The sequence below is a fragment of the Indicator indicator genome, chromosome 7, assembly GCF_027791375.1.
Source record: "Indicator indicator isolate 239-I01 chromosome 7, UM_Iind_1.1, whole genome shotgun sequence".
NCBI classification, from domain to species: domain Eukaryota; kingdom Metazoa; phylum Chordata; class Aves; order Piciformes; family Indicatoridae; genus Indicator; species Indicator indicator.
Genome location: NC_072016.1, coordinates 28,039,187 through 28,183,365, shown reverse-complemented (window position 1 = coordinate 28,183,365; position 144,179 = coordinate 28,039,187). Strand labels below are relative to the sequence as shown.

Sequence of the window (144,179 nt, the reverse complement as noted above, 5' to 3'; positions counted from 1 at the left end):
CTAGAGGGAGTTTGAATAAAAATAATGCAGACTCTGACCTAGGGGAACTGTAGTCACTGCAGGGGAAGCAGGAGGCCTGGGTTCCAATATTTAACAAAATATTGGAGCAAGGCCAGAATAAAATAAAGCAGATGCCTTGGGAGGGTTGAAATGCACTCATCCACCGGAGTTTGCAATGGTTAGGGTACACTCCTGGGCAGATGTGGGAACTAAACTTAACTCTCCCATCCTGAGTAGGTGCTGCAACCACAGACCTGTGGGAACTGGCTTGTTTACAATTGTAGGACAGCTCAGGACATAAGAGGCTTGAAGAGGTCCTTAGCCAACAGCCCAGCTGTAGTCTCCTGATGTTCAGACAGATTTATTGGTTGGTAAATCCAGCACACTGGGGTACTGAGAAGCAGTAACCAGTACATTCGGGGATCAAGATTAAAAGCCTGCAGTTCCTTATTTACAGTCAGGGAAATTTATAGCGAAGCTAGAAACTACGTGCACGTATGAAAAAAGGAAAGAAAGTGAAAAAGGCTTGGGGTTCTGGGTGGGCATTTTCACACATTAGACCATTGATCTAAGAGCTGTTCAGCTCATCATCTTCCTTTTCACCTAAGGATTGTTAGTGTTAGTAATGTAAATGAATAGAATTGGGTAGTTCAGTGCTATGTGTGCAACTCCTCTTGGCAGGCAGTGACTGTGTGTGTGTCTGTAAGATTCAGATCTTGCTTTATTTAACAAGGCAGTTCAGTGCTTGCCAACCTACTTGCTTAGCATATTAAAAATCTGTACGTTAAGCACATGCATAAAAGTTTGCCTGACTTGGGGCCTAAATCTGAAGTTTTATATTTTTATGCTAATTATTTATGCTGTTATTGAGATAATAGAAGGTTACTTGATCGCTTCTTGTGCATGACAAGTTTTTTCCTGGGTAGCTCCAATTAAGTGTGTAGTGACTGTTTTGTTACTATGTAATAACTACATGAGACATGTCATTACAATAACACTTTTCTGTTAATACTATAAAATATATATGGCATGTCCTAATTTTCTGTATTAGGATATAGCACTGAGGTAGGAAAGATCACAGTGGACAAATTAATAAAATGTGTAAAGGGTAGCAGAGCCAGAATATTTTTACCAATTTCCACTCACATCACTGTTAGGGGTCCAGATAGCACAAGACCTGATTCAAAATTCTATTATCTCTTAAAATAAATTAAAATAGTACCATTGGGTCCTTTCAAAACTGAAAGTTAGTTCCATTCTTAAATGGCAAAAGCTCCAACAGGTTTGTGGAAAGTCTTTCAAAATCTTTTCCTTTTGCCTACTTTGGTGTTTCTTATAGATGCCTCTCATGGGAAATCTGATCTAATGGAGGCTGTCCCTGCTCAAGTTTTTCTCAGGCAGTAGAGATGACTACACTCAGGCTACATGAGGTTTGGGCTTGGGCAAGTGTTGTTTGGAACCGAAGCTGAGGTCTCCCTGCTGGTTTGGATTCATTATCATTGTATAATAGTAAACAGAAAACAAAAGCCAACACGTTGTATTGACCAAATGGGCTGTCTTGTGGTTTGGGTTTTTTGTTTGTTTGGTTTGGTGGTTGTTTTGTTTGTTTGTTTGTTTTTTTTAACTCCCTTTGAAAGGAGTCCTGGGTGCTGGCATGCTTTACAGTCCGGCTATATTTTTAGTATGCTTTTCATTTATTTGTGTTCCTATGGAGTTACTGCTTTACCAAATATAGAAAAATGCCCCTAATTTAGCAGTCATTAAAAATAATATTTTAATATTTTAAATGTGATGGGTTTTTTTTTATTTGTTTCTATTAGAATTGTGTTAGAATTTCTGCTCCCTTGGTTAGGCTGTTAGAAAATGATAGACTGTAATTTTGACTGTGACAAGAAAATTACAAATGATTAAATGAGCAAGAAGTGTTTATCTTCCTGAAAATAGACAAGGAAAGTACAAGTGAACCGTGGGCCAAGCTGGTCTTGAACTGAAATCCATCCTTGAACATTTTGTTTCTTTCCTCTATGCAGGAAGACAACACAGAAGATGAATAGACACGTTATCAAGGTAAGATGAAAGCAGCTGCCACCTAACTGCTTCACAGAAACTTTTGATATCTCACTGCTAATGTTATAATATACTACCATAATGTATATTGACCTCAATGTTACCTGCTGACCTCCAAAAAAAAGTCATTGCACTGGTGCAATATTGTACCTGTAGGCTGATATACAATCAGAATAAATATACCATTAGCCGCCTATGCTTACTCCAGGGAAAAGGAGGGGCTGGCACTGAAGTCAGTATCTGGAAAGCTTCTTTTTGGAGAGGGTTAGGGTGTGCAATGACTGTGTTTTATGCAGATGGCTCAGTTTTCTGGAGAGAGAAAACCTGATGTCTAAACAAAGCTCATATCCTTCAGTGTGTTTCTGTCAGGAAGACTTGGCTTTTATGAAACTTGCATCTATGTCAGCAGACAGCACTGTGTTATGCTTCAAGACTAGATTTACCCTGCATCATTTCTTCAGCATTTGTCTTGTCTGACTACAGGACCATAGCTTAGCCAAAAAAAAAAAAAAAGAGGGGATATTTTTACCAATAAGAATTTAAAACACAATATGTTCCCACCCCTATTTCCATTTTGGGGTAGAAATACATGGACTAAGCTAATAGCCACTTAGAATTCAAGGTTTATATGACAGTCTTTAAGATTTTGTGAGTTTTGTTCTGAGATTCCACTCAAACACCATAATGGAGGCCAAGTTTATTGTGTTCTGCAGTGAAAAAGCTGAGGGAAAGATGGTACAGTTCAGACAAATTTCAAATATTTCCCAGATACTTTGTAATGCCAGACACTGCTGTAGTATCCCACTTAATATTCTGCTTGCTTTGCCAGAAACGCAGCAGATTAATAAACCACATTAGTTAGGAAATAGCTTTCTGAGAGAACTAGGAAAGATAATTCAGGGTTTTAGACAAAGCTATTGAAGCGGAGACAAGCTGGCATTTCCCAAAAGATAATGAAATACTAGAGGAGCAATAAGAAAGTATAATACATCATTTGGGAGACAAAAGACAAGGGAGATGATTTCAAAAGATAGTATCTCTGTTTGCCAGCAGATAGTATCTCCAATATCGAGACTTTATCACCACAGAAATTATAAGCACTGTTGCAATAATCATCTGTTCTGTGAGAGGGTGTCTTCTATATCATATTGATTATTTAGGTCTGGGAAAGGACTTATATGTAGTCCTAAATAATTTCTGGATCTGGGATACAGTACTGAGTTCAGAAGATTGTAGGAAATCTGGATGTTTTTCCTACAGGTTTTGATCATAATGGAATAGCTGACAACTGTGTTTTTCTGATCACATTGAATTTAAGTCCTTCCTGTCTTACACAGTAGACTGGAAATGCTCAGCTTCAGCCCTAATGCAATGAAAGAATTCTTGAGGACTTAAGTTCAAATTCCTTAGGCCACAGAGTGGAATTAAAGTCAAGTTTTCTGTCTTGAGTTTGTGCCATATGTTTTGTACTAAAAAACCTCATATCATCTCATCCTCAAATACTTATTTTTGTGAATCCATCTCCCATGATTTTGTCTTGCTAACTGAAATTTACCCTGAAAATTCAAACTTGATTTATGTATCCTTGGGATATCAAGATACACATTTCTCAAAGATCTTAATCTTCATTGGTATTCATTCTTTCACAGGCAAGGTCTAGTAAAGATGAGCATGTATTTGGTTACCATTAAACGATCTCTGTTAAGTCTAAGCGCAATTAAGTGCTGCAAAGTTTCTCAGTAAATACATCAGTAAAGAACAACATTGTGAAGAGTATATGCCTGGGAAAGGAAAGTAAATCTACTTTATCTTTCCAAAATTCATGATTATCTCTTTTCTAATATAAGCAGTCTCAAACAAAACAGGATGATGCTTCCCTTTTCCAGTTACTGCTATTTTTTCCTGTTGTGTGCTCTTATATTCTGGAACTAAAACTTGCCCTGGTAATTTAACTTTCATCAAATTCCTTTTATCATGTATATTGATACAGGGTAAGCTGCAAGAAATATTTCTTGGAATCATGGGATGGTTTGGGTTGGAAAGGACCTTTTGAGGTCATCCAGTCCAGTGGTTTTGATAGGCATGTGGACATAAACTGTGGAAATACACATTCTAAGTAGGTATTATGCTTAATGTCAAGCTTTCGTTTCTAACTTTCACTATTGGGGAAAAAAAAAAAGGTATTTGTGAGTATTTTCCAAGTGAAAGAAAGTAGTTTTAATCCAGTCTCAAATGAGATTAAACCAAATAACAAGTGGCATGTGTGCAAAATCCTAGGGAAGTGTTTGTGGCAATCAATGTAAATTGTAGTTCAGCTTTTGGGGTTTGACATTAGAAGTCTACAGAAGTCTTAAATTACCATATTTTAATCTGAAAGTATAGGTCCTTGCATTTCCCTCATTTCTCTTTAAGATCAGTCATTATAATTTGCTAACGTTTCACCCTTTCTTCAGGGAGCATGACAGATTGAGGAAACAGCAGTTTTCCAGCATTTATGCCAAAGCAAAGTTTTACCTCAATTCCTGTCAAGTAGCTTATTTTTCTCACAGCTGTAAAGCAAGAGTCTATATCTCAGTATAACTAATACTACAGTAAATTGAAAGAGGCAAGTACTAATATCCCTGAAAGCTGAAACAGCTTTGAGGATCATGAGTCATACCAGCTGCATGGGTGGAGCTGAAGAAATGGAATTACATTAACTGCTTCTCTATTAATTTCTTATGAAAACAGAATGTATTTAGCTTAAGAGCTTTGGGTAGTCTATGTAAAAAGAGAAGTCAGACCAATTTACACTGGGGACAGTAGTGAGCAACAAAATTCAGAATTCTTTTCAAGTCTGAGGCTAGTCTTGCTTTACTTTCAATTTACACAGGCCATCTCTCATATCAAACAGCAGTGGTTCAATTCTTGCATACCTGGGCACCTTTCTAAAACTGCTCTGGAACAACAGGGGTGCACCTCTGGCCATGTGTCTTTACTGGGAGCTGAATTCAGGATTACTTTGGGCAGTAGATACTTTAAGAGTGAAAGGTGTATAAACAACCCCAGGGAAGTATTTTGTAGCATAAACCCAGGGTTGGGGGTTTTTTATTCATAATTTGAGGTAACTGGTAGCTCTCTCATGTGGGTGTTGCCCATACCAGTACAACTGCTGATTGTCTTTCTATTCAGAAATGTTTTATCTTGGCATGGCACTTGCTAAGCTAAAGTTGCATTTGGTTTTCGATCTTGATGGTTCTTTTGAGATAAATTTGTCTTCCAGAGCAACCATAAGGCAGTTATGTCCATGAGAGAAAAAATGCTAGAGATCTGAGTCAAGAAGCATGTTCCCAAATCAGAACCCTTGTTGCGAAGAACAGATTTCAAGCATACGTTAAATGTATTTTAAATTGCAGACTTAGCTTCCTCTGTAACTTCAAATAACTTTAAGCATCTTTATTTTTTTTTCCTTCTGAATTCTTCTCTGTTTGACTGTTGCTGAATCAAACAAAATCTGCTTGTGGTGTGAGAATTGCTAATTGGGCTTTCTAATTACCATAAAATTTGTCAGTGCTTTATAAAGCATGTTGCTGTTGTGTGCTGTAGTGAAAGTGTAATTAAACCATATGCAAAATATATAAATAGCCAATTCTTTTTTGCATGTACTATTTCTATAGACTATCTGTGGGCCAGCTGTTGGCTTCAGAGACAGGGTCATTCTGCTGTTAATGGGCAGCACGAAGGCATCAGGAGCAGTGGGAAGGGAAAGCTGAATGCTTAGGTTTTTTCCCTGCCCATCCTGCCAGTATAAGCAGCTATAGTAAGGCAGCCTGGTACTAGGCTCTGCTTTTGGAGCAGTTCCTTAGATTTAGAGGGTGTTAATGAATAATTTTTTCTTTATAAAGGAAGAGTATGAGAGAAAGTGCTACAGAGCTGATTTTATTTGATTTTAAAATAAAGTTAAAGAGCAGAACTCTGCAACGAATTGAGTTTATCTTAGCTATCTACCCTACCTTCGACATCTTGCATTTTTCATGACTCAGACTGCATGTGAAAGGTGGTGTGCAAAGATTTATTTATAAAGTGAGAACTGTCCATATAGAATATTCTATATTTTGTTTTTATTTTCATGGTCAAATATGTTTTGCATTTTATGTGGTCTGCTACTTTGAGAAATTTTGAAGACCTTTGACTTTGTTACTCTCCTGCAGATGTATCTTTGACAATGGCTGAGCCTGGAAAACAATAGATTATTAATTGTATCAGCTCCTTTCTCAGAAATGGCTCTTAAGATCTGTGGTTTTCTTCTAGTGTGACATTAATGCTGTTTGTGGCACAGCAGGACTGTCAAGAGAATTTGAAAATTAGAGGATATGAATCATCGTAAAACCACTGGTAATGTTATTTTCTATGGCTGCTGCTCTGTGGTGTAACTCTGGCTCAGATCTTGCTTTATTACTGAGAACAGAAATTCAGTGGATTGTGAAAAACATTCCCTGGTACTCCTTAATGCTTTCATACCACAAGCCACCTAGTTGTTTAATTCTATTTAATTATTTTGATGTAGTAATTGAGAATAATTCCACTAACAACTCACGAGTCTCTGATTTTGTCTTGTATTTCATAAAATAATTATTAGTTTGCTCTAATATTTCAACTCTGAATCTCTCGCATATTGGCTTGAAATGCTGTTTTGCTTTGACTTTCTTACTGTCTGAAGGTTCAACTATAATTAACTTGAATTAAATAACTAAACTGAGATTTTTAGCTCTTTAAGAGGCAGTGAAATAATTTTGTTAGCTAACAAAAACATTAGGTGTTGCTTTCTTCAGTCCTGACCATGTGTGATTTCTGAGGATCATTAAAAGGGTGAAGTGTATAAACTGATACAACCAAAGGGGAATGCTGCGGAGCCTCCTTCAATTTATGGAGCATGTTTTTACCACTTGGATGATTCGAAGGCAATGTTTTTATTCTGCAGAAAAGGCTCAGAGAACTTTTGTTACTAGATAAATATCCCAATACACTCTTGCCACATGGCACAGTCTTTTGCCTGGAAGGAGTAAGGGAAAACACCAGTAACAGTCCAGTCTCTCACTGTGAGGTAATGCAGAAGACCACCGTGCAGGTGGCACAGCTGCAGGCAACAGAAGAAAGCATGGGCTGTGATGTGCATGTAAATCTTTTTGCTGCTAAGTAGATTAATAGCCATGGCACCACTGTGTGTAGCACCCATTCTTACTTCACTCATGGGTTTCCTTGGCCCTCACCTGGTCCTTGGGTATGTGAGGGCTCCCAATTTTGGTCTCTTTAGACTGTCTGTAATTCACCTGGACTTCCAATATTTCTTCTTGGTAGTCTGAGGTGCTGATTCTCTGCACTCTGGATCAGTGCTGCATCTCCAACCTTTGCAGGTGCCCATGGGAAACTCTGATATCTGTTCATTGCTCAGGAATGTGTGGTTCCTGAAGGAGACAGCTGAAGAAGATTGTATGCTTTCTAAAGGAAACAGCACTAGTGGTAATAAATTTCTGTGTTCTATCCGAGTTCTCTGATCATAGAATATCTCGAGTCAGAAGGGATCCATCATTGATTCCAACTCCCTACTCCTTTCCTAAGACTAAATCGTAGAACTACAATTGTTGTCCAGATGCTCTTTGAACTCTGACAGGCAAAAGGAGCCCAAGATTGTTCTTCTCATCTTTTCTCTCAATGGCATGGCTTCTAATCTGAAGCAGAGATTTTTGCTTTGACCTTTGCAGTCAACCTCTTTTAGCACAACTAGCTGGTCTAGCAGGCAGCATTTCTCAGCAAGTAATGCTTCTTCCTCTGCCCACTCTTGTTCTGCTCTCTGATTTGAGCTCTGCTTCTGTGATTATGCTTTAGATTTAAAAAATAAAACTATTTCTTCCTCTGTTGGGTTTCAATATTCCTGCTCGAGAAAGAAATTATTGCATTGCCTCAGAGTTAAGTTTTAGTTCTCCAAGAGCTTGGCCTATTCATGAGAGACTGTTTTGTACTCTCACAGCAGAATTTTGTATTTTCACATCACCCTGGGTCATTCTTTTCATAGAATAGAATCATAGAGTGGTTTGGGTTGGAAGGGACTTCCAAAGGTTGTCTACTCCAACCTCCCTGCAGTGAGCAGGAACATCTTCTTGCCACATTATACCAGAGGACTTAATCAAAAAAGGTTTCTGAATAAAGAGTTTTCTTAAATATCGTTCTGAATGTAGTCTGTTTATGATGCTATGGGGTATTTTGGGGACATTTCATTGAGTTTAGAATCAAAAAGCTTCTAGCAAGCTCTTTGCTAGAGGACAAGTGTTTGGCAAGCAGTAACAGTCATGTTTTAGGTGGTTGCGAATCTTTTCTTGTGTATGGTCAATGTCAGAAATTAATAACTGTAGTTAAATACCATCTAGCATCTGAGTCATGCTTGTGTTACTTCAATCAGAGCTTGTTTCGATATAAAGTTCCACCAGCAGGGATAGACTGATAATTTCCAGTATGAGACTATTGGCAACTGAAGAAAGATTTGATTTTGTTTTGAAGAGGTGCCATTGTGTGCGCTGCTTGCATTCTGCAAATGTTTGTACTCATTGTTCTTTTCTTGCCTTACTACTGAGAAAGGAAAGCCTGATCCTAGTGTGCATGCAGTGTTTAGAGGAAACCTCCACTGCTGGGAAAGAGAGTAGAATAAAATATCTTCCCTACTTTTTGGTGCAGTGCTTGTTACTGTTTTACAGAAGAAATGAAAATTCTGGATATTTAAGTTTTTCACTTTTATGGATGGAAGACCTCAAAAGGAGTATTTTCTTTTTGAGCAAGGCCAGACAAATCTCAGGCCAGAAAAATCTCATGCTATGTGGCTGTGGTTAATGAACATACTGGACTTGTGGATGGTTTATTCAGGACCCTAGGTCTGAACTACATTCAGGCCCTGTAGTCAGGGCAGGGAATGCACTGAACTCGTGGCTGTGCTCTGGCTCATGCTGAAAGTGTGTTGTATTGGGTAGCTCTCTGATGGTCAGCCCCAAAAACCAGCCATGCTCAGGGACATCACTTTGAGATTGCAAAAACTGTCCCTAATGTCTGGAGCTGATGTTTGGTTTAACATTTAGCATTGTTTTGTGGCATGTGTTTGGTCTCCTAAGCTTCCTTCTGATTTCTGCTCTGCATGCCCCTTTACCCACAGCTGGTACTACTGCATGGGCAAGGCAAAGGTGCAAGTACCGTGGGAGTTTTATTAAGGTCCTTTTGCGAACAAAAGTAGTTTTGATTTTACACCAATGCATATATTGGCTATTTTTTTCTCCTCCTTTTAATGGTAACTGTTTCATTTCTTTCCAGACTATATGCAGCCTGTTCCCTAGTGAATGCCACTTCCATCATTTTTTCCATCCTTTTTCCAAGTGTCACAATGACTTTGTGTTACTGTTGAGTCCCATTCAGTGGGCAGTATTACTCATCCTGTTGCTACACCTGGCTCAGACAGGTTTGTGCTTGCATGTGTAAGCAGTGTCTCTTTGTCAGTTTGCAATTTAATAGTTGTTATTTTTTTAAGTGACTGGTTTTTATTGTCTTTGATATTGATGATTTTTGTATGAAAAAATCATTTTGTGCCCAAGAAGGCCAATGTCATCCCGAGGTGTATTAGAAGGGGGGTGGCTAGTTGGTCAAGAGTGGTTGTCCTCCTGCTCTACTCTGCCCTGGTGAGGCCACATCTGGAGTATTGTGTTCAGTTCTGGGCCTCTAAGTTCAAGAAGGACTGGAGGGAATTGCTTGAAAGAGTCCATCACAGAGTCACAAAGATGATGGAGTAGAACGTCTCCCTTATGAGGAAAGGATGAGGGAGATGGGTCTCCTTAGCTTGGAGACTGAGGGGTGACCTCATTCATGTTTATAAAGATGTGAAGGGTGTGTGCTGGGAGGACAGAGCCAGACTCGTCTCAGTGATGTCCGGTGGTAGGACAAGGGGCAGTGGGTGCAAGCTGGAGCATAGGAGGTTCTACGTGAACATAAGGAAATAATTTTTCACTGTGAGGGTGACAGAACATGGAAGCAAGCTGCCCAGAGAGGTTGTGGAGTCTCCTTCTCTGGAGGCATTCAAAACCCACCTGGTTGTGTTTCTGTGTGACCTGCTCTAGGTGATCCTGGTCTGGTAGAGGGATTTGACTAGACGATCTTTTGATGCCTATTCCAACCCCTAACATTTTGTGATTCTGTGTGAAACACTGACACTCATATACTACCTAGTTTTCAAAAATATTTTCCCTTTTGAACTCAGGGGATATCCAAAGCTTTGATGTTTTTGTATAATCTATGTTGCATATAACATTTTCCAAAGTAAAAAGAGGATAGAGGGAAATTAGAGTATCTCCGATAAATGATTATTTGCCCTCCATTTCCTATAGCCATGGCTCCAAAAGCAATAGCCATTAAAAAAAAGCCAAACAAACCCAAACCAATAAACTCAGTATCCTTTAACACTATGACCTTCATAAAAGCAAGCTCTGAATTTCTGTGTCGCTTTCATTGTAATATGTTGAAATGGATGTGGCAGCAGCAACATTTTTCTTCCTAGATTTAAAGTTTGGTGGTTTTCCAAACAGCATATTCTTGAGTTAATGGAAAATTCATGCTGAGCTACTTCATATTAGCTAGCTTTGCATGCCACCTCTGATGTCTGTTGGCTGGAAAAAATTACTAGTATTTTCTGTTTGTCAGTTCTTTTGACTCTTTCTCTGCAAAGCACTAAAGCTAATAGCCTGAAGGTGGAAGACTTCAAACGGCAAAAAGAGAGAACTGGTTACACTGAAAGCAGGCAAACCTCCAGTCAACAATGCTGAAAGGTTGCTTTAAAATCAGCTGTGCTATCTAATTTGTTTGACTTTTTTGATGATTTTGAGAAATACTTTTATAACTTTCAGAAGACTGATATATGGATCATTTACTCATTTAATGTGACCACAAACGAAAAAATCTGTTAATTTTTTTCTTGACAGTCTCATGAAGGAAAAAAATACACAATAATGTCTTGTTGGGGTTAGATTCAGCATGGAAAAAAACCTAGCTGTTTTTTCAGAGAAAGCTCTGAGAAGTCTGCTGCTTACATTTCCAACTTGTTTGCTCTAGAGACTATAGAAAACTGATAACAGGAAAGACAATATCCTGTCTGAAATTCAGATTTATTTTTGCTGTCCTGTGACTATGTATTCTTCCCTAACATCAACAACAACAACAAATTCTAGGATAAAATTTTAGCTAAGGCCTTTCATCCTTTACCATTTACAGATTAAAAATGTAATTTAGTGCCACAGACACAGAATCTCATTAAAAAGCATCTCATGCTGCAGATGCTTTCTTACGGATAACTATCTTTCCAGTAAAATCCTCCATGTGCCAAATATTACATTTTATTTTTCATGCTCCCTCTCTCCAGAAAATTGAGTCAATGACACCTTCACCATCTGCCCTGGAGAGAAGCAAATGAATAGATGTTATCAGGCTGTGTTTCCTCAGGCTGTGTTTTGAATTCTGTATATTGGCTTCTTAATTCTTTGATGCAGAATATTTAGGTTTGGGGTTTCCCTCAGGCTGTGTTTTGAATTCTGTATATTGGCTTCTTAATTCTTTGATGCAGAATATTTAGGTTTGGGGTTTGTGTGTTTTGTTTTGTTTATTCTAAATCATAATTTTTTATTAAAAATAATTCAATTTTCCTCTTCTGTTCATAGGTTGGAAGGGACCTTAAAGATTATCTAGTTCAACACCCCCCCTGCCATGGGCAGGGATACCTTCCACTAGAGCAGGCTCAAACAGTGCTATCTCTCTGTAGTCCATAACATACTTCGAGAATAGATTATGTCATGATTTTCTTTTTTTTTTTCTTAAATGTGTTTTATTTTAAGAGATTAATTCAGAAGAGTGAGGACTCTCCTGAAAAGTGGAAACTGGGTTTTGAATAAGCTGCATAGAATTGAAATGGTAAACAGGAAAATTTTCTGGAATGTTGCTTTTTGACAGTATTTTAAGCCCTCAGTCTGGTCACATCTGAGCACCTAGAAAGACCATAGAAGATTTTAAGAGACTTCTAAAAGTGTAATATGGCTGTGCTGGGAAGGCAGATGGTACAAGTACAGTGTGGGTGGACTCCAATATCCATTTAAAGCATATAGTCTCAGGTGTCACGAAGCTCTAGGAAAAAATACAGAGTACCTTTGCAGTGATGCTGATACATATATTTGGGCTGCCAGATAGGGAATAAATTTACACTTGGCTCCTGCCAAGGCTGTGCTGTCGTCAAGAAAGGGTTGCACTGAGCCAGTGGTGCAGCAAGTGTACAGATTCTGTGAGCATAGGAGCTCCAGGATGCGAGGAGGGGCACCTTTTGCCTGCAATTTAATATGTGACTGACAGCTTGTTTAGTCTCCCTTCAATGGAGCTGAAAGGCATGAGGCAGGTTAATGAAAATATTATGAAGCGGTCACCAACAAAATATGTCTTTCTTAAAACGTTACATCTTACTTCATAATTACTCTTTGAAATATTTGTCCATTTCGATCTTTCCTGAACATGTTTACTTACTCAGATTAACGCCAAAAAAAGCTTAATTTTCAAATGCAATTTAAAAGCGGCAAAACATTAGCTGTATTGTATACATGGAGTACATCTGTGGCTTGATTTGCCTGAGATTTTTTTTCTAAAGATTTCTGTTCTATATGTCTATTTGCCTGTTGCAATCTGGTAGCTGAGAGATTGCTGTATAGAGTAGGTAAAAGAACAGTTTTGGATTAGCTAATTCAAGTTAGAGGAACTAACATCAGTGTGGCTGTATAGACAGACCCATGTAAGTTATAAAAATCAAGTCAGGAGCTTATTAAGTACTGAGAAAAGGAACCCAGGCTGAGCTCTGACCTCACTGTGGCAATGAAAGAGGTGCCTGTAGTTGAGCTAACTAGTTTGAAGTTAAATTGGCTTTATCTACATGCTGTGTTGCAGTTGCAGCAGCAATCACAGCAGATATGGTTGCATGTTCCCAGGGAAGTTATTCTAGAAATACCTAAAATAATCAAATTATAAACCTTTAGGTTTTTGGTACTTTTCTGTATATATTGACTTTTTTTGGTTGTTTCAAAGTACAAATATTTTTATATCAGTTGAATGAAAAGTCAAACATTACTAGTAACATAATTTGCTCTGCTTCACAAAGCCAATATTAAATTTGAGAGCAGTATTCTGACAACACTTGAGAGGGTGGCAACATTTCTTTTGGAGAGAGGTAATTATTTTATGTGGTAAATTTTATTGGCAGAAATCTCTCCCAGTTCTGTTTTAAATTATCAAAATGATACTAGCTCCTTTATTGTCTGTTCACAAGACTGAGATACTCACGCTGGAGTCACCGTCCCTGGAGGTGTTTAAGGAAAGATTGGATGTGGCACTTAGTGACCTGGTCTAATTGATGTGGTGATGTTAGGTCATAGGCTGGAGTTGATGATCTCAGAGGTCTATTCCACTCTCAATAATTCTGTGATTCTGTGAATGTCTGCAGCTACATTTAAAAAAAAAAAAAAAAAAAAAGAGTAGGCTGCCATTTTTGCTTTATTTTAGGACAGGCATTTTAACATCTCATTTGGTGTCTGCTGTTTTCTGTTACCTAGAATGTTACTGAAGTACCCCTTATGTTCAGCTTACCTACCTGGCTAGCACAGGTGCTCTAGCTGAACACTAACTTTGCTGGGTGGTCTTCTCCCTCTCTATTCCAAGTAACGATTTCCAGGAAAATTTCAGTTTCTCGTGAGGAGATGACTTTTATTGTTGCTGAATATCTAGATGTCACAAAATTCAGCTAAACCTTTCTTTTTTGACTATGGGAGAGCTTTTGTCTCCTTATCCAGTCTCCCTTTCATATTGCGACATAGAACATAGGGACAGCTGCCTTCCAATACCTGAAGGGATCCTACAGGAAGGCTGCAGAGGGACTTACCATAAGGGTGTCTATCGATAGGACAAAGATGAATGGTTTGAAGCTGAGGGAGGGTAAGTTTAGACTGGATCTTAGGAAGAAGTTCTTCAATATGAGGGTGGTGGGACTCTGGAATAGGCTGGCCAGGAAGATTGTGAATGTCTCCTCCCTGGGGATGTTCAAGGCCAGTTTGGATGAGGCCTTGATCAGCCAAGTCTAGTGGAGAGGTGTCCCTGGCCATGGCAGGGAGTTTGGACTAGACAATCTCTAAGGTCTCTTCCAACCTGAGCCCTTGTGTGATTCTGTGACATATTTTTCATGTATCTTTGTCTTGGGCTTCTTGTTTTGTGTGTTCATTATGTTGTCAAATTTCGCTAGTCATGTCAAATATTTTTTGGCAGAGAGACTCTTTCACATGTTCCTCATGACAAGGAAGAAGCCATTTCATTAAAGGGTGAGGAGGTCTTTTTTGCATAGTTTGCGATGACACTTCTGAACACTGGCCAGTTCTTGCTTTTGTTCCTTTATGGTAAATTTGAGTATTTGCATACACACACACACACACACACATATCTATCTATCTATCTATCTATCTATCTATCTATCTATCTATCTATCTATCTATCTATCTCAATACCTTCAATGTACTTCCAGCTTTTTTTTCTTCTGTATATTAGGATGAAAAAATATTTCAGCTCTCAGTGAGGCCTTAAATACTTAATTGTTCAAGCCATATTTTACTGTAACATCTTTTCTAATAGTGTTAACTTTTTTGTGATTAGCTGAAGTTCAAATTTCATTAAGAACTGCAAGTTCACACCTCAGGCACCGTTTCAAGCCTTCAAGAGATCAATATTACAATTTACACTGTAGACATGATGTTGATGACCAAAAGCTATGCAAATTGTTGGTTTGGGGGTGGGTTTGGTTTTTTTTTGTTTGTTAGTTTTTTTTTATTTTATTCCCGTTATGTTCTGAGAGTACCAAAAAATGGTGCAGAATGAGACCTTTGGGGTGGATAATTGTCCTGTTAAAACACACGTGCATAAATGCCTTTAATAGTAAGGGACCACCTAGTAGGTAGTAAGGGGAAAACAGTGCATACATTTATTATCAGTGTCGTATTCTGCCTGACCATTGCCTATCAAGGAGAACCAATGTAGTGGTAGGGGATTTTCTGATATTCATTGTATATTGAGCTGGTTGGAAAAATGCAGGAAATAAAATTTTAGAGACAAGGCTTTGAACAGGTTATGTTTCCTGATTCTCAGAGACTGAGATCCATTTGGTGTGTGTTTCTGCTAGGAGATGGTCACTAGTATGAATACCAGAAAGGCTAAAAGGAAAAAAAATCTGAATATGCCTATTTTTAGGGTATTTTCTATCCAGATTGATGTAATGTTTTGTCTAGTTTTCTCAAGAACTAAAAATAATCTCACCATGACATGGTTCTGCCCTAGAAGAGAGTATTTTTTTTTTTTTCCCTGAACTGTTCCAAGCCTGAGGAGTTTATAACTTGTTGAAAATTTCTAATCTGCTATCTAAAACTAAGGCAGTAAAGCTTCTCATTAAAAAAATATACATGTTATATCACAGTTGGACAAGATTTTCTGACATAGATGCCTCCAGACATGCTGCTGTCAATTGCAGGCTGTTAAATCACACTTGATACCAAAAGATGTCATGTGCATCTCCCTGAAGTCACTAAATTCTTGAGAATCATCTCAGTATCTGACCACACACTCATAAAATAGGTGCCCCTTGTTGAGACAGGTTGGTGGGCGGTGATGATTCACCCATGCACAGTACCCTCTGAATTTCTGCCAATGCAATGTTAAGAAGTATTTAGCGTTTGCTATCAATTATAGTATTTCTGTCTTGCTTAGAAAGGCGTTAGAGATGCAATCTTAATTTGGCTTGTGGATTGTCCAAGATAAGCAAGTCTGTTATCATATTTTCTCCTCAGATAGCTTCAGGGGTATAACAACTGAAAAGCAAAGACCCCCCCCGAAGCATCATGTACCTCAACACTGGATCACAGAAAGAATTCAGTAATTCATTAGTTCATCTTCCAACTTTGGGTAACAAGCTGCACACCAGCTGAAACCATAAAGAATTGTTTTTTCTCAAAGAGGAAAACCTTTGCTTTTTGGAACAGCTGTCCTTTCGGAAAGCTGACCAATAGTCACTATTGGGCAAGTCCTTTGCACAGACATTATTATAGTGAGCAAGGTCCCATTTGAGTTTGTCATAGAAAGTCCAAAGTATTTCCCATGTTATCGAGATGGAAAAAAACAATTCTTGAGACAGTATTGTCTAATAGCGCTAGGGTACAGAATATTGTGTGTGTACATTAATTTTGAGTGGATGCTCCTCTTTCATTGTTTTCTTCATCTGAAAATAAGGCAAATAGAATTAGAGTTTTGTGACATACTCCTTTTGTATTCTCTTTTCCTTGACCTGTTGCTGCTTTGGGTTATTGGTGGGAGGTTTTTATATGCTAAGTTCACTGTAAATCTTGTTCTTTCTTGAGCAGATATGTTGGCTGAATTGCAATTAACAAGCAGTAGAATTAATGAGTTATAAATTTCTTCTTCAATATTTGGGATGTAATAAAAACCCCAACATATTATCTAAGGACTTTAAAATATATATGCAATAAATATAAGATAAGGAAAAACTTACAGTAGTGCATATGTTGTCCTGGTGTGTTCTTAGACAATACATGATTTCTAGTTTTAGTAAAACTTGTTTCTAAATTAGCATCAAGACTTGGGTGGATGGTATTGAGAAATGCAAGTGCTGGAACTGAACATTAATTCATCTTGGGATACTTTGTCATTTTGTGATCCTTTTTTACTGCTTTCTGAACACTTCAGTGTCTTGCAGGGTATACTTCTCACATATACAGCAGCTTGTGCAGGGGACTAAGGGAAAAATCAGATGAGTGGCAGTGATGGGAGTCTTTTCCAGGGAGACAGCAGGACCTGCTGTAGGAAGTTACATTTGTAGGTGGTACTTTTGCACAAAGAACTCATGGGAAACAATCTGTTTACCAAAAAATGCTTCTATAACTGGTATAAATGTATTGCATGTGTTCTCCAACATGTCTATGTTCAGATAAAAATAAAACCCATAAAGGCCTGGAATGTGAGTATCAAATTCAGAAAATATTATTTTCCAGAAACAAGATTTTTTTTTTTTTCTAATAGATTAGTAAGGTTAAGTTTGCTTAGGGGAAAGCTTTGTTTTAAAATGTGTTTATTATTTTGCCTCTAGGTACAATTTCAGCGAGTCTGTAACTGTATGACAGTTACCATTCTAGCTTGCACTTAAAGCATGAAGAATTTACTTCAAGATACTGATAATGGAGGGTAATATGCCTTTTGAAACAGTCTCACATTTTAAATACATTACTGATTGTCATTCTCTTCAAAAGAAAGCAATTTGTTTATACTATTACATTTCATGGTCTCTGAAACAAATATGACCATTAATGAGCTCTTGCCATCAGGAGTATGTGCAAGGCTATCACCAGGTATCAGTGAAAAAATAAGTAAAGGCTGGTTACATGAGGTCAGCCAGAAAGATTAATGACGCCAGGGCAACAGCAAAGGTCTCAAGATATCAGTGCTTGTTCTTTTTTAAAATAATGAAAATAGGAAAAAAAAAAAAACAAATCCAAGAAGCACAATACCAAACCATAGTACTGCTGCAGCTCAAATGCTTTTGTTTCTCTGTTTATAAGTAAAGGCACTGTGATGATACTTGAAAATGGGCAAGACAACCATCTGCATTATTCTGGACATAGATGTTTGTGATACTCTATGAGTTACATTATTAGTTTTGCTTTATTACTAATGTTGGCATAAGCCTTAGCATCTGAGCTGCATGGCAACAGGATGTCCACCATCACTTGCTTTGTGTCCCTATTGTTTAGCAAATCTGAGATTCGTTTGCCGCTCGTCATGAGTGTTGATTTATCATTGAGATGACCTTGCTGTTCTCCTTGTATGGTTTATCTCTGATGATCAGCAGCATAATGTTTTCTCAGATGTTATCAAATATGATTAGATAGAAAAATGTTCTCTAGTGCCTGAAGAGCTTTCCAAGATCTGACATACCAAAAAGACACTGGTCATGTCTTGAAATCATCTTTTCTTCAGCGTGCATGATAGCTATTAAAACATTATGGTCTGCCAGATATTGTCAATTGTGAGGTAGGCAAATAGTGTATGTTGTGTTAAGAAAAGTTTTGCCATGCTTCTGAGTGGGCAATGAAGTGCTTTGGACCTGCCCAGAGGAGAGCTGGGCAGTGAGACTGAACAGGCAGTGAGAACGCTGACTCTTCAAGTGGTGCTGCCATTTGCTCTGCAACATGGGAGTTTGATGCTGGTAATGTGGTTGTGGGTGTTTGTCTGCTCTAGGGCTGAGTTAAGGCTCTGGAGTGCATGGTGACAGATTATAGAAAGTGATTTGTTGCAGCATTTTCCAAAGTGCTATTGTAAAAAGTGACATTGATAAGTATTTAGGAGCCCAAATCTCAATGACAGATCAATAGATCTGAATAACTAGCTCACTTGTGAGCTTCTAAAATTTTATACCAAGATGCTTTGGGTCTCTTTGATCCTAAAGGTACTCATAATTTACATTGTTTTCTATCCAGATTTATATGGTCCAGCAATGTAAAACTCAGTAAGAAACACATTGTATTCCAACTGCAGAGATGTAGCACAGATCTTGCTTTTAGTTATTGAAGCAATTGTACTTCATGTTATTGAAAGACATTCCTTGTATTACATGCCTTGTATTACTGCCTGTTGAAATGTCATCTTTGTTGCTTTTCAAAAGTTTATATTCTGCTTTGCACATATTTTCTCAGATGTGAAGTATCTTAAGTGTTGCTGAAAGCCAAGCTATGTTCTGTCCACAAAAAAAAAAAAAAAACAACAAAACAAAACCCCCAAACATTCCTGAGGGTTTACCAGATTTTGTAACAACAGTAGTTGATTGACCTTGTTCATAAATCCTATGATACATAATCATATATATTAATTTTCATAGAATCATAGAATGGCATAGGTTGGAAGGGACCTTAGAGATCATCTACTCCAACCTCCCTGCCATGGTCAGGGATGCCTCTCAACTAGACTAGTGAGACTAGTGAAACGTTTATAACATTCATATTAATGAAACGTATTTCACAATAGGTTTTGTATCTGTTACTTTGATGAAGCAGCTGCTGCTTTGACCTCCCTTGCTGACTCTGAAGCACAGCAAAACACTTTTGTTAGTGCAGTATGACTTGTTTTTCCTTCAAAATTTGAGATTAATCATCTCTTAGAAACAAAAGTCTAATCATCCAAAGGAAATATGCACTACTGTTCTTTTATGACAGTTCATAGTGTTTCAGCCAAGTGTTCACTTTAAAGCCAAAAGAATAAAATGCAAGTGCAATCTTGTTTTCTTTCCCCTGAATTGCACCCTCTTTACTTCCCTCTATATGCCAGGCTATTTTTTCTATTATATCAGCTGTCATTTTCTTTGAGATGTATGGTGAAAGAAGAAAAACTGAACTCTGGAAATGCTTTATTCTGCATTTTGGCGTTAACACCTCAAGCCATACTTTGGGTACAATTACACTAACAGCTTCAGGGTAAGAAATAACTCTTTTAGTTTAAAACTTTCCTTTTTATTTTTTTTTTCCAAAATGCACAAGGATTACAGTATCAGTTTCCGTCTACCTGCTCCACAGAGACACTGCCCGTCCGTATCTCTGGATGCCTGAGTTTCATGCAGTTATTGCCATCCTGTAGCTCCTGCTAAGGAAACTAAGATGGAAAGCATTATTTTAATTTATAATATCTGTTTTGAATGGTGATAGGTTTTTGAGAACAAGGGAAATGCACCAAAGCAGAAGAGAACAAACATTTTAAAAAAGGAACAGGTAAAGCTCTTCTTTCCACAGGTTTTTGCAGAGACGATCTTGGGCCAGGAACCTACAGATGTTGAAGGCATTCCCTGAGTCCTCCTTTGCTTCAAGGAACTTGCAAACTCAGTCCTTGAACCCTGGAAGTACATTGCTTTTTCCTTCTCAGCACATGATTTTTAAAGATTTTACTAGCCACCTAGAAAGCTTGTTCTTGACATCATGAGAAACAGTTTGTCTTATCTAGTAAGATACAGTCATTTGAAGAAAAACAATGCACACCTTATAGCAAGTCTCAGAGCTATTACTGATTGTCACTGTTTTGCCTGGTAGAAGAAAGAGAAGTAGCTCTGTGATGTTGCTATAATAGCTGCAGTTCTTGAGCATCATCCTGAGAGCTACAAGGGCCATGAAGGCTTCTCCAAAGACAGTGGCTAATGCTACTATATAGACTCAGAGATCTGAGAGAACCCTCTGGAGTTCATCTAAGCTATGCTTTTGCCCAAAGGCAAGGTAAATTCCACTTAAAACATTCCTTACAGACATTTGTCTGACCTGATCTCTCCACCAGATATGGAGATTGAGCAATATTCCTGAAAAATTCACTTCAGCACTTAACTAATTTGTCTCTCTCTTCTTCAAATACACAACACTTTTTGTCATCTGTCATAGTTCCTGAGCTTTTGTGATGTGCTTATTTATGAAGCTTGAATTGAAGGTAAAATAGCATGATTCGAACCTCCTAAATTAGTTTAAATTGTGAAAGTGAAGACCAAAAAAACCCATACATTTCTTTTGCATAAAGTTACCAAAGGAGCTCTGTTTGCCTGGGGAACAGGTTAAACATAACTACCTGGCTTCCAACTACATTTCACCTAAAGAAATATGAGCAATTTCTGCTTCTGAAGCACATCATGATGAATAATATAAAATATGAAATAACTCTGGGACCATTTCTTATACATAAAATTATCACAGGGGATAATACATCATTACTTTGCATAGAGACTTTCTGTAATTTGGAATAGAATGTATACTGTAACCTAGCAGAAAATAATGTATACTTGATAAAAATTATCTGAGTGTTAGGAGCTTTGTCAAAATAACAGATCAAAAATCTAATGTCAAGTTTGTGTTTCAATAAGATTAATGGAGCCCATCACTAGGACCTGAGAAAGAAGTACTCTGTGATGCTCTGACAGTGTACAGGCCATAAATTAGCTGGATTGGTTTCTAGGGGAACATCTGGACAGGCAAAACAGATCTGCATTGCAGCATCTGGTAGCCCAGAGTATGCTGGACATGCTAGAGCCAAGGGACACGGCAGCAGTTCTGCTCTAGTTACATGGGACGCAACTGTTGTTTGCAAAGAGATGTGTAGCTCTGGGTACCTGAACAGTGTCAGTTGGCCTGCAGGTGATTCAAGGCCATGCAGGACTCTCTGACAGATCACATCACTGTTGTCATGTCCTACTGGGGTGATGTGTCTAGCACAGCTTGCTGTAACATTAAGTGACTTCAGAGAATGTTGCTTCTGGTTTCACCTTTTTAAACAATTATTCAGTTAAAAATATTTATATCTGTTGATAAGCAAATAATTTTTCTATGTTTCTCTGTGCTTGTTGCTAGAGACTTATGCCAAGATTTTTAGTAGTGGCTTAGAAGATGAATCAAGGTTTTACCTGTAGGCAGACCAAGACACATGTGATTTATCCTTCTAATATGAAATATTAAGTGAAAATGTCAACACTACACAACACAGGGAGAACATCTCATTTATTTAATTCACTGGGAATAATTTATTAACCAACACTTCTGATTTGTGTCAGTCAAAACTAAACTTCCATCTCAAATTGATTCTCACTTTATGACCCTTCTATTTAATTTGTGAATGTCTGTTGCATTTAGCCTTAAAGCAGTTTTATGCACACTGATACAACTGAGTACCATTAGTGTTCTAATTAATACCATCTCTTGTAAAATGATGTTGATCTTGAAAGTTATTGCAAGAGGTAAGAATATTATACTTGGTGCCATTGAAATATCTGAGTTCTGGTGCCAGTTTTAAATATCTGATGCCTTTTATGGTTACTATTGGAAACTAAAATTGGATGTATGCATATATATGCCTTTTTTTGTGACAGTCCTTTCTTTGCCCATGCAACAAACTAGAAGTAATGCAACTGTATTGGTGAACTGGACTTATGACTTCTTTCTATGTCACACTACTCTAAAGGGGAGACTTAGCTTGGATGACAAACTATATAATCTAGGATCTTTCTGCAGAATACTGTTAAATAGCCTTCTGATTGAGGGCATTGGCTGTTTTGTAGCATGTCTGTTGAATGGCACTGGGTTTATCATTCTGTCTGGCAAAGTTGCTGTGGAAAAAGATAGCCAAGTCTTTGCCTCATGCTCCAGGAGAATATCTACTTATTTCACTACTGTGATAAGACTAGGATACAAGCCCAGTGTGTGACATCCCTCTCCTCAAGTGACAAGCACGTTTATTGACCATGGTCATATATGAGGATGCATTAAGAAAACAGAATGACATCTGAGGTCCTGAACTACTCTTTCCTGTTGGCTGGCATTATGTCTCAAGTGAGACATATTTAGTGTCAGGATAGTTGAATCAATTTTAGGTCATCTGCAGCCAGAGGCTGATTTGGCTGTGTTTCTGTTCAGCAACATATATTTTATGCAGAGCCTTGTAAATAGAACAATGTACTGACTGAAAACTTGTGCCGCTGAACAAAGCCATACTAAAAGTGAACAGGCTGGAAATAGAGGAGAGACGGTTTCAGAAAGCCCTTCAAGAAAAGACATAGGCTATGGACAAGGCCAAAATCGAACTATGTCAGGTGTGGAGGAAGGCAGAGGAGCAACAAAAGCATTATGAAGAGAGAGAAGATTCCATCAGCAAGGCAGAAGGGCTGTAGCAAGAACCAGCACAGCTGCAAAAAATAAAACCTCTCCTTCCGCCAGCAGCTGGGCCAGATGGAGAAGAGTGGCCAAGAGGAAAGGTGAGTGATGCCTTTACGTGTGAGGCTGATAAAGTAGGCCAAGAGGTGAGTGGAGCACTGCCTAGATTTGTCCTTGTTGTGTTGATACTGCAGAAGGTTTTGGCAAGCCTTGAGACATGCTGGTACCTGTGTGTGTGTATCTATCTACTGTCATCTCCCTGGGCTTGTGCAAAGCATTTGTCACTGTACTGCACAACGTCCTTGTCTCCACAATGGAGAGACCTGGATTTTGTGGGTGGCCCAATGGGTGGGTAAGGAATTGGCTAGGAAGTCACACTGCAAGGGCTGTGGTCCATGTCCTGGTGGAGCTGGCTATGTGTTCTTGCAGCACATTACAACCACTGAACATGCTTTTAGAGTGAAAGTCTATGTGCACAACATCTGCACGTTAGAGCTGACAGCAGAAGAGAATGAATAAAATGTAAATCTGGTGGTGGATAAAGATAAATCAAAGTATAAATAGATGGTTGTATATGAAAAAAGTCCATATAAATAATTTAATAAATTGACTTTCTTTTTCAAGTCAAACTAACTTTTATCATAGCCAGAAAGAAAAGTAGATACAAAAAGATTTCTTTTAAATTTTATAGTAATTCTGATTTTAATTTTAGTCCAATTTCTTACCAGCTCTGTAATTATTTCTAATTGTTTTAAATCACAAATGTTAAATTATAAACAGTGCTCCAAGAGTGTCAGCCAGGAGAGCAAAGCAGCACATATGACAAAAAGTCTGCTTCCCACATACTCTGCATTAGTTTTATCATGATTTAATGCACAGGAACATTGCACGCATACTTATGCAACCAAATGATCATTTACACATGCAGAAATTCAGTTTAATGACTATATAAACAAAGAGGAGAAATGCAGGTTGTGTTTTTCTATTTGCATATGTTACTGTCTGTGTATCTGTTTCATAAACATTGAATTCTAACTATCTGGGGTGCTAAGGTTAAAGAGCAGTCACTGGGCTTGATTCCATGGCTAAAATGACCAGATGGCTTTTTATGGTCATGCATATTTCCGAGCATTAATTAAATGAAAAAAGGGTAAGAATTACAATTTTCTTGAATGAAATGCAAAATAAAGCAAGCATAGTTACTGACCCAGAGCTCAGCCCTGGATTAATTAGATTTGCAAATTTTCAGACTATTTTTGGTTGCAGCTGGAAATACTGTCAAGTATGGTGGTGTCTTTACAATGCACATTAAGAACAGGTCACTTGCAAGATGGGTACACGGTGGTGGAACAAGGGAGTGGGACAGTTTCCAAAGGCCTGTAGTGGTAGGATGAGGGACAATGGTTTGAAATTAGAGAAGAATAGATTGGATGTTAGGAACACATTCTTTCGCATGAGGGTGGTGGAACACTGGAACAGGTTGCCCCGGGAGGTGGTTGAGGCCCAATCCCTGAAGGTATTCAAGGTCAGGCTCAACAAGACTCTGAGCAACCTGATCTAGTGGAGGATACCCCTGCTTACTCCCTTCCAACTCATGATTCTATGATTCTGTGACTTTAGTGGGTTACTGACTTAGTATCAGTAAATTCAAGAGCACCAGCACGTATGTGCCAGGCAATACCTGTTTTTGTTCCTCTTAGTTCTCTTAGACTGATTCTTATGTAAGCAACAACACTTTTTTCATCTCTTTGTTTATGGCTCCAGACCCTTTCAGCTTTGGTCTTGCTTTGAGTAGCAATTGGAAAGGAATGTTCAATCTCATTTGAGTCCAGGGATTTAGTGAAGTCATGTTAAAAACCAATTCCAAGTAAATATTATGAATCTCCATTCAAATAGTGCCAATATATTTCTAATTGGCGGTTACGTGACCGGTGGTAGGAAGGTACTTTGTGACACGGACGTTGCCTGTGTCTGTATCTAAAATGGATGTGCAAGAATATTTTATTAGATTAATGACAGGTTTTCAGATTCTCAAGCTTGTGTACTTGTTTTTAAACTTTCAGTTGGGTAACTTCTTCCTGCAAAGGCATATGTCTTGTTGATAAACAGGAGTGTGGCCCGCAGGTCAAGAGAGGTGATTCTTCCCTTTTGCTCTTCTGAGACCCCACCATGAATACTGCATCCAGTTCTGGTGTCCCCCTCATAAGAATGACACAGAGCTATTGGAGCGAGTCCAGAGAAGGGCCACAAGGATGATCCAAGCCTGCCTTCCAATACCTGAAAGGATCCTACAGGAAGGCTGTAGAGGGACTCTTCAGAAGGGTGTCTAGCAGTAGGACAGGAGGTAAAGGTTTGAAGCTGAAGAAGAGTAAGTTTGTATGGGATTTTAGGAAGACGTTTTTCAGTATGAGGGTGGTATTTGGAGTAGATGATCTCTGAAGTTTCTTCTAACCTAAGCCATTATTTGATTCTATGACCCAAAGAAAGAACAAAAATTATAATCTGAAAACTGTGTGCTATGGAAATTTATATAGCAACACATGTGGCTAGATGATATTTGGAGTTACGGGAACTATGCGATTCTTAAGACTCTTCTATGCTTCATGGCTGCTCAGAGCCAAGAAGTGGATTGCATTGTCTATGTCAGTGCTGTAACAACACTTTAAAATGATGCCAGTGGTTCTAAGTTGGGAGTAGACTTGCTGCTTACCTCCTTGTGATTTATGGAAGAAGCAGATGATGTGTTTATATATATGAAAAGTTTTGAGGTTATTTCCTTAAAATCTTTAATTGCTGAAGAGACATTTAAGCAACAACTTTCGAGATGTTGCCCTTCTGAGAGCCTGGGGAGGCTAGCAGCTTTGCAAGTGGCAGAGGGAGCAGATAAAGAGAATACAATGAAAATGTAGGAGACAACAAGATAATTTTAGGGTATCTGTACAGCAAAGTATAACTTCCAGTTGCATGAGGCTAATCTATCAGTGAAACTCCTAAGAGCCTCCATGGTGAGGAATTTCCTATCTAACATATTAACAACTTGGCAGCTTTCCAAAAAAAAAAGCATATATGGGGATGGAGATGAGGGTTGCTGCATGCTTGGACTATGTGCCTATCTCAGGCCTGTGCTTCTGAAGCCCTGTTGTTGATGAAGTCCCATGTAACTCACTATGTGACAGAGATTAAGAATCAAACTCAGGGGTGACTGCTGTGACTCTTCATTTGCAGGTTTTGCAGACTGCTGCAATACAGCCAGATAAAAAAAAAGCCAGTCCAGATATCTGACTGAGATCTTCAGGAAATTCCTCAATATCGCTCTGAAATTCTTACAGATCTTTGGTATGCATGTAATTTTCTGTACATAATTTTACTGCCATGGGAGGGAGTAAGTCCCAGCATTATTGTGGTTGTGTACTTTGTATTGCTATATAAAAACATTGCTGCTGATAACAAAAAATTTATTTTGTAAGACTGTTTTTAAACAATAATGGGAAAATGTCACTATTTTTTTTTCAAGAATAAATCTAAGATGTGTTTCCAGTTTTACTGCTTCTCAAAGATTTTCTGTTGAAGAAGAAAGTTTTTTTTTTTTTTGTGCAGGTCAGATGCTATTATGAAAAAAAAATTATGATTATTCAATTTGAGTGGCAGCAGTGTTTTGACTCACTCTTTTCCTGGGTATCATTCATAATGGGTTTTGAAAGTTGGATCAGGCTTCTGCCAACAAACAAAATATTAATGAAATGTAGGGCTGCATAAGATTGCTTTTGCACAATGTATTTTTTCCCAGAAAATTAAATGACCACCTCCTAAAAATAAACTGGAAAAATGCTTTCTAGTCTTATTTTGCCATAAGCCAAGAGGTATTTGGGTCAGAGCTTGAATATGGGTGCTATGGCGTATTTATCATTTACAGAGCCTCCGCAGCTTTGATGCATAAGATGAAACACCTGAAGGAGTTATATATAATATATATATATATATATATATATATATATATATATAAAATACATTTAATATAACAAGGAAGGAAATGAGGATTCTGAGGACAGTGGAAACTTGGGAGTGCATCAGCACATGTAAGTAAACATTTTCAGATAAATTACCTGGAAAGTTTCTCCTGGACAGTGGAGAGAGATGTTTGACTGGTCTACAGCAGTTAATCAATCAAGAAAAAGCTCCCTGTGGTATGGATTAAGTTTATTATACCCTTGGCTGCTGCCTGATTCCCACAAGTGACAGCACAAACCCTTTGTTCCCTTTCTCATGCTTCTCCCATCTAAGGCTTTAAGTGGGGATTCAGATCAAGGCCTTTATCAACAACTTGAGGTAAGCAACAACAGTCAAGGGGAGGGTAATAAATAATAATAAAGCCCATTAATCCTCTTTTCCATTAGTGGCAGTGTCAGATAAACCTGCTCAGAGACTCTTGGGAAACGTTAGGTGGATGATTTATTGTATGTGCAGTTTTAAATGTAAGTGTAATTTTGAAATGCGGTACCTCTATAGATTCACCAAATGATAGAGCAGAATAGCAGATGAATTACAGCACCATGTAATGGGCAATTTCAGTATGTCTCCTCGGCTGATTTCACAGCCTTTTCAGTTAGTTCTGGCTGCACTGGGTGGATATGAACATCATTTGCTGCAGCAGCTGACAGGACATTTTGTGATAAGAGTTGAAATTAAAAAGCTCTATTTGGTGATGCACTTGAAGAATAGGTTTCATTTGGTTCCTTTTCTCCAGCCTACTTGCTGTGTGACTTCAGCACATGACTATTTGTAAAAATGAATAGTAATAAATTCATTTGCCCACTGAACATCACAGGTTTTAGAAATGTTTTTAAATAGTGGGGATTCATTTTAAAGGTGTATGAGGAGGAGTAGGCTGACAATCACTAAACTTTTTTGTAAATTTCATATCCCTATTGATTTAAAAATGCAAAATACTTTTTGTCAGAGGGTGACTGTTCCTCAGGCTCTCCTTGGAAGCATTAATCTTCCTGACCTCAGCTGCATCTGCTTCTGAGAGAAGACTTGGCTACTTTTTTATTCTGCTTGAAATTCATTGCGCAAAACTGCAGTAAGTTGCAGAGCACTTTCAGGCAGGATGCAGGCACCTGATAGTAGGATGACTCAACCTTCCATCTTTCCAGTCTGGAATTCAGTTATGTTTGCTAGATTGTAGACAGATGCACTTTCCTAACACTTACTATATGTCTTATTTAAAGCTTTAAGATGCTTTTACCTATCATTGTGATTTGCTTAGATCTACACTGTGACTGTGCTTTAGAAATGATTTCTAAATTATGGAAGGCAAAGCGATTGAGAAAGAACAGACAGAAAAGATTTAAAGGCTGACTTTTTCAAAAGAGAGTTATTAAACAGGTTAGTCACAAGTATGAGTCACTTGAGTTGAGTCATCCTTACTTTTGGGTGGCTATAGATTATCGTGTTTTCCTGTCCCTCCACGCAGCTGTGAGCAGTGCCGTGTTAAGAACTATTACTGCTTTGGAGAATGGCTTTTCCCTACTCTGCGTAAAGCCCTCTCTGTGGGCAGTGTGTACAGTGCTATTATTTGGTCTGTTCTTTCCAAACACTTGAGTGGATGGTTGCATAAAGCAAGCAATGAAGTATGTGCCAAATGTTGAGTCACAGAGAAACAAGCAAGTAAGGGACCTTACTATGAATCCATTTGCACAATTTCTGTAGGGGTTAGAGATATTAATAGTCATCCTGCTTTGCATTAGCCCTCTTGCCACTTATAGAAGACAGGAGCTTTGGGGTAGTTATACAGAATGGAGGTGATCTGTGAGGAACAAAAATCAAGGGGAGTTGTGGGCACAGATATGTCCTCAGATGGTAATTGTGTTGATGGCTGAATAAATGTTGAAGTTGGGTTTGGATGTGTTGGTTTTTTTTTCTTCTATATTTATAGTGAGCATGCATCAACACAGCTGTAGTGTTAGGCATAATCCCAGAGCCTTTACATCCATCATTCTAGAGACAAAATTAGCATAATATGTACTGGCCAAATGTTTTCAGCTTGGTGGCTACCTAAAATTAGCCTGAAACTGTGTAGGTGCTTAAATGTCGGTTTTGGAGCCTGGATTTGGGTTAGTGAATGTAGGCTGTAGTTCTTGAAGCATTTACAAAAAGAGGGAGGTTACTGTAGCTCTGAATATTCCTGACTATGTCTGCATCTAGACTGCAGTGTTCATTGCTCTTTTTTAATAAGAGCTGTCAGCATTTTTGTTAGAATCAATGCGAAGACATCAATTCCTTGTAATCTTTACAGAAAAAAAATATTACAATCACAGCTTTAAGGATTATTTATTATTTTTCACTGGCTCTACTTCTGCAAATTTTATTCTCTCAGAAAGATGAATAGCTCATGTAGAAATAAAGCTTGCTTCTATGACTGGTCTCTTGCTGATTGCGGCTGCATGGCTACTAGATGAAAAATATTATTAAAATAAGAATTAAAATGTCTTTCATATTTTTACCTCTCTGCTGAATGTTCTGAAACCAAAACAAAATTTCTCTAGTTTATCAAAGAGGTCAAGGGACAGACAGTTTGAATTAGAAAATGTGATGATACTATGGAGAGCACTCAGTGGGCTTTACAACAAAGGATTTAAATGCATCAAAAGGGAAAAGTAATTTTTGCTGCCCTTTTGTAACAAAACTGCAAAATGGTAGAGCCGCTTCCTGCATAAATGTCTTTTCCATGTGCTTCTGCTGCTTTTCAGCAGATCCATACAGGAAATACTTGAGTCGCAAGTAGTTTTCATTGGGACCAAATTTATGTGAGAAGAGGTCATTTCTTCAGCATCATCAGCTGTTGTAAAGCTGCATAAGGTCATCCCAGAAAAATTCTTTCTTAAAAGCTGTCTCAAACCTGGGATGAGAACATATTAACCACCTAAAAAGAGAACATGGAATGCATTTTATAACCAAAGGATTGATTGCTGTCCTTTGTATGCTACAGCAGTTTACTGAGCCATTTCTGGAGATCTCTTGAGATATTCTAAGACAGCAGGAAATGACAGTTCTTCTGCAATGTCTTATTAAGTGAGATTTGTCTAGGTCCTTGGAAGAGGTTCACCTACCCTTAGGAGTTACGAGCTACAAAGCTTGACCCCATGAAAACCATGGGCTATTCTAAAGGCTTTTCCATGGAATCATGGGCTATTCTAAATGCCTTTCTGTGGTGCTATGGGCGGTGGTGGCTATGTCAGAACTGTGGTCTAGGTATGTCAGAACTCAAACTTCCATGTTTGGGGCAAAAAATTCCATTACCTAATGCGCTGCTACAGGGCATGTCTGCAGACTTGCTTGAGCTCAATACTGTTTCAGGGTATTTTTTGCATGGCAAGGGAACACCATCAGCTCGCAAGATAAAAGCACACACACATTAAGCAGTGCACAGCATGGCAGGAGAATAAAAAGCCAAGAGTGCAGATGGTGTGTGGTTACAGGGATATTTCCTCAGGTTGTGAAGAAATTAGGTCTTGTATTCTTTGCATTTCAATGACTGCCACAGATTTATTTCTTCCCCAAGCAAGCATTGTACACAAAATAATTGTTTTAAGTAATAAGATAAATTCAAAGGTGTGTAAGACATCTCTGTGCCATTTACTTATATTTTCTGGAGAATCCTGTTTTTTTACCACAAAGCTTGGTATTATGTAATGGGATCATATTATTTGATTTCTGTACAGTTCTGTGTCCTCTCATGGCTGTTTTATGAAAGACATAGTCTGCTGAGAATGTACATTTGGGTGAAAAAGAATTTCCCCTTTCTTGCCCTCAGTCTAAAAAAAAAAAACAAAACCAAAACATATTTCGCTCTCTGGGAAAACCAAAGCAAAATGTGTTGAATGTTTTCTCAAACCTCATAACAATGAACTTTATCTGTGCTGGAGAAAGATGCATTGTCCTTCCGATAAGTTAAAATAGTAGGTGGTAGGACACTAGCACTGATCGTGAGCCTGGAGAGAAACTGAAGCCAAACAGAGAAGTGTGTGCTATGAGAAGAAATTAAAACAAAAAGGTAGAAGCTGAGCAGAAGCTGACCACTGCCTAATATACAGAAGCTTATTCATGGCATTTCAGTGAAATACAAGTGCAGGGGAATATGACATAATTGATGAGACTTTTCTGATGTCACTGGGTCATGATATTGGAAAAGTTAATGGTCTGAATCAGGTTTTTTCAAATGTCATTGACTATATGTTGTAGTGAATACAAATTCATAAAAACAAATTGAGAAAAAAAAAAAAAGAAAAGGTAGGATTCACTACCACATGTTTTTCATGGTGAAAAGGAGAATGAGAAGCTGTAACTTCATAAACACCCACCTCAAAATAGATGAGCTAATGCCCAGGAGTAAAGGGACCTCTCCTAGATGTTCATCACAACTGTGTTTTACATTATGATTGTTTGCTTATGTTTTTTATTGTTTGTATTCGGGATTTTGTTTATGCCTTCCTGTTATATCCTCCAATATCAGTTGCATTCTTTTTGCCCAGAACATTTTTTTTTCCCGTCTTTTCTCCCTGTCCAAAATTACTTGCCCTATGAACAGCATTTTGAGGGAAGATGGCTGGGAAGAAATATGCTGAATTGACAGCCAGAAACAAGTTAATTAAATGTAGTTCTTGGTAGTTTTTTACCATGGGGGCTCCAGAAGGGCCTGTAAGAAATTGAATCTGTTTCTATATTTATGGTTATATATTTATGTGATCCATGCAGCAAGATCAGAAAATAGGCATATTATATCAATTTTGACTTAATGCCATCAGCTTTTCCTCTGATGCTACTATCTTCTGAAATTAATAAGCACTTGGCAAGGGAGTGACAAGATACATCTATATAAAGATACTGTCTGCAGTGAATGGGGTTAAAAAGCTCTCTGTGGGGTTGTATGTCTTAATTGTATCTGGTGTGTGCAAATGGAGAATCCTTTTTTGTTTTCTTAGATGTAAGACACATTACTATCTTCAGTTTTTCAGAGCTTTCAAATGTTCAGAGTAATGCAGTGTGAAGCTAAATTCAGTCCTAAGCATTGATGTGTCACTGCTCATACTTTCTTTTGTTTCCAAATGGGAAGGAGCTCTGGTTAGTTATTATGCTACAGGTATCTTAAGTTAACAGTTTATACTTCTGTAACTGTGTTTATTACTCTTCTCTCTATGAATTTTACTCATCATTCTTGGTGTCACACAAACAGTAGTGGTTATTTGAAATTTCTGAATATGATCTAAATTCATGAACAGTAAGTAGTTTGTGTTGTAGTTAAGTAGCCTATAATGGTGTGGTTATACATTTCATATTTCTGAGTAGTTTATGTGTTAGTACAGTTGGGTTTATCATGTAGCCTAGTACATGCTGGATGGTCCTTCCTGAGGAAGGATTTTCAACAGAGCTGATGTGACTTCATAAAGTAGCTTGCTCTTTAATTACAAAATTAGGAGCTCAGTTCTGTATTTCCATTTTAGCACGTCAGCAGGCCTGTGTGAAGCAGGCTTTTGCTGACTAACAAGGCCACTAATAGTGGTATAACTTTCTAGCAGGGACATAAATATGAGGTTCCTGCCCCAGTGATTATCCATGCTTTTGGGAGTTTCCTTCATTGGCAGGGTTAGTGTGCTCAGGAGTGTGAACCTAGGCTGCAGAAACGTAACCCAAGTCCTGGCCAGTGGGACTGAAGAGGTTCACAAATCGTAATTTCCAATCTGCACAAAACTGTGCAGTTCCATGGTATTTTTTTTTTTTCTGTAAAAGAGAAGGGATCTGACTGATGTGTGGCTGTGCCTTGTGAGCTACAGGATAGATGCACCACCCCCAGGGCAAACCTGAGTGTACTGTGGGAGTGTATATAGGATTAATGGTTCTGCTACTTGAGTTCTGTACTTTGATTGGTCACTGAAATATTTTTAAAAATTATAACCTTAAAGGTCTCTGCAGTTGTGCAAACCTTTATCTAACCCAACATATATATGCCTTATGGAACTGCCCTGGATTGGATTATGACAACTGACTCAGCTTGAGTCTCTTCCTCCAGGTGATTGTCTGTGCATTTTAAGACATACAGCAAGATCAGCTGAATGCTTTTTACCCTGAGGTCCCTTCACTCAGATGATGTGATAATTAGGTCACTGAGAAAATCAAAGGCATAGAAACTGGACTGAGTGCTCACTGACATGTCATTGCTGTATTGTAGTTTAATTTGTCTTAAAGTGTCTTCTGATATCTCTGAGAACATTACCTAGAAAAAGACAGACTCATGTCAAGAAAGCAAGTGTGTTAATGCATGAATATTTAGAGCTGCAGAGTCTAGCGTTGGGTATATATCACTACAGGAAAGAGGCATGTAGTTTCTCTCTCACATAGCAGCTCATTGGTTTATGCCTTACTGATTGGAAAATAGCTAATGTATCTTGAAGGATCACTTTTGAAGTAGGGGCAGGGCAGTGGGGCAACCCACAGTGCTGACATTTTGATGCAGAATGATCCCTGCTTTTATTCCTTAAGAAAGCCCTGTGTGTTGGAAAAGAATGGACTTGCTCAAAGCAGAAATGAGTTAATGCAGAGTCCCTCAGTTTGTTTTCTGCTTGAATAAAAGTGTTCTGTCATAAGTGTGACTTCAGAAGTAGCAGTGTGACCTGATCAGAAAGCATATTTGGTGGAGTTGATGTATTTTTTCCATGAAAGCACATGCTGTGTATGTGTACAGGTAGGAGCGAGTACATCTCCGTGTTGAGAGGGATATGAAGGACTGTTGGAATGCTTCAGGGTATTGCTGCTTGGCAGCAACACACATACTCCAAGGCAAACATATTTGCTCAGTATTTTTATGAGTCTCTAAGCTCAGCTGGTTCTGGCAGGGATGACTTGACTTCATCCAGAGAGGCAGTAGGGAGGAGATCATTCCAACTTTTCCTATTTGTGTAGTGGAACATGAGTAACTTCTTCCTAGAGCTGCAGGAGTTGCTTTGGGCTCTTCATCAAACACAAAGCATTGTACTGCATCTCTTGTGTCCCGCCACAGTGTCTAGCACAGCTGCCTTGTATGGCCTGACTATAGCACAAAAAGTAATTGCCTCTGATGCTACCATTTCGGTGCAAGCGCTTTGAACTCTGTGGAATAACAAATAGTAATGGGTTGGACTTGATGATCTATTGAGGTCCTGTCCAACCCCTAGCATTCTGTGATTCTAATAATGAAGAAAAAAGTCTTGCAATAAATGCTAATTACACTCTATAGGAATGTCCTGAATTTGTCATTAGCTAGTAGGTATTAAATGCAGAACTGATAGCTTACCCAGAACTTCAGAGAGTTGAGAGTTCTTTGTAAATATCTATTTCTACCTCTAAACAGTTTATTTCCCAATACAAATTCTTCATTATTCTGTAACTCAGGCTGAAAGACCTCATCATTTACCTGAGTCAGAAATGCCCTTCAGAGGATGCAGTCGTGTACTGAGAAGGGATAATTCTAGAAATCATGGCAAAGGTTCTGTTCTGCAGGTGGAACTGAGCTGCCACAAATCCTGAAAAAGTGTGTGTGTTCGTGACCATTCAGACAAGCTTGACAAGCATCACTATTCCTCCTTTTCCTCCTTTTTTTTTTTTTCCTGAACTTTTGATCTTGACTTTTGCACTGTCTTCTGTTCTCTTGATGTTGGAACTACTTCTGCCCACTTTTGTCTCTTTACCCCTCTCAGCAACTAGATCATATTGTCTTTATAAAGCATTCATTGCCTGACACATGTTCATAGTGCCAGCTGATGCTGTTCTGAGTTTAGGAATGTAGCATTTATATTGAGCACGTGTCTCCTTTGCATGCAAAACTGAGCTGAAGGCTAAATGGTTCCTGTTTCAGTCTTCCTCCTGATCTGGCAATAATTCTCTTGATACAAACAAAATAAAAAATAGAATTTCTATACCAATCTATTTGCCAGCCCTAAAGAGGCAATGCACTAGTCAAGTTTTCATAAGTGAGCTGCAATATATTTAAGAATCCCAGTATCTCCAAAATACATGTAGATTTTTCCTTTGGAGGTTTCAAAACATTTTTGTTGCCAGCTGAGATGTAGTGTGTGATAATTATGTTGACTTGATCAACATTCAGCAAAAAGAGCTTAAGAACAAAACTGACTATAAGACAGAAACTTTTTAACACAGAAAATGTCTTTCCATAGATATGATATTGCACAAATATGAATTACTTAAACTGTTCAGCATGAATAAGGAAAAACTGATTTAAAAACCCTAATTTTCAGAATTTAAGAAATATGTATTTCAGAGACTTCAAAATATAAAGTCCTCAAGAGTGTATCTGCTGCTTAGTGATAAAGTCTAAAGATACACATAGGTGTAGCACTATTTTCATCAGGGCTTTAGAATAGTGAGAGACCTGGCACATCATCTGAACATGGTGATGAAATACATCTGGCACTCAGAATGTCAGTGTGTTGAAGAGTGATGCTTTACAGCATTATGAACCCAGCTGACTCTAATGTTGTTAGAGTAAATAAGGAGGCTCCCTATCTCACCCAGAGGATGTGGATAGGGAGCAGGGGAAAGGAAGTGAGGTCAGCCAGTAAGGCCAAACTAGCATTGGTGATGAAATAAGCTTTTGTGCCTAAAGAGAAATTACTTCTTTCTGGGATTAAAAGAAGTAAACTTATTGTGAGTTCACTGTAGTTCCTTTCTTGGATTCTTCCAGGAGTAAGTTGTCTTCATCTGTCTGACCACAGGATCCTGTGGTTACTTGGCCTTTACTTTCATGTATATATTAATACTATTCACTTTTACATGAAAATATTTTCTTATTGAATGATTTCACAACCTTACAAGAAGAGACTATGCAATAGCACTGGTCAAGCACCACCTTTTAAAAAATTGATAGTTTGTGGGTAAGCTGAAACAAATGTAAAGTACTTGCCTAGAAAACGTTTAGTAACAGCTGTATAGCACTGAACTTCAGACAAACAATGGAAAAGCAATGACATTTTGCACTTGGTCTCAGTCCAAAGCATCCATGTTTTACAAGATGATCTTCAGTCATGTTCTTTCACTAGTTAGATCAACAACTGCAGTATGTTAACACAGGGCATGAACTAGCAGAGAATTTGATCTTAACTTTTGCACCTAGAAAGAGAGAAGTCATGTTTATGAGAGCATTTTGTGTTCTTTCCCTGTCCCATGTGGGTGCAGGTAGGGGAGTGGAGATAAATACTCAGTCTCTTTTTAAGCTCTACTCTAACCAAGCTCTGATGCTTATCAATGTGATTGTGTGGAGAAATAAAATAATTAATATTTGTCATTTCCTCCATTGCACACTTGAATGCTAGCTGTAAGCTTAGCCTAACCATTAAAAATCAAGAGCCAAATATTTAAGCAGTCTGGGATGTATTTATTAAAAATAATGTCAGATTTTTTAAATGTCCTCTACTTTTTGAGCATGTAAATTGCATTTTCGGTTGCCACAACAGCTAGAAGCATACCTTTTGTTCAGGTGCTCTCCTGCAAATAGAAAAACAATAAATAAATTTGAATTTTTTATGGTCAGACCCAAGAAACTGGAAAGAGGAGGGAAAAAAATTTGAAATTTTAGGTCTAAGGCAAGATTTTAATGCTAACCATTACATGTAGCTCTTCTGTTCACCCTTCTTTTGCAAAAGCTACTATTCTGGGAATCAGAAGTCTCTATAAACTCACTGTGATATTCTGATTTGTGCCATTATATAAATTGGAATATACATGCAAATATGGGAAAGAAAAGAGCAAAACAGTGTGTGCAAGCAGGTATGAAGTCTGGAAAGAGGTGAAGATAAGGTGGACTATTAGCGCTGGTAGTGAAAGAAGGGAAATTGTCACGGCTGCAGCTGCTGCCTGCTGCTGCTGCCTGCTGCTGCCGCCTGGGAAATGTGTGTCAACACCACGCAGCGGCACAAGCTGCTGCAGGGGGAAGCACGCCACGGTGCTCTGTGTCCCTGCTCCGCTAGGTGCTGTCATCTGCGAGGTGCCATTGTCGCAGACAGGAGTGCTCATAAAACGCTGTTGTCTGCCTTGCCTTTTCCTTCCCTGCCCAAAACAAACCAAAAGCAATCCTATCTATGGTATGTAGCAGTGAGATTTTGTTTTTTTCCCCTGCTGCTATAATTTTTCAGGATTATCCAAATCCTGCATATTTACTGGATTTGAGAGGTATTTTTTGAGGGGGGATTCTTCTCCTACCACAAACAGCAGTTTACGGTATCCTGAGTTGACCTCTACTGAATGTATTACATCAGGTCTGAAACATTTTGTTGCAGGAGCATGGCAGCCCATTCCTTTAACAGGAATGGTTTCATCTATTGCTTGCTGTTAGTTTAATGACCTTTTGCTACTTGAACTGTCCTTTCTGCCAGATCACTTTTTTCAGAGATTCCCCTGGGGTTTGGCCATGAGCTGAGTGTGTGAGAGACCACTAAACATGAAAGAAAAGCCTCCAGAGATCTTAGCTGAACAACCCTATTTAAGTAATCAAAACAACAGTGTTTGATGAGCCAGTTATATAGAGCAAGCGTTTAAAGGATAGAATGCTAAATACTTGTTTACAAGCCTAAGCCTTTATTAGCAGTACTGTTACAGCTGGAAAAAATACAAACCCTTTCTGAGCCTCACTGACTACCTGCATCCCTGTATTAATTCAGGGTGCTGCTGGATGGGCTTTGTGAGTGTTTTAGCACTAATCCCTATGGTTCCTTGATTATGAGCATGTGCAGAGCAGCCGAAGGTACAGTCGTGCATGTAGAGCTGACACACAGAGACTTGCCTTGCAATGCCATGTTTGTGCATGTATTCCTACCACTGAGAAGGATACAGGGAGCCTGCCTGCCTTGCTGACTTATCTGATGTTTTCTTGTTTCTGTTTCAGCATTCAGGATAATTCCTTCAACACGACAGCTTTAGCAGAGTAAGTGAACACTTTAAAGATGTCCTTATTTTTAAATAAAAATGATGAGTTGAGTTACTGTAGAGAATAATCGTAAGTAGTATGTGAGAAGTCCCAAGGTATCTGGCATATATTTGGATTCATTTTTTCTGTGATCTAATTATATGACTGATTGTATGGGAAGGATTGCATGAAACAGCTGCCTTTGCATGCTTTGTGACCATTTAGCAGTGCAATACCTTTGTGGGAGAATGCTTGATGCTCATCACATGTGTTTAAATGCATGATTGTCAGTGTAGGATAAATCTTCTGTGAAAATATTGCTCATTTCTGGTGCTGACGATCTTGACAAACACCAGTCTGTCAGTTTTCGAAAACCACATGCTCTGTACTTCCTGCAAGCATTATTAGAAAAAAAAAATTTGCAAAGATTTTGGGAAACCCCCCCCCCCCCCCCCCAAACCCCCACTACATTATGTAGACAGTCCAAGTACCAAATACATAATTTCTTTGTAATCAACTCCATAAACTCATTAGAAGGCCTTTCATCTATATCATCATCACAAGGATAAATATGTTGCGTTTTTTTGTTGTTGTTGCTGTTTCATTGAGACAACAGAACAGGACAAGGGAGAGCATTAGAAAGGCAAAGGCTTAAGAAACTATTACAAAAGAAATGCTCTTTTCAGTCTGAAACACTTCAGTTGTGGTGTTCTTTAAATTGTTATTTTGTGTGCTTTTGATTGTTTTAAAAGCTTTTAGGGAAGATTCTTCAGCAGTTTCACAGCAAGGAAACAATTTATAGATTTTTTTTTTTTGTTTTTTTTGGTGTGCATTAGGGGAGTTTTACACTGCTAAAGTGCTCATAATTAAAATAAACCCCAGCTGGACAGTGAAGGGTTGGTCTAAATGTTGTGGGGACAGGATATATTTGGAAAGCAGACAAAGCAACTAACTGTTGTCAACATCACTACAGGAAATGTAACATTTCATGGTGATCAAAATAATTTTCCTCTTTTATATTGCCTTGCTTTATTTGCTTATATTGCCTTGCTTTATTTATATTTTAACTTAGCCATGCTTTTTTGTGTGATTGTGGCAGATATGGAAAGATTTAACAGAAGCTAATAAATCATTAAGTAATTTTTAAATTATTTTCCCAAGTCCCTATTGGCTAAGTGATGAGTTGTAGCCTGTAAAATTCTGGGGTGCTCCCCTTTCACAGAAGAATAACCATATTACAGATAGCACATTTCTTTATAGTCTGTCCCCTTCCCTTTCTCTGCCCCTAAGTACATCCATTGTTTTCTGCAAATTTTCCTCTGGAGTGGCCCCTGTGTCTGCCTCAGCCTTAAGGTTTCTGGGACTTGAAGGTGATGGCCTTTGTCTGTGGTGCTTTATGTGTCTATGAAGACAAGGGCTAGGATGGCATCAAAGCTGACTGTGCAGCGCCAGCACAGTCCTGGGGAAAAGCAGAGGGATGCAGCCAGTGCTGTGCTGAGCTGAGAGGCAGCAGCAGGGCAGAGCTGAGGCTGAGGCAAGACATTGCCTGAAGCATGAATCTCCTTCATTTAATTTTTGATCTTATCTTTCCAAGCACAGCAGTAGAAACATGCTTTTAGAAAACAACGCAAGTGAACAATGACATCTGAAAAGCATTGTCTAACTGAAGCATTGTCTGGGTTCCAGAGCTGATTTCCCTAAATTCTGTTTAGAACCTTCACCTAAAGCCTGTTTTGGTGAACTGCTGAGGGCACACAATTCTTACTGATTCCAGCAATAGTTGTTTGTGCTGGCCACATCTGAAAATAGGTTACGTTTGTTGTTTAGCAGAATAAATGGATAGCTTGACATGCAGCTTTAGGCACTCTCATCTGACAATTTCTGTCATTATTTGTGGCAAAGACAAAACCAGAGCTTCCTGGATGATAGAAAATCGGTGATCCAATCTTTCAGGAACATTTATCCAGACAAAGTAAGTGCCTGGGGCTGCTAAACTTCCAGCAGGCTGTGTGTTCCTGTAGTTCATGTGAAGATCTTAAAGGTCAAATCAGCAAAAGGAGGCAGTTTTCAAATTATATTAAAATGATTGTTATGGAAAGGTAAAAATTGGAGGAAGTTAAAGAACCCAATCCCGTTAAACCAGAGATCCTTAGAAGAAGCATAAATTTGCAGGACTACAAAGTCAGAGGAGTGGTCCATCTACGCTGGGATCCCCAAGATCTCTGACCTGTGGCCCATGCCTAATGGATGTGCTTTTAAGAGACAGTAGTTATATTTGGAAATGAAGGGAAAGAGTTCACATCACTTTGTTTTGTCAATAGGCATACTTCCTGCCCAGTGTATGTTTCAACCTGTATGGATTTCTGACTTGAACCTGTTGTGGCATATTTTCTGATGTTTGAGGTACAAACAAGATACTACTGCAGTTTTTGGGCTGGTGGGAGCTCTTTCTACTACATGACCACAAGCTTCACAAAACATATCGAACTCTTGAATATCCTTCTATCTGTTAAATACAGCTAAAGTTGGACAACAAGATTTAGAAGTTACTGGTGAGAGGAGAGGTGTGTCTGCATGTCTATGTTCATATGTGCAGACAGGTAGCATGAATACATGAGCTGCATTTCTTAAAGAAGCCAAGGTAAAAGCATTTTGTGTTTTAATGATAGATATTTACATTATTTTATGAATTCATCTTCTTACAGATCCTGCTATGATCTTAGCCTTAAGCACTGCCTTGTGTGAGTGAGCTTTCTTGGATAATACTTGTTCATACAAAGAGAAAAATGAAATTGTTGTTTCAGAGTGTGTTGCTCCATATCTGGAGATCTTATTAATGTTTAGAAGCATCTGAAAGATGGCTGTCAAGCGGAAGTCACTTTTCAGTGGTGTCCTGTGATAGGATGAGGGACAACAGACACAAACTGGAACCCAGGAAGCTCTACCTCAGCATGAGGAAAAACTTTACTGTGAGGGTGCTGGAGCCCTGGAACAAGCTGCTCAGAGAGGTTGTGGAGTCTTGTCTAGAGACCTTCAAAACCCACCTGGACACATTTCTGTGTGGCCTGACCTAGGTGACCCTGCTCTGATCTCCAGTGGTGCCTTCCAACCCCTACCATTCTATTATTCTATCATATATCTGTTTAATTTTTACTTTCCTATCTACTGCTGTCTGTTTTTTCCAATACATTTTGGCATGCTCACTTGTGTTGTTGTAAGTTCAGTCTTGTTTTGTGACTTCTATCAATTGATAGATGCCAAGTCAGGATCTCTACTTCTCAAGATCACCTTATTACAGCCAGCTCAGGGGAAGCACCCCCCAGGGCATCTTCCAAAGATGAGGGGTATGCACACATAACCTAGGCTGAGGGACCTGTGCTCAGTCATCCACCCTCCTTCCAGAGAGCGTTCCCGGTCATTCAGGTCTCTCAGGACTAAGAGCTGCCAAGCATGGCAACTGCTGAGAGGAGGGGGTGAGCGAAGCCAGGAGTAGAGCTTCTTTCTTCCACCCTGTCTTCCTGTAGCACATGCAGGAGAAAAAGTTTGTCCATTTAGGGGGTCTCTGGCCCCTGTTGACTGTGGCTTGGCTCCTGCTGCACAGTACACCTGGTGGCATACTACCCTATTCTTGTGTGTGTTTTCCAGAACTGGCTTTGGCACTGTCTCCTCACGGTGTATTATTTTTGCTATGTTTTTCTTCCTCAAAAATTTTCCATTATTTTCCATCCAGATTCCTGGTTCCTTTCCTACTAGGCTTCCTTCTTCATACCCCCAATATGTCCTATCTTCACACCTTGCTGGTGTTAGCTGTGAGGTAATTAGTGACACACCAGAGGGGAAGGTGTGATGAGATTTCTACACTGAATTTATCACTTTTGTGCATCAGCCCCATCTCACATCTGTCATCTCACTTTGCCTTGTCCCATTGCAGGGACAGTGTGTGATTAGGGGAGATCTGCAACTGCAGTTGTGTTTCAGCTGTGAGCAGCAAATGCTTTCATCATATGCTGATGTATTCAGGAAGTGTAAACGCTTGAGTGTCCCTTTAAATATTTTCTGCTGCAGTCTCTCTTTTGATAGAGATACCAGCGGAAGACTGGTGGGGAAACCTTGCCATCAAAATGCAATGCAGAGCCATGAATTTATCACTTAATGTGCTCCTAAGTGGGGCAGCTCTTCTGAAAATTTAACAAGTCAGTGGAAGTACAGGCTGCTTCCCCCATAATAAAGAGAGTCTTCTGCCAACAAACTTCAGACCACCCAGGCCTGATTAGCACGTGTGCTCTGTGAGTAGGAACAGAGGGTGAGGAGTCCAAAAGGGGGGGGGTGTGTGTGTGTGTGTATTTGTTAGGGCTGTATGTATACATATGCATGTTTGTTTGAAGTAGGACTGCTCCTAGGCTTTGCAGTTATATCATTCCACAAGGTTCAACCATGCTCCATGATATTGTGTTCAACAATGAGGGGTTAGCATACTTATCCAGACTTCTCCTTGCTTAGGCAGCCTTATGACAGTTCTGGTGTTTGTAATTTAATGGGATGTAATTGATTAGGATTCTTCAGGCATATTAAAATAATTCCACAGTGTTCACTTTTTAAGGCTAACAATCACTTTTGAAGTTATTTGGGGATTCTTTTTCCTGCTGCATGTAGAATGACTGCTCTACTATAGTTAATATAAAACACCCTCAAGTAATTATTTATATATTTGTATTTATATAAAAATGTGGAGCCATTAAAACATTGAATCTTTTGTAATTTTCCTGTAATGTTTGTGGTAAAATCTGAAATCTTTTTCATCCTTATTTCCATTGGGCTGAAAACTATGTATCAACTTACGCATGCTTGACAACTCAAATCCTTTTCTTTCTCTGAAATTTAGACTATCATGGAGCAGCTATGGCACTAAATGACCCCAACTAAGGTGTGAGAAGGAGAAATTTGTTTATATTTCGAGCTACACTGTCATGCTATTAAAAGCTAAATTTCTCCAGCTGGCAGAATATCAGCAATTATCTTGTATCCATTTTCAAGGTGTGACGGGGATTCAGACTCTGTATATGAAGATCAAGCAGGCAGCTCCAGCTCCAGGTATTCTACTGTATATTTTTTTCTGAAATCCATTGGGAGCAAATAAAGCTGTCAGGATGCCTCTGCTAAAGCATTAGAAAGAAACATTTATTCTCAAGGGAATGCAGAATTTTGGGGGTATTACATGCTGTAAGGCTATTAGTATTTCAGGGAAATGCATATTTGTCTTTTATTCTTTTGCTTAAACAGTATTAATTACTGTTATTATGTGAGTAAATACGTTATGGTTTGTCTTCTTAACTGTGTTCATACTATCATTCAGATGCAGCTCTGATGCAGAAGGCATGGGCAGCAATGGTGTTTAATTCCATAGGCACCCTGCAAGCATCCATCTGGGCACTGATGGGCCACAGATGGAAAGTGAATTTGGCATCTCATAACCCTTAGGAGAAAATGCTGGATTAGCAAATCATGCTTTCTAAAAGAAATCACAGGGGGGCTTAATTCAATCATCCCTTATCCCCTCAGTTGTGGAAGTTTCATACCAGGAGACAGGTCATCTCTCAACAAACCATTAGGGTTTTACCAGCTGAAGCTAACATCTGAAATTCCACCTGCAACCTAAGCAAAAGCCGCGGATTTTGGAGCGGTAATGCCAATCTGCTCATCCTGTCAACTAAGCAGGCAGTCTCACATACTGCATTGCAGTAGCTTTCTTAATGGTGCCAGGGAGATGCCAATGGAAGGCATTACAGCAGACTAAGTAGGACTAGTGAAGTCTTAGGATAGGTTGCACTCTGTAGGCTAGGTGGAGATTGATTGCATCCAGGAGCAACAGTGTTCTTTTAAAGCACCAGATGTACTGTTGTACGGGAGGAACTTTTCTCTAAACTGGGAGCCTACTTTCTGTGCTTTGTCCAAAAGTACAAGATCCTGCATCCCAAATCCAGGGTGGGTGCAGAGTGGGTTGAGATCACCTCTGAAGAAACAGCCCTGGGAGTAGTGATTGATGAGAAGCTTAATGTGAGCTGTAGTGCAATCGTGCATCACAGAAGGCATACTGTATTCTAGGCTACATCAAGGAGTGTGGCCAGTAGGGCAAGAGAGGTGATTCCCTTTACACTGTTCTTGTGAAACCTCACCTCAAATATTTCATCCAGTTCTGGTGGCCCATCATAAGAAGGACACAGAGTTATTGAAGCAAGTCCAAAGGAGGACCACAAAGATGATCTGAGGGTTGGAACACCTCTGCTATGAGGATAGGCTGAGGGAGCTAAGGTTGTACAGCCTAGAGAAGACAAGACTCTGGGGGGACCTTAGAGCTGCCTTCCAATACCTGAAGAGATCCTATAGGAAGGCTGGAGAGGGACTTTTCAGAAGGGTGTCTAGCAACAGGACAAGGGGGAATGGTTTGAAGCTGAGGGAGAGTAGCTTTAGAATGGATCTTAGGAAGAAGTTCTTCAGTATGAGGGTGGTGAGACTCTGGAATAAGTTGCCCAGGGAGGTTGTGGATGTCTCCTCCCTGGGGATGTTCAAAGCCAGTTTGGATGAGGCCTTGAGCAGCTGAATCTAGTTGAGAGGTGTCCCTGCCCATGTCAGGGAGGATGCAGTGGATGATCTCTGAGGTCCCTTCCAACCTAAGCCCTTTTTTTTGATTCTGTGCAAAGTCCCACAAAACAGTTACTGTCAGGAGGACAGTTCAACTGTAGGGAATAATTATGGAATGTGATGGCATTTTTGTGAGATTATAACTGACTGTGGATCATTGAATGGGTAGAGGTCTTCTGCATGAAAAAAGACAGTTTCAGAATAAGACACTTTCAGATTTTATTTGGTGAGTATGAACTAAAAGGCTGAAGCTAAAACGTGCCTCTAAAATTAGTCTTATTTAATGACCCCACTGTTAAGTTTGTAATAATACTAAGAGTAGTTTAGCTTGGGATTTGACAGTGAACGGAGTAATGCTACTAACATATGCAGTTTGATGTGAAGACTACTCAACTTGGTAAAATTCAGAACTTGTTGCTGTTATTCCTTCAGAATGTTCTGATATATCTCTGAAGTCCTGTCTGATGAATTTCAATATTATTTTCTTACAGAGATGATGAAAACAAAGAAAATTATCCAGACAACACTGCTGTCTTAGAGGAAAGGCCTTGGCAAGATACTCAGCAGCACAAGCAACAGACTGTAATTGACTACATTCTAAAGCCTGAAATGGGAAACTTAAAGCTAAGAAAACCTAAGCCCATTGCAAAGCTAGAAAATGGAAAAAGCCACGAGGAAAGCCAGGTAAAGAACTAAACTTACCAAGGGTAGGTTTATTGCATAATGTCTGAGGAAACATACCTTTTGAAATGCAAAGTAGGACTCCCAGTCTTCCATGGTGTGACTAAGACCCCACAATAAACTAATCTGATGTTCAGAGACCTGGAGATCTGGAACCTTCCTGCAGTAACAGACAATTTCATTCAGCCAGGGAATAGCAGACAGGGGTGTGTTGCAGCTGCTGTCAGAGTGACTGGAGAACATAGCTGAAGATATGCAAATATCTCTCTAATTTAGAATTCCCGTGACTTCTTGCCCTGAATCTTGGTAGTTGTAGCACTTGATTAGACTTTTTTTTCATTTGACCAAATATCACTTCTGCTGGTATTTTGGCTGCCAACTGAGAATTTTCATACTTTATCTTACTTTCTGCTTTTTTGTCCTCACTTTTAAATAATAAATCTATTCCAATCTATTGTAGTACCAGTGTGTTTGCCAACAGGCTTCCCGGGTTGACCTGAAAGGGCAGAACTGTAACTTTTCTGAAGGCTGTAAAAGAAGACCATAGCATAGGAAAGACATTGAGGTACTGGACTATGTCCAGAGAAGAGCAATAAGGCTGGTGAGAGCTTTGGAGGGCATGGCATATGAGGAGTGGATGAGGGAGACGGGGTTGTTTAGTCTGGAGAAGAGAAGGCTAAGGAGAGATCTTATTGCTCTCTACAGCTACCTGAAAGGAGATTGGAGTGAGGCTGGTGTTGGTCTCTTCTCCCAAGTAAATAGGGATAGGACCAGAGGAAACGGGTTGAAGTTGTGCCAGAGGACGTTTAGGTGGACATTCGGGAAAACTTCTTTACTGAGAGAGTGGTGAGGCATTGGAACAGGCTGCCCGTGGAGGTGGTGGAGTTGCCGTCCCTGGAGGTGTTAGAAAAGTGTCTAGATGTGGTTTTGCAACAACAAAATATTTAGTGTTCATGGTAGTTGGGTTATGGTTGGACTCGATCTTAAAGATCTTTTCCAGCCTTAATGATTCTGTGATTCTAAGACTAGAAATGGAGAAGCATCTGTGTCTGTCTGTGGAGGTACATTGATGTATACACTCTAGAGTTACCACCTCCCAGCAGCTGCTGGAAGCACCTGTGTGCTTCCCAAGTCATGTCTCGTGTGTAGTGCAAAGGACAGAGCTCCAGTCCAGGTTTAACGCCTCAGCTAGGAATATTTTCTAACCAAGACAGCTGATGTGAACATTAGTAGATTGGCAGCCTGCAGTAGGCACAAGGCCTGTCCTCTGTAAATGCAGATGCCTGTATTTACATCTCTTCTTTGCTGTGTAATGCATTTGGCTATTTTCTGTCTCCCCTCCCTACTTTGTGGATAGAAATTTGCAGGACACTTTCTAAAGTGCTCTGAACCCATCATAGACAGGAATTATTTTGGTCCATTTTTTTCAAATTTAGAATGGGAATTCATCATTTTGGATGCATGTCTTACCTTCTAAGTGAGGAACATCCTTTTAAATCTCATAAGAAAAAGTAAAAGGAAATTGCATCCCAATGGTAGCGTCACAGTCTCTTTCAGAATATCAGCAGAAACTCTTGCCCTAATCTTCATACATGATTGTGTGGATTTCACCCCTCAAATGAAATAATTACTGTCTGATTGATTGATTAATTTTAGTTGTATTGTGTTACTAGGAAATATTTATAGGTTGTAGGGAGATGAGGTATTCATGTTTATCAGCAGATAAGAAAAACGGTAGGAAAATTGTTCCTATGAAGAGCAAGTGGAAGAGTATCTGGAAGTCATAAACAGGGCAAGATCTGTCTCATAGATCGTTTGTTGCTCTTGCAGTTATTTCCCAGCCTCCTATCTGCCTGTTCCTTGTGTATGTCATACCTGTATCTCTAACCTAGGTGAAGCTAACATAGCCCAGACTTGCTGCTCTATGGTATTTTACATGGCTTGAAGTGGTTAGTTGATGTCCTTTCACAGGAAACTTTTTGAGCGTGTAATTAGAGTGCCATAAAATACCAATGCAACTTATATATCTGGCCTCTGGAAGGAAAAACAGTGTCAGGCAGATAATTTTCACATGACTCAAGGACTTAAATTAGGAAAGACAAAAGCAATCCTGAGCCCCCACACTACCCGTTGCTCCCATCTCTGATACACGAGGTAGGATGTGTAAGGCACCATTTTATCTCACCTTTGATGGGAGTACTTGAAAGATGAGGGCTGGTGTAGAGCTTGAGTGTAATATGTAATGTAAACACAAATCAAACATCTCTCCATAACAGGAACTCCACTCATTCATAGAGAGAACTGTATCCTAGTACCATTAAAGACTGTTTGAAGGTTATCCTGTATCTGCACTGAATTCAGTGGTGCTTTCTGGAGCAAGAGTTTGCCACTTGGAATGGTTTGCAAAACGAAGCTGTTTTGGAGAAAGCATCTGCCAAGCCATTAATTTCACACAGCCTTCATTCTCATGAGTAAGGATGTGCATACTCCTTGACCCCAAGTGCTTGCCTTGCTGCATCTGCAGCTCCCTCGAGGGCTTTTGTTATGAAAAAAAAGCAAACATCTGGCTCCTGGCTTTGTTAATGGTGCCTACACAAAACAAGACTGTGCTTGAAGGAGAGCTCTGTGATGGGTTTGTTTCTGTGTGTGGGTTCTCACTGAGATTCTTGGTGTATTATGACCTCTTAAACCTTATTGCAGCTGTTTCTGTCAGCAGCCCTAGTTGTGAACTGGTAGCAATTTCTTCTCTCCACTTTGAAGCTAAAAGCAAAGTGCAGCTGTGTTGATTTTAGTAGATGTTTATATGTATAGGGCAGGTTGCTATTATCTGGAAAAGTGAGCCAGACTGCTGTGCAACTGCATATGCCTCCCTTTTGTGAAGCACGGTACCAGTGAGATAAATGATGTACTTAAAAGCAGATGATGTTCAGCTGATAAGTAGCAAGATCTGAGCATGTGCATTTATGAAAGAAAAGTATGATGCACTGCACATAGTGATTAAATTGTTCATCCTTATTTTACTGATTTTTTTTTTTTTTTGCTACGAGTGCTTTTCCAACAGATTCCTCACTTCCCCAACCTGACTTCTCTGTGACAACAGAAAGAAACTGTAACAGTCCTGCAGTGACAGTATCTCTTTCAAAGGAAATACTACCTGCTCAGATGTGCTATGAGCCCATGAGTTGTTTTTGTTTGTTTATATGATTGATTGATTCAGAAAATTGTTCCTTTAAAATTGGAATAGGCTGTTTGGTGATAAATAGGTTTGCTTCATGTGTTGGAAGGTTTAAAGCCTGTTTGGGAACCAATTTTGTGTTCCTTTCTGTTATTGAGAATCCAGGGGATTTCCATTGTAGAAAGGTCACTGAGAGGAAACAGATCACTGTGTTCTAGTAGAGGAAAGATGGCCAACTTGGGTTTTTTTGCTTCACAAGGCTCTCAGTCTGCTGAAGTGTGATTCCTGTGCCTCTGATTTTTTTCACACGAGTGTAGTGTTGTGGCCATGTACCCTAGGTCTTCGTGAAGAAAAAGTTGTTCAATTTACAGTGACAACAGGATGAAGTCTAATAAAAGTGCAGTACCAAGTGACTTCACTTATCAGCTCATAAAATAACACTAGAATAAAGGTGTACCTTGGGTTTGCAGGCAGTCATTTCTTTGAGGTCAGGAGCTGGGGATGGGTCAGCTGTAGCCTTTCCAAAGTATGGGAAGAAATGCAGTCTGCTGGAATGTGATTGCAGTGTTGTAGTCTGGCTACAGCTTGAGCTTTCCTTAAGCTTTCATGAGCTTCTTTAGCAATTCTATAATGTTAATCTATAGAAAATCAAATTAATTAGGATTTATTTGACTTCAGGAGGTGAGGAAACATATGGTCAGAACATACTCTGGGGAGCCAGTGTGAGAACAGATGGTGAGGAATGGAGAGTCTGCTTTCCTTGCCCAATCTTTTCTACTGTCACTCACCTTTTATGCACTGTCATCAATATAAATTATTAAATGAGTCATTCTCAAATTCCTCATTAATACTGAGACATACTTATATAATGACACTAAACATGCTATCTAAAATGCAGAGACAGTAAAAGTTCTGTTTTACAGTCATATTATGAAGGTAAATGACTAGAAAAATGTATTGGTGGCTTGACAATCAATGCTAGAGATGGGAATGTGGGAATTTGCTGCAAGAAATTTTGATTCTGAGTATAAATTAAATGGGAAAATTGCATGTGTTTTAAAGAACTGCCAGTAATTTGACATTGAAAACCCAGGCCCAGGTTAGAAATGGGCAATAGTGCTTTTTTTGGTTTGGTTTTGGTTTTTTTTTTTTTTCAGCTGTTCTAGTTTTTCCATAACTATTTTAACACTATCTTCACTTAGTTGTATAAAAATGATCATATGTTCTTGGGGACAGAACAGGTTAATACCACAGTGGTCTGATAACTACCAGGTAGAATAGACATTTCCCTTATTCATTCTCAGAGTCTCCTATAAGGACAGGGTTACGTTTTGCTGGGTACCAGACATTCCTCAATTTGTTGGACTAAATTGGCTTTTTTGATTTTATGTGTGGCAAGTTGGCTAATGTGACTTTTTCCCCTCAGTGCCCTTCAGTCTTGCAGTAATATTCTATTGACAAAGCTATGCATGTGCTAGGGACGGAAAAGAGCAAAAGGAAAAATAAAACTCATTAAACCTTACAAATCTTCTTTAAGTGAAATGCATTTCTGATGATGTCTGAGTCATAAAATATTACTGACATGTGAGTAAATAATTGCTAAGTAAATGTGGATGTATACATAAAAAAAAAGAAAAAAAAGGTGGCACCCCTTAGCTCAGAAGCTGACATCTGTTATCTAAATAATAAACAGAAAATGTAAGTTATAGTCTGTTTTGGTTTCAAAAAATATTGTACAGAGAAAGAAGATGCTACTTGGTTCAGAACCTTTTCTAGTCTGTGTTTTCCAGTTGTTTCCAGATGATTACCAAAAAATAACAAAGAACCACCATTAGTATCTTGTCTCATGGAGCTTTTTTTTGTAAAGCAAGGTATTCAGCTAAGCCTGATTTGTATTGTCAGGACAGTCAACTTTTTTTTCCTTTCTTTCTTTGTGCAGGAGCTGGAAAGTGCATTGCCTGGCCTCTCAGAGCAGCAGGGGAAAGCTGGATCATCAGCTAATGACTGCACACAGAACATGGCTTTAAAATGCCAGGAAGCAGTTGTAAGATTGCAACCAGGGTAAGCCTTGGGATAAGACAACACATTTCACTTCTGATTAGCTGTAGGATAGGCTTTTCTGTTTGCTGCCTTTTGTATAAAACACTCAAGACTCCTGGCTCTCATTTGCAGTTGTATTCTGTCTTTATATGGCTAGAACTGTTTGGAGAAAGTGAAAGGGATGAAGATAAGAATGCAAATTTAATCATTATTTAAACCCCTTATATTTCAAACAGGAAGAATATCTTCAGTTCAGAAAGATTCAGTTCCTCCGTGCCAAGTTTCAGAACTATCTTGGCAGTTCTTTGTACCTCAGTGCTGACTTGCCTCATTCTTTCTCAGAGCTGTATTCTCACTGAGAAATGGAAATGGGAACCCAAACACCTGATTGTAGCATGGGTCTGCATTTATTTATGGTTGACATATGGAGTTCATTGCCTCCAAGGTCTGTTTCAAATCAGGACAAGGTTAACAGTGACAGTTGCTACACCATGGTAGATTTAGATTGGGTGTTAGGGACAAGTTCTTTACTGTGAGTGCAGTGGAACACTGGAACAGGTTGCCCAGGGAGGTAGTTGAGGCCCCATCCCTAGAGATATTTAAGGTGAGGCTTGAGAAGGCTCTGGGCAACCTAATCTAGTTGAAGGTGCCCCTGCTTTCTGCAGAGGGGGATGGGCTATGTGACCTTTTGAGCTCCCTTCCAACCCAAACCATTCTAGTGTGAGGTGTGCCTGCCCATGGCAGGGGGGTTGGAAGTAGATGATCCTTGTGGTCCCTTCCAACCCTGACTGATTCTATGATTATTATTTTTTTGAGGGAGTACTTTTATTTTATGATAAACACAGAAATAATGAATGAAAAATGTTATTTGGATTTGAGGAATATGGAAGAACAGACTTGATACAGAGGTTTACAATCAGAAGAATGAGAATACTGTCTTGTTCCCAGTGAAGCTATGCCTGACCTGTGAATCAAGGCTTTTAATTGCAAGAGGTGTTTATCATTACAGAATCACAGAATGTTAGGGGTTATAAGTGACCTCAAGAGATCATCCAGTCCAACCCCGCTGCCAGAGCAGGAACACCTAGAGGTCACATAGGAACACATTGAGATGGGTTTTGAATGTAGGAGATTCCACAACTTCTCTGGGCAGCCTGTTTTAGGGCTTTATAACTCTCTGAAAAAGTTTTTCCTTATGTTCATGTGGAACCTCCCCTGTTCCAGCTTCCACCCATTGTCCCTTGTCCTGTCATTGGACATCACTGACAAGAGCCTGGCTACATCCTCCCGGCACTTGCCCTTCACATCTTTATGAACATGAATGAGGTCACCTCTCAGTGAGGTCACTCTCAGTCTTCTCCAAGCTCAGGAGACCCAGCTCCCTCAGCTTTCCGTCATAAGTAAGATATTCCACTTCACTTGTCATATTTGTGGCTCTGTGCTGGACTCCCTCAAGAAGTTCCCTGAGGTCCTTCTTGAACTGAGGGGCCCAGAACTGAACACAATATTCCAGATGTGCCCTGATCAGGACAGATGAACCTCTCTCAACCTACTAACCACACCCCTTCTATTACATCCCCAAATGCCATTGGCCTTCTTAGCTACAAGGACACATTGCTGGCTCATGGTCATCATGTTGTCCACCCCTACACTGTTCTACAACAGATCAGCCCCCAAGCTATACAGGTCCATGAGGCTGTTCTTTCCCAGATGCACAACTCTACCCCTTGTCCTTATTGGATTTCATTCCATTTCTCCCCACCCAACTCTCCAGCCTGTCCAGGTCTGGCTGATAAATCATCCATAATTTATGACCATCAGTATCAATTTAGACTGTGAAATGACATCTACATGAATGGAAATCTTTACTTTTTATTTACAAGAACATAAATTTCTAATATTATTGCTCATGATTACATTGAATACTGCTCTAGTCATTGTGTGTAGTTGGGTTTGGGTAAGTGTGTGACCTAATCTGCACCTTGGGAACAAAAATTTATATGCAGGCCCCATGAATAAATGTTACAATAAAGAGAACTGCCTTTTTTTTTTTTTTTTTTTTTAACCAGAACTGCCTGTTTTTTTAACAGAGAATAGGGAAGTCATTATGGAACAATACAAATGATTGCAGAAATCTGGTCTTACTGATTGCCCTGTCAAAGCAATCAGCAAAACTACTGTACTTTGCAGAGCTGTGTACACGGTCACCTGAAGAGGATGGTATTTCTTCAGATACCTGTTACACAGAGAGCAGGCAGAAATGTGGGACTCCTGGGTAGTGGGAATCTCATTTTTTCAGAGAGGATTGCAATCTAAGTCAGTATGGGAACTACACTTTGGAATTAAGTTTTGTGCCAAAGAAAAATTCCTAGAAGTTATCCTTCATCCCCATTCCCATAAATAAAAAGCGAGTGGAGTGGTCCCTGGTTTGGTCTTTAATTTCTGCAGAGGCTGTAGGGTGGCAATTACAGAATCACAGAATTGTCAGGGTTGGAAGGGACCTGAAGGATCATCTAGTTCCAACCCCCCCTGCCATGGGCAGGGACACCTCACACTAGATCAGGTTGCCCAGAGCCACATTCAGCCTGGCCTTAAGAACATCCAGCGATGGTGCTTCCACCACCTTCCTTGCCAACCTGTTCCAGTGTCTCACTACCCTCATGGTGAACACCTTCTTCCTAACATCCAATCTAAATCTACCCTCTAGCTTGGATCCATTTCCTCTCATCCTATCACTACCTGACACCCTAAAAAGTCTCTCACCTTCTTCTAGGCCCCCTTAAGATACTGGAAGGCCACAGTAAGGTCTCCTTGGAGCTTTGTCTTCTCCAAACTGAACAGCCCCAACTCTCTCAGCCTGTCCTCATAGGAGAGGAGCTCCAGCCCTCTGATCATCCTTATGGCCCTTCTCTGGACATGTTCCAGCCCACCCACATCTTTCTTGTAATAGGGGTTCTAGAACTGGATACCTGGACAGTACTCCAGGTGGGGTCAAAACTATGACTGTTCTCCAGGAAAACTGATAATCCCAGGAGCCCTGGCTTCTCCTGAATCCTAGGCTCAGTCAGAGTCTTGCAGGGTTTCTGTGCTCACCTGAAAAAGCCACTTGTGAGGCTTTCAGTGTTTAACCTTTCAGGGCAATTAGCTTCTGAGAGTGCACTTCAGGTGGGGACTGTTGTAGTTTCCACACTTTCTGATGAACAGTTACAACTCAGGGATGTGTGGGAAGGAGCAGGGAAGCTGCAGAAGTGCTGATGTCTTCGCACCCTACGCGGGTGAGGTAGAGCTTGTGAGTCTGCGTTCCCACAAGGGTGGCCAGGTGAGCAGGGGGATCAAACTTGGCCAGATTCCTTCCAAGTCCTGCCTCAGACCTGGTGACAATTCATTGTGGCTGTTATGTGTCTGCAAATAGCTCTTTGTCAGCAAGTTGGGATTTGCTGATGGAACGCTGCTTTGCTGGGAAGTGACTGAACGGTTCCTAAGAACGGTTTCTTCAGGAATCTTGGTGTTAAAATATTGATGCTTATGGTTCCAGTGATACTTGTATCAAAGCATGGGAACACTTTGGGAAACTTTTGGGTCATAATGCACTTAAATGGGGGTGGGGGGCACTTAAATGGGTGGGGTGGGGGGGTGGGAAGGGTGGAGTGTGGGGAGAGGACATGGGCAAAAATAAATTAGTATCTTACTGTAACCCAAGTAAGGACTGTGCCTGGTGAGCACTCATAATAAGAAAAATCAGTGTGGCTGTCCACAAACCAGCCTTTATGAACTGCTGTGTTTGGTGAGACAGGCACTGCTACCCTGGCTCTCTTGCTGGCTGCTGTGCTGCTCCAGCATTCAGGGACTAACTGGGGAGTAGCCTAGGAGGTATCCAAACAGCCTTGGACCATTAATGGTGTTTCTTTCCTTACAAGTGTGCACTTTATGTTCATCCAAAAGCCTATTGCATTTCTGCATTGCTTTGAAAGGACTCTTATGCATGTTTTCAAAGCATTCACCTGCAGTCCTGTATTAAGGTATGACTGTATTTTAATTTCACAATGCCTTTTGCTGTTGATGAAAGTCTCAGAAAGAACCGTTTTGCTTTCTTGGCACTGAGGTATGTTGGTTGTGGGGTCTGCCTTTCTGTGAACTCATGTGATGTAACCTTAGGCTAAGCTCACATCAGTCCTCTGGTGGGGTACTGAGACTGTTCTTTCTGAGCTGTTCACCTGGTAGGCCACCCTCATGGTGGGAAGAGTAAAACTAATCACCATACTGGAGACAGGAAAGAATTACTGGGCCAGGACAGGCTGCAAGTGAATCTGGAAAAGGGGTTTCATCCCACAGGACAGCGTATGGTTTGCTTGACAGGATTTGTCCTGGCATTGCTAATGCATAAACTGGCCCAAGGCACTGAGCACATGTGGCATTGCAGTGCATAAACAGGAAAGTCTCCTAAGGATGGGACTAGTGTAAGCCAGGGCTGGACTGGATCGAAACCTGTAAATTACAGAATGCAATGCTCCTTTCTGAGCTCGGTCTGAGAAGTAAGAAGTGAATTGACTTAAGTTTTTTAAAAAGCATTTTTCCAAATATTTTAAATAATGTGGTTTTATTTGAATTTGATACAAGTTTAGAAGTGATACAATGCATAATTCAATAACTGACATGTTATGGTCTGGTTTTTAAACAACACAGTTCTCATGCAAATTGATCTTCCCCTTGAAGTGTGGTAGGAGCTCTATTATGATAACTTCTGTTGGTTTGGGGGTTTTTTTGTTGTTGGTTTGGAGTTTTTTGTCTTGTTTGTTTTTATTTTGGTGGGCTGGTTGGTTTGTTTGGTGCATTTTCTTTTTCTTTGTTTTTGTTTGTGGTTGTTATTGTTCTTTTCCTGTTATGTCCATAAGCTTCAAGTGCACATGTTACTGGGTTGAGTCTTTGTCATGTGTCTGCAGGACAGGAGAATTCTTCCAAAGTCAGAGTCTGTAGGGATGATGAGAGATCAGACCTTTCATATTTATGAAGAATGATGTAACATATAGTTGAGTATTACCCATGTATAGAATCCCATTTTCATTATTTTACATGATGGAAATTATACAAAATAAGGGTTGCCTACAATTATTCAAAATTTCAGCAAAGGCTTAAAATAATGTTAATGTACTCAGCACAGATGGAAAATTAGGGCTTATTCCTGCTGCTTTTGAAGTTAATGGATATTTTATGATTGAATTTTAATGAGAGAAGGATCCAACCAGCAGTTATTAAATTGTGAGCCTTTTGTTGCCTGGTGACTATCAGATAACCTCCATTTGTCTACCAGAGCAGTTAATCTTGGTGAAAACAAAAAAAAAAAAGCCCACCCCAATCTCCACAGAGTAAGAACAGCTCAGCATACATGTATGACTGCTAATGTATGTGGGCTTCACACAAAAAAAAATTACCTACCTTAATCATAGAAACAGATATGTTAAACAGAATGTTAGGGGTTGGAAGGAGTCCAACCCCCCTGCCAAAGCAGGATCATCTAGAGCAGGTCACACAGGAATTGATCCAGGTGGGTTCTGAAATTCTCCAGAGAAGGAGACTCTACAACCTCTCTGGGTAGCCTGTTCCAGTCCTCTGTCACTCTCTCCATAAAGAAGTGTCTCCTCATGTTGAGGTGGAACCTCCTTTGTTCTTGCCTGTACCCATTGTTCTTGTCCTATCACTGGGCACCACCAAAAAGAGACTGGCACCTTCATCTTGACAGCCACCCCTCAGACATTTATAGACATTGGTAAGATCCCCTCTTGGCCTTTTCTTTTCCAGACTGAACAGTCCCAAGTCTCTCAGTCTTTCTTGACAGGAGAGGTGTTCAAGTCCTGCAATCATCCTCATAGCTCTCTATTGGACTCTCTTCAGCAGGTCCCTGTCTCTCTTGAATTGGGGAGCCCAAAACAGGGCACAGTATTCCAGGTGTGGTTTCACCAGGACAGAATAGAGTGGAAGGAGAACCTCCTGAGACCTGCTGGACACACTTTTTTTAATGCACCCTAGGATGCCATTGGTCCTTTTGACCACAAGGGCCAATGATTTCATTATTTCCAGAATCCAAACAATGCAAAACTAAGAGCATATCACTTCAGCATTTTTAGTGAAAAGAAACAGTAGCATGCAGGACTTCTGCATCCCTAAAACAACAGGCAAGATAATCATCCTGAACGAGAGAAAGGTGCTAGTTCAGGAGTGCTGCAAATCTTCAACTCTCCAGCATGCAAGATTCACAAGTGATACAGCTGTGAATCATGCAGAAATTTGCATGGTACCTGTAAGGACTGCTGCCTGTGTTTACTTGTTTTCTTTTCTTTTTTTTTTTTTTTTAAGAAGGGTGTTATGCACCCTGAAATGTCATCCAAATGATTACCAGAAGTGTGCAAATCTGACGCGTGACCTTTTCTTCCTTTACGTCTAGCTCTAGCAGTAAATCACTCCAAACGTATTTTTTTCTCTATTAGTGAATTAATTTTTTCATCTGTCTATGGCCTTAAGGGTCCTTCCTTATATGTTATTAAGCCAAACTAGAAATGTTTCACACTTTCTTACTAAATTAGTCCTTTTTCTCTCCCCATACTTGTAATCAGTTTTATTTTAGCTCTCATCTGCTGTCCTCTCTGCTGTCTGAAAGCTCTTCAGGGAGTGGTTGTTAGGTACTAAATTTTTTCTTCTGTAGTTTCATTTTCCTTCTGTTCCTTTCTTTTCACATTATGGACACATTTCTTATTCTTCTTTAGGCCAGATGGCAGGAAGAGTATATACATGGAGAACTAAGCAGTTAACAGTACAGTAGTCAGCCAAGGCACCTTGCTACTTAAATATCTGCAGAAATCACTTCTGATCATGTACCTGTGTGTCTTGAGGGAGGTACAGGCTCCTGGCCTTCTAAGACCTCTCATTCTAGTGCTAGATGTACCACTTCCAAAATTACTCATTTTTATTCCTATAGAAGTTGCACACCTTGGACCCTGTTTGCAGGCAAATGGCTGTTCACCCTCATTTAGCTATCTAGTGTGCCTATTTTCATAAAGAAAGTGACATCTCTCTTCAGTCTTTAAATGCCTCACAAATCTATGGAAAACTATAACACAGACCTGTGTGCCTGTCTGTACTTTTTTTTTCTGAGGTCTCTAGAGACTTTTAAAAGTATTTAGTTTTACTGGTATGTCGTTGAGAACAACAGGTTGGAAAATAAGAATTTTTTTTCCCAAAGGAATATGGCCTTTGAGTTAGTTTTGGCCATGTCTGTAGGTGAGTCCTGCAAGGGCCAACAGCCACTGCAACCTATTCATCAGTGAGAAATCTCATTCTCTGAGACAGCAGTAGATTTCTTGCTTCAGCTGGGTTGTTGGTCAGCTTGTGATGCACCCATGTCAGGCTCTGAAGCTGAGTGTAGAAAGGTTTACTTTGGGGGAGTGAACTGTGGTATAAGGTTATTCAGGTTGCTCACCTAATCTATGGAAAGTCTTTTTTTATGCTTCAGTTTGATTCCTTGGCACAGTAACATTACTAATCCTGAATTTGGTAGGTGTGTGGAGACTTAGGCCATGACCACATCTGCCAGGATGGGCACAGTTGTCTCTTTAGCCATAGCCAGAGGGAAGAGATGTCCCCTTTGCCAGTCCAAGACTTTCCTATTTGCATGTGGAGAAGCAGTAATACACTGAGGGAAAACCAAGGCGTGGGCATCTCTGATGGCTGCAAATAGACACACATTAAAAAATATAAATACTTTTCTTACTTAAAGGATTTCAGCTCTTCATGGGAGTCACTTGGGTAATTTTGACATCTGCAAAACAGAACTTAAGCAGAAAGCTGAAGATTGGGAGCCTGAAATAACATCAAATTTAAATATGGAAAAGCTTATTCTTTATGGCTCTGATACAGGAAACCTTTTGCTCCTGATTTAAAGCATGTGGGACAAATCATGCTTAGATTTAAGCATATGTCTGAGCTTTTTCTTGGCTTTGACCCTATTAGCTCACCAAGATACTAAGAGCTGATCATACTTCTGTAAAACTCTTTCTGTGTGACAGGGTGAGCCTAAATTTCAATGTCATAGTTTCCAGGACCTCATTCACAGTTTAAATATGCCATTTAGGATTCCAGTAAAATCGCTGTTGCTTTGAACAAGATATAAAATGCAGATGTAACTTTCAAAGAAATGTTATTTTTTCTTAATGAAACAATTTTATCCCATAACTTGTAACTTGGGTACAGACATGAGGAAACATCTGAAACCTTTGCAGCACAGAGAAGCACTCTATTGATGGGAAAATTATGGTTTTGTTTTGTAGGATAAACCAGAACACAGGCATTTCACCCAAAGAAGCAGCTGAACAACTTAGTATCTTAAATGAGGTAAGCTTAACCAAACTGAAATATGATGTTATGCATTTTTAATTAGATGTTTGTTTTTCTCTAATTCTAAGCTCTTGGAATAATGTAATCAATAGAGAATCTTTGGTTAACTTTTTACTGAATCATCCGAGTCATATTTTTGGAGAAAAGCTTAAAAGTATGGTATGAAACTACTATAATAGTTTGAAAGCCAGAAGCAAGAGATTGCAAAAACATATTTTATGCCATCTTTATGCTGCTTTCTGGTTTTGCTCAGAAAAGAATTAAACATTCAGTACTAACTGAGTTAAATGCCCTCTTTCAAGAACATTTGATTTTTTTCCTCATGTTACAGCTCAAAAATGTTTAGCTATCAGTTTTGTTTTGTTTAATAATGACTTCTCAAGGTTGCTACATCCTGCATAAATAAGTACAATGTAGTTTAAGAGGTACTTTTGTGAAATGGGAGGAGAGGGGAGAGTTGGAGTGAAGAGAGGAAGCAAGAAAAGCCAAAGAACACCTGTGAAACACTTGAAACAAGAGCTGTTTTCACAGTGATTATGCCAGGAGGATGAAGTGAGAGCAGAGCACAAAGAATCTGTTTGTGTGATCATGTCAAAAAATGAGTGAGCCTGGGATTGATTCTCACAGTCAGCAGTGTGCTGGAGGCCAAAGCCAAGCTTTGCAGTTATTCAAAGTGGGAAGCCTTATAAAGCATCTCCCACACACAAAGGTAGCTGCATACTAGCACAGAGTATGATTACACACTGCAAGGTTAAGGACTTAAAGAGTAGACAATATTTTTGATTGTAAATGAAAACGACAGAATCACAGCAGCAGTGGGGAAAAAAAAAAGCTGGGGGGAAGGGAAGCCCATTCCTATCAAACTGTGGAAAAGACAGTTTGTTTCCATGAGCCAGAGAACCTCTATATCTATTAATAGATGCCTGAGTTTCATTAGGGGGAAACCACAACGTGTCCTTTTAAAGGAATTCAGACTTAATCTTCTCCTTATGGTGAATTATTTCATCTGTATCTGTGGCATTGTTGTGCAGCTCACTGTTAAAAATCTCAGTGCTAACTAGTAAGGCACATTCCATCACTGATCTAAGTGAGTGTAGCTAGCCTCTGTTTAGTCAGTTAAGGCCCTGGGAGAAATCAGTAAGTTACCATTTCTTTTGTAAAGCCCCATTGCGAATAGTCACAGAAGCTTTCACCTACAAGCTTCCATTTACTATTTTTGCAAAGGATTCCTTAAAGGTTAAGATACATTATAACAAATAAAATCAGTGTAAGATATTCAAACATATAGTTAGATCAGAATTTAAAATAAATAGCTAATAATGTATAGGGAATGACCAAGGGTTACATTCTGGTTCTTTCTTTTGCAAAATCTTAAATTGCATTGTAGACCTAAGGGTCTACTGCAAACCCAAATGGATGTGTGTCATAAGGAAACAAATTCCCTTCTTGGATGAGAGAAAGTGTTGCTTCTCTTCACTGCTCATCCATGGCATTATACAGACCCAGGGCATATCTTGTTCTATCTTATTGTTGCTTGTTTGTTCCCTGTAAAAGAAGTTCTGAATTGAAAATGTCATATGCCTCAAGACACAAATATTGCCATAACAGATACCATGGAGAGTTATTCACATTTGTATAAAATATGCCTATCTTATTTAAACCTGAACTCTCAGATTAAAAAGCAAGGAGTGTGCTTTCATACATTGCTGTTCTAATGTGACGTGTCAAAGCATTCATTTCCTTAGAGTGAATTGGTTGAACAGGATGATATGTGCTCAGTTTCTTTTCTATATGAATCACTTCAAAGGCCATTAGCTGCTTAGAGCTTGGATTATTTTTCTTCTCTTCCTGAGCTGATGTCATAAATCCAGTAAATCCAAGAGTAAACTGGGTATAAGACAATAGCTATCCTCCTGTCCTGGAGGCACAGAAGCATGCCCAGGGGCAGGATGCAGGCACCCTTAATACTCAGAAACAACATGCACCCTCAAACACAGTTTTTCAGAGTGTTAAGGGTGCCTGCATCCTTAATACAGGGCAGTTTCTGTTTATGCAGAAAGCACCAAGTCTGGGCTTTGCTTCTCTTCCCTTCTTGTCAGCCTCCAGACTGAGACTGGGCAGGGCTGATGGGTCGGGCAGACCCATCCACTTTCCCTCTTCCCTCAGTTTTTAAATTTACCAGACCTTAGGATGTCCACAAAGATGAAATGAAGGACACCAGTTATAGTAATACTTTATCAGGGAAGGAAATTATTTCTAGAAGCAGTTGCTGTGGCTTGCTATCTGCTCTCTCTGTGGCTATGCAGCGAGCACTGATCAATTAGCAGTTTTGGCAGTGCTGTAGCTCTGGGTGCAGTAATAGAAAGAGCAGGGCTGCCTGGCTTCACCTGGCAGATTGTCTCCCATCAGGCTGTGGCCACCTGGACCTGCTGACCAACATGTCACATAGTGCAGATCCTGCAGAGCCACACAAAGGGACCTCCATTTGTATAGGGAGTTGTTGAGAATAGGTTTATAAGCTATTTCAGGGAGCTCCCACTCATTGCCACAGCATTTTGGAGATCAGTTGGGAGAATTTATTAATTCAGTGTTTCATTTTCCAGAGGGATTTAGCAATGTGAGTGTAGGTATGTGGTATTTATCTCTAGATGTAAGAGTTTATCCATCATCTTAGTAATTCCTTGCCCTAAGGCCTGAGTTTCAGTCATCACTGGGTGGGAAGAGAGATGTTCACTGTGGTACAGTCTACCAGCTCACTTGTTTGTAAAGATAGTGTTTTTACTACAGGCTGAATTTCCTCTGCAAATGACATCCCTTTTCCACTGTGTTTTCTCCAGCAGGCAAGTGTATGATACTTTAATGACTACATTTACTTAAAGCATTAGCAAAAATAACAAATAGAAATATCGCACTCTCTTTTCGTTTTCATCAGACTTCTTTTAAATGTCTTTATTTTCCATTATCTTTGATCTGAAATAATGCAGGGTGTTTTTTCTTCTTCTAGTGGAACTGGTATAGCTCAAGGTCTTGAATTGTAAGTTATGTGAAATGAGACTTAGCCAGGAACATGAGGCTCACTTTCTTCCAAGGCTGTGGGTTTGGGGTTCTCTCAACCGAAGAGCTCAAGCTCTTTGAATTGTTAGCTATTTCAAGAGGACATAGGAATATATAATAAGCTTTTGTCCAAGACAATTATAATTGGATTTGCCTTTTTTTTTTCCTTCAAACTTAAGAAAATATTCCAAAGAGTCAACAATTTGGTTATTTTTCCGTCTGGCTAAGTTACATGACTAAGTTACATGGCTAAGTTTCCAAAGAAACTTAAGGATCTATTTTAAGTATTAGTATGCCCTTTCATTTGTGTTAGTGTGGTTGAGGAATTACTGCATCACCAATGCTAGTGTTGGGCACCAGGGTAAAGCTGGAATGAGCAGCAGATGTGAAATATTTGAACTGAGATCATTAGTTAATATAATATGTCATAGCTTAAATTACTTCTCTTGTAGCTGCCTTTTGCTGGCAGTTTGTAGCCAGCAGACCAAGGACAGAAGACCTGCTGCCAGTTGCTGATACATGGCTGTGTCCACTCCCAGAGCATCTTCCTGCTCTGCTTGGGCTGCAGTTGCAGAAAGAGGAGGCTGTGCTGCTCCTGATCCTAAGCAGGAGATAGGAGGCTGGCAAACTCTATCCCAGCTGCTCTGACATTGCCCACTAAGAGGATGTTCCCATTGCCCATCAGTTGGTGAGACACTGGGCAGCTTTGTGCTTGGTCTCTGCTTAAAGCTATGTCTCCTTACATGTGTTCCTATAAATATGTGGTAATTTTTCACATATAGTGTGCTGTGGCAGAACCATAATATTCAGCTGTGCTTCAGGAGTAAGCATTCTCCAGATTCATCTCCTTGGTAGCATCAAAAATGACCAAAACTACTTAATTTTTTTCTCCCTGTATCAAATCTTTGTCAAGGGCACAGTTATGATATTGCATAATGTATTTCTATTATTTTTTTATATTAATTTATTTAGTATTTGGTAGTGACTGGAAATTTGCCATCCACCCACCTTCCATAGATGGGTGAAAAATATCATTTAGAGTAACTGAAGATAAACCAGCTGGTGAATTACCCCACAGGTATAGCTGAAATACAGTGTTTAACAGTGTATTCTGTGTGAATGCTTTTGTAAAGAAGTTGCTATAAATACGAATGTATCATAAGAAATAGTGATGAAAAGTGAATGTGTTCTCTTGATGTGGGAAACAGTTTTTCAAGTGCTTGAAGTCGGTCTGTAAAGGTTAAGAATTTTTCTCAGTCATTTGCCTATGTTCCCCCTTATCAGCATGTTCTTCTGGTACATCCACCTATGTTCTCCTTACTTGACATCAGCAGTTCTTACCATGAAGTCTGAGCTGGGATCTGAGTCCTCACTGGTTTGTAAGTGCTGTAGTCATCTTTTGCTAGATGACATTAATGACTTTAAAACACTGGCCATCTGTCATGATAATTCTACATCCACTTTGGTTTGGGTCTAGCTGGGATGAGGGGCAGTGGAAAACGAGTCTTGTTATCCTGTTATGTCATAAAACACCTTCCCAGAACACTGCCACGGGTATGATTCAAGCCAGCAACATTCCATTGACAAGAAAAATTCACTGCAGTTTGAAAACTGTTGAAGGTGAGACAGTTTCCATTAACTGAAGAGGGATTAAGGACTTCAAAAGTACCTCATAAAAGATGCTCAAAGTGATGTTAAAAAGTCTACTAAATACATCAAAAGCAGGAAGCCAGGTATAAGGTATCACTGGAAATGCTGTCTGGTGAACACATAGAACGGTTTCCAAGATGGTCTTTTATCAGTAAAAGACCATCTTAGAGCCTATTGTAAATGTCCCCCACGCTGGGGACATTTGCGCACCTGGCATTCTCTTTCTAGCAGACAGGTCAAAAGAGCTACCTCAGTTTGAAGCAGTCATATACATAAAATATTAGACTAAACAGTGTCAGTAAGTGACAAGGAAAAATGACAGTCATTCAAGAATCCTGAAGAAGCTGAGGTATGAAGAGGAGGAGGTACTGCTGATCAAGATGAGTAAATTACCCTTACAAATGGCAGCTGGGCCAGGGGATGGTAGGTTGTTAGTGCAACCTGTACCTGGGAAGAGTAAAATTATCTTTGGCCCCAGATCATAGAAACTAGCTCTATATCATGTTAATTATGACTCAGTGCTTGATCTTGCAATCAACTTCTTTCATGACATTATGTGATGGGATGTCCAAAATGTATCTTGGCAACAGATGAGAGGCACTTAATTGTAAAATAAATGTATGGCACAAGCCAGTTCTTTAAGATCAAGTTGCTTCTGATAGGAATGGCCAGAGCTTCTCTTCTCTCTGGTACCAGGAGAAGGAAGGCGTTTCTGGATTTCTTTTTTGAAATAAGCTAAGGCTAAAGTTCAAGTGTTTGACTGTAACCTGGTCAGTATGGTGGAACAGGATGTGTATTTTGAACTGCTCCTGACAGCATATAGGGGGTCACAGGATCTAGTTAGGGTGATCTTGTGGTTTTTGAGACTTCTTTATTTTGAAGTATCTCTTAGAGCTACTTTCTGCTTGCCTTTCACTACCTGAGTTTATAAAAGGAATGAAAGGGTCAAGGCTGAAAGTCTTCCCTGCTGTTCTCAGCCAAATTAGTTTCCTTTTTTTTAATATACACCCACTGGCACCCTTGGCTTTATAGAAAGGCTGTAGTACAATAAAAATAATGCAAGGACATATTAAACTACTAAATTATTCAAAGAAATTCTTTGTTTCATTAAATGAATCAGTAAATTGTTTTTAGTTGTTTGACAGAGAGGTGAAAGTAGCTTTTCAGGGTATAAACTTAAGGAAGATTTTTTTTCTGTTGCACCTAAGAATTATTTTTTAGAAAATGCTCTTCACAAATACGTACCCTTAGAGTGATTTAACATTTTTTGTATATTCTGTATATGTCAGCTGTGTGATTATTAAGACAGCCTTGTGTGCTTTTGCTTTGTGTAGCAAGCTGTATTTCTCTTGAGAGAGAGGATCTGAACGCGTGGGGTATTGGTAGTGACTCATTTTACCCAGTCATATGGTGATTAGGGCTTTCACAGCATTTACATCACAGCAAGATGCTTGTGTCAGATTGTACCGCTGAATATTGCATGCAGCAGTAAAGATTAAAATGAGAAATGGGCCCAGCGTGACACAGTAGCTGGAAGTGATGTTACAGATAACGAGTATTGTCCTCATTGATTTGTTTGCAGCAAGTGACAATGATCTGTTAATTTTACCTTAGCAGCTGATAGGATTGCCCTGTAGAAGCATCAGCTGCCGCCTACGTACAAGTTATGTCTACATAAAGAAATATGTCTACAAAAGCCAATTAAAAAAGATCTCTCCCAGGAATCTCACGAGGGAGCATTTTCGCAGTAAATCTGTTCACTGCTGCACACCGCACTCACTGGTTGGAGAGAGAGATTTGGGGTTTTTTATGAATGGTAAATGGGGAGGGACATAATGTCATCAGATCGTGATGTCAGCCCAACGAATGAAATACTTGCTTAATGTATTGCTTCAAGACCAATGAAAGGGACACCATCTCAGTTTGGCTTCTTAGAATAAATCGTTTTTTGCTGACGAAGTCATCTTTCCCACGTGTCATGAATAATCCATGTAAATTGGGACTGAAATAACGAGAAGTCAAGAAACTCGTGGAATAGTGCACTTTTGTTCTCTTGCACACCCTCTCAGTGCTGCTGGTGGAACATCCCTTTGCAGGCGAATGGGCTCCGTGAGTTGAAGAGCTATCGCTGTGTTCTGTTGTTCTCTCTCTAGCCCAATGTTCTGCTTTTGTCTGCAGAATTCTTTGTTGAAGCTGCAAGCCCTTGAAACCGATCTGTGCTCTGCATTTCTGCCAACCCAGGAAGAAACTCCTCAGCTGCCGGCACCCAAGGACCCAGCCCCTTCATCAGTCCAAACCAGTGCACAAGCTGATGGGGCTAGTTGTGGAGGTAAGCGATCATGTCATGATGTGTTCTCATTTGCAATTATAAAAAAAAACCTTGTGACTTGCAGTTTAATATCAGATTTGCAGTCCTCTGGGAAACTGCGGAGCTAATGCAAAGCACCATTTCCTGATGCAAATGCTGTGCAATATAAAAATAGGTGATACCTGCCTGGTAAAGAACTGGTAAAGAAATGAATGGCTCTAACCTTGTTCTCGGAGAGGGGGCTTGCTTTTCAGACAGATGTTAAGAATTCTGATTATTATTTGTTAATTTTCACTTTTAATATTTTTTAAAAATGCGTTTTCCAGGTAAATTTATGCTCTTTGCTTCCTGTGTCTGTGTTGTGTGAGATCACCTGCCATATCATGTAATTCTATTTTTGTCATTCTTTTTGTCAGAGCAATATCACTTCATTTCTCCTATTATTGATTTTAATTTAATGCATCAGCAGAGAGATAGCGAAGGTGAGTTTTACAGCATGTGGATTTAAATCATTCATGAACTTATATTATTGCCCATCCAGGCAAACTGTGGTGTGTTCTCTCTCTTCCCTCAATATGGAAACCACTCCTTGCTAATAAATAGCCCTAAGGCTCATCACTATTTTTGTCAATTCATACCTTGTAGTCATAGGGCTGGCAGAGTCGTGATGCTCAGTAGAAGAGAAATCACTGCTTGTAAAATATAGGTCAAAGGCAATATGACTAATACATCTCACAGACAAGTGACATGAATATACAAATATCTAAATCATTCACCATATATGGTCTAAACTAAGCAGACAGGTCAGTAACCATTTTACAACTGATATTCTATGTCAGAATAAAAAAGCTGGGTTCAAAAGAACTTATTTCAGCAGCTGTTTGTGGGAAATTTCAGCAAGAAATGAACAGCAGTTATTTACCTAAAATTAATTTTAATAAATCACACATGATTCTAAACACTTAATTCTAAACATTGAGGTTTGCATTGCACAATGAATGACATCCAAATTATTATAGAGATAAAGGAATGTAAAAATTATGAAATATTCCAGGTTGTTTTAGCTAAAAAATAGGGATGCATTAGTCCAGTTAGGTGAATACTGTAGTAGCCCTTGGATACGGATGTGGAACTTGCACTGGTTCTTGTCCACTGATGTGGATCTATGGCAGAAACAGATCTCATATCTGTGCTGCATAAACAGAGACATTTTGTAGCCCACCCAAAATCTGCACTGACTCTTTTCCTTTGTGGCAGGGTGGGTTTTTCCTCCTTTTTCAGCAGTTCACTAACTGATTTTGTTTTGGTAGTTTCATAATTCTTTGTTAGGATGGCTCACAATTGTTTCCTTTTCTTATTTTTGCTGTTTTGATTGGATTTTTTTTAATTCTTACTGTTAGTGACCTCTACTTCCAACGTAACCCCTTTCTAGCTCCTCTTTGCCTGTCTCCAGCTATACAGGCAACTGCTGGATGATGCAGCATTTCTCTCACACAGTTCAGAGCATGCTCTGTCACTCTATCAGTTCAAACTTGTGCCTTAGTTAAAGCTTCCCTATTTAATGGATTTTAATGTACTCTCATTCCTGTTAACATCTGCTTTGTGGTTTGTGGGTTTTTTAATATCTTGCCATTTTGCAGAGACATAATTGTAATTCTGGCTCTTAAATTACTACTGAATTTGTCTAATACATTGAGTTCAGATAGAGTTGTCACTTGGGACCTTTGGCTATTTCAGCCTCTACTTGGATGGAATTCCAGAGATTTGCACAAAGAGATTTGAACAAAGGTTTTAGAGGATATGCTTTATTTTATGTCTCTAGTTATTAGCCCTTGCTCAATGAATAAGGCAGTAAAATGTTTAATATTATTTTTATTTAATATACTCTTTTAAAAAAGCCAATGTGATTGTGTAGTTTACACAATTTTTATCTATTTTTCACATCCCAGTCAACAAAAATTAGAAAAGAAGAGGTTATATATATGGTAAATGGAGCTAGAACATCTAGTAAAATCGCAGGGTATTTTAGGATGCAGATTTTAAGGGGTGAACAGCAACTCTTATCTCTGAGCAAAGTCAGCCATTTCCAGTTTACTTTTGAATATGTAAAAACTTAAATTCACTGGCAAAGTGAGGCCATAAAGAATTTCAAGGGGTTATTAAGCTAGCTTGTTCGTTTGTTTTGGTTTTGGTTTTGGTTTTGTTTTGTTTTTTAAAAAGGTGAATTTGAGTGATTTCTCTACATTTTGGATATGAGTGTTCATCAAATAAATGACTTGATCAGTGAGCAGCTGAACTTAAGTGCAAGATGTTCTAAGTGCCCTTGATATTAAAAATGTTGATACTGGCATTCACAGATGTAATGTGTTGAGGTATGAGCATGTTACATCTGCACATTCTTTTTCATATACAACAGATTTAAGTATTTTATTGTTTTACTTGGAGAAACACAGATTTGTACCATGACTTGCTGTCATGTGACCAAAGTCCCTGTTATGAAGCATTCTGCATACTATAAGATAGTAGATCTTAGCTTTAAGTCCTGTGGTGTGCTCTTCTCAGTGCCAAGCTGGACTGAGTAGATGAGATGGAGTAGACACGGACTGATGGACAACTTACTGGTTTGGTTAGAGGTGGCTTTAGTCCCTGGTTTTGGCAAAAATGGAGACTAAACACCAGCAGGTGTTTGTTCAGTTCATGGACTACTCTCAGGATAATGCTTCGTGTCTTGTTTAGGATCTATGCAGAACTGGAATCAGGATGATGGCCATAAGTTTGAGTGAAAATGTGGTTGGTTATATTTATCATCATTTTGTGATGTTCTGCTGTTATAGTAATCAGGCCATGTAAATTAATCAGCTTGAATGACTTACTGACCACTTCTGGACAGTACATAGTAATTTAAATCATCTGTAGTAGGGCAGGGACTAAAACCTCTCTCAGGGACATACCAGAATTGCACCACTTTGCAAGTTTTAGTAGAGCAATGCTGTCAGGAAGCCCTAGTCCCAAGGAACTGGAAGAGTTCTAGCATCCAGGAAAGATTTCCAAATTCCTCTGGTATGCAAGTTGTCTTCCTTTAATTTTCCAGATGGATAAAAAAGCCTCCTTGAACTCTCTGCAGCTCTGTGTGTTCAGTTTTACACCAGAGCTGCTCCGCCCACTATTTGTCCTTTGCATTTACCTTCTAGTGGTGTTTAGTTTCCAAAGTGTACTTCTCTTCCATTTCTGAGCCTGGCTTGAACCTAGTGAAATTGTCTGGTTGCAGATGTGAAAAAGAGCAACAGTCTGAGACCATACATAGTTTATCAGCTGTATTGCACGCTGCGCTCTGCAAGAGGAGTGCTTCTGTGGCCACAAAAATGTGGAGTTCAAATGTTGGAAACATTTTCTTGCGCCTATCATACACTGAATGGCTGATTTATTATTATTTTTAAATGATGTTATTTTCCTTTCACAGTTGCTTAATATGAATACAGAGAAGTTTAATCCTTTTAATTACAGAGCATGAGAAATAGTGAAACTGCATCCAAAGAATGGGCAGCAGGTCAAGGGAAATGATTCTTGCCCTTTACTTTGCTCTTGTGAGACCCCACCTCAAATATTTCTTCCAGTTCTGGTGTCCACATCATTAGAAAAACAAACAGCTGTTGAAGTGAGCCCAGAGGAGGGCCAGAAAGATGATTCAAGGGTTGGAACACCTCTGCTATGAAGATAGGCTGAGGGAGCTGGGGTTGTTCAGCCTAGAGAAGAGAAGACTTTGGGGGGACCTCAGAGCTGCCTTCCAATACCTGAAGGGATCCTACAGCAAGGCTGCAGAGGGACTTTTCATAAGGGTGTCTAGTAATAGGCCAAGGGGGAATGGTTTGAAGCTGAGGGAGAGTAGATTTAGCATGGATCTTAGGAAGAAGTTCTTCAGTATGAGGGTGGTGAGACTCTGGAATTGACTACCCAGGGAGATTGTGGCTTTCTCCTCCCTGGGAGTGTTCAAGGCCAGTTTGGATGAGGCCTTGATCAGCCAAGTCTAGTTGAGAGGCATCCCTGCTTATGGCAGGGAGGTTGAAGTAGATGATCTCTGAGGTCCCTTCCAACCTAAGCCATTCTATGATTCTATTCTTAGTCAACCTATTTCACAGTAATTATGTTTCCTGAAGTTCAAGGATGCTGATCTTCTCACTGACAATACTGGTTTTCAAAATTAAAAGACCAACCAACCAATGCAATGAGCAAAACCAACAAACCAAAACTATTAATCTTTTTTCAGTCTTGCATCATAAAGGAAGATTATTTGCCAGAAAGATATTTTTTTTCCAAACGTTTATTCCAGCCATTGTCACTGGAGAAGAGGAGGCTGCAGGAAGACCTAATAGCAGCCTTCCAGTACCTGAAGGGAGCCTACAAGAAGGCTGCATAGGGACTGTTTCCAGGGTCCTATAGTGACAGGACAAGGGCAATGGTTTGAAATTAGAGAAGAGGAGATTTAGACTGGATGTTGGGAAGAAGTTCTTTACCAGGAGAATAGTGGAACACTGGAACAGATTGTCCAGGGAGGTAGTTAAGGCCCCATCCCTGGAGGTGTTCAAGGTCTGGCTCGACAAGGCTCTGAGCAACCTGATCTAGTGGAGGATGTCTCTGCTCACTGCAAGGGAAACGGACTGGATAACCTCTGGAGGTCCCTTCCAACCCAAACCATTCTGTGTTTTCTGTGTACATAATTTCCCATGACTGGTACAATGTTCTAGCTTTGCTTCTCCCAGATGCCTTTCTGGATCTTTCTATGGGAGGATTTCAATCTCATACATGATTTAGAAGTTTTGAGTGTTGCTCTGGTACCTTGGAGAGTTGAATTTGGCCTACAGAATATGAAATACTTAGAGGAAAGATGCTAGGTTAGAATTAATAATCAACTGCATTGTCTCATTGTGAAAATGCTTAACATGACAATTAGAGTAGATGAACTTCTAGATACAAAAGTCAGGTGTAACTTTTCCCTGACAGACTAGCCTGTGATTATACAATTGGAGTTTTTATAATCTGTAAAGCAAAAACAGTTGGGTAGTGTCTGATAAAATGCTGGGTTAGATCATTGTAACCTTTATGTTTGAAATTGATAGGCCCATGTACAAAGGAGAAAATGGAAAGAAAGTGGACGTGGAAGTGTTTTTCTAAACCTGCCTGCTCTTCTTTGAGTAAATCCATGTACGGTTGTTTTTCTGTGCAGTTTTAGCCTATCATGAAATAAAAAGATTCTGTGAAATGTATTACAATGCATGCTATATTGCAAATATAACACTAATTAGAAATAACATGCATGCTGCCTGGAAATACAAAATAATAGACATTAATTTAAAGGCTGTATATATACATGGTTTTAGAGGAAAAGTATAACATAGCTAGCATAAAATATTATGTACTATAGAAACTGTTGTAGGGGAACCTGAGATAAAGCACATTCTTTCTTTTAACATACATTAATTGTTTTTTAGGGGAGAGCTTTAGTGAGAATGTTGAGTTTCTCCCTAAAAGTATTATCTGCTATAAAGCACAGTCATCTGATAACAAAAATATTGAGTAGCCTAGATCATTCTCATCCATTGCACCTTGTGAAGGTGAAAAAGTATATTCAATGATTCTTCCCGTTAATGTGGCCAGCTACAGCAAAGGGAAGATGAACTTCTGGTATTCTCTGGAGGCAGGCTCTACAGTGTGCCTGTTATTTTCCATGTTGCCCATAAACACAATTAATGTGATGAGGTTCACCAATTCCCACTTTTTTAGTCCAGCATAAATCATACTGACTTCTATCTTGACCATCTGTAGAAAACAAATGTTACCTATTGAGGCATCTGAGGTGAGGTTTCCATTTAACTGTCTCTACCCACACACTACCTTTAAAGGCTGCCTTGAATATTATTGGTTGTTGTTTTCATACCTGGTGTTCTTTAGACCCATGGCTCTGTTACTTCAAACCCTAATACAGTTCTGCAGGACACTGCATGCTGCAGGTTCTTAGCATTAGGACATATTATATTTTTGATCTGCCTTTCTCTTGACCAGAGGATTAAATGCTAAATCACAACATTCAAGTTGCTTTGTACATTCATCATCTTCTTCAGGAATGTGGCTTTCAAAAGCAAATGTATCTGTGAAAATATAATTAACGCTTCTCTTCTGGGAAATTCTCGTTCTTTCTATGCCTCATAGCTTACAAACACACCCATCCCATGTGGAATTCAAAAATCCTTTCTGTTAAGCCAGTAACTATCCTTTCTATTTTTCCATCCTCAGTATTATGTTCATCCTGCATGTGATACTTTGCTGAACTATTTGATGTTTACTTTGAATAATTATACTTTGCTTCCTTCTGTCAGAATAGATTTGTATTTAAGCAGCTAAATACCTTGTGAGTGACCCTTAGTCCACATTGGTTTTTGCTTTCTCTCTAGAGCCTGTGCCAGCCAACAGGGACTGGCAGAATGACATGGACAGCAGCCCACAAGAACATCACTCCCTAGGGACCAGTCGACTGCTGTATCACATTACAGATGGAGACAATCCTCTTTTGTCACCACGCTGCTCTATCTTTAGCCAAAGCCAGAGATTTAATCTAGACACAGAGTCTGCCCCTTCTCCACCAAGTGCTCAACCTTTCATGATGTAAGAAAATAACATTTTAATTATTATATATTTTAAATATTTTTGTACAGTCCATAATCTTTGGCTTTTCATGTTTGCTTTTTCCAGCTATTCTTATTTCATAAATGAGAAATTTTCATATTGTAGCATATTTTGACATGGTTAATTCCCAGTACCAGAAACAGGATCTAGTGGGTTTTCAGTCATAAGGTAGTGCAATAGTGTTCAAAATCTTTGTTAATTATAGTTAGCAAGGACAGTTTTAAATGTCAGTTAGTAATTAGTCTAAACATAAGATAGAGCTATCAAGTTATAGGACTAAAAATTTCAGTGGTAATAGAACCATATCTTGAGTCATTCACTAGATACGAGAGTGTCACATGAATGACTCATCCACATATAGGATCCCAGGAGCCAACCTGTGAGTTTACCCACTAGCACACCTTAGGGGTACCTTCAGGCAAATGCAATTATTTTATGCTCGTCTCTATTCTGTGAAAGAGCCTAGTGACAAATTCTGAAGTACTATGAAAGTGTTAAGTGTACCTGAAAGAAGGCATGGCCATTGTAGACAGTTCTTTGATCCAATTACTGTGGTTTTGGCTTTTTCAGGTCAAGAAGTTCTTCTAGATGTAACTGTGAAGAGTGCAAGGAGCCACAAACAGTAGCACAACTTACCAAGCATCTTCAGAGTCTCAAGAGAAAAATTAGGAAGTATGAAGAAAAGTTTGAGCAAGAAAAAAAATACCTGGTAAGATAATAACTGAAAATATAAAGCGAAGTTCCACAGGAGGCAGTCAAGAATCCCACTGTATTTAAACTTTAAAAAACAACAGGAGAGAGGGTAACTTTTGAAAATCAAAAAGGTAAATCATCAGTGAGGGAATATCTTTTTATCATCTTTCAGTGTATGCAGCAGTTCTGAGACTCTTAATTTACATTTTCTTTGGATTACCTATGCTGCAAAATATCCATCTTCTAGAAGTGTGAATCAGTGAAACGCAGCTGACACCTGTGAACCAAAATGATGCAAGGATGAAAAGCAACTTATTTACTTTGTAGAAGTCATGTGGTTGGAAACTGATGCTCTGCTGTGCAGATTCTTTCATTCAAGCAGACTCCTGTAAAGCTCCAATGCATGGGGCTCATTTGAAGCTGGTGGCAGAAATTAGAGAACTAGAAATTGTGGTGTATTTCTGGTGGGGGGTTGTTCGAGGTCAACGGTGTGCTCTGTGTGCAAGATCATTGCTCACATCAAGCTAGTTTGTGATTGTGCAATGCAAACACATCAAAATATCCATAATGCTATGGAGAGTGTCCAGAGAAGAGCATTGAGGCTGGTGAGGGGTTTGGAGGATGTCATATGAGGATGTCATATGAGGAGCAGATGAGAGAGATGGAGTTGTTTAGTCTAGAGAAGAGAAGGCTAACGGGAGATCTTACAACTACCTGAAAGGAGGCTATAGTGAGGCTGGTGTTGGTCTCTTCTCCCAAGTAACTAGTGATAAGATAAAAGGAAATGGGTTTAAGTTGTGCCAGGGGAGGTTTAGATTGGACATTAGGTGTTGGAACAGGCTACCCAGGAGGATGGTGGAGTTGCCATCCCTGGAGGTGTTCAGAAGCTGTACATGTGGTGCCACAGGATATAGTTTAGTGGTCATGGTAGCTGGGTTACAGTTGGAGGTCTTTTCCAGCATTAGTGATTCTGTCATTCTATGTGTACAATATGAAACGAGAAGTTCATCATCTTTTATGACTATATTATAATGAAAACTAAGCAAATTGTGTTATTATCTTGTAATCTCATCAATGACTTCAAAATAAAGTGGTCATTTGTAAATTATGCTGCCCTATGGTCATTATATGCTCTTAGGAGTAAAATTCCATTCCTAAACAATCATCACACCGTGACCAGGAAACAAATGGCTTTGCCATTTTAAATATTTGAGTTTTGAAGACCCAAGGTAAATTCATTTCAATTTGGAGACACTTTCTAAATGAAAGGAAAGAATTGATATACAAAGCTTTTGTTGTTTATTGCTTTTGAAATCACTCTATTGCCCTGGATCTTTCAATCTGATTAATTAAGAATGTCAGTTGAAATTTAAGTGACCTTTCCCAAGGGAATCTATGATGAATCTGTAAGGGCTTATCCCTGCAAAAGACAAAGTGCTATAGTTACCATCCTGGTAATCACTTAAGAACTTGACTAACATAAGATATTTATCAGTCCTTTTGAAGTCACTAAGATTACTTGTCCAGTTAGTCAGGGACTTCAATATTTTTAGGGCAAGATCAGAACCAAAATGCTCAGATCTGTGTAGCACTGTGCCACAATGAGTCAAGGTAAATCACAGAATTGCTTAGGTTGGAAGGGACCTCAGAGATCATCCACTGCATCCTCCCTGACATGGGCAGGGACACCTCTCAACTAGATTCAGCTGCTCAAGGCCTCATCCAAACTGGCTTTGAACATCCCCAGGGAGGAGACATCCACAACCTCCCTGGGCAACCTATTCCAGAGTCTCACCACCCTCATACTGAAGAACTTCTTCCTAAGATCTGGTCTAGACCTACTCTTCCTCAGCTTCAAACCATTCCCCCTTGTCTTATTGCTAGACACCCTTCTGAAAAGTCCCTCTCTGGCCTTCCTGTAGGATCCCTTCAGGTATTGGAAGGCAGCTCTAAGATCCCCCCAGAGTCTTCTCTAGGCTCAACAACCCCAGCTCCCTCAACCTATCTTCATAGCAGAGGTCTTCCAACCCTCAGATCATCTTTGTGGCCCTCCTCTGGACAGCTCTGTGTTCGTCTTATGATGGGGACATCAGAGCTGGACACAGTATTTGAGGTGAGGGTCTCACAAGAGCAGAGTAAAGGGGCAGAATCATCTCTCTTGATCTGGTGATCAATCAGGACTGTGCTCAAGCCAAATACTGTGCCTGACACTGACACTGACACTGCAGCTAGAATGAGAGACATTTTTAGCACACTTTGTGTGGATAGTTTTTTTATCTGCTCAACTGCATAACCATCAACTCCTTCTAGCTTGTTCTTCCTTTTTTCTTTATATTTAGCCTTCTCATGGTGACAAGACTTCCAATCCAGAAGTCCTGAAATGGATGAATGATTTGGCCAAAGGTCGTAAGCAGCTCAAAGGTACATAACAGCATGTGGTTTCACTTTATTAAGGAGGCTTTTGTAAGTGTTGAGTACACCTGGAAAATTTCAGAGTTAGTTTTGTAACCTCAGTGCTCTACTCATTTTTCACAGTGTATGGCAGTTAGTATCCCAATGACAACAAATATATTAAGTGACATGGCTTGCCTTGATTCATGAAAGCTGAGATTAAAGTTCTGTCTTCATGACAAAGCTAAAAATGGGAAGGGGGAAAAGACACTACCTCTTCCTATAAACACCTCTCAGCACTATAAACATTCATGCAAAGGGCAATGTTATTCTGAATATTTTTATGAATGTCTGAAATACAGAACTTCAAAGTTAAACGTGTCCTTGCAGTAATACAAATGTAACTGCAAAATGTTTCTTTAGGACTGAGATTATGCAACCCTAAATAATTTATTTTTTTGTCATAAAAACAGATCTTTCCATGACATTAGATTTGTTCTTGAGGGTCAAGTTCTGCCCTTGGCTGTCTGCATACCACTCCATTAATGTCTGTGGGTCTATCACGTGCTTGCCCTCAGGAAGAATGTAGCCAAGCCAAATATTTTATTTTATTAAAGGTATTTATAATTTATCTTTTTTTTTCCTCTTTGTAAATTAGTTCCCTTTTATAAATAGATTTTTACTACTAATGAAATTGCAGTATTGTCTTTCATCTCTGTTGTGGATATAGTTAGGAATGTAGATGTAGACACTCTGATTGTGTTAAAAAAGGAATCAGAAATTCATCTTTCGGTAGATTTCTTCCAGAAAGTTCCACTTTAAATATATGCTGCATAATTACTAGAATTACTAGATTGTTGTTTGAGTTGTGGTTTTGTTTCTCTCTCTTTTTTTTTTTTTTTTTTTTTTTCCTTTATGTTACAAATCCAGGAAGGGCAAATGAGAGGACATGGTCAGATTAGAGTCTGAAAACTGACTCAATCATTGCTTCAGCTAGCCAGGTGGTCTAGCTTTCAGAGATCAGCCTTGTCTTTCTGGCCAAAATGCCTCAATCCTGTGATTTCATTATCCTGAAATCAATCCTTGATTTCATTATCCTGAAAAATGACACTGCTTTGAAGTGAAGCAAGATGCATGAGTTTCACAAGACGGGTGCAACTGAAATGGAAAAACACTCAAGTGCTCACAGGTCCTTCTTCAAGCTCTATCAGTTTATTAAAAATTACTGGTTTACCCTACAATCCTGGCCTGTATCCTTTATCAAAACTGAAAAAAAAAAGAAAAGAGTTACTGTTTTTTGCATGGATCTCAAGAAATGTAACACGTTTGGAGCCATCGATATTCTGCCATTGCCAAGGTCCTTCACTAGCCAGGCATACACTAGGAACAAAGCCTGGTTCTAAGGAGATAATTCAGACTTTAACTGAATCTCCTTATTGCTTGGTGCATGCCCCTAGAGCTCCAGGGCCCTTGGCTTGGTGTCAAGCTAATGTACTTACACACTTTATTGCATTCAGCAGGTTGCTGACTGGGAAGCTAGGACGCACTGTAACCTGTATGTCTTTTGCTAGGTTGCTCAGGTGCACTTCTGCCAAAGGAAGTCATTTAGGCAGTGGCTGATTGTCCCTGTGAGCACCAGCTCAGCAGCCTGGCTGGGATGGCAATGCGGCCTGTGGAAGGGAGGGTTATGGTTTGCTTGCACTAGAGGAGAGTGGGGTTGGTATGCAGACCTGGAGCACATGGATTCAGCAGCCTGGCAGCTGGCATGATGGTTTCTGTAGCACAACTTAATCTTGTCAACCGTTCTCAGGGAAAAGCCTTCACTTGCACAGCCAGGGTGGTAGTGGGGCAGGTGGCTGTAGAGGCAGAGGCACTGCCTCTTGTCATGGAAGGTGTTTGTGAAGGACAGCATCCTTGGGCAACAATCCCCACAAGAAGCTTGAGCATGTCCTTACTTATCCAGGCATCAAATCAATTGAGAGTGCAGAGGTTTAGTGAGGAGAAGGGAGAAGCTCTGCTTCCCTGTTCCCCACACACCAAACCTCCCACAAACATTCTCAAGTGCTCTTTATCCTTTTAAGTTCCTTTCCTAACCTCAGTCCCACTGAAATTCTGCCCTGATTGCTACACGGACCCTACTCTTTAAACTAGTGCCTCTTCAGTCTTCACATTTTATGTCAAAGATGGAGAAAAAAAGAGGAGTACATATGGCTATAATTTTCATTGGTCTGGACACATCCCTTCACCACTGGATTTCTCTTTAACCAATTAAAAGACGCTACATGTTGAAGTGAACCAGAGTTCCTTTCCTACACAACTGTGATGTGATAATAATTGTGCATAAGAAAAAGGGAAATATTTTTCTTTGTTTTTTGCTTCCATTGTCAGAGTAAACATGTTTGGAATATTTCTAACCTACCCGCCAAGTATTCTAATCTATTTACTTGTCTTTCAGACCTGAAACTCAGAATGTCAGAAGAGCAAAACTGTACCTCTAGAGAACCCCAAAGAGATGATCATGAAAGCAGTGGAACCTCTAAAGAGGCTTGCACACAAGAAGCCACAAGCATGGAACCGGCTCCCTCAGTAGAGGAAACCATGGATAGTGTCTTTAGGCGATTAAAGGAGAAAAGACAGCACTTTAACCTTCCTGAGGCTATTAAGGTATTTAACCAATATGGCTGTTTCTGTCAGAACGTTATCTTCTGAGGCAGTGTGTAGCTGTTTCAGGGTATGCTGGTGCCTGTGCATCCTGTGTCTTCTGGCACTGCAATGCATTTTCTCCCTAACAAGATGGGAACTCTAGTCTGAAGTGGCTTTTCTGTGATGAGTTGCACACAAAAAGAGGTGCAGAAGGTTGTTTTGTTGTTGGTGGGTTTTTTTTACAAGTAGTGCCAAGTGCTTTTGCTCAGAGATGAATGTGTAAAACTCTTTGCCAGGCCTTGCTGAAGCCTGCTTACATGAAGTTGTCCATATGCCAGTGTATAGAAGATGGTGACAGCAAAGCAGTCCTATCTTGAGCCCACAGAAACTGTGACTAAAAACTTTATAAAGCCATTTTGAAAATAAAGATCTCCTCTCACCTGAGAAATTCTGAAAGCCTTGGCCCAGCCAATAGCACTGCACTAAGACCACAGGTATAGCATAACCAGCCAGACTGCTTTGCCCTTTATGGTCTTGTACAGTTACTTATGCTGATACTGCCTCTGCTCTTCCATGTTCTCCATGATTCTTGGAGAGGGTGAGGCATAATTCAATTGAACATGCTTGGCTGGGTAATTTTTTTTTTTTTTTAAAACTAGTAGATATTATTATGTTCTGCTGTACAGTGGCACATTATAGAGTCTGTCTAAATATTTTTTTGGGGGACTGTTTTTGCTGTCAGTTGATGTTGCTATTCCTGATGCTACACCACCAAGCAAGACAATAAATTCTCTCCTTAAAGGTACCTACAATCTAAATATTGACAGTAACAGTTAGACTAAAGCTGATGAAGAAAAGGAGGAGGTGAGTGGGGCAAGAAGGAGTGAAGAACTAAATACTAAACTATATAAGAACTAAGAAATGGTGGATTTCAGTGGCAGGAACTACTCAGCAGAAATCTTTTTGATTGCTTTCTTTTGCTTCTATTCTTGGTTCTTGAACAACTAGTTACCCTATAAAAACTAGAACCATGCCTAACGATGCCATGCTTCTGGCATCTTCAGCTCTGCATACATGACTGATTTTTTAATTGTTTCTTTTTATAAACTACTTTTTGTTTCAAAACCTGAAATGGAAAAAGTGTTTCATAACCAGAACTCCTTTGTAAGAAAACAAAAGATGACAACAAAACCACGCAGTTCTGTATATAGTCCTGAAGTCCCACCAGTGCAGACTGTAGGACAATAGTTTCAGTTTTTAGATATTTTGTTTCTCATTATGCAAGGAGTGGTATCAGATTACATCAAAACAGATGTCAGCGAGAAAATCCTGTCCATAAAAACTCTTTTATAAGAAGAAGTTGGATGTGGGTCTCTGTCCCACTCATTTTTCAATTAACTGGACTTCTGATTTTCCAAGAGAGACTCTCCTAAATCTGCACAATGGCAGTGCTGGCTTGAAACATTCTCACAAAGAATTTTGTAACGTAAACAAAACATCTGCTCAAGTTAATATTTTAAAATTAATTTTGTTTAAGGATCTGATTTTCTTCTTGTAGAGAGAACTTGTGTTGAGAGAACTGTCTTTTAGCAAAGGGGTTTGCTAATAGCTGATACAAAACTATGGCTTGAAAAGGAACAGTATAAAGTCAAATTGATCTATTTCTAAGTGATAGAATTTGTCGTGAAAAAATGCTGGTTTTTTGGCTGAGTAATCCTGGACTTTGGGGGGAGAATGAGGTTTAATAGCACTGTTGATCTGAACTCAGGCAGGGATGTTTGCTGGTTAGAGCAGAGATTGGAGGCTTTGTGTCAGCTACATACAACTTTGGTGTTACTGTAGAGATTTTTCGTGGGCAACATTTTAATTTGTATATAATGTTTAGTTCCTCTGCCAGAATCTGAGCTAAGTTAGCAGTAAACTAATAGCAGCTAAATGTTTCTTTTTCCAAGATTTATTTATTTAGAGCAAGGATAGTGTTTCCATAAAAGACTGCTGAGTTCTCCCCTGCAGTTCAGCTGTGGAAAGCCTCTAAGGCCCTGCTGAAATACAAAGGAGGGAGTGTTTGTCCTTAAGAGGTGGTTTTCAGTACAAAACACCTCTCCTGGAAAAAAGCCTGTGAGTAAAGTAGTTGAATGAGAAGACACAGAGAAAATGGGATTGTCCTGTGCATGATTCAGTAACCTAAAAAGGGGTGACCACCTGTTAGTGTTTATGTCCCAGCACAAGGAGCTAGTGATTTCTTTATTGGTTCACCTCCTTTTTAGGCACAAAGCTTCAGAAAAACAGAGTGAGATCACGGCTGTAGAAGTTCAGGAGCCAAAAGGCAGATACACATAATTTGAATCATATTGCTCAAAAAAAACCCACCAAATCCCCAAAACCCAACTCCTGACTTTTAAGCCAGTCTTAGTGTTTAATGGCTGGAGTTGTAATTGTCACAATGAGAAGGAGCAGCAGCTCTGTGGGGGCAGCTGTAGGTCACCAGCAAATGCAGCCTTTCACAGTGGGGCTATGCTCAGAGCTGGAATGGCCCTTGGCTAATGACATCAATCCATGAAAGTGTCATGTCACTGCCTGCCTTCCTTTAAAAGTTTTCTTTCTGGTTTTGTGTTAAACGCTGATTTGTAATGAGCCATTAGATATCCATGGCAGACTGGGAACCCAAACTCAGTGCTTGCATGGAAACAAAGAGCGACCTCTGAGTCCTCCTGTGTGTCCACACTGTGTGTCCTCAGGGTTTGTAGGGTTTGTATCCTTTGTCTGGAAACACAACAGTGAGCTTGGAAGGTGTAAAGTGTCGAGAGAACCAACTGGTGGCACAGTATTTTGTGTGCCTTGGACCCAAGTTATGAAAACCAAATGACTACCTTAGCTTTACTTGTACTTTCTTTTTTCTTTCTTTATATGCAGCAAACAACATTTGCCTTATGTTTAGCACCACCATTTGCAGTCTGTCCCCCAAGGCTTTTCTCAGTATCTGTCCTCTCACTATTAGTCTGCTTCAGTTCATATTTTCCTTGGTCACAAAGCAGTGTTTTTTACTTAATTAACATTGAAATTCATGCTGCTGTATGCAGCCTACAGTCCTAAGATTTCTCAGGCAGTTCTGTAGTTTGTGGTTCCACCTGCCTTCCCTGGTTTTGAAATGATCATCCATTTCAAACAGTGGAATACAAACCTGCCTCGAGATTGCTAATAAAATGAGCTAATGAAATAGGCCCAAATGCTAAACCCTCTTGAAATTGTTTCTCCTATGTAAAATCAATGTTAATGTTCACCCTCTGTTTCCTCCTAACCATTCAGATGCCCCAGGCTTAATAGTTTTTTGAAAGAATTAACCTTGTATTAATTGCATACCTAGCAATAAATAAATAATCTATTTTGTAATACTCCTGCATTCTACTTAGCAGCTCTTCTCTTAACATGAATGCCAGATAGATTTGGAGTGATTAACTCAGGCAGACCGTTAATGCAAAATGTGTTTCTGCACTGGTTTTGCATTTGGACAGCAAGCAAAAAAAGGCTTTGCTCCTGCCAAAGTTAATTGCAAGGCACTCCTTTGATATTGGAAAAGCATTTATTTTTTAAGGCTGGATATATTTTTTTGAAAATAGAAGCTAATTATTAAAAATACTTCCCCAAGTTTTCAACAAAAAACCCTGCAGAAGGGCACCTTGCCCCCCAACCTCCATCACTCTTCTCATTCCTGCATCATGGTGTTTGTGCTCCCCTCTGAAGCCCCAAACACCTGACCCTTATTCATACAGACCTGTCGTGATCTGGCAGGGACTGTGGAAAATGACATTAGCCTCATGTGCTCCTTGCTGTTCCAATCCAGATGAAAGTATGCAAGTATCAGCAGTAGACCTTCTTGGGAAGAGGAGGAAAGGCAGAGGAGGAGAGAAATACCAGCTAAATTGTGTTCTCCCTGTAGCAGGCACCTGCACATATACTGGTATATCACCAATACTTATGAATTGCACTGCTGAAAAGTCAACATTTTTGTGGTGTCAGTGATTCTATTGTGATTTTTCAACAGAAATAAACAACTAGTATTAGGTGCTAAGCCCTGCAGAGCAAGACCTGGAACTGAGGAAAAGTCTGCCTGCAATCCCCCTGTTTCTAAAGGGCTGCACCTTCTGCTGCTTCCCCACAGCAGTTCTGCAGAACCATGCTGTCCTGCTGTGATCTGCTGCTGTCTGAGCAGGTCATTCTTCCATTTTGTTTTAGAGACAACACCTTTTCCTTACATGCTCAGCACTTGTGAGGTGCTCACCATAGTGTCACTATGACTGGCTGTTTAGAGATTTCCTTGTGAAGCTATCATTCCATTCTACTGCAAATGGGTTGTGTTAGCATAGCTGAAGTTTTCTGGGTTTTATCCCTTACCTGTCAAGGCAAGTCTATTTCTCTTTTTTGATGAATAAGTTGAGGAGTATCCTCTCTGTGTTTTTGCAAGTGTCTGAATATTTAGTGATTGCTCTAATTTTTTGCAACTCGATCATACTTAATATTTAACGGGGGATTATATCTATGATTGATGAACTGGTCTGGCAAATAATAACATACAGATCTCATTGAATTATTTCTCCCTGGGATGGATGAGAAAAATATTTCTTTAGTTGTTCAGCTACAGTGATTGCTCATAAATGTTACCTGAACACTGGAAAACATTCTAGGAACGTGCTGCACTGGTATCTGTGGGACCTCAATGTCAATGCCTTCTACTCATATGCTGCAGTTATCTTTTGTGAGCCCACCTTTCCAAAACCCAACCAATGGGATATACTTCATGTGCATGCATTTTGGCTACGATACTCAAGCAAACACCCGTGCTTGTTTAGACTTTCTGTCAACAGCTGTTTCCAGAATATTTTTTCACATGCAGGCTCTGGTCTAGCAACACACCAAGATTTTTGCCTTATTGACTAAGACCATAGTTTGTACCCTTGGAAACTTTACAGATAAGTGTGCAGTGTTCTCTCAGTACCCTAGTACCACTTCCTGACTTTAAGCTTTTTAAATAGCTTTTGTAGAATAGTAATTTTGGAGGAAACCAAGGTGCTCAAGGGCTTTATATAATGTCAGTTAAGAAAAATAAAATTCCAGCCTTTCAGTTCATTTTCATTTCTGCATCTTTCTCTAGAATGAGCACAAGTTCAGGCTCCTAAGACTCCACTTTGGCCAAAGTAAATTCAGAGTATGTTCTACTGGTAAAGGCCTAACCTAAACCCTACTCAGTGGAAGGATCTCTGTAGCTCTCATCAGCTTTGCATTAGGCCTTGAGAGGGTGACATGTACTTGGATTCATTTAAAACTTCAGTCATGTAAATCTGGGCTCTGTTCTTGCTGAGCTAATGCCAAGTCCTCATTGACCTCAGTGTGGACAGAAACAGAATTCATTACTAGTGTTTATCTGGGAAGAAGAGATTATTAAACAGATAAGTACCTGTACCCTTGTGATGAAAGCCTGACTCATAATCTTATAAATAACTTTTTTAAATAGGATATGACAAAAAAGCAAATGGCTTTGGAAAAAATCAATCTTCAGAAATGTCTGCTATATTTTGAGAGTATTCATGGAGAATCTGTAAGTATACCATGGAAAGATAGGTAAATTAAAAAATTATCTCACTTTTCTAACATATTTTTGGATCCATATTAAACATGTTTAGATGAATTTTACATGATTAACATTATTTTAGTTATTGCAAACTAATCCTCAGCTATAAATGTTATTGCCCAATACTGACAAATCTGGTTTATATTAAAATAAAAAAGCAAGTTTCTAGTAGCCCTGTATGTTTCTTCATGACTGGAATTTGCAGGGTTTGATGATAAAGATGGAGGATTATACATCCATAGCAGGCTTGGCTCATACTTGCTGTAGTTCTTCTACAACATATGAAAGATTAGAATCTTTAGCAGCTGAGAAGGGCTCCATCTGAGACAAGAACTACAAAACTGACACGACCTCTCGTCTGCCATTTCCTCTACTTCACAGCAGCACTTAAAAAAGTATTAATTAAAAACATTCCAGGGGCCTTCACTGCTGAATAGATACAAAATAAAAAATTGAGACTGTTGGTGAGAGAATGATTTGAAAATTTGTCTACACAGAACTGAGAAATTCCTGCTTGATGTCTGTGTTCTCACAACTTCCTCTGTTTCTGACGAGTAATTGCTGTAGTAGAGGAAAAGGGAATTGCATCAGCAGTGTCCAAAACTAACTGTTAAAATGATTGTGATATGAACCTGAATTCTCTGCATCTTAGATAAAATAATCTTTGTCTGTCTTCTTTGGGACTAGAATGAGAGCTGAGGGATGAAGGGAATATACAGGAAGGGTATGAAGAAATTGTTTCTTAAAAATGAGGATTAAAAAAAGCAATTGAGTTATTAGTGCAATATAAAGGTAAAAAGTCAGAAAAATGAATGCTTGGTAGCAGGGGGTTCAGAGAGGGTGTTTCTTCTCAAGGCTGAAGCAACTCTATAACCAGATAAGAGAGAAGATGCTAACTGCATAAGGAAAGAGATGTTCAGTGATCCTAAAATGCCATGAAAAAATCATAGATCTGCCAAACAGCTCTGACTTAAGGTGACAGAAAGATCAAGGGCAGTAAAGAGTGTAAAACAATGAAATAGAAGCAAGGAAAAAATTTTACACCTTTTTCATTGTTGAAAATAAAACTATCTGGAGATGCTCCATACAGAGTTGCAAGCATAATTAACCACATATCTGTGAGAAGTAAATTTTATTCCTTGTATCTATATACGTGTATTTTCCTGTGGGAAAGGAGTGAAGAGTCTGTATGCAACTTGGGCACCAGGAACAGCTGGAGAGTGAAGCTGCTCATGCAGTTTGTGAAAGCCATGGGGTGATGACTTGGAGAAGTACATCAGTGAGTGGCCAGGTAGAGGCACTCTGGTGACAGTGGCTAACAAAAGAGATGTTCCAGTGCAAAAAAAGGATTTTCACAGCCATTGAACATGGGGTACTGAAGCCTCAAAAAACTAGCAACCCATGGCATGCCTTGTCATTTGACAGATATCACAGCATAGTGTTATCAAAAGGTTAATTGGAATGGAGTGTAGTGGGATTCCAAGGTAATAATCAGAAATGTAGGCTTTTATGCAAAAACTTTGTTGGTCTGTCATGGGTTTTGCTTTTTGGTTTTTTTGGGGGTTTGTTTATTTGTTTGTTTGTGTGGTTTGGGTTTTTGTTTGGGGTTTTTGTTTTGTTTTGGTTTGTTTTCTGTTTTGGTTTGTTTGGGTTTTAAGGCAAAATTCAGTCCTAGACAGACACAGTGCGAACCTCCTTGGGGAGTACAAAGAAGGAGTCCATCAGAAAAAAATCATCAAATTGTTGGATATTCAGAGTATTATGACTCCAGTAGCCTAGAAGCACAGCGGAGCACAGGAGTGAGGATGTTTGCCCTTCAGATGTACAGAATGGATGAGCACCATCTTTATCCACTTACCTGAGCAAAGTCAGCCAGCGAGGACCGTGACCAGGTTTAAAACAGAAGAGGGGCTACTCTGGCTTGCCTGGCATTTCCTGGAGCTCTTCTGTGTTGCAGTCCAATGGAACATGAAGACTGGGGAACTGAAGTGCATTAGCTGGGTCAGGAAAACACTGACACTGCACTGAAGTGCCTCTAGGGATAGGTCCTAACTACTCAATCAGAAAGACACATTGGTGTCATCAGCTTGTGTTTGTCTGCTGTCACCCTTACTCCTGCTGACCAGGTATTTGCCTGTTTCTGAGCAGCTCTGGACTATTGTCCATAGCAGCAGCCAGCCTGTCTCTTCAAACCTGCTGCGTGTTTGCTCAGCTGTGTGTATGGCTGGGCTTCAGTGCAATGCCAAAAGACAGGGAAACTGTACCCAGTGGGTGCTGATAGGCATGTGCTTTGAGAAGAAGGGATGATGGTGGAATAGTTTGCAAATGACTCTGTTTTGACATTTGTTACTAAGGAGTGTGTTATTTTTCTGGTTTTGGTTGGTATTTTTATCTTGTGGGATTTGCTTTTTTTTTTATCCCCCTTCATGCAGCAAGTGGGGGCTACTGCACAGCTGTTTTCCATTTATATATATTTTTTTAAAACGTATTGACAAATATTTTTGGCTGTGCCGGATTTAAAATAATATTATCTTTAAAATTAGTGCTTGTTAGGTGCTCACAAAAGAGCAAGAGCAAACTAAACAGAGGATTTATTCCAGTCATGGAAGGCAGCTCCAGTGAGGGAAGCACCAGCAGCTCTGCAGGAGGCCAGCTGAGCTGAGGCTCTGAGGCTGTACAGTTGTGTTCTCAGCACTCTCCACACCACTGGGCTGCTGAGTATATTGTCACAGGCAGGCTGTCACCTTACTGTAGCCATCCTGTTGCCATTATTACAGTTAAGTAAGGGAGATACCCATGCAATGCTGAGCAGAAGCAGATCTCAACCACTGCAGCTCTATTGGCATGTTCAGAAAGAGACAGGGAATGGTTAATGCTCTGCCGTTATAACCACAATACACATCAGGTTATGCTCTTCTAATACCGTTCACACTTTACAGGAACAAATGATAAATTTATTTATTGCTTTTAATTTTGGAGAAGTATATTTTGTTATGATTTCTCTTTAGGTAACTAAGCCAGAGAAGAGTCTCATGAAACCTCTTTATGACAGATACAGAATTATCAAGAAGCTGCTTGCAGCTCCATCTCTGATCACAACAATTGTAAGTTGGGAAGAATTCCTATCCATTGTAAAGAAAACATACTAAATGCTGCTTTTGATTTGTGCTACTGATACTTGAAGAATCTGTTCATTGCTTGATTTTTCACATAGAGCATTTGCTCAGTAAAATTCACCTTCTAAGGTGAGGCTTAGATGTTGCCAAGTCTAGCAGCAGCTCCTGGGGCGGTCCCTTCGAGTGCCCAGAGATCAAAGGCTGGCATTAGTCTTCTGTTATGGCTAACACAGGGAAACCTCTCTCTTTTCAGGAGGCACTCTGCTGCCACTGCAGCTGTCTTTTCCATTTTAATTACAATGCTTTTATCAGTCATGGAGTACATAAACTTGATTTGAAGTATGCTAATAATGTAGCAATGTAATCTTAACACCACTGGTCCAACTGTGAGTAGAAGTAGTGGAATCTGGCTAGTTGGGAGTTAATTGGCATGTCTCTATCCAAAATGCTAATCTAATAGTAATTTGGGCTGTGCTGATTTTAAAAATTATGAGCTATTGTCTTGTTAGAGGACAGTGGAGCTTTAGATTTCTTTGAAAAATCCCAGTGTAAATCTCTGTACCTGTGTACACATTTAAACATTTCACTGAAGTGCCCTTGTGTTACTTCACATGGGGGCTTTTGTGTTTAAGCCTTAGTTTCAAAAGCTCAACTTTTCTTCAGAGGATGAAGAAACACGAAGAAGATGGTAACATCACTCTATCTTACTAGTTAATGTTTGTTGCTATAAAACTGTGGAATTTCTACCTCCAACTCTTGTTACAGTCAGAATTTCTGGACATAATACAAACAGCAGAAGTATATTGCAGGTACAAGTTCCAGCAAGACTTCACTGCTTGTATAAACACAGAATGTTCACTAAATCTTGACTATTTATAAAGGCTTTTCATAAAACAAGTAAATTGCTGTCTGGGGATACTCAGAAGCGCAGGACCAGCTTCTGTCCTCTTCAGTTATGATGGACAATAGCTGTTGTGACAGACAGTAACTTGGTGAGCCCCACAAGAACTCTCAGGAATAATCTTGGGTAGCCTGGGTAAAGCTTTCAATATCTGTCATCTATTTCAGTGCATACATCCAGGAAGTTAGATCTTCATTCTTTACCTTGTCATACTATTAATTGTTAGTATTGCAATGAGAACAACTAATTTACTAACGCTTTCTGTTTTACAAGCAGGAGGAGGAAGATTCAGATGAAGACCATTCTCAAAGTAGCCATGTGTTCTCATCTGGTCCGATATCTTGCCTCCCTGTGGAGGAACACTTGTGTTACTCTCAGGAGGAGACTGAGCCTCCATATGTTTCACCTCTGGATGAAAAGAAAGTTTTCAAGCAAACGGCCTTGTCCATGTCCAACTTGCACGAGGCAACAATGTAAGTTCTGTCTTTTTTTATTCCTGAATGTTTTCAGATATTTCAGGTAGGTGTTGTAGATGAAACATGAATCCATACTTACTGCATAGGAATATTCTATGCCTCACCTAACAAGTGATTCAATGTTTTCTTAGGGGAGAAAAGAGGGAGAGGATAGTTGCTGTTTGGGCAGCATACCTGCAGTTTCAGCTATTTTATTCAAACAAACAACTTTGTGGAAAGTTCCTGAAGAGAAAGGTGAAGGAGTTGCTGTCCCTGGGAGTGTCCAAGCTGTATGTGGACCTGGTGCTTAGGGACATGGTTTAGTGTTGACCCTTCAGTGCTGGGCTGAAGGTTGGAGTGGATGATCTTGGAGGTCTTTTCCAACCAGATATATCCTGTGATTCTGTGAAACTAAGGGGATAGGAGAAGTAATGACATAGAGTGGTAGATATGACATAACGGCAGTAAAGCTATGCAGGGCCTACCTAATAATTGCTGCAAAACATTTAGCTGACTACTTATCTTCTAACAAAGAAGTCATAAACCAACATGCAGTTTGGCCAAGCAGGGCAGTCTACACCCATGTGTGTGCTGGGCTTGACTGTGTGAATGATGTAAAAAGCCCCGAGACGTGGGGCATGCAAACAGGTGACTTGAGTGAAGGACCATGCAATATGATCACATGGGAGGCCACTGAATGTGTGTAAAATCAATTTCTTCCTTGTAAAGAATAGGTATTATTGTCTAGATGCCCCAAAATTTAATGCTGTAACAAATCTCAATGTACATGGGCTGTTATCACTCAGCCCTGATGAAGACCCATACCTTCCAGGAACAGCTGGGTCCCCATAGCTTATGGGATGGTATCTTTTCATTGTGTTTCTATTGGGAGCTCTTAGATGAATAAATGAAGTTGACTAGGCTCTAGCAAAATCAAGACTGGGTAAAAACATCTTGGTTTGCTGTGTAACTCAACTGCATATGTGATAGTTCACTCACAAAAGCTGCAAAGATATTTCTGTGCAGTATGTTGTTTTGGAAAGAAAAAAATAGCAGCTACCTATGTCACAATGGAATTCTTCCACTGCTTAAAAACCTTAGTCTCCAAATACCAACTAAAACATGCTGACTCTGAGTACCACAGCATCACAGTAATGTTTTGTACAGCTGCTTTTAGGAGTTGGGCTTGGGTGCTGACTTCATTAGTTCAGTTCCAGAGACGCAAAGTATTTCCTCTGAGATGCTGAGCCCTGTCAACTCTATTAATTCCACAGAAAATTAAGACCACTAGCAAGACCCAGTCCTGAGGGTTTTTCACCCGTGTTGTACAGAGTCTCTGCCTTCAACTTACTAGAAGTGTGCAAATACTAGTAAAAGGGAAGGAGCATGACAGTCATGTGTGATGGTATAACCATAGTCCAAGGGACATGGTGAAATGTCTTGCTTGCCCTGGCCCACAGCAGTTGGCTCATTATTACCCAAAACCACAGCTTTGGGTAATAAGCTGCTTCCAGGCAGATGGAGGTTTCATGGTCTCATCTGTGTTTTATAGGCCTGTTCTGCTTGAACATCTCAGAGAAACAAGAGCAGATAAGAAAAGGCTTCGCAAAGCTCTGAGAGAGTTTGAGGAACACTTCTACAAACAGACAGGAAGGTAAATAACCAGCTTAACAAAAGCCCTTTTCTTCTCCCCTTCACATCCCTGTGCAGATGTGTTTGTTTCTGCTATGGTGGATACTTAGGTGATCAGGCCAAAGAAGGTCAAGCCAGGGACTGAAAGATACCATTCAGGTGCCTGGTGTGCCTGGAGATGTCCATTTCCCTGCTTAGCTCCTCTGGGATGGGGGCATCCATGATGACAGTTTTGATGTGCCTGCAATGGGCATATACAGCGAGCTGAAGGGAGGCTGCTAAAGAGTCTTTCTGAGGATGCCAGGCTGCAGGAATTGCACTTGGCAGTTGGACCATTTAAAAAAAAAAAAAAAAAAAAAAGGTCAGTTTTAAAATTTGAAGCCACTGCTTCTTTTCACCCACAGATAAACACTGTTTACCTTTAATTTCTTGTTTACCTTCTTCCCTTCCTCTGTCAAGCTTGTTTGATGAAAGCCGTGGAGGATACCAGTGTGTAATATTCTGGTAACAGCTTTCAAAGATGGAATAATTAACTGATCTGCATATTCATTTGAGAATGAAGCAGTTCTGCTTGCATAGCTATGAAAATTCAGTATTTAAAATGATATTATTTCATTTCCAGCTAGTAGAGCTTTTTAGTCCTGTTGAATTATATCAGTAGTTGTCTGCAGTTAGGGAAAAAAAAAATCAATCCATCCCAGTCCTCATTAGCTGTTGCAGAGTTAATTTTAAAGACTATGTCTTCCCTTATGTATAAAAGTGGTGGTATTTTTATTTGCTTTTTGTAGGAGTCCACAAAAAGAAGACCGGGTGCCTATGGCTGAGGAATACTCTGAGTACAAGCACACAAAAGCCAAAATCAGGCTCTTGGAGGTTCTCATCAGTAAGCATGACATTTCCAAAACAATTTGAAGAGAATGCAGTGTTGTGGTATTTTCTAGCAAAAAACAAAACAAACAAACAAACAAACAAAAAAAAACCAACAAAAAACCCAAGCAAACAAACACGTAATGAAAAAGAGAAAGTAATTTTGCAGGTCTTGGTCTGCTGCACAATGATTTGACACACTGAGATTTTTTGATGCACTTTACCAATTACACTAGCTGGGATGAGCGAGGACAGCAATATGCAAGAATATTAAGCACGGGTGAGTGGACTATAGTATATATTTTTTTCCTTTTGAAAAAGCCTTGAAGTGCACTGTGAGTATGCCAGAAATTAAAAGGACATTGAAGTATTGTAGATCCTTAGTTTGACCTGCTCTTGGTTTCAAAAAAAAGTGTGAGGAAAGGCTCTCCAGGTTTTTAGTACACGCTAATGCAGCACACATCTCTTTCCAGAATTAATGTGCTCTGTAATTAACTGTTATTGTGGTTCTCAATGTGTTAATTCACGTAATTGAAAGAAATATGATCTTAAATGAAGGAAAAACTCACAAACATACACTGTCTTTCAAGGCAGAGTTGCTGTTCAATTTCAGTAGCTTTTTAAAAGGGCTTGTGGTGATAGGATGAGAGGGAATGGATTTGAGCCAGAAGAGGGGAGATTTAGACTCAATACTAGGAAGAAATTCTTTACAGTGAGGGTAGTGAGACACTTGAACAGGTTGCCCAGGGAGGTCATGAATGCTCTTTTCCTGGAGGTGTTCAGTGGCCAGGTTGGATGAGGCCTTGAGCAACCTTGGTCCATGGCAGAGGGGGTTGGAACTGGATGATTTTCTAAGGTCCCTTCCAACCCAAACCAGTGCCAGGATTTGCTCTAAAATCCTGAGAGTAGAGCAAAGTGAGGCTGCCTATGCAAAAAAAACCCAAAAGGATGGAATGTGACTGCCAGATGGAACTATTGTTGGTTGGTTTGTTTTTTTAGAAATAAGTGGTGTTTGGTGAAATGATATAGAGACAGTTCACTGGGAAGAGATAAAACAAGTGTACTGGCTGCTGTCCTTTGCACTGCAATTCACAGGACCTGGCTCATGGTACTTAAACTTCAGTAAATAGATCAACTACATGCTAATTTTTATTTCTGTATTAAACTTTGCACTTTATTTTTCCTGGCACTAGAACATTTGCTTTTCTAACTACCAAAGCTCGTTTAGAAGCATGCACTTTGCAAAATGTCCAAGTATTTCTTGTGTTCTCAATTGCCACCTATCTATATATAATAACACAGGACTAGATTACTGCATTATGCTAAGATATTTTGGATAGATAAAGTAGACGGTATATAATTGAGTGTCACAGTTATCTGATGAGGAATGCTAGACTTTTTGTTTACTAGAAGTAAGATTATTAAAAAAAAAAAAAAGAAAAAGCTATTTTTCCATTGGAATTACACATCTTTCTTAACTTTCAGGGCACCACACTGTAATTTGAAGGATTTTTTTTTTCACTGTTTGTGATAGATGTGAAAAGTGGGCTATTAACAAAAGGATCGTCAGCAGGTTTTGCATGAGAAATGAAAAGCCAGGACACTGAGAAGTACCTGGCCCAGACATTAAGGAAGAATTAAAAACAAACAAACAAACAAAGCAAGCAACATAAATTTAAGAAGGGGCTTTTATACGTTTAATCATGTTTAGTGTTTTTCTTCTTTAACTGTCATTTTGTATTAATCACATAGTATAAGCAACTCGTTTTTTATCTTGCTAAGATGACTTCTGTTTTATAAAGCCTGTTATGTACCAACCATGTTTGTATTTCCAGTGTGTGTAATGGCTCGGCATGATCTTGCAGATGTGCACATTTTCAAGTAGTTTGGAGGAAAAGGTATGAACACTAAAAAAGGAAATTTTTACTTCTTGGAGGTCTGTTGTTTCAGTGTACTCACTTAATAATTTATAACTTAACTTTTATGAACCAGAAATGGTCTCCTTCGTAAATCTGTTTTAATTAAAGTCATCTAGAGCAACAGGAACAGATACAGAGCATTTGAAGTTTACAAACTACATCTTTGATAAGGGAAAATGATTTCATGACATATGTATACAATTGATATTAAAATGTAATCTATATATTCTATATGATTGTATAATATTTTATACAACAGTACAAATAAAATATTTTTCTATTATATTTAATATGTCGAGACAGAGTTTCTCTTTTCAGTTAGCTAATATAAATAACATAAATAACACTGTCAAACAACACATTGGAAGTGCTGACATTTCTAGGCTCTGAAATTCAAATCATGCTGCAATTACAACCTTTCATGCTGTTTAGTTACCCCAGTACTTGCTCAGTAGTTAAAACGAATGCATATTTAAACACCATTGATAAGCCGTTATTTTTATTTTGCTAAAGCAGTTTATATAGGATTTTGTTATGTTTGGCAAGAAACAGAAAACAATTGTTGCAGCATCTAGGTATAAATGGTTGCCAGAAAGAAATCCAGGACTTCTAATCATTTAAAGCATCAGGGGAACAGGAGGGAAAGAGGGAGAGAAGAAATACTAAAAATACTATTGGGGATTTTGAAGACTCGTGTTTGCTTTTGGTGACAGCGGCATGTGCATGCTCCTGACAAAAACGTCTGACTATGGAAATGGACAACAGAGGTTTGAAGGCTCCTAAGTAAGTAATGAGGGAAGTTTTAACGTCCAACACTGATATTGCAGGTCTTGCAGCTGGGATCTTTCTTTGCATTTGCAGTAGACAAGCTCATTAGTTGGTGACCAGTAATTTCTGCAACTGTGCCGAGGGAGAGATCCACAGGATCAGTGTAAATTACTTCCAAAATAACATCCTGGGCATGATGGTAAACCATGACACCATCTTCTTCATCGCAGGTCAGAAATTTATTATCTTTTATATTTAGCTGAGGAAGGCGCTGCTTACAGAATTCGTCTCCTGGCGACCCAACGGGGGCAATGACAAGAATGACATAGTGGTAGGCTGTGTACATGCAGTAGAAGTCTCCAAAGTATAAGTTAGTATTTGGGTTGAAGAGTTTTTCAGCTGCAATCTCAAACCTGTATCTTCCATAAGGTGAATCTTGTGGTGGCTTCCCAGTGTTAAACTCAGTGTTGCAGCTAAAGAAGATGCCTTCCAGCTTCCCACTGATCGGAGAGCCATGGCTGCCACTGTTATCCTTAACAGAGGGCTGCATAGCATTCCCGTGGTGCTCTCTACAAATGAATGACTGGCATTGTTACTTTGTAACACATGGGGAAAGTTAGGCCATCATGCTGTTTGGTAACATCCAACAGAAAACTGTGCTTAGTGTCCTGATATTGGGACCAAGAAAACCAAGCCGTGTTCACAAAGCTCTAGAATAACTCCTGCTCCAGGGAAATGCCTACTTTTCGAGTCTGCCTTCTCTGTCATCTGTGTGGCTATGATGTGCAGGCAGAGAACAAAAAAGGCCCCAGATCACCAGTATCTTTAATTAGCTGATTTGTTCAGTCTTCCCAGTACAGTTCTAACAAAAAAAGTCCCCCATTTTAATTTAATCACGTCTAAAATGGCAACTCAGTCTCCATGTGTGGAATATACTGGTTGTGAAGATGTCTTTTTAGTACAGGCAGTATATATTTTATGTAGAAAACTGCCAGTGAAATTTATGTATGCTCTTTTTCAGAGAGCTTGCAGGAAGGAATGGACTGTCTACCAGAGGTTTTTTTTTCGCCCCAAAAAATATTAATTTCAGGTCTAATTACTGCAGACTTCAATCAGAGCAGAGCTGTGCACAGAGTATCAGGCAATTTGGTTAGTTTCCACTTTGATTTGGTATTCAGCTTCTGCAGTCACTAGTCCTAAGGGGGAAGGGAGGGGGTGATGTACAAGACTAACAGGGTTTTTTTGCAGGCTGAGCTCAGTTTGGTTCCAGAGAAATGCAATGCTCAGTGTAAAAAGTGAGTTCTTAAAACCCTAAATCCCAAATTCCGCTCAGCAGCATTAGGCTGGGAATTTGAACAACAGTCCAAAACACCCCAAAACAAACAATCCTTAGCACCTTGGATTTTATGTATAACAGGACCTGCCCCGCACCTCTCGAAGTGCTGTGGTGTCAGCTTTGGCTCTCTCTGTACTTGCAACTGTGATACCCAGAAAGAGAAACACCCCCTTTTGTACATCCTGCAAAACATTAGGACTTACCTACCAGTACCCCTTAGAAAAATGCCATATACAAAAATATGTGAGGCTGTGGGGCAGGGGACCCTTACAGCCCTCTCTTGCTCTTTACCTCCCCTACTCCCATTTTTCCTTTTTTTTTTTTTTTTTTAAATCCCGAGGAAAAGAAAAGGGAAACTAGCCAAGACTGACTGCTCACTCTCTGCTTGTAACTTGTACCAGCTCCAGATTAAATGGTGCTGTGTGGGAGAAGGTTGTACTTGGTTAAAGTGGGAGGTAGCAGTCAAAGCAAACAAATTCAGTGTGTACATACAAACCAGCTCTAAATCAACTCAGTAATGTCTCCAACTGTGACTTTTTCATTATTTCTCATCTTAATTTGACTCTAAGATAAATTGCAAAAGTCTTCTGGGCCCTTCCAATACTGCATAGCTATTGTCTCAAGCCCTATTTCACAAGACATTCACTGAGGGGTGGGGTATGTAGTATGGTGTACAAGTGGTATTTTATGACTGAAGCAATTACGAGGGAGGAAAAAAGTCAGCTTGAAAAAATACCACCATTCTGCAACCTGAAAAGCCAGGCTTCTTGCAGTTCCACTTCTGTGGCAAGACACTGACATCCAGTGGCCAATTAGACTAATTATAGGTCAGGCTTCCAGGGGATCTGTGCTGCTTTCTGGCGCTCCCAGCCAAGGTAAAGCAGCAGAGTGACAGGAACACTACCTTACAGGCTGACATGTCAAACCCTACATTCAAGGGCTGCTGCTTTAGCACCAGGACAGCTGCTTGGTTGCCAGCACTACTACAGCAATAAGCTTTTCCAATCTTGGTTACTAGTTATGACCCCAGAGAGGCCATTGGCAGGTATGGTATGACATGGAATTGTTCCTGCAGGAAGCCTGTGGTTAGGGCTGTACATACCACGGAGAAGGGTGCCCTGTGGAAGGACTAGCTCTTGTGACCATAACAGTACGTTTCTGATCAGAAAAGGCAGCCAGAGCTTCATAATGACCTGACAAAACACAGTGTTTTGTCATTTTAGCTAACATAAGGGAAAACAAACTCATCTGTATTTTTATCAAACCAAGAGACGTAATGGGAGGGAGGGGAAAAGTGTAATTAGAGTCACCTTTAGCAGAACAAGGCCAAAACCACAGCTATAAATGCACTTCAGAGTCAATTTTCAAAGCTCTGTGGAGAAAAGGGCAGGTGCACTATGACTGCATAAATGAACACAAAGTTATGTTAGAATCCGCACCACCACAGGCATTTTCCTTCAGGGATGGCAGCAGACATATGAGGTCCTCAAAGAGCCTCAACAACTGCAATTCATTCTCTGCTTCCATGGATTTTTGCAGCTTTGTCACTGTGTACAACAGAATAATTCTTTCAAAACATGGAAAGGACAGAGCAAACCCCATGCTCTGGAACGTACAAGACCCTCCCTGGAACCAAATAGGTCCACTACAAAGTGGAAATGTCTCCAAGGATGGTAGATGCTGTTCTTTAGAGTTGGATTCCCTTGAGTATTTTTTTCTCTCACCAGCTTTAACAAACTTACTTCTCATTCTAGACACTAGTGCGTCAGGTACTAGTGTGACAGCCACATAAAATGATGTTGCACAGCAGCCCCATCTCAATGCAGATCAAAGCAGTGCTGCCACCCTTCTGACACAGGGCTGAAAGCGATGTCGTCACACTGCTTACCTCTCATCCGTATTCTTGAATGGTAGAAGGTTACCTCTGCACAGTGGCTGCTCCTGCTCAGTCAGTACATGAGCTTTGACTCCTTGTATTCACAGACCCATTGAAAAATTGTTTTTTCTATTGCAATGCTGCTTCCAGTTGCATGCGTGAAGGCACACTGGGTCTCCAACAGGAATAAGGAGCCATCCCATTTGTTCATTCCAACTGAAGCACAGTGTTGTAAAATTGCCTAAGCATCATGCCCTCTCCCCCCCATACGATCTGTAAATCGACATTTGTATTTCAGAGCCCCAGTTACTACATTTGGGCATAGAAATAGGGTGGTTGTATATGTAGAGCACATAGTTGAGATGGCATTCCTCTGTGCAGGCAAATGTCTGCAGTTGTCCGTGCCTATTAGACACCTTGCTCTGGATTTCTTAGTGCTGTAGAAGTATTTCTCTTCTTTATGCTAACAGGCACTGTGATCAGGCTGCAGACCTCTGAGTACCCAGTTTCTGCTTCAAAATCCAAACTTTATTGCCTAATGGGAGTGCTGAGTTAAGCAAGGTGAAATAAATGAGTTATTTTTTCCCTTCTTCTGAACTGGCAATAAGGCACAGAGACATTCTGCTCTAGCTTTATCACAGCTGCCTCCATTTACTTATTTTCATTACTCCCTTAATTTGCCACACAATTTTGTATATGCTTAGTTTCTTACCTGACATAGTCAAAGTATTCTTTGTGCTGATTCCGATAAAAAACAGACAGTTTGAGCATACGGCCTGCAATCACTTCAGCTTTTTCCAATAGCTGTGTTAGGTGAACTTTTGAATAATCTGTAAAGAAAAGGAAATCTGCTAGTAGGGGGCAGGAAAAACCCACCATACTCTCCAAAAGCTACACAGATGCACAGACTTCAAACTGGGAAGAGAGCCTTGGTAACATAGCTCACGTCATGCAGCAGTTGTACAGAAACTATATAGCCCAGCACCAGTCTCCAACAGCAGAAACAGTCAAGTGTCAGGAACATGCACATCTGAGCCTCCCCACTCCTTTCTCCCCAGGTACCCCACAAGCCTACAGTAACTTTCAGCTCTGGATTTCCAAGGTTAGAGCTGGTTTTCTTGCATTTGGTACTGCAGAGGAGTTGAGAACTGCTCTGGTGTCTGGCTTATGTCATTTGATAAACAGTTTGCAACAACACACCCAGTTGTGAGCCAATAACAATTCACATAACTAAAAGGAAAGGTTGCTTAGGGCCCAACCTAAGTGGCACCTCAATCACCACTGGAACAAGGTCATGAACATCCAAGGGAAGAGACTTACAAATCAATGACAGGCTAAACTGAACCTTGAGACAGGCTGTTGGCAGTGCTCAGGCTTTGTAGCATGCAGACAAGAGAGAGCAGCAGATTGTCTTAAGCAAGCTGTCTCTTAAGAGAACTGCCACACTGTCTTTTCTCCACAGGTGCCAGTAGCCAGCAGCAGGCACACATGTGGCTCCACTACATTTTGGCTCACCAGTCTCCCCTCCTGCCTGGTACAAGCAGTGGTGCCAGATGCAGCCCTTTGGCACTGCTAAGCTACTTCAGAACAAGGGTGCCAAACCGGATATGCTCACAAAGCCTCAAGCTAGAATTCCAGTTTGCAGGTGTGACTGTTCTAAGCATACCAGCTTTACTGGCATGGGTAGCTGGTTAACCAGCTCAGGTAGCACAGCTTCCTTGCACATGCCCTGTGGTCCATGCTTCCTCAGCAATGTTACCTGCTGTGCAGAACTCAATGATTTCACTCCACTCAGAAACAACATAATCCCCATCGACTTGCTTTGATGCTGTCTGCACTGCCACTGTATACTCTGTTCTTGGGCTCAGGAACCAGTGCCCGCGGACTGTCATAGGCAAAGGAACAGCTTTGGCCACCAGTTTAGTGGGTACATCCTGATGGAAACAAAAAGACAAAACACCACAAAAGTCAGCAGTGAAATCAAACCAATCTACCACCCCTTCCTTCATCGTTTTTGCAATGTAATCCTCAACTCCATACTATCGATGTAAACCTCAGATGTTTCTCACAGTCCATTGGTCCAGCAAAGGTAATAGGGTGGCTGAGGACAATGGTCTAAGGTCTTCTCTAAGAGTTACGGTGATAACTTGTGTGTAGGATTTTATTACGGGTTCCAAGTGCTTATAGACTGGAACTATTAAACGTAACCCAAATACTTATCTCAGACCAGCACCATTTGTGCTTAAGTACCCAAACGAAAGAAAGATGTGCTACTGAGCAAAACGATGTTTTAAGAGCTTCTTGTGCTCTCATTGCCATTGTTTTCCTTTAGTTAGTGTAGCCAAACAAAATTCCTCCTGCCATCAGTCAGTCCACTATATTGCTGTTCATATCTTCCAAACCAAACTTCAACAGAGAAAAATCAAACGTGTTGCAGAGTAACTTTGTGTGTTTTCCACATATCAAAGTAGCCTTTTGTATAGAAGGGCCAGAACTGGTCAAACACACAGCTAGATAATTTGTGCCTGTCAGTGCACCTCTTCCTTCCCACCCTGCCACCATTTCAGATACTGCATTTTGCTCTCCCAGTGTGTTGCACCATAGTACACAAAGGAGAATAGCTGCTTCTTGTTGATGAAATACCTAATTTCTACAGTAGTGAAGACTGCAGCACAGACCAGCAAGGGGAAGGAAAAACTTGAAGAACTGGACAGTTTATGCTAGAAATGGGAGAAGGGACTCACAGTGGAGTTGATATCTGCATGGTGTGCTCAAGGAGCTGTGATAAAGTATATTTGCTCTTGAAAATTTATCAGTAATCACTGCACACTAAGATGGCTACTATGTGGAAGAGTGGACAACTTAGATGTCATTCATAACTGTCCACCTATAAATACTAGTCTATAAGATCCAGATAAAAATACTAGCACAGTAATCCCTTAAAGGAAAAAAAAAAAAAGAAATTGAAAAGAGAGATTTTCTGTTCATGAGCTGTAAAGCAAGATCTGAGAGATTTATTTTGTGTGTGTGTATGTCTTCTATTATGGAAAAATATCTTTCCTTTATTGTTTTTCTATCAGAAAAAAAATCCTCAGTTTCTGTATTAAGAAACTAAAAACTAACAGCTTGTGTGATTGACTGATAAGGTAAGATTTTGTTGACATGATTTCCTTGTGCTAATTCTCATTTAAATTAAGTAACAATTGGAGAAAACTTTCTCTGTAAAGATTCAGTTTTGTACTTTGAAATAAATAACATGAATAATAATAAATTACATGAAAAAATAAAAGAAACTTCAAATGACATCTAAAGCTACCACCCTGGAACTACTTTGCAAAGGCATCCCCTGGGACTGAATTTGCTACTGCTAATGCAGACAGCAGCTGCCACAGTTACAATTACTACCCTTCCTGTCATATTTTCTCTGGCTTTGGTGAAAACTGTCTCTACCTGCATCAAGTTTCCATACCCACAACCCAGGACTGGGCTTTGTCCCCATTAATTTTGTCAGTTTTCATGTAACACTAAACGCATCCTCATCCCCATGAATCAAAGCCTTGCCTTCTAGCAACGTATCAGGAGAGGGGCAGAGTACCTCTCTTTCACAGCTGGGGAGGAGGGACGAGATATGGTATTTTTTGTAACTCTAAGCTGTTACTCTTTTCCTAAGCAAACACTATATGTTTCCCCCCCCCCCCCCCTCCCCCCTTTAAGGTCACTATGCTGACCCCGTGAAAAAGCATTCCTGTTCAAATTTCTCTGGGGATTGTCCATTTCTTCTTTTCATCTCTTTTCTGCTCAGCTTTTGTTCCTGGCTGAGCCCCCAAAGAAGTGCAAAGGAGGTTTTATGCCAGCTTAAGGACAGCCAGGATTCTGGAGTGGCAGATGGCTGCTCCACCACTGGTACCCCTAGACAAATCTAAAGGTACCTAGATGGCAATAGTTTACAGAAACAACCTGAAGCACTGAATAAATAAAGCAGCAAGGTATACAAGTCATGCTACCTCATTCATTCTTGGGAAGGGATCCTGCTTTGCAGTCCCTTTTTGCTGCCAAAGAAGCTTTCAATTTTCATCTTTCTTCCATTTCATCTTATCCTTCCCTTTGCCAGGTATGCTTGTAGGACACGTGGGAACTCAGCACACCCAGGTTCTAGTCCTAGTTTTGCTAAGCCTAATCTGAGCCTCATTTCCTGTTGCATGGGAATTATCATAATTCCACATCTTTTAAAAAAGAAGGAAGGTATACAAATTGCATTAAGAAAAAGAAAATCTTACTAGAATTCCAATCTTTACATACAATACAGACCTCCTCCTTCACAGATATGATAACAACTGTCATAAATAATAAAACTCTATGCACTCTAAATATGCTGAACATACTTTGCCAACAGAAAAAGTACTGAAAGGGTGACTCATTTCTGTCTGCACAAGAAAACAAACAGTCCCCTTTTCCTGAGATACAGCATCTATCAGACAGGTAAGTCTATATAACAAGTCACTGGCTCACAGCCAAATGAGCAAACTGAGACTTAACACTAACTCTCTACAAGTCAAAAAAATAGTTCAAGCTGGTCATCTGGGTTCATCATCTGTAAAGAGAGAGAGGTCCTTGCAGGCAGTGATTTACCCTACCTGCAAGCTAAGGATGATATTTTGTCCTGAAAGATGCTCATCTTCCACAGATGGATGACTCATGAGAGTAACCCAGTGCTCTTTGTTATAACAGTGATATCCTTCACCTTTATACAACAGCTTTGTTATGAAGGCAATGGATGAGTTGGGGCTGATTCAGTTCTCTCCAGATCCTGAGAAAATTCAGTCCCTGGTGCTGCAGCTCCCTGCCCAGCAGGTCTGTCACTGAGCTCCAGCTGTGAAACTCACCTAACTAATGTTAGAGGGAGGAAGCATGCTTGTCTCTAACCATACTAAGGTTAGGGCAGATTTTGATTTGGAGTAATTTTTAATTTCTCAACAAAAGCTGATTCTAGAAAGTGTGTTAAAAATTACTTTGCACTAAAGATACAAGAAAGTAAACACCTATGTGCTTTGCCACAGATCAGTGTTATATGTGTCTGTGCAGTTCTCTTGCCTTCTCTGTCTGCTGTCTGGGTTCCCATCATTCTGGCAGGGGAAAACAAAACCAAACCGAAGCAAAAGCTAAAATAAGCTTTACCTATGAGACAATTGTTACCAAGAAATTTTAAGTTAATTCTGACAAGATATCCAAATTATCCATCATTTTAATTGGTAGACTTTAGTCTCCTGTTCTTACAAAATCAATTACCTCTCTCATTTGATACTTCATCACAGTTAAAAGCCAAGGATTTTCTGAGAAAAACAAACTAAATCTAATAGATTATCTTTATTATACTACAAATACTTTCTTTTTCCTCTCCATTTTAATGTTAGTCTCTTAGTGAGATAAATAAATAAATAAATAAATAAATTTGGGGGGGTGGGGTGGGGGGGGGGAGGGAACAAAAAAAAGAGAAATAAAACCCAAGCAAAGGACAAGTGATGCACACAGCCATTGCTCACCACTCACTGAGCAATGCCCACACAAGGATCCACCCCTGCAGCCAGCCCCTCCCTGCCCCACTTTATACACTGAGCATGACAATCTGTGCTATGGAAAATCCCTTTGGCTAGCTGTGGTCAACTTTCCTGGCTGTGCCCCCTCCCAGCCTCTTGTGCACCTGCTTAGTGGCAGAGCATGGGAACCTGAACCATCCTTAACTGAGGATAAGCACTACTTAGCCACAACTAAACCCGCAGCGTGTGATCAACATTGTGCTCACACTAAATCCAAAGTACAGCACTCTACCAGCTACTAGGAATGAAATTAACTGCCTCAGCCAAAACCAGGGGACAGGTAGGTTAATAAAATGAAATAAATTAAGAAGAGTCCATCCCAATAAGCATTTACATTAGAAGGTATATTTATTCCTGCAGTATAAAACAGGAATTCAAAAGCTGTCAGCCCAGAAATAATAACAATAAGAAAAAAAAAAGAAACATACCCTAGTTTATTTGTTATTATGATTAAAAATGAGTCATAGTCAATCATGGAATCACAGAATCTTAAAGGCTGGAGGGGACCTCCAGATTTCCCTCCAGAGTCCAATGCCCTGCCAAAGCAGGATCACCTAGGGCAGGTTGCACAGGATTGCATCCAGACAGGTTTTGAAAGTTTCCAGAGACGGAGACTCTGCAACCTCTCTGGGCAGCCTCTCCATCACTCTCACCGTAAAAAAATGTCTCATGTTGAGGCGGAACCTCCTGTGGTCTAGCTTGTACTCATTGTTCCTTGTCCTATCACTGGGTGCCCCCCAAAAGAGACTGGCACCTTCACCTTGACAGCCACCCCTCAGATACTTATAGACATTGATAAGATCCCCTCCTTTCAGCCTTCTCCAGACTAAACAGCCCCAGGCCTCTCAGTCTTTTTTCATAGGAGAGATGTTTAAGTCCCTCCATCATACTTATAGCTATTTGTTGGACACTCCACAACAGAGCCCTGTCTCTCTTGAATTGGAGAGCCCAAAACTGGACACAGTATTCCAGTGGTCTCATTAGGGCAGAGTAGAGTGGGAGGAGAAGCTCCCTAGACCTGCTGGACACGCTTTTCTTAATGCGCCCCAGGATGCCGTTGGCCCTCTTGGCCACAGGGGCACATTGCTGTCCTGTGGATAACTTGCTGTCCACTACGACTCCAAGGTCTTTCTCCACAGAGCTGCTTTCAGCAGGACAACCCCTAGGCAGTACTCGTGTCTGATGTTAATCCTTCACACATGCAGGACTTCTTGCACTTGTCCTTATTGAACTTCGTGTCCAGAACAATGGCTATAATAATACTAAATTCAGTAGTGCTTCACATGCTGGTTCCTAGCAACTGCAACATCTTGGGCAAACATGTAACATTCTGAATTTCAAGCAGTAGAAATTGAGTTTTCATTACACTTCATGCATATGTTACTTCCAACTGTACTAAGAAGGCAGAAAAAAAAAAAAAAAGGTCAAACAAGGACACATGAAAATTATACACTTGCTATTAACACAAAAAATACTTTCACAATAAAAAGGCTCAGAGAAATAGATGGAAATATTTCCTGGCTATCCCACCGGCTTATAAACCAATAGTAACTCAGGTGTTGATAGAATTAGAGCTTTCATATTTGTCTGGATGGTTCTTTGTGCCTTAGCAAACATTATCTTTTAGAGATATTGCCAACATTTTTCTTAACCTTGCAAGTGATTTTGTTGTTTAATCTTTTATCTCATTCCATGTTTCTCTTGACATCTCATATTTCAGCTGTTCTGAGGTCAAAGCAAATTTTGTTGGATTTAAGCACAGATTCTGCAATGCACTCAGTATGTCTCTGCATCAGTGGCTTGAGGAAAGAGGCCAGATGAATATTCAGGTCACAGTGCTGAATGCTGCAAACTAAAATTGCTGGAAGCCTTCCTGGAAGTGCATTAGAATTTATCACTCTTCTGTTGAAATGACATGTGTTGCTCTTATGAGTCTACCACTGAACACGGACAGGCACAGAATACATAAACTGTTTAAATAATGATTAAGAACTAGTCAGGAATAAAAATGTCTGTCTTGCAATACATTGTGCAGGTTAGAAAACTGTTTTAAAATGGAACAGAAAAGGCAACGTTCAGTTATGAAAAGATGTATTTGTGTGTACATGCACATAGAGAAGGAGAAGGTGTTGCAAGTGACAAAAAAGTCAGTCAGATTAATCAAAACTCACCTTTGCTGGATATCCAAAACCTGTTTTCCCATGGTCTGGCTTTGAAAGCATGCTAAAACACCGAGATTCATCTATTTAAAATCAAATATTTCCCCCTTGACTTTTCAGGAAAATTACCTTGTGCTTAAATTTGTTGGAATTCTTGTTTTCTTTCTTGTTGAGATCGATGAAGTAATGAGTAATGCGGTCCTTGGATTTAGCATCCATGTCCCAACAAATCTTGAAGGAATCACATGTGATGTTACTTATTTTGATGTTGTGTGGAACTGGAAGTTCCTCCATCTCTGCAATCCCACTATCTTGTGATTTATTCCCTGCATAAAAAAACAAGCATGATTTTTTCAGATAAAGACCTATCTGAGATCTCTTTCTGTGCTCCAATACAATCACATCTCTGACCAGCCTTTCACAAAGTCTCACAGGGGGTACTCAGAAGCAACTATGAGCAACAATTATGCAAGTTTCTGTGTTAGTGATGGGAAATACTGGAAAGGGATGAAATTCCTCATGTGTCAAAGCATTCACATGTAAGCAGGGTGCATAGGCTGGCTAGTATAACAACTGGGTGCAGCTGCAGTTTAAGAAACATCTGAAGCTATTTGGAGCATATGGAAACACCTGAAGTATTTGGAATACCTCTGCTATGAGGATAGGCTGAGTGAGCTGGGGGTGTTCAGCCTAGAGGACAAAAGACTATTTTATTTGCCCAGTAGAGACACTGCAGTTTTCTGAAGAAGTTTCTTCTAAATTCTCTACATCCATATGGTAGACGAACAAATGACCACTGACCCCAAAGCAGCATCACAGGTTCTAAAATTAGGTCTTCCCTTAGTTCTCAAGGCAACCTTATGGAAAAGCATTCCATAACCATTAAAACTCTGAAACATTAGTTGACCTTGTACTGCATAAGACAGAAACAAAAAGTGAACAATTTCAAAAAAGTAGAAAGGTGAGAAAAATGAGTGGGTAAAAAGGAAAACGAACAAACAAACAAGAAAAACACAAAACCCTCCAGAGATTATGGAAGAGAAAGGGTAAAGAAACAGGGCATTAAAAAAAAAAAAAGCATAGATAAGAATAGAATGAAACGGGGAAAATTAGGCTAATGTTTGTGTAAGAAAAAGAAAGCTGTCCATATGTTGAAGGTAGGAAGTCTATCGCCACATCATCAGAATTACTTTTAGTCACATCTAATTACAGAAAAAGATAATATATATACTTCCATCATAACTGATACAAAAATTGGACACAGGTCAGTCTAGTCAGTAATAATAATAAAAATTTTACTTGGAAAATGTTAGGGACATTTCAGCTTCTCAACATACACTGCCATACATTGTATCAGCACTTCAATGCAGTAATAATAAGATTGGCCTGAATATTCAACATTCTCCTCTGACAGAGCCTGAAAAATCCATAGATTTCCAGCTAGTACTCTGAACAAAGTAATTTTACTGATGATTTCAAGAACAAATAATAACAGTTTTCTGGTTTTGTTTCATTTTATGCATTTATATCCGACAGGTGGTGCATTTTTCAGACATCCTAATGCCTTTTTTTTTCTTTTTAAGTAAGATCAAACTCAGATGGTACATGGTCTTGCTCAAAATCCTGCCCTGTTTGTGCCATCCAAGATGACATTTACAACAGGTATACTGGCAGCAATGGACTCAGAAATGCCAGTCATTATGGAAAGCTTTCTGTTCCTGCAAGAGACATGATAAGTGCCTTTCCCAACATGAGTTTTCAGAAAGTCAGCAGGGAGGAAATGGCACAGCTTTCTTTTGTAAGCTCTGTGTTTAAACAGAAGATGGAATGATGCTGCTGAGGTTCTCAAACCTCCTGAAGAGCTGGATGGACTCAGATACCAGCACACCAAGTATCTGAATAAAGACCTGAACAGACATGCAGTCAGGAAACCTAAACCATACATATAACTACAACTCATCAACGTTCAACTTCTCTACCTCAAAAGTGAGGCCATAGCTATGGGCCTTAGCCATGTTACAAAGAGCCAAGGTATTTTAAGGTTCTGGAGACATACAAAACAGCAATGAGCACTGACAAACATGAAGAGAGCTGAAAAAGATTTTGAGGCGCACTAATGACAATCAAAGAGCAGAAGTGCCTCTGTAAGTGGGTCTTGTTTTCTGTACACTTTTCGGGATTAATGTCCAGCATACATCTTTAGATATCTGCACTCCTGATCCTTTTAATGTCTTTGCTTAAAAAGTGAGCAAATAGTCTAAGCAAATGTCTAGCAGAAATTTTCCAGGTAATTTTTAACAATATATGAATATAAGTCTGAGAAAAATAAAGCACTTGCATTTCTAAGTGGTAATCTATCCTTTTTTTGTGATGGAACAAAATCCAAAACACTTTTCTGAAATCCTAAAACTCTTCAAAAATGGGAAAAAAATGTACAGATTTTGAAATACAAACAGAATGTGAAATAAGTAAAATACCTCACAATCATCCCCAGCAAGTTTCTCTTCTATTTAGAATATGAAGTATCTTTGATATTTGTAATGCATAGTTATATTTTGATACATATTTGTGTAATCCTGTATGTCAAAATCCATTGATCTGACAGGCAGCAATAGCAACATGCTAATGACTTATTATTAATAAAACGCATGACTCAGTGGGTATTGGTAGATGGGGACTTTTGCATGGGAGCAAGGGACAAAAGGACAGAGCATGAAAAACATGCTCTTGCTTTCTTAAATTTAACTGATCCTAGGAGCTAAACATCCTAGCATTGAGACATTGGTACCTTGCCTATTTTCTTCTTGTGCTTTGGTGAATATTTTGAATTAAGTTGAAGACACTTCTTCTTTTACCAGGATCAATTTAAAGAATAGATTAACATCAGGAAAAGCAGAAAGAGCAGCATATGCTTGCAAAATTCCAGCTGAAAGGAAGCTACTACCATTAGGGATGGAGAAGGCCTTAGAACTGGCTGTTTTCATGTTAGTCCCTTTGCCACTTCACTGAGGCTAAATTGATCTTTGGTGAAACATCACAAACCAGACAAATACTGAAAACTAAAGTAGCATAGGAAATATTGGTCTGAACTCCTTCATATCAAATTCAGATAGAGCAGCATCCAATTTAAATGGCTAGTTTATACTGCATGTTCATGTTGCTCCAACACTGGAAGACACTGCAGATCCAAACAGAAACACTGCTTTCAGGTCTCTTTTGGGCAGACACTGAGAGAGGAGCTAGTATTTGAACAAACCTGGTCTCCCATGCCACAAAACTAAGGCACGTCACCCCTGTGTGCTACAGAAACACCTCTGTTTTAACAGAAGAGCAGGTCACACTTAGAACAAGCCAAAGGACCCAGTGATTCTTAACCCACATAATAAGAAGTCAAAGGCCACTCATGTGTGCATAGGTCACACTGGAAGCATAAGGTTTTAAATTTCTTCAAAACCAAAGAATTAACACAACACGCCAGCTTTACTGAGATCAGCTGGAGAACTGCAAGATTAATGTTTTATGCTCCTATTCACAAGCTTATCTCACTCAGCCATATCCAGAGTTAAATTTCAAGGTAAATTGTCTAAGCAGTTTTAAAGTAGTTATGATATTGATTTCTGCAGCAGAGCCAAAATTCTGGCAAATGGGTAACAAACTAATTTAATTTATATACACATAGACGCATAATTTAGTATCCTCATTATACCTTACACTTACACAAATTATCTCTGAATGAAAAAAAAAAAAGGCAGAAAATTCCCATTGAGTGTTCACAGCTTTTATCCATCACTACTAGAGACCAATGTTAAGACTTGGAAATTGATAAACCCACACTGAAAATATTTGGAAAAGGATTTTTTTCAAGTTTGCTTCATCACTCAGAAAAGCTGGACCTTTACACCTGCAGCAGTGGAAGGATAGTGAAGAAGAGCTTTCACTCAACCCCTGATTGGTAGTTACAGAGCATTCACAATCGGTGAACTATTATAATTTTAGAATACTTGATCACTGTTTTTCCCCCCTAGTTCTAAAAATGCAGAATGTCACAGCAGCACCACACAGGAATAGATGCCTACTGACCATTCGTTGCACAGACAAACTGTTAATGTTATTCACAAAAGAAATTACAAAGGGGCTAATCTATAATCCACCTTTTAAGCATACTTACAGCTCACAGAAGGGAGTTCCATGAAAATACTAATAAAATACTAAATTTCTGGGTTCCCATGGCCTTGCTTATGGAAATATGAGACCCCCACCTCAAATACTACATCCACTTCTGGTGTCCCCATCATAAGAATGACAGAGCTGTTGAAGGGAGTCCAGAGGAGGGCCACAAAGGATCCAAGGGCTGAAGCACCTCTGCTATGAGGATAGGCTGAGGGAGCTGGGGTTGTTCAGCCTAGAGAAGAGAAGACTCCACATAGACCTTAGAGCTGCCTTCTAAAATTTGATGGGATCCTACAGGAAGGATGGAGGGCAGTGTCTAGCAATAGGACAAGGGGGAATGGTTTGAAGCTGAGGGTCTTAGGAAGAAGTTCCTTTGTATGAGGGTGGAAGGACTCGAATACACTGCCCAGAGAGACTGTGGATGCCTCCTCCCTGGAGGCGTTCAAGGCCAGGTTGGATGAGGCCTTGAGAAGCCAGTTCTAGTTGAGAGGTGTTCCTGCCCATGGCAGGGGGATTGGAGTAGATGGTCTCCAAAGTCCCTTCCATTCTAACCCATTCTATGATTCTATAATTCTGACATTAAGCATTAACAATAGGAAAAATGCCTGAAGCCGTATGATATGCATGTAATGATGGTCTAAAATCCCTGTACATACATCTGCATTTCCAATAGTTTGAATGTAATTCATCATTTGGCAACATTGAAAAGACAGGTTTGTGTTCAAAGGTTGTGTAGCAGACAGGCTGCAGCAGAACTCCAAAGTATTCAGAACTTACATGGTTTGTATTCAGCCATCAAATCACACCCTCTTTCTCCTAACTCTGTCCATAACACTATCTACCACTTCTCACAGCATGAACTATTTACTTTGCTGCACTAAGTATGCATAAAAAGTTATCCATCAGTCAAGAAACAAATTTACAGAAAGCAGAATTGCAAATGACTGAATACAATGACACAAGAGCCATCCATCAACAGGGAAAAAACTACAAATATTACAGCCTTAATGAGTGTGAAGAAACTTGTGAAAGATTCATTCAACTGCAATGACGTCCATTACATCTTCAGAAATTAAAAGAAGGTAGGACCAGGTGAAATCTTGGAGACATGAAATTATCCCTTCAGTAATCATGTATGACAAAATATACCTGTAAGTTATTACTATTTATCTTCAATTTAGACTTGGATACTAGGTGGAATGACTATCAGGGTAACATAAGAAGGCTTTTCTGATTGCTATTTCCCCTGAACCAATCCAGATATTCGTCCAATTTCTGGAAAAATTATACTTACGCATTTTATACATGGTAGAAATGTAAATATCTAAATAGAATTTGGAATTAAGAAGGGGTGGGTGGATGTCTGAACTATCAATAAACCACATTCCGAGCTGCCCAAGTAGTCATGGAAAGTTACACATTCCTGAAGTGGTCTAAAGTTATTTTATATGACGGAGCTCAAACATAACAGGAGAATAACCAACAGAAAGGAGAAAAAAAAAATGGCTTTTCCATGTATTATTTTAAAACCATTGTTGACTGGGCTTCCTGTCCCTCTGTCCCTCCAGATGTAAACTACATCAGCTTAGTGAAGTATAACTTATACTTAAATTTCAAACCCATTATGACCCTCCCTCAAAATGAAGAGATTTGCCTCTTTTTAGCATTATACTAGAAAAGCTCCAGTTGCACAGACAAAGACAAATCATCTAGTCCTGGTTCTAAATTTCTTTATACTCAGGAATAAATCTTCAGTGTCACTAGTCACGTTGTGGGAAACATGGACTTCTGATGCTTTTGGAGCAGGCATTCAAAAATCATTATTATGCCTCTCCTAAATGCCAACACCATTGCCATGGATTTTTGAAAACACATTCCCAAAACTTTTAGGCAATCGAGGCTGTCAGTTTGCACTTTGTAAATCCCATGCTTGTCCTTGCATCTAGAATGGTCACTATTAAGAAGCTTCTACATCTGAGGATGAATTGCTTTGCATTTAATACTGTCTAGATTTAAACCACAACACAGCACAAACAGTGGAACGCATGTTAAGGGATGGCTATTTCCAATTACAACCCTGTCTTGTCCAGCTGTAAGCTAAACTGAAACACCCTAAGAGCTCACTAGTCTAGCTAACACATTTAGCTGAAAGAAGTACTCAAGGACAGCAGCTTCTTGAAACTTTCACAATGATTTGCAATAAACATCTGTTCAAAACCTCAGTTTATTTTTTTAACATATGCATGTATTTAGAGATCTCAAATAAACATACTGTTAAAAGTCATGGCATCTAATAATTACCAATATTTTAATTGAAAATACAGAAATGTCACTCCTTCTTAAAGTCAAGGCACTCAAGTCACCAAGATGAGTGGTGCTGTCAATATGCTAGAAAGATGGGATGGCATCCAGAAGGACCTGGAGAAGCTGGAGAGGTGGGCCCAGGTGAACCTCATGAGGTTCAACAAGACCAAGTGCAGAGTCACGCACCTGGATCAGAACAATCCTCATTATCAATAGAGACTGGGGGTGAGGTCATAGAAAGCAGCCCTGCAGAAAAGGACTTGGGAGTTCTGGTGGATAGGAAGCTGGACATGAGCCAACAGTGTGTGCTTGAAGCCCAGAAGTCCAACAGCATCCTAGGTTGCACCAAAAGAAGCAAGGCCAGCAGGTTGAGAGAGATGATTCTGTCACTTTGCTCTGCTCTCCTGAGACCTCACCTGGAATATTGTGTCCAGCTCTGGAGCCCTCAATACAGGAAGGACATGGACCTGATGGGGCCGGTCCAGAAGAGGGCCACAAAAATGATCATGGAGGTGGAATACCTCTGCTACAAGGACAGGCTGATGAAGCTGGGGTCATTCAGCCTGGAGAAGAAAAGGCTCTGAGGAGGCCTAAAGCAGCCTTCCAGTACCTGAAGGGGGCCTACAAGAAGGCTGCAGAGGGACTGTTTACAAAGGCCTGTAGTGATAGGACAAGGGTCAATGGTTTGAAATTAGAGAAGAGTAGATTTAGGTTGGATGTTAGGAGCAAGTTCTTTCCCATGAAGTTGGTGGAACACTGGAACAGGTTGCCCAGGGAGGTAGCTGAGGTTCTGTCCTTGGAGATATTCAAGGTCAGGCTTGACAAGGCTCTGAGCAACCTGATCTAGTGGAAGATGTCCCTGCTCACTGCAGAGATCTTGGACTAGATGAACTTTGGAGGCCCCTTCCAACCCAAATCATTCTAGAATTTATTGATTTAATGCTCAATTAAAATTGGGTAGACAAACAGCAAAGTAAATAATAGGTCCTTCTCAAATTCTGTCTGAAGACTGGCTCTTCTCTGAATTTGTCTAGCAGCAACAAAGAAGAAAACAGTGCAAGACACTTAAAGAAAAATAGATCTTTGGATATTTATATGAAAATTGGCTTCGTGTAAGGAAAAAAAGGAAAATGATGGAAAACTAGGTGATAGAAAACACATATTTTAGGAGGACTATACAGACAATATAGAAAACTAAGCCTACATAACATGCCAAGATTCTGAAGAACCTCTGGCATTAATACTGTCCTGTAGCCCAGAACTGAAAAGTTGGTACAAAAATGAAAGTCTAGATTCAGTGATAATTGTTACTTCCATCCAAACTCTGTTTGTCTGTGCCAAAGCAATTCAAAACAGCCTCTGAGGTGCTGCAATTTTTATGGCAGATAAGACACTCAGAAGCTACTGAACTGACTGAATGCCAAAAGCAGAAGGAAGCCCTGGTGATACCTCACAACCAGTAACTGAGAGGAAATCCAGTGGAACTGTGGTCATGGCGCTTCTGTGTCACCACTGTATTCTGCTACACCGATGTAATTTCACTTAACTGGTTTACATAGTTTGGGGTTTATATGGGCTGCTGCCATGCAGAAGGTAGTGCTCCAACTACTGCCCTGTACTGTCTTTAGAAAGACACACAAGGCATTAACCCCTGCAGTTACTTCTGTGAAGTGTCAATGCCATGAAACCCTAGGAGTTTGATAAGGGAAATGTGAATAAGGTCTGTAAGCCAGAAAATAAGGAAAGTGTGTCTGTAGCCACATAGCACAAAATTAAAAGCTATTTCTGGATCCTTAATACATTCTGGGAAGATATCTGAAAATCAAAAGATATGTAGATGAGAGTGAGAGGCATAGAGAAATAACTATAAGGTAAAGACACTTTTGAGACCCTGAAAAGTCAAGTTTATATTATGCACAGATAGCAGTAACACATCTAACACACACATCAAAGACAAGAAAATTCTTGTAACAGAAATCATATCAGAACGAAATCATAGAATGGTTTGGGTTGGAAGGGACCTTTTTCGAATCTTAAAATATATCCACTGGGAAAACAAAAAGTATTTCCCTCCAATTAACATTTTCAGTACAATGAGAGACATTAAATACAACCTTTTGAAGTAGAAACGTTTGATGAGAGAGAATCAGAATAGCACCTAGGTGCCTAGGACATAAAAAATCCTCTTACTAAAGGCTGATGCTAAAAGTGAAAACAACTCATTTAGAGACAGTAACTTCCATAAAATGAACACAGATATCTTTACACTTTCTGAAAGAGAAAAAACTTCTACCTTTCCTTGTCTTAATAATTCAGCCAATTTGTTATATATCTGCTCAATAAAGGTAAAATATTGTTTGTAATTCTAGAAAACTGATACACACTGGCAATATTTGAGTGCTATAATTCAGACTGAATTCTCCAGCTTACTGTGGAAGCATTTTATTGCCTAAAATTCAATAGTAGGGAGAATTCTTCTTTTTGTATAACCATAAACATGACAGGAAAGTGCCAGGAAATTGCATATTAGCTTTATACTTTGAATTTAACTAAGTAAAACCACAATATTCTATTTTCCTTCTCTGCTCTGGAATTAATGGGCCCCTGTTCTACTGCTATAAAACTTGCTTACAGGACTAGGGCAATTCATCTCTACCAAAAATAATTAAGCTGAATACCAAGAATTTCAGTGTTCACTGCAACAACTTGTTAAGAGGAACAAGGAAATCACATACAGGAAATGCAAATACAAGATTTATAAAATCCACACTAGTGGCAGTTCTCCAGGACAGCTATTTATTTCAGAGTTCAAGTTGCTATCCATAATTACGTAAGTAACATTTATGCTTTATTTATGCTTCTTTTCACATGCAAAAGAATCAGTGGTCTCAGACTCTTAAATCTGGCAGAATCCTGGCAAACTAACTCCCAACTCAGATTTAAGAACACTTTCTAAATAAATATCCTTGTAAACCAAATTCCTACATAAGCTAAAGAGAGAATGTCTGGCTCTATAAATCCTGTTAGAGGGATAAACCCCTCTAAATAATTTCCTCCCCATATATTATACTACTGTGCATTTTCTAGTAAGGTAATATGTGCTCTGTCCAAAACTGTAACATTTTTGAAAAGAAAACCTTACTTATTTAGAACTATAATATGCATATCTGTATTGAGTCCTTTTGAAATGTTCATTTCTATTCAGATTCTCTTGCTACTTGCTTTCAAACTCAAGACTTAATTTATCTGTCTCCTACTATTCTTCATGACTGACTTCAGCAGGAATACTCCATATTGCAAAACAAAGTGAACACAACTAGATCTTATGAGTTGTGCCTTCAGTGCAGCTGTCTTCTCAAACAGAAAAGGTACCCCAAACCTGCGCCTAATAAAGCATCGACCAATCTCCAGATCGTCTTGTTTCTGTATTGAAGAATTTCTGTCAGCCTCTTACTAAGGATTCAATTCTTTTTCTGTCTCACATGGAGAACAAATATCCTCAACAAGGGGTCCCATGACTCAAATCAGGAGCAACCCAGTATCTCAATCCTGCCACTGACAGCAACAAATGTGCAGGCTCTTAGCTCCCACTGAGTAGCGTCCTGCTCTCTCCCAAGCCTCGTTTCTCACTGCCTGCTGTCAACTACAGGACTGAAATCTTGCTCTGCAAGCAGCCTCTCAATTGCAAGAAGATGGCTCAGAGACTCAGTTGCTGCCTGCCAGGAGGTGCAGTACAGCAACTGAAGGACAGCACATAATGAAAGTATTCAGCACAGTCTTGAAGTTTTGCTGTTTGCCTGAATACTAACTCAGCTGAGATGCTCATTTGCCCTCAGAAAAAGCACTTTACTATCACATATAGTTTGAGATCTTCTGCAGACAGGACTTCTGGGGCTTAGTCTTCTCTAACATTATTAGTATGTTTTCTACTAACACCAATGGGAATACACAATGCAAGTGTGGAAAATCTGACAGCTCATAGTAGCCAAGTAGTTATACTGGAATATCTTGGAATGTGATTATGCTATTAGAACTGCAGGGCTTTGGTTTATAGCTCAAGAATTTTCTCGGTGGTCCATGAATGAAACATTAAGTTCAACAGGCTGGAGAGCTGGACAAAGAGGAACCTAATGAGGTTCAACAATGATAAGTGCAGAGTCCTGCATCTGGGAAGGAATAATAAACTGCACCAGTACAGGTTAGGAGGCAATCTGCTAGAGAGCAGTCCCATGGAGAGAGACCTGGGAGTCCTGGTGGATAACAAGTTATCCATGGGACAGCAATGTGCCCTTGTGGCCAAGAGGACCAATGGTATCCTGGGGTGCATTAAGAGGAATGTGTCCAGCAGATGGAGGGAGGTTCTTCTCCCCCTCTACTCTGCCCTGGTGAGACCTCACCTGGAATATTGCATCCAGTTTTGGGCTGCCTAGTTCAGGGCAGGGATCTACTTGAGAGACAGAGGGCTACCAGGATGATTAAGGTGTGAACACATGTCCCATGATGAGAGACTGAGGGACCTGGGGCTTTTTAGTCTCATGAAGAGAAGACTGAGAGTGGATTTAATAAATGTTTATAAATATCTGAGGGCTAGGTGTCAAGAGGGAGGGGACAGGCTCTTCTCAGTTGCACCCTGTGATAGGACAAGGGGCAATGGATATAAACTACAGCACAGGAGGTTCCACCTCAACATGAGGAAGAACTTCTTCAATGTGAGGCTTCACTGGAATAGGCTCCCCAGAGAGGTTGTGGAGTCTCCTTCTCTGGAGACTTTCAAGACCCATCTGGATGTGTTCCTGTGTGACCTGTGCTAGATTCTATGGTCCTGTTCTGGCAGGGGTGTTAGACTCGATGATGTCCAGACATCCCCTTCCACTCCTAACATCTTGTGATCCTGTGAGTGTGTCTGTACAGAGGAGGGCATTAAAATCAGTAAGCAGAAGTTAAACAGTCCTATTATAGCGTTTCTGTAGAATATAAATTTTGGCTTAGATACAATGTTCTCAACAGTGGAGTTGCTGGTGCATATCTTTAGACAATAAACCCCAAACATTTCTTTGATTCTTAAGAATGTCAGTAGATAGAGTACCACAGATCACAGGGCTGGAGTACCTCTCCTAGGAAGACAGACTGAGAAAGTCATGATTCTATGAAAAAGCAGGAACAACACTGACTCCTGCAATAAGACCACAGGTGTCTGTGTGTGATAGTTTAAATGTTTCACAGATTTCGAGCAGAAAGTAGTAAAAATGTAAATAAATTACTATTGGGTATAAAAAGGAAAATAACGATTATTCTAAACAATTCCATTAGAGGGACATTTCCCATAAGATTTGGTTCCCAAAACAATCTTTCTCTCTTCTCTTCCTTCTTTGCTGGGGAGATACTTACAGGCTTTTGCTGACCTTGGCTGCATTATTTTGTCTGGTATTAACTTTCTCTGCTTCTCTCTCTTCCCTTTGTACAGGGGGTCAGGGGGAGGCCCAGAGAGGGAAGCTGTTACAGCTTTTTCCCTGGTCTTTTGGCCCGGGGGGCCTTGTGTTGTTTGATAATCATAAATACCTGTAAATATTGTAAATACTGTACATTTGTACATATTCATTGCATTCCACTGTAGATTGTAATTTGGCTCATAAATACAGCTCCATTTGCTTCCAAACTGAGGTAGTCTGGCAAAGTTAATATTCGGGGGAAATTTTCAAACCCACCACAGTGTGGAATTACACCTGGAATTCATTTCATACAAAAGATGCACCCTTTAATCCAGAGCAAAGGCTACTCTCCCAAAAATTTTATACATAGGACTTGCAACAACATTCCTGTGCAATACTGATATCATGTACTACTGTGGAAACCACTAATACTCTTACTATGCTAAGAGAGAAGAAAATACCAACAAAGCCATGGGCAGTGAGTCTCCTCAGGCTGACTTTCCACTCAGTGAAGAAAGGCAGTTTCCTAAATTGGATAATCTGAGTACCCACAGTTCACTCTCACATTTAACTTTGCCCTGGAGGAGTCTAATTCTTTTCAGAGACTAGAGAGAGGTCACAGAAATTAAGAGCTAGCTGAAGTGACCCTTTGTAATTATTTCTTAAAAAACATTTGTCAATTCTCATGATGCCAACATCAACCTCATCAATTTGAAATATGCTTCCAAAGAGAAACAAAAGAAAAGAATGTGTGGGAGAAAAAGAATAAGCATTACACCACTGCCCATTTCTGAATTCTCACAGTAAAGAAATCTACATCTCACTGAGGCAGGAATATCCTCTGGACTGATACTTTAAAAAGGGATAAATTTTTCAGGAATAGGTGTTTGAATTTCTGTGTCAAGTACTTCAGAGTTTTTCACTTATCCCCACAATATTTTTTCTGAAAGCATCAGTGTTGTAGTTTTGACATCTCAGGACCATTTAAGCTTGAATGCGAATGAATTTATATCTTGCTAACTACAATTACAGCTAAATTATTTAATAACTGTAATTTAATTAATTTTAATTAAAAATAAGTAATACAAGCAATTGCATAATTAAATATTTTCTCAAAATAGATTTCTTTTTTATTACCATGAAGAACATTCAGATATATCATTGCAAGTTGTCCTCTGTTGTGATCAATTGTTCAAATTCAATGCCAATTCATCCTTTGATTTGTGACCCACCCTTACCTGAAGCAAAAATTTAATTAACATTTGTGACATTTTCAGAAGTACCTGAATGATTTAGAAGAAGCTTACTGAAATCAAGGGGATTTAAGCTGAGTTACATGAAAGCTTCTGAAACTTGACTGCAAATATCTGACAATTCATATCTATGGCTGAGAGTGAATTGTGGAGGCAACACGTGAGTTTCTCAAACCCAAGGCAACAGGCAATGCTTGAACAAAAACCTGATCGATGGCTATATGGCAAAGTTGACCTTATCCTTTCACTAGGATTAAATTCTTATTGTGTATCCTGATATCTTGGAAGTATCTAGTATTTATATTTTACTCATTCAAAACTAAATCACATTTTCAGAATGCTGATAGCAGTCCAAACCCTAGATTTTCTGATAGAATGAATATTAAAATAGAGTTATATGCAAGTCTCTGTAGATACAATTGCACTCTTTGGGAGCTTTCTTTAGTTCTTATGGATATTTTTAGAAGAGAATTTTTATAAACATTTGATGTATTTATGTTTGCATAAAGTACTTGGTGTCCTGCAAGGCTGGGCCACTGTTCCCTCATTTTTCCTCTTTACTTTTCTCCTTTTTATTACACATAAGTTGAGGAATGTTAACCCAGTAAAATGCTGTGCAAATATGCACAGAAAATTTAATTTTCACTGTATTAAAAATATATGGGGAAATGTGAAAAGAAGGAATTTCACTAGTAGATAAAGCTATGCAACTAGAAGGCTGTGAATAATTATGTAGGTACACATTTTTTCAACAGGACCAGGAAAACCAAGTCCAAAAAATCTGCCTAGTCCAGAAGATTAAATGGCATGTCATCATGCATCCTTTTCCCCTTATCTACGATATGCAGATTCTACCATGCTCTATGGCCTGAGCAAATTGTGGTAGATGGCTGAGCAGAAGTGGAGGGATCTCTTTATACAACACATGAGTATAAAAACCAAGTAAACTGAACTGGCCAGATAAGCAAATAATCTCACCAAACATCACCATCTTGCTCATCATCCTGTCTGCTGAATGACTCATATAAGCAAAAAGATTTATACGGATATTCTCTGGAAGAAGAATGGGCAAATATTGTGCCCATTTTTAAAAAGAATAGAAAGAGGACCCTGGAAATAACCAACCTGTCAGCTTCACCTCTGTCACTGGGAAAATCATGGAACAGACCCTAGCAACTATGCTAAAGCACATGGAGGACAGGGTGGTTATTCGAGACAGCCAGTATGGCTTCACTAAGGGCAAGTCCTGCCTCACCAACCTAGTGGCTTTCTGTGATGGAGTGGACAAGCGAAGATGAACAGATGTCATCTATCTGGACTTTGACACAGTCCCCCTCAACATCCTTTTCTCTAAACTGGAGAGATATGGATTTGATGGGTGGAGCATTAGGTGCATAAGGAATTGGTTGGATGATCATATCCAGAAATTAGTGGTCATTGGCTCAATGTCCAGATGGAGACAGGGGACAAGTGGTCTCCTTAAGGGGTCTGTACTGGGACCAGTGCTGTTCAATACCTTCATCAGTGATATTGACAGTGAGAGTGAGGGCAATCTCAGCGAGTTTGCTGATGATACCAAGCGGAATGGTGCAGTTGATACGGCTGAGGAACGCAATGCCAAACTCAGGGGTCTAGACAGGCTGAAGAAGTGGGCTCAGATGAACATCATAAGGCTCAATAAGGCAAAGTGCAAGGTCCTGCATGTGGGTAGCAGCAATACTCACTCCCAATACAAACTGGAAGATGATGAGATTGAGAGCAGCCCTGCGAAAAGGACTTGTGGGTACTGGTGCATGAGAAGCTGGACATGAGAAAGTAATGTGCACTTGCAGCCCAGAAGGCAAACCATATCCTGGGCTGGAGCAGGTCCAAGAGGAAGGCCATGAAGCTGATCAGAGGTCTGGAGCACCTCTCCTACAAAGACAGGCTGAGAAAAATCAAGGTTCTTCAGCCTGGAGAAGAGAAGGCTTTGGGGAGACCTTATAGCAGCCTTTGAGTAACTGAACAGGAAAGCTGGAGAAGAATTTTTTTATGAGAGCTTGTGGTGAGATGACAAGAGGCAATGGTTTTAAACAAGAATAGGGTAGATTTACATTAGACATTAGGAAGAAGTTCTTTACTCTGATGGTGGTGAGACACTGGAACAGGTTGCCCAGGAAAGTTGTGAACACCTCATCCTGGAAGTGTTTAAGGCCAGGATGGATGAGGCTTTGAGCAACCTGGACTAGTGGGACATGTCCCTGGCCATGGCCAGGGGTGTGGAATTAGATGACCTTTAAGGTCCCTTCCAACTCAAACCATTCTGATTCTATGATATACTGTTCCTACTAAAGTTTTCTTAGACTGCTTATATTAAAGTCACAGTGGTTTTTTCACTGCAGCTTGCCATGTTAAAGCTAAACATAAGCTTCTCTGCAACCTTCTATGGAATGAGAATTGCAATGTGGCTATACCTGCACTATAGCTCCTACTGGCACACCATTAGTTTTCATGCTTCTGACTATCAGAGCAGGCTTCTGCAATTCTACCTTCTTAAAATCAAACAGGACATTATAGTAGACTCCAAGCACTAAGCCAGCACAGTATTTACTACTAATTAAAGTAATGCTTCCATTTTGTTCAACACAGCAGCCTTACAGTATATGGGTGGTAAGTGGCTCTTCTCAGCATGTGATGACTACAAGATGCATTTTAAAACCAAATTTTAATTAAAATGAGTATTTCTCAACTGCTGAAAGGGAAAGAAGGCAATAAGAATGTAAAAGGCTCTAAGCCATCTTCTAGCTTAGTTTAAATGTCATTTAAAAATTAAAACTAACTTTACAGCCACTTATAAGAACTTGTGTATAATGTATGCCTTGAGTTATACAGAATTAAAGATTTCAAAAGCAAGTAACTACATCAGATATTACCATAAACCAGATCAATTTATCACATATACTTTATCCATTCAGCAGGAGAAGGCCGCATTGTCAGGTGTCTAGGCATCCTTATGAAATACTGACCATACTCCAGACTGTGTTTTTGGAAGACTGCTATCTCAGTGCTGCTTTGCTGGAAAACAGAGAGTGACATTTTTTAGCAGACTTCTACCCTGTTGATTACTAATGGGGCAGATTTTGGAACAGGAAAAAATCTAGAGCTTCTTATGGCATGAGGCTTTTCTCTTCTGATGAACAAAGAAGTACAGCTGCCTCCGACTGCAGAACTGCCTGTGTCTACAAGACTAACAACTAAACAAAACAAATCTCATTGATGAAGGAACTGACTGGGTGACCCTTGACAAGTTGCTTGGGGCCAGATTCCAATCCAAGTTACACTGCTCTGGGTCACTGGTCTAATTGCTCCAATGTTCTTCATCTAACACAGTATAACTGAGGGCAAAGCATTGCTCTTAATCTTCTACCGATTTTAATATTAACTATATATTACAGAAGTGAGCGGAATGGCCTTTCAAAATTTGTGCTTTCACATGTCGCTAAACAAAAAGAGAGAGATGAACACTTCCATTTTGCTATTATGAACCACATGCTCACACTTATTTACCTCGTTCCTATTTGCCTGGCAACAACTTGTGCCATGTCTTAATCAAAACTAAAAATGTGTTCTCTGCTTCAAGTTAAGCCATGTGAATTCAAGCAAGGAGAGTCAGCCTTGTATTCACATGAGCTTTAATTTGACCTGCCAGCTTGTCTGAAACTGCAACTGCCTTGATCACACAAGGATTTTAAGTTAAGACTTGCTTTTCTTCCAAAAAAAGGGGAGCCCAGAAAGGCAAAACTCATCACTTGAAGAGCAGCAGAGAGAACTCAAGACACAATTTTACTAAACATTTTCCTTGAGAAAGTAGAGTGCTCAGCACAAGCTGGCTTTCGTAACTCACTGGATGCCCTGGCAATCTGCAGCGTGAATGAGCATTTCTTTACTTCAGTGCACTGGTAATTGCTGTGTGCTTTTCACACAGATCTCTTGTAAGGAGTAGGATTTGGCTGTTATATGCCAGTTTATGCTTTTAACTGTGATTTGAAATGTATTATATATTCACAATAGCCCAGGAAGTTCTATTCTGTGACTTGCACTATTTTTTTAATTTAATTTTTATGCTGGTTTCAGATTTTCTCTAAAGGTCTGAAAAATAAAGGATATAACAGGGTTGAGAGCCTTTTTTTTTTTTTTTTTTGGCAAGAGCAGGAGTTGTTCTGTTTTCTTTCATTTTAGCTGGTTTCCTGGGGCAACCAAACATAGCCAAGGTCTTTGGATGTGGGTCTGCCACTGGCTGACTGCCACTAACTTTAGAATCTCTGAAAAGGGTAGGGAGCTCAGAGATAACTTAGGTTGCCACCAGTTTCATAAAGGTAGGCAAGCATGCAGAAATGACAGAGGACCCTGCTAAATACTCCCTATCAAGGAGAAGGCTACAGTGAACTTTTCACAAATACTAGAATACACAAGTGACCCAGCTATGAATACTGTATTCAAAAGAAATCTGTAAGTAGAGCTTTCAGCAGATTGGAATTCACTCCCTACTCAGACAAGGTATAACATATAGACTCTTGTGGATTTATTACAAGTCTTGACTCCAACTCATCACTTTCCTGTCCTGATGGCATTTGTAAGAGATCTCTCATGTGGATTCTCTAATGAAGATTGTCTGATGAAGAGGAAGAAATGGAAGTTTTGATGTAATTAAGTTAAAAGAAACCAATAGCAATTCTGAACCACCAGATTCGAATCCATTGGAATGTCATGGTCCTCAATAGCTCCAGATTAAAAAAAAAAAAACAAAACAAAACAAAAAACTAAAAAAAAAAGCACTGCATTGTTAGATACTCCAAATGGTTTCCATTACAAAGTCCTCTGTAGTCTTATCATTCAGGCTGTCACTGATTGAATTGTTATAAGTGATCAGTCAATATTATAGCATGGCAAGATTGCATTATTACCTATAGTGGAATAGCTGCACACCCTACTACAAATTTACAAAGCCACCCAAGTCCCTTAGGTATGTTACTTAAAAAGAATTCATATTTAAATTAATTTCCCATCTTTCAGATGTACAGCATTTAAAACCATTTCAAGTAATGCTTTCCAACTCACACTCTACACTGTATGAGCCAAATATAACAAGTATACTAAGATAAACTGAAGAATTTAGTTTCACTTCTATCTCAAACACTACATACTTGCATTAAGGCTGACAGCCTCACCAGGCAGCCTAAGTGGTTTGCTGATGGTTTGCTCAAAGAAGCAACCCAAAAACCATCTGAGCATTACAGAATATACAAAAATAGAAGGAGGAGAATCACTATTTTATTTTTTCACATACAGGACCTGATTCTGTCTTCTCTGCACTTGTACAGTTCGAAGAAAGCAGAGTACTGGACATTTTCCTATTACACAGGTCATGTGAGGACACCTGGCTACCTGATATGCCATGAAACTTGACATTAAGCTCTCATACTCTACAGAGGCTGCTATACTCAGATCCCTGTAAATCAAGTATGACTTAAGAACTCCATGACACAGACAGAGGAAACAAAGAAACGTGCCTGGAGTTTCAGTTGCCTTCATCTAGGGGTGAACAGAAACTAATCTCTACCTATGAGCAGAGACAAGACAATCCCAATAAACTGCATGTGAAGTCTTACTGCTGAAATATGTCCTTTCATGAAGGGTAAACTGGTAGTTATGCCATCAAAGCACAGGAAACACTGACTGAAATTCCAGTGTGTTCCACATAAAAGAGGGGCACAACTTCTCTGTGATGTAGTGGATTCAGTGAACAGATAGGCTTGGGGATTTTAAATTTCTGTGATTAGAGATAGGCTTTGAAATCACATTGGAAGCATAAAGGCTGGAAATCCGCCAGAAAAGTCAGTGCTTTGAAAGCCATATGTTTACTACTGAAGGGTTATATTAAATTACCAGCATGAGTGCCATCATAAAAGTCTAAGTACATATTTATTTCATGTCATCAGATGCACCTTAGCAGTATTAAAATACAATCAGCTGCACACTCAGTTCTTAATTCTATCCCTTAGTTTATATAAACTCGTGTAAAATTTCCCTTTACATAAGTTGGATTAAAAGGAGCAATGACACAGCATGAATCACTTCACTGATGCTTGTATGCTAGAACTTAGGGATGGCCTAGATTGAAAGAGCCTTTTAACATCTTTTTATTCTGCTGATTTTGAAGTCCATATGTACACATAGAAGTGAACTGAAAAAAAAGAAACCCCTAGAATCAACTTCTAAAAAATGTTAATTCTAGCCCCAAATTAAAGCTAGATGAAATCCAGACAAAATGCAACTTAAAGAGAGACACTCCAAATTAGATGCCTAAATGAGTGAAGTAAAACAGAATATATATGATACAAAAATTACAAAAACACAGAAGCCATAAGATCTTAATCATGCTGTGATTATAATGCAAATTTGTTTTTACACCAAGTCTTAGTGAAGGCAGTGGAACATTTTAGGGAAAGAATTTAGCATAGAATCATAGAAAGGCTTAGATCGGAAGAGACCTCAGAGATCATCTACTGCAACTTCCCCACCATAGACAGGAATGCCCCTCAACTAGACTCAGCTGCTCAAGGCTTCATCCAGCCTGGCCTTAAACACCCCCAGGGAGGAGGCATCCACAACCTCCCTTTGTTAACTTATTCCAGAGTCCTTCCTCCCTTACGCTAAAGAACTTCTTAAGATCCAGTCTAAATCTACTCTTCTTCAGCTTAAAATTCCCCTTCATCCCATTGCGAGGTACCCTTATGAGAAGCCCCTCTTCCAGTCTTCTTGTAGGATCCCTTCAGGTATTGGAAGGCAGCTCTGAGGTCCCCCCAAAGTCTTCTCTTTATGGGATGCTTTTGACAATTACAGAGTGCAGAATTCTCTTAACACAAGTGCATTCATATAAAAAGCTTAACATGGTAATTTCTCAAACTATGCTTCTCCTAAGGTGCCAGCTGTGTCTGACTTAACAGTATTGGAGAAATGAACTCCAGGTGCCTGTCCATACTTGAAACTATGAAAGAGTGCAACTCTGATAATACTTTCTGTCATTCTGCAGGAATGACAGAGTAACATCAAACTACTTTTAAAGTTTCCCCTTTTGGGCAGCAGCTAGAGCTGTCAAGGCTCAGGGAAGCTGTTGTTAGGCTATAAAAACACTATACCTAATCATTGCTCTTGAAAACACCCATGCAAAACAGCCTGTTCATTCAAGCATAAATAAAACAAGAACACACTGTAAAAACAATAAAACAAAATTAATGATTCAACTACAAACAGGGCTGAGAAAACTGATCCAGTCACAAATACGACAAAAAATTCTAACAAAACCTTCTGCGCTGGAGACATTTCCAAGGTCAAATAAAGGATCCTCCATTGTGTAACAAAACCCAGTGTGAAAACTACAGGAAGTGATCCTGGAGCAAAGCTTTCTTTAGTTCCAGTATCACAAACATTGTTCATAGTTTCCTACAGCAGTGACATGTTTTACTTGCATCAAGTATTGGTGACATTAGTACTGTCATTTAAGATGTGTTCATTAATTTTTGAAGAAAATAGTTGATAAATGAAATACTTAGAGCTTCTATCAAAAGAGAAAAGAAAATATAGTGGAGAATTCTGAGCTGTGTTCAACCAGAATTAAATATAGCTTTCCAGCTCACACAGAGCACAAAAGGCCATGCATGCTGGTAGCACGGCAGTCGTATTGTACCAAGTGGATTAAGAAAAATCAAACCTGGTCTGTGTGGACTTCTAAAGCTTATTTCCTCAATTGTTGTTGAAGATGCTGGCTAGATGGACCAAGGCCAATGGTATGAGATTAAACAAGGCCAAGTGTTGAGTCCTACAACTGGGTCACAACAACCTCATGCAATGCTACAGGCTTGGGGACAAACGTCTGGAAAGGTGCCTGGAGGAAAAGGAACTGGAGGTGTTGTTCAACAGCTAGCTGAATATGAGCCAGCAGTGTGCCCAAGGTGGACAGCAGCCTCCTGGCTTGTATCAGAAATAGCATGGCAAGCAGGATTGAGGAAGTGATTGTCCTCCTGTACTTAGCACAGGTGAGTTCACACCTCAAATACTGGGTTAAGTTTTGGGCACCTTACTACAAGAAGGACACTGAGGTGCTGGAGCGTGTCCAAAAAAGGGCCATGTAGCTGGTGGTGGGGTCTAGAGATCAGCTCTTACAAGAAGCAGCTGAGGGAACTGAGATTGTTTATCCTGGAGAGAAGGAAGCTCAGGGAAGACCTTATCAGTCTCTACAGCTACCTGAAAGGAGGTTGCAGCAAGGTGGAGGTTGGTCTTTTCTCCCAAATAAGGTGTGATAGGACAAGACGAAACAGCTTCAAGTGGTGCCAGGGGAGGTTTAGATTGGATATTAAGAAAAATTTCTTCACTGAAAGGGTTATCAAGCATTGGAACAGGCTGCCCAAGGAAGTGGAGGAGTCTCCTTCCCTAGAGGTATTTCAGAGACATATAGATGTGATGCTCAGGGACATAATTTTGTGGTGACCTGGCAGTGCCGGATTAAGAGCTGGATTTTATGATCTCAAAAGTCTCTGCTAGTCAAAGTGGTTCTATGACTCTAAGAAAGATGAGGACAATCTTTTTAGTAGGGCCTGTTGCAGTAGGACAAGGGTTGATGCTTTTAACTAAAAGAGGGCAGATTTAGACAAGGTATAAGGAAGAAATTTTTTTATGATGAGGGTGGTGAAATACTGGCACAGGTTGCCCAGAGAGGTGGCAAATGCCCCATCCCCGGAAATATTCCATATCAGGTTGGACAGGGCTTTCAGCAATCTGCTGTAGTTAAAGATGTCCCTGGTTACTGCAGGGGAGTTGGACTAGATGACCTTTAAAGGTCCCTCCCAACCCAAAGCATTCATTCTACAATTTTATGATTCTATGACATCTTAGTTATATGATCCACTGCTTTCATATAAGCTTGTTAGATCAGAGATAAAAACACCCTTTAAAGTACTTGAGTGAGATTGTATAGTTCAAGCCATCAACAGTCAGAAAATACCAGAGTGAAACATATTTGAATAATCTCAGATTGTACCCTTTGTTTGTTCAGATTATGATATAGTCTTTAACTGCATGATTACACACTACTTTTTCTACAGAAATTCTGACTCATTCAGGATGCATAATGAATACTGCATACATAATGAACTATTTTTGTTGTAACAGCTATTCACTGTTGTTCAGTTTGTAGTCCCGGGATTTATTTGCTACACATTATTCCTATTCTGCTCTGAAGACAAAATTGTGAATTTCACCAGGGGGTTTACCATGCATCTCAGGGGTTTTCCAGGCTACTACTGTGCCTGGCTGTTCCACAAACATTCATTAGTTTATTTTGAAAACATCTCTGTGAGGGGAGGCAATAATCCTGCTTCCATTTTACACATGGATAAATAAGGCACAGAGAAGTTGAAAGACAGTTACTAAGTTTCAGTACCTATTCAGGGGAGTTAACATCTCTTTTATCAAAGTGTTCAACACTGTGCTTTGTATTTTCAAAGTCTACTCTCACTGAAGTCAGCTGCAGCTGCTCACTTTCATTTTCTCTGAAGCTCTGATACCATGGTACCATTCTTTGCTAGCAAATAAACAAGGAGAATTTGGTATCCTGGGGTGGTAAGTGGCTTTGGAAGATGGCCTTTCTGTGACTGTCACACCAAAACATGGCCACTTCTGCCCTGCTCCTTGAACTTGTTCCTGTCCCACCCCTTCATCTATTCCCCAGCCAAAAGTCACATTCTTCATTTCTAAGACTGTCCTGGTCTCTGCGCAGCAAGACCAAGTTTCATTCCTTTACTCCTATCCTCTGTGGTTCAAACAACTCAATTCACGTTACGTTCTTGTACTTTCTGTCTCTTCTTTGCAGAAAGCTCTCCAGACTTACTCCTTAGAGGTTCCAAATTCTCATTCATCCAGTTCATCTAATCTGGGTGAACTTGCCCCTCAACTTTTTTCTCTGTTTTACCTTCCTGGGCACCCTGCCTGAATCTGGATTACCTCTGTCACGCCTTCATCTTCTTTTCCTGTTCTCATTCAGGATCATTTTGCCCACTTCAGCCTTCCCATTTAATCTAATCCTTTCAAGCATTCCCAGCTTCCAAGTCTTTCCTGGTGTTGTACCCTCAAGCAGCCACTGTCTCAATCTCTACGAGCACTTTCCGGGCCAGTTTTCTTCCCCCCTCTCCCCAGTCCATGTCTTTCAAGTTCCTACTGCTCTGCATTTCTCCAGTGTTTTGATAGCTGTCTTCTGCTTTCCAGCTGTCAATGCCAATTGTAAGAGCACGGAAAGCAAAGGACAGCGTCACTGCTCTCACTGGAAGAGCCCAGCAGCCAAAGTGCAGTATCTGTAGGGGGAGCACTGCACAACCACAATGTGGAGCTTCAGGAAATTTAGCTGCTAAAATCTAAGGCTGTTCTACCTAGTCCGTGAAAAGCAGAGTTTTTTTAAAGGCTTCTGATTTTCTGAATTTAGATATATTTTTATAAAACTGTCCTGTTCGGGACACAAAGGCCATCCATCTAATAAAGGTTTAATCCATAGGTAATGCTAATACCAATTTTATAAAAAGATCATCAGAATTTTTAGCACGGATTAAACATTAAGGAGGTGGTGGAGTCACTGTCCCTGGAAGTGTTTAAAATAAGACTGGATGAGGAACTTAGTGCCATGGTTTAGTTGATTAGATAGGTTGGACTTGATGATCCTGAAGGTCTTTTCCAACCTGGTTAATTCTGTGATTCTCTCCTGGCCTACGTTTACAGAAGTATGGCTGCAAGTTCAAATACAGCAAAGGAAAATAACAAATGATACAATTTTCCTACACACAAAGTAGTCTGCATAGTTTGAAGGAACTACTTGTTAAGCTGTGCTAGTAGACTCAGCTAAAAGAATAAGAAAAAATAATGCAAGATGCATTTGAAAATAACAAAGAATGCTGAAAATAAGAGCTGATAATTTGCTTTACAATGTCACATTCACTTTAAATCAAATCTTACTAGATATTTTTTGTTTTGACAAAGTATCTCCCAAAACACATGCATTTGTTTCATTTACATTTGTAAGTTTTCTAAATGGTCTTGATTAATTCAGAGAAATGACAATATTTTCAAAAAACACTGAAAAAATCAGAAAAAAATCTAAAAATACATGAATTGTTGTGATGTTATTAATGCTCATTCTTTTCCCTGGAATTCTGGCTCCTGTATATACCTCCATAGGAGATACAACCCATTTTTCTGAATATAAAATGTCTCAATATTAACTCCCTTATCTCAGAAACAATAAAAACATTTTGTTATTTGCATTAAAATTCCATTATTGCTTATGGTCACACTGAAGCATTGCCTCAATTCCAAACTAAGTGTGCTGCAGGATTGATCAGTTGGCTATGCACTGGTACCATTTCATGGGTTGCCCTTACAGTTACTACAGCTTAGACACCAAGCACATTTTCAGAATATGAAAATCTACCATATTTTTAAATTTGATGCAGTTAATAATTGATATTTACCATAAAACTTTGATTAACTTCAGTGATGTCAACATAATCACCCTAAGAACTACACTATTTACAACAAAAATACCCTAAAAAAACCCCAAACCAATCAAACTAGGTGTTTATAATATAAATGCACTAACTAAACTCATGTACACAACTAAGGATCTAAATGTGTTGCACACACATTTGCACACCTAACTAGAAAGATTAACGCTTTAACCTTTGGTTGATTGCTTTTATGTTCCCCTTAAAATAAGCTTTTGATACCTAAGTGCCACCTGTAGGAAGTACTGGAATATGCTCAAGCACAGACTTGTGCCAAATCAGGCACCAAGCTGCATATCTTACGTGCCCAATATAGCTGCCTACTTCAGAAATTCAACTATGTATTGTAGGAAACAATGATCTTTTATGATAGTGTTTTAGTTGATGAAGATTAGTTTGTAAAGCCAAATTGACAGGAAATATTTGTTTTCCAATGAAGCCTCTTCTAAAGGGAATTAAAGCTAAGCACACCATATTTTTCCATTTGCTTGTCTGTATGACACCATTTCATAGAAATCAAGCAGTCCTTAACTACAGTATGTTGAGCCAGAGCACAGCATTGATTAACATGGAATACTTCACTACAATTACTTGTGGTAGCCAAATACAAAAGACTGCATAATTTATAAATTTTCATTTCTTGTAGCATTAATAAGAATAAATCTATATGAAAAAGCATTTTAACAAAAGAACAGTCTAGCCTCCACTACTACAAACATTGTTCAGTTTCTCTAGGCAGTGAGTTAGGTGTGAGTAGATGGAAATACATATTATATTGTGATTCAAACATCCAAAACTTCAAAGAATTTCCAATGCAGCTATAGAACAAATTACTGAAAAGTCTTTCCAATGCCTTGTCAATCTCCTGAATATTTCAAGAATAATAAAGAGCTCACAAAAAAAAAAAAAAAACACCACAAAAAAAAAAAAAAAAACAAAAACAACAACAAACCAGCATTTAAAATATTTGTCTGCCTAGGTCAAAAAAGTGAAGCATTTCATCATAACTAATTTGTAGAAAAATAACTGAGAAAGCTGGACTGGCTCTTTCTATAACATTCACCTATAACAGCTGTGCTCCAAAATACCCTCACAATAAAGAAATAGTTTCATTAATTCAGCTGTACCTTCCACTGGCATAGTATCTCCATTCCTCAGTATATTAACCAGGTAACATGTTCCACACCCAAAGCATGTTTTGCAACAAAAACTGAGGAGTTACTTTTGCTAATTCAATGTCAAATGAGAAGAGAATGAATTGGTACATGAACAAAAATTACATGCCCCTCTACAAGTAAGCATTTTTCCATTGTTCAACTACCAGTTTCTCCTGTTCGGTTTTGTTGCTCCTACCTGCACACAAACGATGTGGTGCTCTTCCACCACAGTCAGCTTGCAGTGCTCTTTCAAGCACGTAAATTTATTTTGGCTGTTCCCCATCACCACCTCACATTGGGCCGGTTGATTCGACCCAGATAATGTTTAACATCCGCACCTGCTGCTCTATCACTAAACTTCAGCTGTTCGGCAGGCTGACTGTGCCCGCCGGGGGAAGGACCTGCCGCTGCCTCCAGGGCACTGCGGTGTCTCCCGGCGCTGCGGCCGCCCGGCCCGGCCCGGCTCTGCCCGGCCCGGCCCGGCCCAACAAACTGGGCCCGCTGCCAGCGCGGTGCTATCCGCGGTGCTGAACGGCGATGCCGCCGTCGCCGCGCCTTCCGCTCCGTCTCCCCCCGAGCCCCATCTTGAGAGCCCCAGTGTCAATCCATTCCTCGCCTTATAGCTCGCACAAAGCAACTGGCAACAAGTTTTGTGGTGAGCCCACACCAGCCAGCAGATTCCCCTGCGTGTTGCAGGCACAGGGGATGCCCCACAATACAAAGGAGTCCGGAGATCGCGGGTAACAAAAACCCACCAGGGCCACTACCCCGGCTCTAGACTCGGACTCTGCAGCGCCTGCTCTAGTTCTCCTCATTGCCTCTCCCAGAACAAACCCCGGCGTCCATTCCTGGCAGGGGCAGGGCAGTGCAGCAGGCTCGCCCGGAGGTAAACGCACTGCAACGCGAGGGATGGCTTAGGGAGCGGCGGGTTTCCCTCCCTTCCCTCCAGCAAGGTGCAACCTTCTCTTTTCTCTTTTGTTCTCAATGGCAGGAGGTTGGAGGCGACGGTGGCGGGAGGGCTGGGGAACACTTGCACCTACAAATACATGGGGGATAACAAAGGACCATACGCCGCGGGGATTAATTTGCATTAACATCCATGAGGGCAGCAGTAGCATTTTGCGTCTGCAGGGATTAGCCGTGAGCGGCTCGGACTTACCGTCCCTATCGCAGAGCTGAATTGCCTCCAGGCTCAGGTTCTTGATCACCTCCTCGCAGGGGCTAGTAGGGCTGCTCATGGTGTGCGCCAAGCGCGGAGCCTCCATCGCGCCCCTTGCCGCTCCCTGCTGTCGCGCCGCCGGGGGCTGGGGGGGCTCCGCGGCGGGCGGGCAGGCAGACGGTGCAGAGCCGCGCGGCAGCGCTTCCCGGCGCCGCCCGGCTCGGTTGAGGCTCGGCGGAGGCGGGCGGGAACGGATTTGTCACTGCGGTGAGGCGGGGAGGGGGCAGCAGAGAGGCATGCTCAAGGCACCCCAGGCGCCGCGTTTAAAGGGACCGCCGCCGCCGCGTCAAAACGCTCCCCTCCCCCACCCCTCCTTATGTAACGGCGGCAGCACCGAGCGGCCCCATGGGCCGCCGAGCTCCCCGTGCCCGCCGCCGACAGCCTTCTGGCCCGTCCCTCACCCGTCGCCCCTCAGAGACGCAGCCCTTGGCCGCGCGGCGACCGTTAGCGTCTGGAGGCACCTCCAGTGCGCGCGGCGGCCGGGCTCGGCGCCCCTCGCGGCACAACGCCTCCCTCTGGGCGCGCCGGGCACTCTCTCTGGCCTTCCCCCGGCCGGCGGCGGGCACGGCTGCCCACGCGTGTCCCACTCAGCGCTTGGCGCCGAGGAACGTTCCGTTCCCATGCCATTCCCTCACCGGGGAAAGCCGCACCCGCGCAAGAGCCTCAAAGACCCACGGTATTGCCTCTCCTGAGCACAGCGCGCCTGTTGTCCGCACGTCACACCCAACGTTAGGCCAGGGCTGCCTGCCTTCGTTCCATCCTTTGGTTACGCCAGGCGTGAAGGAGGAACTACCAGCCCTGGTTAAATCGGTAACACATGAAAAGGGGGCATAAGGTTACGGATGGCAGGAGAGGGTACCGGATAGGTCATTGCAGGGAGGCTGTCCCGCACACGTCCCTCTGGCTCTTTTAGTAGGTAGGAGAAATAGCCTGCAGTTTACCGCTGCTGTTTCCAGCAAGCTTTTGCGAGCACAGGATTTTTTGTTCGCCTAATCTGGGAGAAATAATTCTATCTCAGCAGTTTCAGGAACAAATATGGTGCCAGAAAAAGAGAAAAATTAAATAAAGGTTAATAGCATAAAGTGAAACTCATGCAGCACTGCCCCCTCAGTGGCTGTGACAGTTCAGCTCCTTCCTCACCAGGGGTCTGCAGGATGGACAAAGGAGCAGCTTCTGGGCCGCAGGAGCTATGTTCAACATGTTCCTCGGACTGATGTTGGGATCAGGAGCTCATGGTCTCCAGCTAAAGTGGGTTTAGACCATTTCCTACCACACTTTACAATAAGCATTCCTGACACCTCTGTGGTTTTAACTGAACCAAAATTGGCACCATTTAGCCAATGATTTTGAGACACTGGATACTTTGAGAAACACCAGGTCCTTGCACACAGGCCTTCAACAAGCTTGAGGCTACAAGTGTTTCTTGGTCAGCACTGCATGCTAGCAAGTCCAAAGAGTCTCTAAAGCCACCCAATCTGTTCCTGGTCATCACTGATCCAATGTTACAGCAATCTCCACACACAGCCAGATGCTTGTCACTCAAGAATTGCTTTCCACTGACCTTTGGGATTTTTTTTTAAATGATGGCTTCTAGAGACACTAAACTCCAGAGCTCATTTCCTCAGATATATTTCACAAAGCCACCACCAAGTGATGCTGCCCAGAAGAAAGGAACAGATTTTAGGAGCACTAACTCCTGTGATACCTTCAAAATCCTGTAGTGCAGCACAACAAGTAAGTGCAAGACTTAGCACCCGTCCTGCAACTTCTACTCTTCACCCCCTCCCTTTCTTGCTCATCTTCTATTTTTTCCTCCTCTTTGTCTCTCTGCTGTTTTTTCACCATGAAGGAAAACGTATTCAGAGGGGTCAGGCAGAGGAGAAATGGAGTGAGTGGGAAGGAACTCAAAAGAAAGAAAATGAAAAGGCCACAATAACAGACGGGGATGGAGAGCATGAGTCAACAGGGAAGTGGGAAGAGAGAAGAATCTATGAATGAATGCACAGACAGAATGAATGTTGAATCTGAGAGGGGAGAAATTAACGTGGGTGAGACTACATTCATCAAGTTTTAATTTTGGCTCTGACAAGCATTCATTCCTTGCACAGAAGCAAAACCTTTCTTCTTGATATTGTAACTGTTTTTAGCACACAGTCATCTCCTACGTAAGGCTGGAAAATTTCTTTTGCTGAAGACAGTGTATTTAGTATCTCAGCCTTATGTTCCACATTCATTCCTTTCCACAATGTGGCAGACACTTCAGCAGCTCACACAATCTTGTTACTTCTTTGCTACAATATTGTATAAAGTCCATTTGAAACAGATCCTGTTCTTAAATACTGAGAGAATTCCCATATTATCCTTCATGCCTCTATTTCATACACCCTTCTCTCCCCTGCTTTTATTCTCTGCAGCTGAAATCAGGTTTTTAAGAACGGATGGATTTTGCATAGCTCTTTGAAAGCAGACGGCTTTGAGGGTGTTCCCATTCCTCCAAGGCTTCTCATTTCTCAGCTGCCTTGTAGCAATAACCCCTGGCTGCGCTCTATCTATTTATCTCCCCACACTGTTAAACTTTTTTTCTTTTTTAAAGAAAAAGATGCTTAAGTCTACAAATACCAGCAAACTCGAGAGGTAGAGCAGAAAAAACTTTTCTACAGCTTTGCTTTTTCTGAAGCATGAGACAAGCTGGACCTGCCTGAGACAGCATTTTGCAGAGTCATACTTCATACTTCCTTCAGCCAATTGCTACTCCCCATCACCTGGGCTAGAGCTAAACGTTTTTTAAAGCTCAAATTACTCTCAGATGCAATCACTTGGTGATGAATTTAGCCTTAGTTATTTCAGTCTGAATGCACACAATACTCTCGGTGTTTTTCATACCTTTAAGAACTGCACTCTGCGTGCCTTAACAAGGAATAGCACTGTCTGAGGCACAGGTTATGTTTCTGCTGAAGGATGACAGAGTCTCAGCATATAATCAGAAACAACCCCTGACAGCATTTAGCAAAAAATGTCACGTATCACAAATATGGGTCAACATTATGTAATGGGAAGTCTGCCAATGGCTGCACATCAGAGGCGACAGTGTCACGTGTTTAGAACTGCAAAAGCTTGCACAGAATTTGCCACAACCACCACCTTTGGCACTTTCAAAATTTTGATAAATATGATATTACCAAATTCAGTAGTTCAACAAGATCGTGCCTGTTATTCCTGCAGCCTCACATGAGGATAGAAAAGCAGAACTTTTTAGCATGATACATGCACTAGAAAATGCAGGCTGTGACACACACCTCTTGCCTGGCTAGGTTCAACAATCTTAGCCCTTGTTCTTAGCTTAGCTTTCACAGTTCCCAGGTAGGTCACCAGGATCTTACTGCAGGGCTGCTGCTCTACAATAGACAGGGAGAAAGGCTGCCAGCTGCATGGAGAAGTGTGTGTCTTCTTCCCGAAAAGGTGCAACCTCATTGGAGCCATAAAAGCCATAAATACAAGTGAGAGGAAACGGTGCTGTGTGCTCCTCCCCACAAACCCACAGACCATTACAAAGTTCTGTCCTGCCTGTGCTGCTTTCCATTTTGGGAAGACTGCTCTGCAGCAGCAGCAGCACAGTACAGCACAGACCTGTAAGGCAACCCCATCCATCCTATTTGAAAACACTTTTGTCTTTCACAGTAGCAGGTTATTTTCAAGTTACAAAAGAAACCTCCTTTCTCAGACTTCAGCAAGGCTCAGGGTTCCAGCTTTTCCTTCCCACTCGGGAGTGAAAAAAAGACCCATGTTATTGCTTAGTGGACTGTGCAAGCAGAAGGCAGAAAGGGTACAGACATAGTTTTCAGAAAAGAAAAACGAAGGAGGAAATAGTTTTCTACCTTTTTCTTTTCCTCCCTCCCCCCCCCCCCCTTTTCTTTCTATTGGTATGTCATTTTTGAGAAGAAAAGGAATATATTAAGACACACAAAGGTAAGTTTTAAAATCTCTATCCAGAATTTGGGCTAAGTTCTAAAAGAAGTATTGACTTGGCTTAGCAACTAACTCCTGAAGTTTCATTGAAAAAAAATCTTTACAATTTCGCAGTCTGTCTTTAGTGGACATACCACACACTTCAAGTGTGTGAAGGCAAATACTTGCAAAGGATGGTGTGTAAGATAGTTTTAAAAAACATGGCACTGTAATAATATCCACACACTGGTGACAGAAAGAGATTAAAAAAAGGGAAAAAAAAGAAGTATTCAAGACCCTAAGTAAAAGCAGTAACTATGAAAAGTTAACGTGCAGCGTTCCATAGCTTCCTGTTCTATACAGAGACAGACATCAACGCATGGCTCTTTAGAGCACTAGGTAAGGTACCTCACTGGGAACCTCTTTGTTTTTTCTCAGCTAGCAAAGATAGATCCTCCTCAAATGCTCAGACAAAGACAATATCACATCCCCCTTTTTCCTCTAGGAAAATTCAAGGCAAAATACCAGTGTTTACTCTTAGCTCTGGGGTGAGTCTCTGTCCCTCTTCCTTCTACTCTCTGCAAAGGTGATAACCACAGCCAGGCACTCTGACACTAAATCAAGCAGTCAGGCTGCAGCTGTCTTGGAAAAGGGTCTGTTTGCTGTCTTCTGCTTTGTTGCTGCTTGTGATGCTAGGAAGCCCTCACTATTTCTGGGAACTCTCTAGTGAGATGTATGCAATAGTTCATATATCTCAGTGTTCCTCCTTCACTGTTCAGAAGACTTCATTTCAGCAGTTGCGCTCAGTTCATGCATTCAGGCTTTTCTTGCAAGGCCATAAAGCACAGTGGATATCAAAGATATAGTTCTGAGGTAATCTTATAACTTCTGGTGCCAGGGGACTTAGGAGTGACATTATAGGCTTTTTTGCACAGTGTGATGTGAAAATGGCTTCTATATGGGAAAGCTTGTCTACAAGTCAGATGAAAAGACAACTAGTCTGTGGAAAAGGCAACCAAGAGGATATGTGATAAAGATTTACTAAAGCATGAGTAGCATAACATGGTAACCAAAATCTGACACCAGGTCATCCAGTACAAGGACTAAAGAGTCTCAAGATGCACTTAGTAGCAACCAGTTTCAAAACAAACAGAAGGAGCTGGTACTTCATATCATTCGTGTTAGAGTTGTAAGGCCAAACGACAGTGCAGATGCTAAACGATTTCATTGGTTCCAGAACAAACTGGAAAATTCACAGAAATCCTTTAGACATACTAAACCCGCAAGTGATTTAGAGTCCCTAAGCTGAAATATTAGAGTCCAAGGGAAGTTATTGAAGACTGTTATATGTCCTGCTCTTCAACTTCTGTAAACATCTATTTTCAGTCACTGCTAAAAAGACTGCACTGGGCTGGGTAAGTGTTTGGTCTGACACAGCACAATCAATGAAATCCTCTTTTGTCTAAGCCTTCATTCCTTAGCACCCACCACCACCATGCTGTCCTCATTCGTTATACAGACTTCGAAGTGTGGAGCCTTCCAACTGTATCACCTGGGAGTGAAACTCCCAACCTACTGAGCAATGTAAACAAAAGGAAATGTTCCTCACAGATAAACAGAAAGATATCAAGCAAATTATAATTTTATTAATACTGTTTATGCTGCTACTCTCTGAATTCCGTTTTTCTAATCAGCTTTGTAAAACCTGAATAAGCATTTAATAAAAAATTCTTTCACGGACAAAAATAATTTATCTGTAGTTTCATAACACTTAATGGTTGATTAACGGGCACAAAGTACTCTTAATGCTTAACATTATAATTTATTAATATGCTTTTCTTTCAAGTTTAGCTTTACTTTATTATCATAGAATCAACCAGGTTAGAGGAGACCTCCAAGATCATCCAGTCCAACCCATCACCCAGCCCTATCCAATCAACTAGACCATGGCACTAAGTGCTTCATCCAGTCTTTTCTTGAACATCTCCATGGACAGCAACTCCACCACCTCCCTGGGCAGCCCATTCCAATGGCAAATCACTCTCTCTGTGAAGAACTTCCTCCTAATATCCAGCCTATACCTCCCTTGGCACAACTTGAGACTGTGTCCCTTTGTTCTGCTGCTGGTTGCCTGGGAGAAGAGACCAACTTCCACCTGGCTACAACCTCCCTTCAGGTAGTTGTAGACAGCAATGAGGTCACCCCTGAGCCTCCTCTTCTCCAGGCTCTTCTCCAGCCCCAGCTCCCTCAGCCTCTCCTCATAGGGCTTGTGTTCCAGGCCCCTCACCAGTTTTGTCACCCTTCACTGGACACATTCCAGTACCTCAACATCTCTCTTGACTTGAGGGGCCCAGAACTGGACACAGTACTCAAGGTGTGGCCTGACCAGCGTTGAGTACAGGACAAGAATAACCTCCCTCGATCTGCTGGCTACACTATTCCTGATACAGGCCAGGATGCCATAGGCTCACCTGCCTACCTGGGCACACTGCTGGCTCATGTTCAGCCTACTATCAACCAGCACCCCCAAGTGCCTTTCTGTCTGGCTGCTCTCCAGCCACTCTGTCCCCAGCCTGTAATGCTGCATGGGGTTGTTGTGGCCAAAGTGTAGAAGATCCACAGTATCCCTAACGAACAAACTAGAACCTTCTGTATTTCTCTCATCTGTGCTGTTAATCATTCTTCCTACTTTACTAATCATTTTCACTTTTAATTAGTGATTTATCCTCCAGATATTGGACCATATCTTGACCTTTAAAGGATACCATGGGGGACTTATCCTTGACAATGCTGACTGCTATTTACATTTAATTTCTTTCTACAGTTCAGTGGCCAGCCTATGATACCTTGAAGTGAATTTTAGCCCTAACTGACTTGTGTTGGTAATTCCCTTAAGGTATCATGTGGCAGAGCAGCAGATGCCTTTGTAAAGTCTTGATGCTGTTCTGTACTCTTCCGGTTTTATCTTAAGAAGAAGTGCAGAAACATTTTAATTTGACTAGCTTTAATTTTACTAGTTTACTGTAGTACACCTGTGTCGTATCATTCTGCTGTTCACCTCCATATGAATAATTTTTTTTCTTTCTGCTTTAATATTTATAGTATTTATTTCAGTTTGGAGCCATGCACATAAGACAATTGTTTCCATAGTTACTGTTAATTCATTTTTTAAAGACTTGGTACTTACTGACACTTTATTAGTCTCCTGATACTTCGTCAATTCTTTGTGGGTTTTTTTTAGCAACTAGTTCTAAAAATACACAAAGGAATACCTCAGATGCATTTGCTCAAGTGATGATATTTCATTATGTATTTTTTAGTTTCTCTTTCCCAGCAGTTCATAATTACATCAATGATTTCTTAACCAAGCCATTATTCAAAGTTTAATCCCCTTCCTAATAAACCTTGTGGCAGAAGTCCAATTAGTTTTAGTAGGAATAAAAATTGGTTTAAAATTTATCTCTCTATTACAAATTAATTCCAATTAATTTTTTTTTGGTCAAGTCATTTTGTGTTATTGTGCCTTCAGGACTTACAATACAGTCTCTTCATATTATCTTTAACCTCTTGGCAACTGTTTCAGTGTGCTCTCACAATCTCCTGGTTTTTCTCATGTGCACTAAAATTGGAGGGAAAAAAGCATGGTTTGGTGGCCCTCTAGTTTTTTGTTTCCAGTGCAGCTCATGTTTTACTTTTACTTGGCTAAGTAGCCCATGGTGACCCATTCTCTCTTCAGCGTTTCCCGTTTTCCTTGGAACAAGACACATTTCTGCTGGCTTTCCATTACAGTGTCTTCTTGAATCTTTCCTACTGCCCTTTCCCTTTCCACAAAGGTTTTTCTTTAACTCTCTCAACTGATCCTGTGAATTAGATTTCTCTGATAATGCTGCATCCTTTCATTGAATGATGGCAAAACTCTTCAAAGACAGCCAAGAAGGAGGCACAGTTCAGCAATATATAAAGATAACAAAGTCTAAGTGACTAGTTCCTCAATGTCATCTACCAATCTAGTCTTTTGTAGCTACAGTACTTCAAGCTTTTTGTTTAAGCACAGAAGATGATCATTCTAGATTAATATTGTTACCTGCCAACTTTTGTACCATCAAGATCTGCTATGACTGAGCTGACATGGCAAGACAGAAAAGACAGCATTGTCTTATCCCCCACTGCTACCATGAACACAGCTAAGGAAACAGAAGGAAATTATATTAAATGAGTGAGAGGAGGAACACCCAGACATTCCCTCTCTTTGACTCAGATCTGGAATGTGTAGTGAGACCAGTCTTAAATTTCATTCAGTTGACTCACAGTCACTTACTACAAACTCTTATACTGTCTTTCAGATCCCTGATTATTTAACTATGTGAGCCACAAGTAGAATTTCTAAAGGAGATACATTTTAAACAGCAATTAAGAGCTGAGTTTAACACGCTTTTGCTCTGGCAGGAATGTGTATCCATTCAGCACCCATGTAGAGGCAGATTAGATAGAGTACACCAAGAGCCCATAAAGTGACCATAAGTTTATAGCACTGTTTAGTTAAAACCCACAAGCATTTTAATTAAACCATGTTCTGCTCTGAATGATGTCCTAGCACCTATTAGTTGTGCTCTGAATATATGGCAGCTCTGCAATGTGTTTTTTATTGATGCTACAGCAATCCTTACAGATTGCCACTTGCTGTACATATGCAATGCCCCAGAGTCCTTAAAGTCAGTGGAGGAACTGTGGTGTTCTGTCAGCCTTGAAAATCTGACTCTAAAACCTGTTAGTGACTAATTCATTGCCCCTGGTTCCTAAACCAGGCTGCACAAGAGGATTGTTGCAAAGGCCACTTCTATCTGAAGGAGCTTATTTGCTTTGGGATCTTTCCACAGCCAGTGGGGAGTGGTAAAATCCTTGGCAGAACATCTCAGTAGCATCTCATTGTAGATGCTCTGAGTCGCTCCAGAGGAAATGCTTTCTTTTGATTCTGCTGAAAGCTGGGGGAGAAAAGTAACTTGAGGCTAAGTCTATCTTTGTGAATGATGCCTAAGTTATTATGTTTGCAGCAGCTGTCTCTGATAATTTGCAATATATTCTAGAATGAGAAATGAGAACAGCAAACAAGTACAGCAAAACCTCTCCCCTAGACAAACAATGGTCCCTCACCTCCCTGTCCAAAGTTCAGGGGGCTTTGCTGGCTGCAAAGCAGAACAGGTAGTCATTTATCCAGGTACAGCTGTTGCCTCATGACAGAGGTCTGACAGTGGCTCCTGTGTGATGGAACATGAGACTGTTTTCAGACTTGTCTATCACTGCTTATCTGTGACCTGTTGAACTCACATCAAAAGTCCATCATGTGTACATTCTTTTTCTCTAATTCCCTCTTTTTCTTCCATGCCTACTGCTCGCTTGACATCTTACAGGACCTTTTCTTACTAAACTTGCTAGAACTATTTCTCTATTTTTTTCCTTTTAGTACCAGTATTTTTCTTCTTCTTCTTAATTCTGTCTGTTCTTACTGTTCTCCATTTTTAGTCTAACTTCACCTACTCCCATCTATCTGAACTCACAGCTTCTGATTAATATATCTCCACATAAATCCCATTTAGCCACTGACAGTACTTTTTTAGGTTTGACCACATGACATCCTCCTGGTCATTTCTGGGACAGGGAGGGAGAATGAGGTAGAGAATAGTGAGAGGGGAAAAAAAAATTGCTTCCTGTTGAAGCAGTTGGTTTTATTTAGTGAAATCAAATTTTATGGTGTCTTGTCCTTAGGATAACTATTTACAGTAGTTGCCACTAGACAAGAAAGCTGTCTTTATGGGTTTTATCAGTCTCACAACGTGAATTTGTGCATGTAACTGACACAAAAGTTTCACAATAGCAGATCCAGCAAATAAAAAAAAAAGTAGTAGTGTAAGGTGGAGCTTACATAGAGCTTTGTACTTGAAATGCTAGTCATCTCAGTTAGTCTTACCATCTTGGCATGGGCAATAGCTACACTGCTATAGCTTAATTTTAGAACAGCCACTGCATTTTAAAATGTATTTTATAGTTGTAGCCTCATCAAATCAATTCAGAGCTTGCACCAGCCCAATTATACAGATATTTAGAATAATACAGACAGTATCATAGAAAAACTGAGCACAAAACTGCTTACCACTAAACAGCTCCTGCCAGGAATGAATTAACCCTGGTATTAAGACAGTACTGAAATGTGTATTTTTGGAGCAGAGCCAAATATTTTATAGTAAAAACTCTAGAAATATTTTACTACGTGTTTACATTCATAAGATTTATTCAAGCACAATTGTTCAGAAAAGGCAGATATGGCACAGAGTGAGCCTAAGGAGAAATGGAATACTGAAAATTCTTTAGTATTGACCAAGGACTATTCACATTTACCAAACAGTGCAACAGAAATTAATTACCATTGGCATTGAATTATATCCAAATTCTCCATTCTCTGCAGAGAATTTGAACCCTGATCAAAAATGCTATGGTCACTTTTTTATCATCTACCCCGTGGTTTTGTTCTTTCTTGAAGCTTATTAATATGCCACTAAAAACTAGGGAGAGCAAATGAAGCATAAATCAAGCTAAATCTGAGGGTTAATGAGATTAGCAGCTATCAGATCCGTAGGCTATATATAGCCTGACCACTGAGGCTTATGCCCTCAGGAGTTAATACAGGCCTATCACACACATTAAAAGTGCATCTGGACCAGCCACTACCCTTCCTGCTTTCAGAATAGGAGCAGTGATGTCTGATACAAACATGACAACAAATAAGTCAGGGAAAAAACACAGGGAGGCACTCCAGGATGTTTTCAAGGCTTCTTCCCATGCTTAGGTGGGATAAGGGATGCTTACTGACAAATAAGGCACACATTGAGAAGCCCAGCTGTGAAAGCAACGGTGGCTCACCTCACTCCTTTCACCAGCTAGTTCAAAACTACCTTCTTAATTAAAACATGCAAAAAATAATCTAAAAAAAGTATGCACTGAACACAACAGCTAATGGGGGGAAACCCAAACTACCAGGGCCTTGGTTTTATCTTGAGGCACAGTGCTTCAGCATTTCAACCCCTTGTCATCTAGAACTCAGGAGAGCAGTTCCTATCAGCAAGCATTATTAAATAGCATTACTAAATAGTCTGGGCAAAGATGCTCACTCCCAATGTGCCACTGTTTGATTGCAGAAGACAAATGCCTGGGAGGTGCCAGGAGTGTCAATACAGAAATAGGAGCAAGTGCTGGGATTAGATTACAATTTGTTTGGGATTTTCAGCACTGATTAAAATGAGTGCCTGACAGCACTGTATAAATGGAAATACAGTTTGCTTTATGCAAACTGTAAATTCTTGGAGTAAAACCTCCTTCCTGTATGTTGCTGGGAAAAAACATTTTATCAACAAATACTTTCAGATTGAAAAAGGTCATGCAAGTAGTTTTAGAGAGAATGTATGGTCTTACCCCTATTTTCTCATTTTGGATTTCCCTACCCTCTCTAGGGATGGTGTTCTGGACGCCTCACATTGTCAAACTCTCACTGACCTCGACAGAAAATTGCTCATCTCAAAACACAGCTGAGCAGGGCAGCCATCTGTCTCTCCTTCAGCTAGTTGTTCCCAAACTGAGGTTGCAATCCTGCTTGTGCAGCTGCAAGGCAGGCAATTGAGAGCAGGGTCAGTTCTCCAGCTATTATGTGGTGGCTCCACACGCTGTGGGAACAAAAGCTTTGCTACAGCAATGATAGTGGGTATCTTCTTTCATTGCTTTTAAATTGTTTCTTCTTTTCCTCCCCCTCAACTAGCTATGGAGTCTTATTACTGCTTGATCCATCTGAACCCTAAGGCAAAGTTTTCAGCACTGGACATACTCCTGCAGAGTGAGTTTTGTATGAATTATAAAGTCAGGGCATTCAAATAGTACATCAATTCCCTTCCCACAGGCTCTCTTCATGAACACTTATTCATCTTGAAATGATGATGGTATGCTAAGAAGTCACTTAAGCTCTTAAGCTTCTCTGATCTCATGCCACAACTTCAAGAACAACCAGAAGGGAGAAGGAGAATGCTCAGAAAACCAAATAAAAAGTCAACCAAAAACTGTCACCAGAAACATTTCTATTGCTGCAACTGCTGTTAAATAAAGAGATCACACTTTGCACAGATAAAGCATAACAGTACGTCCTGCTGCATAGCTTATAACAAACTTTGATTCAGTCCAACATTTTTGTTACCTAAAGCTGTGGTATCCTCCTTGTTTTGGAGAAGGAGACAGATAGAAAGCCTCTCTGCATGCACCCTTCTAGAGGCTGTAAAGGAGAAGCAAGCAACAAAGAGATAGCCAGCTCTCTTCCTCTCTTCTGTCACAGGAGGACTGTTGGCTATTTCTGACAAAGAGAATGTCATTCTGGCAGAGACACATCTGAAAAATTATTTTTTCCTGTCATGACATTTAGCAACATTGGTAGCCTTTACAAAGCACTCTTGTATTTCAAAGAAAACATTACCACGTGAACCCTAGTTGTGCATTTCCAAAAAGGCTAAGCAACACAGCCTTAAATTATGTCTTCCAGGCCTGATGGAGATGAGAGGGATTTGCACAGGGGAGCAACTAAGTGCAAGTCACTTGTAATGTTCTACCTGCTAACTAAAGAGCAGACAAACACTGGCAGGCTGGGCTGGAGCTGCAGGCAATACAATGTTTGCTATGC

At 40.0% G+C, this 144,179-nt stretch overlaps 2 protein-coding genes across 2 annotated transcripts; one reads left to right on the top strand and one right to left on the bottom strand.

The window, feature by feature from the left end:
* Positions 1 to 37,777: 37,777 nt before the first annotated feature.
* Positions 37,778 to 90,800, top strand: FAM13C (family with sequence similarity 13 member C). The gene is made up of 12 exons (XM_054382424.1): positions 37,778 to 37,839; positions 42,856 to 42,912; positions 44,952 to 45,144; positions 50,256 to 50,377; positions 58,675 to 58,738; positions 65,687 to 65,774; positions 72,200 to 72,410; positions 73,002 to 73,140; positions 86,793 to 86,888; positions 88,075 to 88,274; positions 89,809 to 89,910; positions 90,677 to 90,800. Exons 1-12 carry the CDS (start codon positions 37,778 to 37,780, stop codon positions 90,798 to 90,800), a joined length of 1,458 nt encoding a protein of 485 aa, XP_054238399.1.
* A 2,676-nt stretch (positions 90,801 to 93,476) lies between these two features.
* PHYHIPL (phytanoyl-CoA 2-hydroxylase interacting protein like) lies at positions 93,477 to 131,570 on the bottom strand. Its single transcript, XM_054382504.1, has 5 exons — positions 131,465 to 131,570; positions 104,537 to 104,733; positions 98,414 to 98,588; positions 97,367 to 97,484; positions 93,477 to 94,011 (listed from the first exon to the last, which is right to left on the bottom strand). Exons 1-5 carry the CDS (start codon positions 131,568 to 131,570, stop codon positions 93,477 to 93,479), a joined length of 1,131 nt encoding a protein of 376 aa, XP_054238479.1.
* Between the last annotated feature and the right edge of the window lie 12,609 nt (positions 131,571 to 144,179).

Excerpts from the sequence above, each read along its gene's own strand:
- FAM13C (XM_054382424.1), top strand. The coding sequence starts at position 37,778 with ATGTTTTCTTGTTTCTGTTTCAGCATTCAGGATAATTCCTTCAACACG. Across the intron at positions 37,840-42,855 it reads AACACGACAGCTTTAGCAGA|GTGTGACGGGGATTCAGACT; the intron begins GTAAGTGAACAC and ends TCCATTTTCAAG. Across the intron at positions 73,141-86,792 it reads AGCAAGAAAAAAAATACCTG|GTAACTAAGCCAGAGAAGAG; the intron begins GTAAGATAATAA and ends ATTTCTCTTTAG.
- PHYHIPL (XM_054382504.1), bottom strand. The coding sequence starts at position 131,570 with ATGGAGGCTCCGCGCTTGGCGCACACCATGAGCAGCCCTACTAGCCCC. Across the intron at positions 98,589-104,536 it reads CCAACAAATTTAAGCACAAG|GATGTACCCACTAAACTGGT; the intron begins GTAATTTTCCTG and ends TGTTTCCATCAG. Across the intron at positions 97,485-98,413 it reads CATTGAGTTCTGCACAGCAG|ATTATTCAAAAGTTCACCTA; the intron begins GTAACATTGCTG and ends TTTTCTTTACAG.